Here is a 144,179-nt window from a genome sequence, read left to right as displayed (position 1 = left end):
GTCATTCTAAAACAGCCATCTAGCGTCATATGAGACTAATACCTGTTCGGACGAACCAATCCCTGTCCCTGACAGCCTTTGTGAGGGGCTGGATATGCGTACTTCATTAGTAAATACGACACCTAGATCGAGATAAACCAAACAGCGATGCTACTGCATTATACCCATAGTATACGGCCATTTTGTAAACTAAAAAGTACATTATAATGTAGGAGTAGACTGTAGAGTATATAAGCCACAATTTAATTTGTCGCCGATCATTTTGAAAAATCTATAGAATTCTCATTCATCATTATTTATTTTATAAATATCTTTAGATGAAATATCATTGTTTAAATTACTTTAGAAACATCTAATTGCATTAACTTTAGCACTAGGTAGGTACTAGTTATTATTCTGTGCTTTAGCTAGGTAATTTCAGTAAGTAGGTATAGACAGCATTAGGTGAACTTAACTAGTATCATCTATTGAAAATGAAAGTTTTCATAAATTCAATGGAATTATCTATATATATAAAACTCAAAGGTGACTGATATAGTTATCTATCAATGGTCAGCCCAAACCACTGGACCTATCGGGCTGAAATTTGGCTTACAGGTAGATGTTAGGACGTAGGCATCCGCTAAGAAAGGATTTCCTGAAATTCTTGCGGGAACGGGGAAAAACGGGTATGCACGTACAAAGTCGTGGGCGGAAGTTAGTTTATAATAAAAGTATCAACCTAATCGCAAATGGTATAAGAGAAAATATAGGAACCAACGTGTTAGTTCTGGAAAATATTTTATACTTTCTCGTGCAGTTTTTACCAAAAGGGTTGTGATTTATAGAGAAGGCTAATACATTTATTTCAGTTAATTACAAGCCTGCTGACAGTGAACTTGCGTGATATAGGAATATCAAAAAAGTTATAAGAAAATAATCTATGGAATTATGAGACAGAAAATATAGAAAAAAAAAACATTGCTTTATGATAGGTTCTTAACCCATTGACCACCGTAAGCCCCGATCGGGGCGCGACACAATAGATTTTCTATTGTGTCTGTGATTCCGAGGACTGATGGATTAATGTATGAAAATACGGTATCAATAATTATAATATGAAATCTCTACTACTATACTAATATTAAAACCCACTGTTGTTTGTTATCTTGTTCCAAAATATACCATATTTTAATCATGAGTAAAATAATATGGACATAAGTTAGGATACAAGCGGGTAATTTCCTACGGGTAATTTCACATGTTTCTCAAAGTATAATAATTTCAGTAGTAAATTTTCAAAAAAAAAAATACGTATGGCACTCGAGTACTGCCGCGGTAAAGCTATTGCATAGCATCGCATCGCTGTGCCGGTTGGAGTGGGGGGTGTTAGGTTTTTTCGTTACGGAATTTTTACATTCGGTCACCGCGCTCAAAGTCTGAGATAAAAGCTATGCAATAGCTTAAAAACTGTCCCAAGTTTGAAAATAATTGCTCCTTTAAGAATGTACAGAATCTTATAAAAATATCAATGATTGTAAAGTACCTAACAATAAAAAGTAAAGCTACGCGCTATAACCTAATTACTCTATTTGCTAAAAAGATATGAGAACAAAGGGCCGTAAATAAACCGTCACCAAGGCAATGAAACAAAACGTTTAATATCCCCATAACACAAATTTGTCACGAGCATAATAGCTTGTTATAACTAGAAACTCCGTATCTAACCACAACAAAAATATTGTCCCAACTAAGGCAATAAGGGGCCGTTAGTTAGAACTTTCCGAACTTTGCCCGACAATTTTTGTCCATCATAATAGCTTAAGTTTGCGACGCCGAGACATACAATCTGTTTCTATTTTCAATGGCGATATCTTCTGTCTACAGCAGTAATAGGCGAGCTTTATAGGCATAGGTAGTTATATCGTGTCTATTCCGCAAATTTATATAATGGTATGTGCCTATGTATATTTTATTTAATTTTTAACTGAGGCTCCTACCAATTTTAAATGTAATAAGAAAAATACCTTTACATTTTTAAGGTGTATAACAAATTATGTAAATGTTATAGGTACATAGGTACTCGTTTATTATAAAACTCTTATTAATGGTCTAACGGCTACCTACTTCCTTGAATAATAGCATTTAGAATGATAGATAATAAAAACAAAACAAAACCCAAAAAGTCTATTACCTTCGATTTCCTTCCATACAATTGAACATAGAAGTTAGGAAATCTATAAAAATTGCACAATGTCGTCTTTCCGCAGTCCACAATCGTGAATGGCTTCTTAGCCATAACCGTTCCGCTTTCTTCTATTGGAAGCAATCAAATAAAGATTTACTTGACCGAACATATTACTCGATATTTATTTTCAATTATTATTAGGGATTTCATTTATCCATCCGTGATTTATAGTTTTGTGGCTTTTGTTTTATAATGAATGAATACAAGACGTTGAAAGATAGGATTAGAACCTACCTACACTGTTTTCAACGCATATTTACTTTTAGTTTACTTAATGCAATTTGTCATTATTGAAGAGTCATTGAATCAACACCTAACTTTCTTCCTATTTCTAGATGTTTCTATTTTAACTAGGATTCAATATCACAACACATTACCAAATTATAAATTACCTAATCTTCTAAATGGAAAGCATAAAATTGTTAAAGAGCTTTCGCTATCATCCCAAAGCCCTTCATTAGAGGATTAAAATATAAGTCATCCATCACAAAATTTAGTTGTAAGAATAATTGTGTCTACTGTTAAATCCAAGCTCTTGATTTATCGCACAGAATCCTTTTTCGACCCGCGTCACTCAATTTGTACTATAAATAATCGCTCAGAGCGTAGCAGCCATCGCTCTCCGGATATTTGCTTATGTGACTCGAATGTATTATTAGGCAAAATAAACGTAGTATTTTCCCAACTTTCTATTGCGTAATTCTATTTCTATTGTAGGACAGAAACAACACAGGCAAAGGTAATAGAGACCGTTTTATATCATACCTAAAGCCATTTTCAAAGTTAATTTTAATACACGATCTCGACCACTATCTCGTTATTCTGCCCTAGATAGAATCTAGCCGGAGTTATCTATATTCTTTATAGATTGCTCTTGTGCTCGAAAACATGGAAAGCTTTGAAATTAAAAGATAAACGCAACAGTATTCAGAATTTTTATTTATATTTACGAAGAGTTACTTATTTAATAATTTAGCTGTGTGTAGATAATATTTATATAATTTACCTGTGTGAAAATAATCAAGTATGTTTCTTATATTAACTAAGTCTAAGCTGTATATAAGAGTCTTATCTTGTATCGATTCTTCAAAATAAAGCGATTGCACAGAAACATCACGTCTCGCAAATTAATCAATTACGAATAGTCACAAAACTGCAAAGTCAAAGTCAAGTGCTCTCCACCGTTTTCACTGTTTCCACGTTTTATGCTTAAGCACGTTCCTCTCCCATTATAATCTCTTTAAGACAATACACAAACACAACTGCTTCATCCCTTGATGAATAAATAAGTATGCCATCTCCATATTTCTACCGCGCGGTAAAGAACGCAATGCTAATCCCTCCGCCGCTATTATTTTCTCATTGTGAACCGTTTTTGCTTATTTCTTCTCGTATATCGATAGATAATTAAAATGCTCGCAATAGCAGACTGACGTCAGACAGGCAAAAAGTTCCTTTGCGTTTTAATGGGTGTTTTTATTGGAAGGACTTTTCAACTGTGATTGTAAATTGGTCCAAACCTAGCTATAGATGGTAGATATAACAGCATCTTTTGAAATCCTACTCACAATGCGGCAACGACGTGCTTTGTTGAATTTGCCAAGAGTTTATCATGCATCCGTAATTTCGCACATACGAATTTTTGAGATCTCTTTATAGGAAAGAATAAAGTTATTCAAATAAAACAATTCAAACTTCTTGTAGTTAACTAATTTCATTTTTATAGAAAAAAAAAGATGATCAAATGCCAATATTATTTTGTTTCATTTAAGACATAGAAAAAAGTCCATATTCTTACTCCTCCGAAATATTGATTTAAAACTGACGTCACTAAACACATTGCTTGTTGGGTAGGTATATGAGTTGGTAACACAGCAAAGTAAAGAAGAAAAGCAATCGCAGAAGTTTTACCAATTTGCTGGAATAAAGCGAGTTTCAATCAAAGTTACTGGCAACACAAACTAAAAGAGTTGCGGCACACCTTCGGCAAACACTGTCGCACTCCTGCCGAAGATTGGCGTGTTCCAGGCCGAACTTCTGACAGCTTTATACGGCTGCCAATTTTTTACTGAAATCAACAAGTAACTTTCGATAGCGTGTTTTACATTTTATTGCACTTTACAACTAAGTATATAATTATGTAGTAGATATCACAATGTTCTTATCCTCCATTCAAACAAGAGATGGCAATCTGTAACGTATAAATCAATAAAATATTAATGTGTTATCAGTCTATTTGGTTTTTTTAATTAAATGTAGATACCAATACCAGCTATTAAATATCTAGTATCTCATAAAAAATAACATAAGGCCTTTGTATCCACAAGAATCGTAGGTATTTCACGAAATTCTCTTTGAAATGATCTCATCCTACATTGATGAAAACCAATCTAACGCCTAATTAATCTTACCATCTAATGAAATTTCATTCAAACGAAGAGCTATGCATATTCAGCTACTCAAGGATACGTACAAGCATATTTTAGGTGCCTATCTATTATATCTAATTTGTAACATATATGATCGAATCAATTAATCGAGATCTCTTATCAAAGCGACTAGCGTGTATTCACGTCAAAAGCAATTAATTACATCGATTACTCGATTGATTACGGACGTACGGTTTGTAACCGATATTAGATTAATTAAGGTATTTCATGTGATACTAAGACGTATGGGATGTTTCCCTGGCATGTCTTATATATCGGTATGAGAGTTTGAACTGAAGACTGTAATCAATTAGCTCTTATAGAACATTTATTAGACTTCCTTTGTTTGAATTCTAAACATACAATAACAATTAATTTGCTTCTCTATTTTTTGCAAAAAATTATAAAGTTAATTATACAGTTTTTTTATTTGTTTAATAGAAACAAATATTCTCCACATAACATTATAAGGAAAATCCAAGACGGCTCAAGCCTCTTACGTGCCTCCATGCCTGCTTGCTTATTAAACAAATAGGTAGGTATTGTATCGAAAAATATAGCATTCTATCATCTAGTACTTAGCAGATACTAATGTTGCATAAGCCAGTACCTATATATCATTAAATCCCATTCATCTACCTAAACGTACAGACACATTGATTATCACCGGTGTTCAGAGTTCGCTCGATTTGCCGTTTATTACCCTGCCAATACAGCTCCATACTCATATACTGAACGCACAGGCTAGTCGCGCCAGTCTTCATTTTCCGCGGCCGGCGCCACGCGACGCCCGGAAGTGTTTATTTTTCATTTCCTCCCGCTCTGACCGACGCCCGAGGGTTCCGAGCCAGACCAAGTAACACGCAATAGCGTTCCGCTCGTTATAAACTCGTAAATTACTAACGGAGATAATTGGTAGTTTATAAGAACGTAGTAATGTACCAATTTTCTCCAAAATACGATAATAAGGTGTGAGTATAACACCATATTCGATTGAAATTGAATTTCATAAAACTCGAAAAAATCATGATATTATTTAGCTATCAATTGTTACCTTTGAAAAAATGTAGGTAGGTATTTGTCTTCAAAATCTTCATTTTCTTGCATAAATTAAATCAAAACAAATAATTAATGAAATCAATAAACATAATATTAATTAAAAATACCCTGATAGCCCCCGAACCTAGTAGATAACGCGTTTTGCTTCTACACGGTCCCCTTTTAGCGTTTATTTGTTTACGCCGACGTTGTTTGTGGGATGTTATCAATTATTTTTAAACCTACCCTCTTCATCACTCGTTAAAGGCGAAATTAATTGCTGATATCCCGCTATCTTTAAAAATACGGATGATTATTTTTCCTTCCCTTTTTTAAACGTTCAATTAATTAAATGTGCTTAATATTTTCTTAATATTTTAATTTGGTTTGGCGTCTATTATACGCTCATAAAAAATCTAATGACGAAGAATTGGCGGTGGTAATTTTTTTTTTTCATAAATGACTAATAGTTAACTTACAGTACAATTGCAACTTAAAACTAATATTTCATCACATCGTACGTACCTACCTATAAAGATTTTATGGACGAGCTGCGCGACACATCTGCGAACTGTGAAAAATTAAAGTCCTCGGAGTATCGAAGCAAACTTTGTTATTCAACACATAACTTGGTATCTGCAGTGCAAAAGGAAATGGAATACAAAAACATTGCAAAGTTAATCTCCTTGATCATTTTTTCAATCTGAATTTAATCTGAAAAAATATTACTGAAACTAATAAGGAAAGTTTTACAGTCTAATATGATAATGTTACCTGTAGGAACAAACATAAATTCCGTATTTACCTATTACTCTCTCTCGGTAGGTACTCTCCTATTGCACCTGAAAACAGTTCAATTTTCCAATAACTACAGCCCCGATTTTTTTTTCCTGTAGGTAAATAACTTTTAATATAAAATTTAGGTTTTGCTACTTACCTATCTCCCACTCCAAATAACAAATCCCTAAGCTCTACCGAAAAAATAAAATAACAATATCACCCTCAAAATAAAGATTTCCTATAAGATTTTTGATTAATACGTCGTACGTAGGTACATCTGTGTACGAGATAGAATAATAGGTAGGTGCTAGGAATTTTATTGGAATGTGACGGTTCGTTTATCTCAATATCTCAGACGGACCGTACGTGCGACCCCTGAAATAAATGTTAGCCTCGGAGCAGACTGTACACGTTTGCAATAATCTTTGTGTAGGTTTATTTTGTACATCGACGCTATGGATTTTCTTGTTTTGGTATTTTAGTTTCCAAATGTATCCTATCCATGAATAAATTAATAAACTGTATATGAATACAATGAACTAAATAAAAATTGTGTGTTGTCGTGATTTCCTTGTAAATCTGCATTTATGCAATTTATCAAATTGCAATGTTGTAACTTCAGCCTACTATTAAATGGGAAGGTATAAAAATCATAATTGTTAATACTTACCTTATTCTACCTAGATGGTTACTATCGCGAATAAAACTAGCCTTCAATGGCAATTATGTTATTATCGCGGTTTAAAATAATTGTGAAATAAATAATATCGTATTAATGGTAATAGCGCATAATTTTATTTCAATTAAGTAATATTTGCGCTGATAAAAAAAAACTGAACTGAATAGGATATGTACGAAATAAAACAATACAAGCTTTAAAATATCGTCTTTATTCACATAGAAACAGCCTTAAAACTACAGTTAACAGATTTGGGCTTAGAAGATAAGGAATGAGAATCTACGTCATCGTCCGAATGACACGCAAAATAAAATTCTTTAGGAAATGTTTTTGTACAATTATTACGTAGACTCCCATCTACTATCACAGTCCAAAAGCTTATGTTATAATGATAGTGAGATAATGTCAGGAAGAAATTTCACTACCGAAATTAAAGCAGTCAAGGAAATCGCTTATTTATAATAAATACACTTCTTGTACACTTTTCAATAGCATTTGGAAAAAATCTTTTAACGTTTATAAATGTGATGGAATGTTAAACAAATATTTGGTCATCTATGGAGATTATCACTTTCGCTGTACTAAGGTACAGCGAAAGTGTACCTTAGTACTCTTTTAGACTCATTAAGTTATAAACATTATCATTTAATATTTAAATCAAATAACTAGTCAGCACTTGCCAGCAATGCACATAAAGTAACAGGAAGTAGTAAATCTTCTTGTGTGTATTGTATTATAGTCTGTCCACTATAAGAATTGCTTTTTGACAGCTCGACGGGTGATACCAGAAGTGATGTTCAAAAGATTATCGATTGTGATACCATTTCAATTATAAATTCAAAATATTATCATAAATCAAATCAGGTACGTAAATAATAATTACAACGTAAACGTACTAATAAGATATGTAAAAATAAGACCACATATCTATGCATTGTATGTTAAAACTAAACTAAACTAATATTTTATTATTTATTGGTTTCTATCTTACAATTTGGTTGTCTTTACGTTTAAATTATATAACATCATAGAAGAGTTTTTCTGTATCGGATATATATTACAGAGTATTTCTATCGATTATTTTAATCTATCGACCCATCATTGAATAATTCTGTGTAGGCATCACTAAGTGGGCGGGACCTGTCCATGAAGTACGATAATTATTTGTATGACATTTTAACATAGACAATACAATCCTACATAGGCGTGAAGCTGTCAAAAAGCAAATAATATAATGGACAGAGTATAGTGTATTTTCACTTTTTCTGATTTACAACAAATATGTCTTTGTTTTATATACAGTTGTTAGAGTTTTTCTTTATTTTTCCACAATCCTATCCAAAATATTATATTGTTTAGCTAACCACTGAGCCACAACACATTATTGCTTTAACAAAAAACATTGTTTTTATTTTGTGATCATATCATATTGTGAAGATATTTAACAATATTAATTTTGTGAAAAAAAAAATATGTTCATATTATGTTTGTTACAATTATTTCCAGAAAATTATTACAAATCATAAAGTAAATGGTCATCTCGAGATGACCATTTACTTTATGATTTTTACCTTAAATATTATTTTAGCATATTATTACTATTTCGAACAAATAAAAAAATATATTCTATATCACCCAAAGCAAACTAATCATCAGAGACTCAATATTAGGATATTTTTAAATAAAATTTATTAAATTACTGGAAAATTAAACTAAATTTGTAAACAAAAATGAGAGAGAGTGTATGCCGAGCACACGTGTCAGAAGTGAAACTTCTTTGGCAAGATTCAAAAGATACCAAAATCGTCAAATCATTCCTTGACGTGACAGTATTGCCATGACGCGACCTAGAAATTTTACTCTCAACGCGTCTTTAGAAGTTTCACATTAAAATCAAAGTATTTAATATAACTGTAATGCTTTGAGTGAAATATTTGAATTGAAATATTGTAAAGTAATTTTTTCGAATACAAACATTTTTTCGCAAGACTTAATTAACTAATGCCATATTATAAATTAGTTATTAAAAACACAACACAAATAAATACAACAAAAGATTATAAGCTTTTTAAATGCAATATTATTGTTAAGAATGTCAACTTAAATAGTTTTGGTATCAACCGTAAGTATGTATTTGAGAGCATTTTACACATAATGCACTTTTTACTAAAAAATGATAAAAAATAATTTAGTCTGTTACAATAAGTGCAGTTAGTTATATTATTTTATATATTTGCGAATGACTAGAATTTTTAGCCACTGGTATGTAATTTTTTCAACAACACATTATGGATACAAAGCTCTCAAATTCAATTTCAAATCATAAAATGACGATTTTTTTTACTACAAAAGTTGAAAAAAAAAATGGTATTTGTTGACTCGATCAACGAAATGATTGTGTTAACTCAGTATATCAAATTAAAAATGTTCAATTACAAATACATAAGTCTCTTAGGCTATTAGTCCGGGATACATCGCCCATTTTTGCAAGTGATTACTATCAGGCTAATTTTTCGTGAGTAGCTTTATTTTGATGAGATGCCCAATAATTTCATGTACGAAACTCTCGATTGTGGTAGCTTACAGAGGTAACAAGGATAAAAATTTTTGATTTGACGGTTCTCAAATATTTATTACGCAATTTGTAGGACAATATGTCTGTTGAATTATATAAGTATTAAATAAGTGAAAATAAAAAAATCAGCTGGTTAGTAATCATTTATGATGACTTCGTTATCGATACACATTGGAGAGGGGGACTCTTTGATCAAACCATAGATATTGTAGGACAAATATTTTTTCGAATAATTTAGATAATTATCTTGAGATTGAACAAAAAAAAACATTCAGTTAGTAATTAATATTTGAGAACCATCAAATCAAAATATTTTATCCTTGTTTCCTCTGGTAGCTACCACAATCGAGAGTTTTGTACATGAAATTATTGGGCATCTCATCAAAATAAAGCTACTCACGAAAAATTAGCTTGATAGTAATCACTTGCAAAAATGGGCGATGTATCCCGGACTATATACTTAATTCATAGCATAAAATTCGTTAGCGATAGAATAGGCTTTTAAGAAATACAAAATATTAAGCTTTTCTGTAATTATTTCTATCAGTGTGAATTAGAAAAATATGTATATGTATGTACTCATAATATTCATGCCATTTTCTGAATTCTTGATCATCAAAACATTGGGCTTCATTCTAAAAATAACATGTTCTTACAGGCTTAAAATTGTTTAACAAAATAGTTCTGGAACCTACCTTTTTAAATATTGCTTGAATGTTGAGAAACTCAATATTTAATAGGAGTTATTACACCTTGCAAAAATAAGGGAGTTTCTTACAATGTTTTTCCATACTTTGTGCCTCACTTTATATCCTTCAAAAATTGTATTTCGATCTGTTTGCGTGATATATTACAGTATAGACTTACTTCCACTACTTGACCAATTAATCAGCTGATCTGGCGAGCCATCTTCTATATCTAGTAACAAGTTATTCTTAGATTCGTCTTTAGACGAACGTAAAACAATATCTTCGTCATTTGTTTGAAGATTTACATACGACAGAGATTTCCTTTTCTGTTCCAGGTCGAATATTTCAAGGTCTTCATCATCGTCATCATCGGATTCCATTGTGAGCGGTATTCTAGAGAGTTCCAGATTCTCCCGTCGGTCATCGGAATGAAGAACACCGTATCTGAATTGGTTTGATTCACCGGTACCATGGTTGTTACTGGCGTCAAACTTTTTGTGCTTGTTTCTGGAAAATAGTGATTAAATATTATTTAATGTTACATGTTTATGTAAACTAGTGTTAGGGTAATATTAATAAATAATAATAATTATTGTTGTTTTTACAGGAATTAATAAAATAGGAGGTTCTCAATCCAACTGTTGTTTTTAAGAATTTGTTACTTGAGCATCATTTAAAATGTTGATTTTAGCTACAAATATATTTTATTATATTATAATTCAACATTTTCCTTAAGTTTATCACAGGTTATTTATAGTTCTGAGTGTGTAATGTTAATAAGAATATTTTATTGTAGCCCCAATAATATGGATACTATATTTTTTTAAAGTAGGCAAGAGCTGGACGTTTTCTTTGACTTTTGCATATAGGATTTAATTAACATGGGGCTTCAAAAGAAGGAAATGATAAGAAGTTCCCTTAATAATATTTCCTTCATCTTAAAACTTCCATTTGAAAAATTTATCATTAATAGAAATTTTTCAATGCAAATAAATACTTGCATAATCATTGTGTAATGAGGATATCAATTTCATACATTATGAAGTTTTCCACCCGCAGCTTCATCCGCGTTTTAAAGAAAAACCCGCATAGTTCCCATTCCCATGGGATTTCCGGGATAAAACCTATCCTATGTGTTAATCCAAGTCACCCTCTATATGCACGCTAAATTTCATTGTAATCGGTTCAGTAGTATTTGCGTGAAATAGTAACAAACATACAGATACACATCCATCCTCACAAACTTTCGCATTTATAATATTAGTAGGATAGGATAGGATTAGTAGGAAGTAGCATACACATATACAGATATTAGAATGTAATACTTCATTTAGGGCCGATTTTTCAATGCTTGGATAAAACTTATCCGTCCAATAAAGTATTACACAATAATATTAAAATGTCACGTAAACTGTCAAATACGGGCAATTAGAATATGTTTATAAAATGGTAGTTTTGTACATTTCAGGCGTGATTGAGTAACAGACAGACAGACAGAGTTACTTTCGCATTTATAATATTAGTATGGATTCGACGAATAAGTTTTAACCAAGGATTGAAAAATCAGCCCTTACTGACATAATGTACAAATTGTCAGTGATAATAACCTGTAAAATATAAGGTAGGCCACAGCAAGCAGCGTCAAGCCTCCAAATACTATTAAGGCTCTCTTTATAACACCAGGGCTGTTAACATCAATAGTTGTCGAGTCATCTTTTGTATTATTCTTGCTTGGGGCTGGATCACTGAGCTTTGAAATTGTCGGTGCTATGGTTGTGACATTTTCTTTTGATTTATCAGGAATATCTGAAACATTGAAATAATATTTAAATAAATACAGATATAAATGCACCATTATACAGCATTAATTCAATAAAATAGAAACTTACTTTTTACAGGAATTGTATTTGTTTTATTACTTTGCTCTTGCTTATCATTATGGTTAATATTGATTGGAACTGGTGCAGGAACCGAATTATTTTGAGATGATGCAACTTCTTGCTTTACACTTCCGCCTTCACTTTGTGCAATAATTATTTGTTCTGGTTCATCCTTTTTAACAGATTGTTGAGGTTCGTTATCACTTGTTAACTGTTCAGATACAACTTTAGATAAAATTCCATCAGCTTCACGTTTCTTAACCCCCATAAAGTGCGGCACATTATGTACGTATGGTATAACACGATACCCGTTGTCTAACTTAAAATAATTGAATTCATCTTGTAAATAATTCGACTTTTCTTCAATTGTTCGTACACAGTTCACAAATAGAATTAACAGCACACACCGCACAATCATGATTGAACGTAATTTCTAATACAAAGAACTACTGTTTGTTAATACACTCTAGTCTCTATCATATTTTAAAACAATTTTCCTCGTTCACTTTGTACTCTTCCCGTGATAGCATGAATGTATGATGAGTTTGGAAAAGAAATCAGATATTTTAGACGTCTTAGTAATTCTTCTCTGAAGTATGATCTAACGCTAGTTAAATTTCAACAATTTTTAACTAAAATATTGCAAATCGCTATCGCTAATAACAATTCAACTTTTTATTTTTTAGTTATGTTTATGTCACGATTGTGACGTTTGACAGTCTATGACATTTGATTTATTTTGTCTATGGTGTGTTAAGCACAGACTGAATATAAAATTATTATAGTGATCAGTAATGCCTAGCATTCACTACAATAATTATATACCGTGATCAACGTTTGGATCGCATTGATAATCTGGACATGTACAACAACGTTGCACAACAACCACCACACCGCTACCACTGAAAAACCTGTGTGAAACACATTAGCTTCTCTAGTGACTTACAATGTCAAGAACTGATATAAATACAGCAGTCACATAGCGTAGACAGAAAATCTGTGCAGAAAATGTTGTTAAACAAATAATCCGCGCTTATTTTCAACAAGGTCTACATGTTGGTCCACATCATGTTGTACAACAATATAATATTATGTGTCTTTCTAAAACACACAGCGTTGGTGAAGAAAGCTGTCTATGAATCCTATATATCTCTATGAAAAAGGATCACCTTACCGAATATCGATGGATCTTTCACCTCACTAGCAAGAGCGCGTCCCTAGTATGTCATCTGTCATCGCCAATTTGACATCACCTTTGAAGCGCTGTCATCTGCCTCTGCCGGCATAGCGTTTATGAATTCGTGCGCAATAACATCGCGCAGAATATAATTAGTATTTATCTCTAGTAAAAGTGATCAGATTAAGTTACTTTTACCTGAATAAAACACATAAAGCGTTAAATTTTAGTAGTAATTGGTTTAGGAACGGAATTAGTTCCAATATGAAACACAAAAGACCACGTTGTCGGAAGAAAATTCGAAAACCGGTGCTTTGGTATGTATAATAGTGGCGGGAACTCTTTTTCGTCCTCGGAGGACGAGAGAAGCAATGGTTCGTCACTGCCCAAGAGACCGGGAGACGAGAAATTCCGTAAGTACAATCAGACTTGTCATAACATGTCCGGACTCGTGCATAGAATTCCATGCAACACGTGGCATACATATTTTCACGCTAGCTCTTCACTCTCGTCGAGGTTAGGCGAGGGAGCGCGAGCACAAGAGTGTAGTCGGAGCCCTCGCGTCACATCGCCGTGCCTCGTCTCGCCTCGTCTGGTCTCCGTCTGGAGTCGGTTTTTGGGCGCGAGTCAAAGGACGCGAGGCGCGAGAGCAGACGAGGCGAGGTGCGGCGTCCACATTCTCGCGTTCAGTCAATCAGTATATAGATGTTATATCATGCATAAATTTTATCCACCATCACCTTCTTCTCCAACGCTTTTTAACTTTTTAAGTGTGATATACTTTAACAAAATTCATATACGCAAAGACGCATAGAGTTGCGGCACGTGTCACTTCGAGCACGTCCATTATGCTCGCGACACAGAGAGAAATGAACGAAGGCGAGAGTGAAGATGGATACAACCTCGTGTTGTCTCGCCTTGCTTAACCTCGCTAAACCTCGCCTCGCCTAACCTCGACGAGAGTGAAGAGCTAGCATCACAGTATTTGACACAAATACATCAATATTTAGATGTAGGTAATTAGTAATAAAACACAATGCATGCCTATAGTGAGATCGCTATATTATCATCGGGTTTATTTATCATACACAGGCACATTGGTTACTGTGTCAAGTATTGCTTTTAACCAGAATTGTGAGATATCGTTAGGCTACCTAGGTAGAAGGTACTTAGGTTTATGGAATCGACCGTGATCCCCTATGACTAACGAGCCCCAGCAGCAGGTAGTGAGGTATCTCAATCACTTTGACCATTCAATTGTAACTACCTCAACAAAAGTGAGTACCTACTACTTAGTGCCCACTACTACACAATTAGTTCAAAACAATTAAGAGGTACTTATATTTTAGATAGGTACAAAACCTGTCTATCACAATATTCTAAAGAGAAGAAATTGTTAATTAACTATTATAATATAATTTACATATCTATCATGTATCAAACATGTCGCATATAGATTTTACATTACTTAAGATATGATATAGAATGTATAATGTGAACAACGGTCTCACACAATTTTCAGTATGAGGTACTGATTACTACAAGTTGAGATTACCTAGTTTATGGTAAATAATTCTTAACATAAAGAGCGTGTTTTCATAGTCAATTGATACCAGAATAAGCTTTGATTCTATGGGTACTTATTTGAATAAGTATTGAAAAATCATAAGAAATAGACATTGCATATTAGGAGATGTAGATATGTTTATATACGTTATCATCATCAAGGACCCATATATCCCCGAACAGTTGAATGATATCATTCTTGCTTATAATGTTACCGATGATAATGATGTTTATCTAGTTCCTTTCTTACTGAAGTGAAAGAGCTTGCCTTAAAATTAACACTCAGGCGTGATAAAATTTTTATAATACCAACAGTAAAGTAACCAAAATCTTTGTATTTTTTATTTGTATCTTCTACAAAAATATGTACTGAAAATATGTACAAGGCGTCCTTAGCCATGATTAGCTTAGTATGGTTATGCTGAAAGAACTGAGTGTCCAGAAAGACACAGAAAAATATATGCCATACTTACATTCAGATATGCTTCTGGCAATAAGAGCTGATGGCTCCGCCAGGTTTATATTCAATCTGAGACACCTAAACACCTAGGTATTAACCAGGTAATTTTGATACATATCACAGGTTATAACGGTAATTAAATTTTTACAAAGCCAGGATTGGCTTGTAAAATTAGACATCATTGGTAACAGTAATGAGATTCTTCCAAGGCCAGGATTGGCTTGTACAATCAGGCATCATTGGCCTATTTTCTGCCTGCATATTGCAGCCATTTCAAATGGTCGCGGAGACCCTACAAGCTAGAGGTGCCCTCTTTCTGTTTTATTTAAGCTATTAAGTTTGGTCTATTGAGACCGTTACAAAATTAACTTCACAGGTCTTGTAGACTGTGAGGATTTTGGAAAAGCTTGATTGGCACTACAGCCACATAAAGTCCATTGCCTTCTGGTTTAGTTGGACAATTATCTTTTGGGTCTACCATGACTAATCCAATTTAACTTCACAGGTCGCGGAGACCATGGAGGTTTTGGTAAAGCCTGATGGGCAGAACTATTCCAATTCAACTTCACAGGTCGCGAAGACCATGGAGATATTGGTAAAGCTTGATTGGCACTCCAATCACAAAAAGCCACAGCCCTCTGATTTAGTTAGACTATCAGGATTATTCTAATAATTTAACTTCACAGGTCTCGGAGACCATGGAGATTTTAGTAAAGCCACAGAATGAGCCACAGCCTTCTAGTTAGACAATTATCGTTTTGTCTACAAGGATTGTTCCAATTAACTTTACAGGTCCCGGAGACCATAGAGATTTTGGGAAAGCAGGTTTGGCACATCAATTACAAAATGTACATTGTAAACCTGGATACTTGTGCCTCATGTGTGATAGTATAGAAATGTCTGTGTTATTGCTAGTCCCAAAAGCTTCAAAGATAGAGCATACTGTGGTAGTCATTAAGAGGACCATGTCTTGCACTAAATAAGAGTTGCAGACAGTTCTAGACATCTAACACTGAGAGGACTGTACAGTTGTCGCCTCCAGGTATTTCTCTAGAGTTTCGCGCACAGCAGACCAAGAGAGAAAGGCTTTCCCTCTACATGCTACACAAGACTTACGAGCTGTGGAAAAGACATCATACACAGAAATGTCATAGTCTTTGTAAAAGAACAAGTTTGTCACTTCCTAACTACAGATACCGCGGATGCGGGCTGAGTAGGACATCTGAACAGTACTTACCTGTCAGAGAAATGGAGAGGGAAGCAGGGGACTTGGCCTTAGAATTTCTGACTTATATGTAGTGTACCATAGGTATGCAATAAAAATGCTTCTGAGTAGATTGAAAGGGGCGCACATCCTGTAGCCCAAGCAACCAATCAGACTTTGGTCGCCCACATACAAAGGTTGCTAACTCTCTTAGCCCTCACAACTGAGTAACTGTACCTAGATGAGAAGTTGAGAATAACTCTTGGCACGCTTCCAGGACGCCTAAATGGCTTTTGATTTAGATTGCCTCTCAAGAAAGCTACCTGTACTGGAGTGGCTTCTCCTACCTTGTACAACAGGAAATATATTTCGGAGGCTCCTGATATGGTCAATTCCGCTATCCAAAGAGGTGCTTTAGTGCCAGGGCATATTTGCCAAAGCCTGCTTCGAATTATGCGACATCTGCAGTCGTTGATGGAGCTGAAGCCTAGGCTGAATATTCCCTTCCAAGGATAATCCTCCAAGTGTACTAGCGCACCTCGCACCCCGGGCAGATACATAGCACCCAAGGGTGGCTTATGGTTAATATAATAAATAATAATAATATACGGGCATTTCTCCGCAACTCGATGTCAAGCGCCTAAAGATGGCTTATGGTTATTGACTATTATGGTTATATATGGTTATTGACCCGGAAGTCAGGAGCACTCAGACCATTGGAAACTGCTCAGTCAGAAAAGGGGGGGGGGGAGAAAAAAGCCCATTGTAGAGCAAAGGAGAAGGAGCAGTTAGGTAGTGGTGCCCCTCCACAGTGCCAACATATGATCCTCCAAGCAGGAGGTGACTTTCATAATGCAAAAAAAAAAAAAAAAAAGAAGAATGCATGTAATCTAGTACACAGAGACTCTATTTAGCTAATTAAATTAAATTAATTAATTTTAATTAGCCTAGGTCTATCATAAGCAAGCTGACCCTATTCTCTCAGGAGCTCTTATGCTATTACTGGGGTCAGGCCGAGAAGCTCATGACATGAACATGACTTCTGAAGATCTCAAAATAGAGTTTTTTATCGCAGCAAAATAAGATTATAACCTGACCTGAATTTGGATATAAAATGGATACAACAACATATTATCCATCAGGGGTCGGTTGTGAGGACAACCAGACACATAAATATGCCCAGTGACCCATGTGGAAAGGTTGATTCAAGTAACAAAGGACTGATTTTCAGTCTTAAAAGTAAATAATTGATTCTTATCTATAGAGGGGCGGACCCTTTAAGCTTGCAACACAAACCTTTATGTCTGGCTAGATAAGGTCCTTCCAGATCTTAAAGACAGTAGCAACCCTGTCCAGCAGTGGCTTCAAGAAGGTGGTAAGGGCACCAACCTGTTGAGGCAATGGAAGGACCATACGCATTCAGTCCTTTATAAAGTTTTACTGTCAATCAGTCTATTTAGCCAGTGCCAGTGAGTCTGGTTTACTTTAAGGTAACCTTAAACTGTTTAATTAATAATTTAATTAATTGTAATTGATTTAAGATCCAAGTAATGATCAATGTGTAACAAACATGCTTAAAGCTTAAGGTACAGTTGTGTTAACATTGGTATTATAGTTATTTTATATACAGATGTTATTTACTGTAGTATTTAGCCTTAGAGGCTCCATTGTTTATCCTTGATGACATTGATCTTCCTTTGAGTTATAATTTTTAAAATGTTATTTTTATCTTATTATTTGAACTTTGATTTGTTTCAAAGATACAGAGAAATAATAAATCAGTTCTTAGGTTCTAAGACTTAGTTCATTAGTATTGGCTTATGATTATCTGAGGAGAATAATTTAAAATTTAGAGGATATATGGTTAGTTCTTACATGAAAGAAAAACAATTTTTGTTGTTGCTACATAACCCCCTTGTATTGTTTTTAGAATTTAAAATATAACTTTATTTTACAATACAAGAGGTTCATTTAACATTCTGAAAGGAATGAAATTTAAGTTGTTAATACTCTTAGGTATTACAATATTAACAAGATAATTTATTTTCAACATAGCGTTTGTATGTCTTTCTTCACCAGCAGATATCAAACACATCTTCACCAACGCTGTGTGTTTTAGAAAGACACATAATATTGATGTTTTGCATTAAAACAAAACATGTATTATGTGTCGAATAAAACACACAGCGTTGCAGTTTACTGCTTGCTGATGAAGATGCTATGCCGGCAGAGGCAGATGACAGCGCTTCAAAGGTGATGTCAAATTGGCGATGACAGATGACATACTAGGGACGCGCTCTTGCTAGTGAGGTGAAAGATCCATCGATATTCGGTAAGGTGACCCTTTTTCATAGAGATATATAGGATTCATAGACAGCTTTCTTCACCAACGCTGTGTGTTTTATTCGACACATAATACATGTTTTGTTTTAATGCAAAACATCAATATTATCGCGTGACTTATTATATAGCCTTCTAGGAACTTCGACTTTTAGATGATCAATTGCACCTTCTGAAGGAACGTCAGAAATATGTATGAAAGATGAAACCGACAATAAACAAAACCGTCGCCTGATGTAATAATGTCTCTTAAGTCCTGTGCCAGGCGCGCGTCCTGGTACATTTAATTTTTTGTACTAATAGTATAGCTATCAAACCATGTAGGTACATTAATTCAAATGAACATGACGATTTTCTCAGAGAACGTATGATTCTTTGTTTAGTTGGTTTGCTCTTACCTCAAAAATAGTTTTCAGGATGTTATACCTAACAAAGTAAATAGAAGTGCCGACAGTAATCAAACCATGTTATCCATACACATAAGTATATTAATCCTTATCCCATTAAATGATTTTTTATTATAGACTGTGTGGCGTTACCACTTATATTATCTTTATTTTATTATCTGTGGCGTTCCGAAACGGAACGCACTTGGCCGAATTTCGAATGGGATTTGACCTTAGATATAGTATAGATACTATCTATACTCTAAGAGCGTATACGCACTATGCGGGTAGCCGCATTGCGGGTAGCCGTCCGGCTGACCGCAAGCACAATTATGTACGTAATATCATAGACAAATTTTATTAGTCCATGGTAATATTCATTTCTATGCGCACTGCGATGCGGCTACCGCAGACCGCACAGTGCGCATAGAAATGAATATTACGTACATAATTGTGCTTGCGGTCAGCCGGACGGCTACCCGCATAGTGCGTATACGCTCTAAGGATTCGACCGTTAATTTTCACTACCTAGTACCATAGAGGAATAATGTATAGCTGAGACCTAGTACCTAGTTAATATGCAATACACACTACGCAGTAAGGCTGGTTTACACTTTGATTAGTGTGAGTGCAGGTGATTAGTGCAGGTGAGAGTGCAGGTGATTACTGCAAGTGTCAGACAATGAATAAGGCTACTATTCATTGTCTGACACTTGCTCGGTGATTTGTCTCCTGTTAACTAGACTCATTGTGACATCGTATAGATTAACATTATTGTAACTGAAAGGTTTATTAAAGGTTTTACACAATCTAACACTTTCATTTACGTGGGTAACAAAACCCCATAACTGTTTCAATACCAGCAAAATACTTTTTAAATTAAAAAAAAGACGGGTTGCACTCCGGGAGTGCCGGCAGAAGTGAAAACTTGATTATTAACGTTGAGCATGTTTGATATCCATCCGTCTTACGCTTTTTCGATCAGGTCACGTGTCCTGACGCGAGTTTAAGATTTTATACCCATTACAGAAAAAGTGCTCAACGCCGCTAAAGAAGTTTTCACTTCAGAAATTGGATATTCCATTCAAAAGATATAATTTTTAAAAGTGTCAATCTACAGAAAATAGTAGCTGTTTATTGTTTAATACAATGAGCAGGCGTAGTGCGGGACGGGGTGAAGGTGATTTTCATGTGATTAAAAATTAAAGCTATAGTCCGACCTAGACTTTTCACTGTCACGATATGGCTATCTATGCGGGTGAAACCGCAGGGCATTGCTAGTATAAAAAGGATAGAGGTCAAATTCTTATAACCACAACCTTTTTTGTTCTACAAGGTTCACAATAATTACCTACCGTTAAATACAACAATAACGTTAACAGTGTTATATTTAAGTATATCTCTAAGGTATATCTACTTATAATATTATTATCTATAGTATATTATCTATTCCGCAGTAATTATTAAAAAATAATGGAGCATATTTTAGAAATTACACCATATCAATATTGAAGTTTTCAGTAAGCATGAATAGTATTTATATTGACAACATTTTATTTTATTTATTTTATTTTAAACACTTTATTGTGCTGCAAAAATAACAATAGTAGGTACAATAAAAACTTAAGCTAGGACGTACAACACAGAAGGCGGCCTTATTACTAACAAGTAATCTCTTCCAGGCAACCAACAGATTGTGTGAAAAACAATAAATAAGTACAGCGGAGGTAGGTAAAAGTTAAAGATAAATAGATGATACTAAAAAAACATATACTTACACACTAATATAAGATATAATATGCCATAAGATATTATATACTTACATTGAAAATAAAATATATAATATTATATACAAGATAATGCTAATATATATTTGAATAAAATAATAATACCTACATATACATATATAAAATATAAATACATCCTAAAAATATAAACATATATTATAATATACAATATTACAAAAACTATACTGATTCAAACGCAAGATTTAAAAAGTAGTCACGTACAAGACTTTTAAATATAGGCAGAGTTTGAGCTTGTCTTATGGATATAGGCAAGGAATTCCATAGCTTAATGGTCGTAATAATAAAAGAATTACCATAAAAGCGCGTGCGATGGAAAGGTGTGCACAGGACAAGCCTATCCACTGAACGAAGAGAATAGCTATCACAGTGCAGGAAGTCAAATTTATTTTTAAGGTATGAAGGAGTCTTGGGATCAAAAAGGACACGATAAAGTAACTGCAAGTAATGCACATTCCGGCGAAAGCGGACTGGGAGCCACTTGAGCTTCTTGCGGAAGGAAGAGACATGGTCGTATTTGCGAAGACCAAATACAAACCGGATACCGTAGTTTTGAAGGCGCTCAAGTTTTTCTATCTGCTCGACTGTTAAATCAGGAAAGCAAGCATCAGCGTAGTCAATAATGGGAAGGAGAAGGGACTGTGCTAGCATAACTTTGGTCGATATGGGTAAGAAATTACGAAGACGCCGCAAAGAACTGGAAGCAGCATAAAATTTTCGACTAAGTTCTTGAATGTGATGCGACCAAGATAATGTCTGATCCAGGTAGACACCTAAGTTTTTGACGTGCTCGCTATAAGGAATGATTTCCCCCAGAATCTGTACAGAAGGCAATATACCCCAATCAACCTCCGATATTTGGTAGGGACTACCGATCACGATAACCTGACTTTTTGATGGATTGATTTTTAGGCCAAATTGATCGCACCATGTAACTATGTTGGTCAGTTCGTTGTTGATGGAATGAACTGCGTTTGGTAGGTTATCAAGGGTTGACTGAGTGTAGATCTGTAAATCGTCGGCAAACATATGGTAGGGAGAAGTTAATTGAGTTGTGAGATTGTTAATAAATATGGCAAAAAGAAGAGGTGACAAGACGCCACCCTGTGGCACACCGGCGGATACTGCGCACCAAGATGAATGTTTGTCATCCATCAGAATTCGCTGCCGCCGATCGCCCAGGTAACTTTGAAACCAGTTAAGAACTGTCGATGAAAAGTTAAGAAGTCGTAGCAAACTCAGAAGGATATTGTGATTTACCGTGTTAAAAGCATTGCTAAAATCTAAGAGAGTTAAAACAGTGAGTTGCTTTTCACACGTTAAAACGATATTTAGGCAAAAAATAAAACAAACAATCTCTTAAGTATTAGGTAATTTATTCAAATAGACATTTATATTATATACTTTAAAGTAGAGATTCCAAACATTTAAATTTTTTGGTATCTAATTTAACATCGAGAAAACCACATATCCGATAAATAAACCTAAAGATACAAATGTCGGTACATTTTCCAAACGTTAGGTACACAGTAAATATCATCTACAAAATTGAATAAGTTAGAAATAGTATAGAATTATAAAAGGGCTTACTATTAAGTGTTTAAAATTATCGGCAGTGATAAACCAAGCCAAACACGCATCGATTTTAGAATCGATTTTTATCAAGTAGCCTTCACAGAAACAAATGCGATCGGGCTCTAAAAATTTTAACTAATTGAAAATTTTCTTTTTTTTTGTGTATCACTTAAAATAACTACATTCACTCGCATCTCACAAAGTGAGCACACATCACTCTCCGAAACTATAGCAATCAAATACTAAAATTAGAAACAATAAATATAGTATAAATAATGTTTTATGAGCTATTTTTACAGAATCCGTAACATAACTATTATAATTATTAATGATATCGGGCATACATAACGCCTTCGTTCATAATATCGTAATAAATATTAAATAGGTACCTATAGGTATGACACCTATGTGTAAATAATATAGACAGCTTATAAAAATAGATTGCACTTATAGATCGTTACGAAAATATTATTTAGGTCAAATTATTTCCGATGCAACGCAATTTTACATAATATTCTCAAACATCACAAATTTTGTTTAACACATTAGCGGAGATTGAACGCAATAAGGAGAACTCTTTCAGCAAATACAATAAACACTTCATTTTCTTATTTAGGTATATATTAGGTAAATCTCAACACGCTAAATATAGTGCTTATAAAAGATGAGCGTTGTATTAAAAAAATTGTTCTTTTTATGGCCCCTTGCAATCAAAATATTTTTAATTAATTTTCAACTTGGTAAAGCAGATTTTGTAATACCTTCATACTGCAATCCGCGTCATGTTTTGGTGTTTCTATATTTAAGTACTTACTTAGATTAAGACAATTATTTCGATACATCATCTAATCCATATAACTATATTTTCGTACGTAACATTTATAACTCTACGAGCTTATCCCAAATATTATGTTGGCTAATAAATTTTTGAAACATTAATATATTAATAATTACTATATTTTTATCCTTATATTTTTACTACAGTGTTTTAAAACGGAGAACGTCTCGAGAATCATTTTTATTGTTAGCATTGACGGCCTTAATTGTTGTTCTTTTTGGATGAAATACCATAATTCTAGTAAATAGAATCATGTAATTCGATTCCACTTGTTTCATTATTTTATCAAGTTTGCATTCTTAATAATAAATTATCCTTAATTCTTTTCTTTCCTTTCCTTTTGCAATTAGCAGCAAATACCTATGTTTATTTTATTTAACCGCATGAATTCATAATAATTATTCCTTAGACATAGAATTATCGTAACTCTACATCATAACATTTAGTGTATGTAAAATTAGTTGTAGCCAATGATTTCTTAAATGAGCCTTTTAGTTTTACGTAATTTAATTTTAACGACATGAAATTTTGGCCATCTGTGTCGGTTATTAAAGACAAGTGAGACCTCTCTAACATTTCTCAAAACAAAATATTGTCAAATTTGATATAATTTTTACCCATGGCACTCAAACGAAGGAGGGAACTTTTCACAACAGGTTGTACAAAATTTTGTGTTTTAATAATAAATCGCGCTAATTTTAATATTTTAATTGTACAAGAATGAGCAACGTACGTATATTTTGTCGTGACAATTCTCATCAGTCTTGAAAAGTAAATAATATTGCAACAGTAAAGATAGTGGAATGTGAAAGAAAGTGAAAAACACTGTAATATGAGAAATGAAAAATGCGTGGATACAAAAAGGTATAACTATTCTAAGCCACAATAAAGTTTTTATTGAAAGTCTATTCCTTGACGAATTTATTGAACCCTTTTAAGTAGGCGGCAAATGGAACACCGTAAAATTATTCATACATGTCAAGTTTGTTAGTCATTTTATTCATTCATTCATGACAGAAATATGACTGTCCCATTCATGATTATGCTTTTATTATCGTAGTGTCTCTTCAATACATTGTACCGATCATTCCCTTTGATAAATCAAAATTAAGATTTCCGCTGCATTGATTTATTCTTAACAGCTCCTGACGAATTATCCTTCTCTAACATGTCCTTACTCCACTCTAAATTGATATTCGAAAACATTCAGAAATCCGGGATTACGATTAAAGTCATACTCTAAAGCTGACACTCTACCTGCGCTACGATATCCAAATACTAGTAAGATTGAAAGTTGAAATTTAAATCTAACTACAATATTGCTGTCCCGGATTAGGACGAAATCGGTACGAAACCCTATTTTTACGGGCATAAGATCACTTTCACATTGGCAATAACAATTGGACATAATCGTTGTAAGGGTGAGTTCAAAATCGTGACATTCTGAACTACTTTTTTAGCTGGTTTTACTTGGTATCGTCAATATGAAAGTGTGTTTGAACTAAATCCATATTAAATGGATGTTAGGTCAATTCATTCAAGACGAGCTTTGTAGCTTGTCTTCCAGATTTCGGCTAGAGTTACGGCCGAGTGGAAACGATGGAAAATGCAGAGCGGTAGAGTGAAACGTTGGACCAAAGACCAGGCGACGAAGCCGTAGAAGTCCAGTTGAACCTGTAACGTAAAGATGCTGTAATTAGTAACTACTGGAAACACCACAATGAAACGCGAAAAAGCAGCTGCGGGTCGACTGCAAGCTACACACTCACCGGGTTGGCCAGCACCTTCTGCGCCTCCACCGTGTAGATGAGCCACATGGTGACGTTGCATATCAGCAGGAAGGTGACCGCCTGGCGCGCGGGCTTGCTGCGCTCCTGCTCGGGCAGGTGCACGCGCCGCCGCGACACGTCCGCTATGAACAGCAGCTGCAGGATCACCTACACACGAAAAAAAGATTTCAAATAAATTTAGAAAAACATAATTTAATTTTAGGCGACGTCTTTAAAAAGGACCTGGAATTTAAAAGAAATTACAAGAGTAGGAGAAATTCGAGATGCACGACAAAGCACGAGATTTTGCCTTAGAAGATAACTCAATAAGAGGGCAGGTAAGTATAGCAATTGCAATAGACACAAGAACACAGTAAAAACCAAGAGAATCAATATAATATATCAGAAATGAATAATCAAAAATCTGCCATAAATCGTTTATTTCTTGTATTAAAAACTCTTATTTTTATATGCAATACTAATATTTTCAAAATGCGATAGTAAAGTAACTCACCTGCAGAACGCTTAAGCATCCGGTAATCATCACAAGCAAGTTAGGTTCGTGTGTGAAGGCTCCCATCCCTCCAGCGATGATGCTGAACACGGCGTAGGTAAATAGTCCAAACGCGGAGACACGCAGTAGTATGTCATTCAAGTCCGATTGTTCCTCAGAACGGAACTTCAACGATTGCACCCTGCGAAGAGGCTCGGTACAGGAGGGAGGATCTGAGCTCCATTTCATTACTCTACCACTAATTCCAATAAGGTGCAACCAAACATGGTTAAAATTGAACACGGGAATTTGTTAATCACAAAAGTGACGATGTGAACGATTGTGTGGCGATTGAAGTTAAAATTGGAGCCGTGTTACAAGGATTCAGGATCAGGTTAGAATGGGAGAGGAGGGGAAGAACAAAAAAAAAACAATGAACTAAAGAAACTAAAGAAACTTAAAAATATAAACAAATAAAATTTTATAAATAAAAGAAACACTTTATCCAAAACATGTTGGGGTACCACATGCAAGTACATAATTAATTAAATTAAGTTAAAAAATGTATGACTTCTATTGACTTGGGTAATTTATGGTCACGTTTAAAAAGTATTAAATTTAAAATGATGAAATATTTAGTATACTTAATTCAAAAACTTAAACTAAAATACTACTTACCGAATAAATCCAATCAAAATGGCCAAAATCGAGAGCACCATCAGCGCGCAATGCGACACATCTGCTAAGTAAATCGACAAGCGCTTCAACTCCTGGTGTCTAATCAGTACGAAGAACAGAATCAGGCAGATTAGAGACGCGACGAGAAGAAGAAGACCACAGAAAAGACCCTTGGATGCTCCAGCGCAATCTACTCGGTTGCCTCTCTGAGCCGCCGCCAACGCCGCCGCCCTGCGGGACAGAACAGCTTCCAGACGTCTTTCCAGATCTTCGTCGTTGGCGACGCTGCAACCAAACGTGTATTGTCATGTGCTATTTGGGTGACATTTTTAATACTTGATGAAGATTTGATTTTAAATTTCGACTGACATTCAAACAATGAATAGAGTTAGTGCGTGGATGATTTAACTACTATGAATTTATATGATGTACAACTTATTTTTTTTAATGTAGACAAAGTGTTGTTTTGGAATTTTGAAGGAAGTTCATGAAGTTTAAGCTCAAAGTAATTAATGCCAGAATGAAAACATAAGAGATAGAATATAGAGATATTAGCAGATATTCCAGAATCGTTTCATTAGAATATTTTATTCCGTTATGATGTCTATTTTTTCGTTTTATAGAAATTTAAATACGAACTATATGGAAACTTGTTAATGGATCTACTACATCTACGAAGTTAATCAGGTCAGTCTTAATCTACATTAATGGTTACTTAAATACTAAGATACAGGTTTGGTTGCATTAGTCACAAGGAAAATTTATGTCAGTTTATAGGTCACATTAACCTTAACATTTATGTTTTTAGAGTTTATATAAATTTTAGCAAGTAGGTATCAATGTTTTTGGAATGTATCCTATTGTGAATGCATATTATGAAATGAGGATGAATTTAATCTATTTTACTAACCTGGGATAGCGGCCAATATGCTTCCACATGACGTAAATAACAGCAGCTCCAATAAGCGAATATTCAATGATGAAAGGGTAAAGATAAGGTGCGGAGTCGGTAACAATTGTTCCCATTATTGGATTCCTTCCACATACCGTTGTGTTATCAATATTGGCTATCAAAGCCGCTGGATTCAGACTATCGAAAGATTCAAATATCTCCGTAGCGTTATTGGCTGAAAACAAAAATTATCCATTTTACGTCTATAATAAGTTCGAAGATGGCGCGTTAAACTACTTTGAGCATATATAAATGCTTAACATAGATTACAATGAAAATAGCCTATCCTCGTTTAGAAGTTCGATGATAGCTTAAAGTTCAATAAAATCTTCACATAACCCTTTTCTTCTTAGTCCTTGATAATACCATCCATGCCACTTCATTTTACAGTCGAGGTCAACATAAACATGCTAAACGAAATGAAAATATCTACAAATAACGTGCTAATAATATACGTGAACAATAGCTGAAACCGCAAATAAAAAGTGCTACTGCGTGGAACCAAATGTTAGACCGGAGACCGACAAACCTGGTGAATGTGGTGGTTCATCGACTCGATACGTTTCAACACTATTGCCCCATTCATCTTTATCATATACCGGTCCTGGAGTCGAAGCCACAATACTTGAAACCGTACTAACAATAGGTTTCACAGTTGATGAATAAAGCCATTGGAATACTTCCAACATGGCAGTTTGGGTCGGAGTAGGCTTCGTCTCAGCAGTTATCGGTGTATACGTAGTTGTAAACGGATTATCATTCGGCCAGGACCCTCTGACCCCATGGTTTTGGTTCTCGTATCCTATTGTGCTCTTAATAGTGTCGATGAATTTTGATTTGGGAACGAACCCACCACCAAAATTGTTATATGGAGAATGAGTTGCTGAAAATTGTTAGTTCATATTTTATTTATGTAAATGTATCGTCATGCATGTTAATATGAGTGGGTGGTTGATTAGGTTAATCGGGTGGTAGTTAAGCTCACTTGTGGTAGGTGTCGTTGTTGGTGCAGAAGTGGTTGAGGTGACCGCGTTAAGCATTTGTTCACCGGCATTTTTAGCAACTGTTGTTGCTGTTGAAGCCACTGTCGTAGCCACCGTAGATACAGCACCAATCACTTTGCCCGAATGTCTCAAGGTATGCTTTCGAATGACTTCTGCAAAATTCAGAACAGTTTTTACTGTAAGTTTGGATTTAAAAGAGCAGAATGTTTTAAGGAGTATTGTTTGAAATTTGAATAATATATTACTTCCAAGTACGCCTTCTCCAGGTAGTCCAAAAGGATTCTTGACGTGGTAATCGGTTATTTCCTTCAGAGACTCTAACACTAGTGTGCGTATCCATACACAAATATTTGTCGCCACCACGTGCATAAGGCCAAAACGAGCGATGACTTTAAATCGGTGTATATTCAACTGAAAATCAAATTAAATTTTATTAAGATACTTACCTATTTAAAAATATTGTTTATACAGATTAAATATGTAAGTTTATACCAACCCGTGAATTCATGAAAATGAAATACATTTGCATGAAGGTGAAAACCATTTGTAAGACCGGGTTTACTCCTTTCAAGATAAGGTAGCATGGTGAGTCCAAAGGCAACTCGAAGAAAGTTCCAAACTCCAAACCGTTGTAGATCATTGTCCCCAAACCAAAAGCTGCAAGTTAAAATATAAAATTTATATAATTACTTATGTGTTCATTGTGACTTGTGACTTAAGTATAACTTTAAATTTTTTTTTTACTTTTAAATAAATTCTTATCCAAATTTTTTACAATCAAACATTTTATATTCTTACCAATAGCTCCAATTCTCAAGAAGAAACTTCCGTGGCTATGATCATTCTGCGATGTTTTGCGCCTGCGTACTGGTCGAGCGACGGGCCCTGCCTCCAACTCCACAACGTCTTGTTGCTATGTCAGAAAGCAATACATTGTATAAAGCATCTAAATCTATAAAGCTTTGATACAAGGACAATAAGAAAAAATATAATTTTATTATTGAATTTAATATTCCATCACTTTTAAAATCGGGGAAGATACCGTTATAACCTATTTCCGATCTGATATAGAAATTGTTATTCATAAAATATTAATATTGAAGTCATGAAAAAGTAGGTTATGCAGCGTGCTTGTATAATAATGCAAGATTCGTTTCGCTCTATTCAAAGACTAACAAAAGAGGAAATTTATGTTTAAATCACGTTAATGTTTTCCTATTGTAGGTAAAATGGCAAGTAAATGCAACGTTTAAATGCAAATCGCTGGATAACGGTAACTTTAATTCATTATAAACTGTATTAGTATAGTAAAATTTATGTTAACGTTTTAATTTCACAGGAACAATAGTGGGTACATTGTCGTATTTGATAAACGTATTTTGATTTTGGAAGCAAAGGGGAAATAGCAGATAAAACACACAAGCTATGCATGATTGCGGACGAACTACACAGCACATCCAAAGCGAACCAAATGATACACGACAATTCAAGCAGGATTCTTCAACCAAACCTCACCTGTTCGGTGGTATACAATTGCGCCATTTGCATTTGTAATTGTTGTTGTCGAACTTTATCACGCATCTTACGGGGATACACCTCCTGCCCAAATCATATGGAAAAAACAAAAGAATAGGCAGCGTAAACAAAAAGGATCATGCGGCCACATCCTATCGAAGCTCTATGTGTGAGTAAAAATTGCAAAAGTGCGAAAACAAAAGATTATTTACAAAATCACAATACTAAAAAATTAATGATGAAAAACTGCGTTAACTAACAACAAATGAAATGGGATAGGGCGTAATTTATAACTATGGGTATAAGTGGATGTGCTTATGATGTGCTGTGTATGATGTTATTACTAATAAATTCTTACCTGGAAGCTCTGTTTCTTGGTTTCTTTGGCAGATTTGTCTTTTCCATCCATGTCTTTGTCCTTGGACTTTCCATCTTTCTTGCCGTCTTTTTTCCCATCCTTGCCATCTTTACTTTCTTTATCTTTGGTTTTCTTTTCTTTTTCTTTCTTCGGCTTCTTTTCCTTTGGTGGTGGCTTCGGTTTCGGAGGACTGCCGTTGCAGCATGAGCTCTCTATGGATAAAAATATTTTCTACTTCATATCGATGACCGGTACTACGATATTTCTTATGATGTCTGATAAAACAAATAACAAACCTTGTAGAAGGAAGCAGAAGACGTACAGCAGGAACAAGATGCTCATGCCGTAGAGATATGTGAAGAAACCCTCATAGTAGTAGAGGGGCAAGTTGTGTGTTATGACATCGCTGATAACGTACGCGATGCACACAACGACCAAAAGTTTCGCATAGATGAAACTTGAAATGATGAAAAGTGAGGTCCTGAAAAAAGAATAAAACAATTGTTTAACAAAACAGACACGGACTTTTTAAAAACTTTAAATAACTTCGTCAGTTTATTAAAATAATCTTAATCGTTTCATTCATTCAAATTTCCCTTTTTTTTCGGAAAGTGAATTAAATTTCCGCCTTCCGGGCTGATATAAAATTCATTACTGCATCAAAGGACACCGGTAGTAAATGAAATATTGTATGTACATTTCAGATTTCGTTTCACAATTTCGCAATGAAAGTAAAATTCAGAAAGTTTTCAGATAAGTTCAGTGCTTATAACTGTCCTGTTTTTGTATAAATTTACGCCCGACTGTTGACCTAGTTGCACGCGCGCGCTTTTATGTAGAGTAGGTAACTATATATTTTGTTTGTTTTTATTATTATTATATAAATATTTTATACATTGCGGCTAATTTTAATGCATGTTCATGAATAGGAATTTTGGAACATGTCTGTTATAAAACGTTCTACAAAGTTTCATGAATGCTCTATTGTTTTAATTATTTAATTTAAAGGAATTTATATAAAACTGTTATTTTAATAGTTATGGAATTGTCACCAGTTTATTATGTGTTAAAAATGAAGGGTTATAATATTATGACGATGAGTAAAAAAAATAACAAAAGTCTCATTTTAAGTATACCTACGTCGACTTCTGTGAGTAGGTAGGTAGGACCTATTTTTTTAAAATAATGTGTTTTTGACATAAATTAATTTCAAAAAATATTTAGGATAGTTTTATCAAGGAAATATTATGAATACTAAATTTTTATATTATAATATTATAGTTTTAGTTAGTAGTTTACTCTTCTAGAAATACTCGACTTTAATCACTCCCTTTATTTTTCATCACATAACTTGAAAATTAACCAACCATTTTTTTAATACAATACTACCAAAGAGTGAAAATTACTAATTACTAGTACTAAAAAGAATAATGAAAAAACTAATCGTAAGCCCCAATCAGCACGTACTTCTTAGACGGCTTCGGTTGAACGCACTTCAGTTCCATCTCTTTGTTAGCGGTATTATGCTTTTCGGCGATCGCGATATCGCTGCCTTGCTGGCGGTGCTGCCCCACGGGCAACGTTGCCATATTATCCACGGATTCCAGTTCCACCGTCGCCACTTTCACCTCAGCCTCCGTAGGCTGATGCTTATCCTTACCCATCGCGAACGGTAACGAGCACTTCACGAGATTACGGACATCTTAAGTGTGTTCAGGATTAAGGACAAGGTAAGGGTGGGATTCGCGAGGAGCACTTCGATATAAAAAGGCTCCGGAAGCAAGAAGGTGCGGCTTCGACTCGCTACCCGCGGGTCGAGTGTGCCGAGAGTTGCGCAGTAATGGATGCTGCGCGCATAGAGCTCCCGTAGGGGCGGCAAACACGGACGCACCCTTTTGCGAAATTGCACTCTTAATATCGGAGGGTCGTATTACACGGTGGCAACTGGGGGACGATATTATAAAGGGACGTAGTGCCTAATGCAATGATGTCTAGAAAAGATTTAATCAACTGTACTTTTTGTTTCGAGGTGTTCATAATTAAAAAAATATATAATAAACTCTTCTAGTTGCATTGGAAATGATACGATAACTCAAAATTTAAAAACAATTTTATCAGTTGCATCGTAAATATGAATAGTTCTTAAAAATGTATTGTTGACAACCCTAAAGCCGGGCGTCACGCGGTCGATAGAGGCGCGTCTCTCCCGGTAACTTTGGGAGGCTGCGCGAGCGACCCAGTGACCCGGCCTTTATGAATACTTCTAACAAAAACCTCCATTACTTAAGTGCCATACCACGTCTGCGATGCAACCCTAATGATTCATAATATAATGCATACGCACGTGTGTCATATAGGACGCTGGTCGAGAAAAAAGCATAATGGTCTCAAAGGATGAAAGGCGATGCGCATGCCCGGTCCTGATTGAATAGTAACTGTGAAAGGTCGCTGAACTTCAATACAAACACAACATAATAGTGTTATTGTACTCACTTAAAATTGGCACACTATCTTCAATACCTAAATTAGGACCACAGAATACTAATACCAATATTGAACGAACAATTTATTAACTTTGATGAAATAAATATTAAATTGTGAACGGTTAGTAATATTGCAATCGCGGTGTCCCAGTGGCCTGTTTTGCCTTTTCAAAGTTAATATGCAACGAAGACAACCTACATTTTTCCTTTTTCCTGTTCACTAATGAAAAAATAATATAACAATTTAATTTAACAACTTAACTTCAGTTATTTTTTTTGAGTAGTTATGTTTTTTTTATCTTTAACTACTAGTTTATATATAAAAATTAAAAATGCAACCAAATATCACTTACTTCTTACCACAGTCTTTATACTTAATTAGTAGTTCTTAGCAGACTTCAACACACGTTAAATTCGTCGCAAACATTCTAAGTAGCCGTTGCGACATTGTAAGACTTATTAGTGTTTATATGTGACCAGATTTCATAATTAGGTTTATTTTTAATTACTACCTGGGTTATGACTTCACAATGAGCAATAAATTCTACTCAGGTCCAAGGATTAAAACCTTTGTATAATGTGTTAAGATCATCACTTCAATGACCTTCATTTCTGCCAATGTCGAAGTATTAAATGACATGCATCATACATATAAAACAATGCAATTGCGTAATGTTTTTAATAATGCGAACGTTTAAGTTATCTTTAAGTGGGCAGCGATGTAAACGTCCTACGATTATCCCATTTACATAATTAAAGTACTAACGTGTAATTATATTATGACTATTTTACTTATATTTTAATAAACTGTTTATGAATTGTTCAATCCTCAAACTCATACGTTTTCTTAATCAAGTACAATTATTTAAACTTTAATATAAAGATGCTCAATTGCTCAATCTTATCGTATCAATAAGATACCATATTTTAATCGTTTTGCAACATGCACAAACGATACTTTTAATATTTTCTGCGCCCTAAAACTATAACGCATCAAATTTTAAAATTACAACTTTATAGCTCTGGGTTGTTACAGAAGGGTTTTGACCATGACCGCACGTTATGACCACAGACTAATAATAATATACTACGTATACAATTATGACCAACAGAAGGGTTATGACCATAATAATGTAACAAGAGCAATAGATTACAGAGACACTTAAAATAATTTTCCTCGTTCATATTCCTTTTGAACACGCGAGAACAACTTAATTATCCGACCATCGAACGATGGCCGCTTTGATTGCAGCTTCCTGTCCTTTATTTACATTTAAATTGTCTGTAAAGACTTTTGTGATGTCATGGCTACTTTAATTTATCCCCTATGAATTTATAGGTCAAATTATGACGGGAATTAAGTCCAGTTTTTCGTGTCAAGTTTATATTAGGGTCGACAATTCTAGCCACAAAGAGGGGACATAATTTGATTAGTTTAGACTAGCTATAATAAGCTTACGAGCCTTCAAAGCATGATAAAGTATGTTACTTCAATTATTCACCTTTTGCAAATATTTGCAAAAGGTAAATAAAAAGAAAAATCTTTTTTTATATTTTTTAAATATTTCTGATTTTCGGCATTAGATAAAAAAAACAATATAAACTCACTTAGCATTTTTAGGTCTGGTATCTGGCGTGCAGCAGGCCCTGTATCTCAGTATCGCGTCAGTAGGCGTCAGCGCGTCAGTCTCGTCCGCCGGCGCGTCACACTCGTCAGTGACGAGTGGAGCTCGCGCCGGCGACGTGTGGGACCCGTACCCGTCGGAATTCAGCTACAATAATTCATTATAATTAATATAAAAGGACTCAATTGTGGAATTATAATGTAAGATATGCATCGATTGTATGAAAAATACAAACGTTGAATGAACTCAAATTTAAGCTCTACATAGTTATACTAGACGCACAATGTATTTTTGAAAATATTGATTAAAATGAGGGTTAAATGGAACTCGTATTTGAAAATATTATAATGTACTTCGTTCAAAATTATATACTTAGTTTGAAATTTATGGAGATTGAAATAAAAGGTTTTTATTTCAATCTCTATATATACAAATTTCAATTTATTAATTGTAGCATGTAACTCAATCTTTAAGTTTATTACAGAATACCTACTTTAAAATCTAATGTGAATGGTTAAAGAAAAATAACTTATAATATCACCATATTTAAAACAAATAATTTATTCTAAAATGCGTACATACTACATAGGTACATTATGCATATCCTACACAATATTATGTTCCCGCCTAAATTAGCATCACCAAATTAACCGTGCCATTTAGATACAATCGTTTAGCTTAAGAAAATATGTTGGACAATTATAGCAGGCAAAAATTAAGCAATTATACCTTCGAAAACATTTATTTAAAAATAAAACCACACTTTGTTTTTTTTAATTTTGATTATCGATTGATTAATGCATAAAATTATATTTTTATATTATTCCTTTTCGCTGTGAACCATGTATGAAATTCATGACACAGATAACACAGAACTTCGAAATTAAAAAATATAATAACAGTGAATGACGATGGATGATCTTACTTTGACGATGGTGCCGACCTGCGTGTCTATGGGCGGCGGCGGCGGCTCGCTCTGCTCTCTCTGGTCGCGTTCGCGTTCAACCCCGTCTGATGGCGCGCCAAGCAGCCGCTCCTTCATCTCGTGGATGTAAGGGCAACGCTGCATCGCGATGTAGAACTCGCGAACACGCACCTGGATAAACATTTAAGAACACCTTTATTTACAGAAACATAATAATAATCATCTCAGAGAAAAATGCTATGTCGAGTATCAAGTAGCTTCGGTCAGTGAAAATAGATGTCGCTACACGCTGTTGAGTCGAATTGAATCGCGCTAGCAAAGTTTTTTTGTTGTATATTGATATAATTTTCGAATGGTCGGGCACGAATCACGATGTTGAACACAGGAGTTCAACTATCCCACTTCTGATTGTTAGGAAATTTTTGGAAAATCTGACATTTAGTCAGATTTTATTCATCTACCTATACGTATTACGTTTCTAATTTCTATAAATATATTCAATAATGTATCATGTATGTAAATTGTAAATACTAATTACTAATAATTAGTATTTGTTTGTAGTTTACATTTAACTGCATACGATTTTCGCATAATAATTTATTTTCATATTTTAAGATTGGGTTGATGATCGTAAGTTTAGTATCTGAGTATGCAGTATGCACTATTCCCAAATAAATATACGTGTGTAATATACAGGGTGTCCCAAGAAGTAGTGAGTAGTAGTGATGACCTGGGAGGACCAAGAGGGCTATCCAAATCACCCCTATGTATTTTTTCGTATTTTCGGAGTTTTTTAAATTTTTACCTATGGCCGAGTACGATGAGATTTTTATTTATGGTGACGTGAATTATTGCGGTTTTAACTTGCTATTGAGATGAATACTGCAGTACGTCGCACTAACCAACTAGGGCTAGTATAGGGATATTATTGCGCGTATTGCCGCGCTTTACCATTATAATACACTAGCGACCCGCCCCGGCTTCGCACGGGTGCAATGCTGATACTAAATACACTACAGAAAAACTGTGAACGTTGTATATAAAAACATTGCGGCCCGGCCGGCCGGTACCGCCGCAAACGCTACGTCCCGCAATTTTTAAATCTGTAATATATTCGAAAATATTCACTTAAATCATACGGTGTAAAGTGCCATATAGATCTATATTAAATGAACAATGTATTCAAGGTATTTAATTGGTTAAGGATTAATGCTGTATTGGTGAAAATCGCTTCGAAAATTAGCTTTTATTTGTCGTAAAAAGTAAATGACAAAAAAAAATTATTGTGGGTTATCCATAAGAGATAGACATATAGTACGACACAAAAGAGATGAAATTAATTATTTTGGAACTAATTCGTTTTTCATTACCTGGCAACCCTGAATTGCCAATGTAGCTGTCAAGTTGAATAAAAATTTGTTGTTTTTTTCGTGAAGTGGAGAATTATTGAGATAAAATTGTTATTTAGAACAAGAAATTTAAATAAAAAAGGAGACATCATGAAAAAGGTTAAAGGTTAAACGTCCGTGATGTCGTGTATAAAGTTTTTATTCGGTGTTTGTCCGAATTTCAAGCTGGAAAGTTATTGACTGATTTGGAAAACGTTTACAAACGTACAGCAGAATATACCGGTGAGATTCCATTTATTTTTGTTCAGTACTACGTAAAATAGAATATTCCATTAGTGACGAGTGTTTAATGTATGTATGTATGGCGATTATTACGTTTTCGCAATTTAATTTGAGGTTATTTGTATGAAAACAAAAACTTGTTTTTATAGTGCGACCAGCACAATTTGAGTCAAGAAGTTATATCCAATCCAACCAGCCTCAAATAAAGTACCTAGTTTAGATTTTACTACATAGTATAGTGATAATTGTTTTCATACAGCTATCTATTAATCAAACAAACCATAAGAAAAAAATTCATATTTTAGATTTAGCTTACTAACTACTTACTAGTGTAGCGCAGGGACGCTGGCCTCCTACATTAAAAAAAAATTAATAAAATAAAGGAAGTTTTAGTTTTAAGCTACTATAAAAATATGTTAAATGTACTATTTGATTTTATTCATCTTAATTCGTTTGTTATAGGGGTTTCTGAAAGCACAGTACGCAGGATAGTAGAGGAAGGGAGTAGAAATGAAGGCAAATTTTCAACGCCAGCCAAACATAGGAGAGGTACTTCGAAACAGAGTGATGATCAGTCCTTTGAAGGAGTAGAATATTTAGATTTTGATGAATTATATTAATGTACAAAATTTATCTACAAAAAAAAATAAAAATATGTAGTTTTCAAATCGCCTTGTTTTTTTTCTACCCGACGGACCCAGAAAGAGGGTAATGTGTTTGAGCTGCATGTATGCTTGTTTGTTTGTATGTTTGATTCTATGTGCGCCTCTGCAGTCTAAACACTTGACCGATTTTTATAAAATAACTAATTCCAAATACATTTTAGTAAAATTTGACCTAGGTAGGTCAATTAAAATACTAATGTATTTTTGTCTTAAATTTACACTATTGCTACAATGAAACAATTATAACGGTTTAAATCGCGGTATTTATTTTAGATTATATTATATAGATTTTTAGGTTTTTATTCTATAGTATCAAGATCGCTTGCGTCGCAGTATCAGTGTTGCTATATGAGCGACGGTGGCGCCCTCATTTATTTTCATCTCTTTTGTGTCGCACTGTATACCATCGCGGACTTTTCGGTAGACCTTTTCAATATGTATAATACTTAGTACATTATTTTGATAAAACTCGTTCAGCCTGCGTTTGCAATATAAGCGGAAACAATGTAATTTTTTTACGACATCACATTAGAAACCTCAAAAATAACAGTACTTCTCCACTATTTAATGGATGTTATTATACATATAAACCTTCCTCTTGAATCACTCTTTCTATTAAAAAAAACCGCATCAAAATCCGTTGCGTAGTTTCAAAGATTTAAGCGTGCAAAGGGACATAGGGACAGGGAAAACGACTTTGTTTTATACTATGTAGTGATAGTGATGTAGCTTCTAAACTTCTGCGATGACTACTCTAGAACTTGGAATGAAGTTTAAGCATAATATAAGCCATTTATTTAATCATCTTAAAAAAAATTAAAAATATGCTAGTTAAGTTCGTAAAAAATTAACAATAAAAATATTAATAGATTTAAAAATAAATTCGAAATTTAAAAATATGAGGATAAAAAGGTTATTTAATGGCATAGAGATAATATTATGTACACGTACATAATATTCTCTCTTCGTATCTCTATGTTTAATGGGGATTATTATTCAGTCATCAATTTATTTAAAAATTGCTTTTCTTGAACTGATTTGAACTGATTGACATTCGAAGTCGCACATGCCTCGCGCTTGCCGACATCTTCAAAGACCTGTATTTTGAAAACTAAGCTTCTAAATGCAAAAATATTTCGTTTACATACTGCGGATATATACATTATACAGGTGTAACATACTAAATTATAACCGAAATCTGAAAACTGACCCTGAAATGTGTGTCCGCTTCGCGTGATATGCCCCATGTACATGTATATAAGTTTTGGGTGGTAAATAAAGAGGAATTGGTACTTAGTTACTAAATATCATACATAATTTAGTAAAAAGGTTTGTCGGTTAAAGTTGAAGGTGCGCTAATTCGCTAACGCTTCTCGTTACTACCTTTAAAGTATTATTTCTTTTTTCACTAATTTAACGGCTTTTTTATAAATTCATGGCAAATCTATCGAAAAATTTACAAATAAAATAAATTATTAAACTAAACACACCCAATGCAAAACATGCTCTTGATAAAAGAAGAGTTTTTTGTTGCGAATACATTAATAGTCAGCAATATAGATACTAATTAAGCTATAGGTAGTTACATTGATCTGTTTTATTATTCTAGATATCACGTTCCAAGAATAGTGTTTTGGCAGCAAGCGTGATCACTTTTTGGTCAGGCCAATGCACTGCCAAACGAGTTCCGAATAATAGCTAGTTTAAGATAGGATACAGGCGTTACCACGTACGGTATATCTAAGTTCAGGTACCTACATTAAAGCTTGGAAGCTAATTTATAATCGTGCTCTACTATTTTTTTTATGTGTTAGAATATTTACCACGCAATGTAATTGTAAGAAATATAACAAGATTAATTTCTTATTCGATCATTTCATACCTACATTGAATTTAAAATTAATTGAGGAATTACCTACAAAGACAAACAGTCTTTTGCTAATTCCAAAGTTCATTATACCTTGCAATTAGAGCTATGGTATACTTAATAACCTTTTTTACTAGCAAGTTTTAATTACTTCTTGGTATCCGATACTAAATCAAATCGATATTATATATTATTCTCTTTCGTGGACTAACACGCGGGCAAGTATTTCTAAAGCTTATACGTGATACGTGGGCCACACTGAAAGTTTTGCGTAACTAATAAATAAAACAATTTATTTGTCTAATATTATATTTACTACTTTTAAAAGTATTCTCCGTTATATTTAAAACACTTTTTCATGCGTTCAAACCATTTCTGGAAACATGAGGACCATTGGTCCGAGGGTATGTTTTCTGCGTGCTGTTTGAAAGCAATCACGGCCTCTTCTGGCCACGTAAATGTCGAACTACTCATTGAATCATAGATTTTTGGGAAAAGGAATAAATCGTAAGGTGCTAGGTTAGGACTGCGTGCAGCATGAGTCACGTACTCTATGTTTTCATAAGCCAAAAATGACTTTGTTTTGTTCGCGGTGTGCGCCGAAGCACTGTCATGGTGCAACAAGATGCGACTTCAAGGTCGCTTTTCCCTTATTTTTTCTAAGACATTGGGCAAACAAATAGTGGTGTACCACTCGGCATTAACAGTCTTTTGTTGCTCAAGTGGGATAGGGCAGATAGGATTCGTCTTAGAGAAAAAAATCGCAATCATTTGTTTGCCGACCCTTCTCGCCTGCCTTAATTTTGTTGGTTAGCTGTCACTTTCAAACACCCACAAAGAATATTGGTGCTTTCTTTCTGGAATATAACAATATATTCATGTTTCATATCCTATCACGATATTATACACAGCATAAGAATGTCCGAGATTGTACTTTAATAGCATTTCTTTACACCAATCTACTCGATGTCGTTTTTGCTCTGGAGTGAGTTTGTGAGCAATCCACCGGCAACAAAGCTTCCTAACTTTAAAATGTTCATGTAAAATTTTCTGAATTTGGTTCATACCAATCCCCAAATGTCCTCGAATCTTCTCATAAGTGATATGACAATTTTCTTAAATTAGTCGTCTGACGGTAGCCATATTTTCCTCCGTGATCGCAGTTGAGGGTCGACCTTCACGAATTTCATCATGGAGAGAAACACTGCTGCGATGAAATTCAGCATATCAATGCCTTACAGTCCTCAAATGTGGTGCTTCCCTCACAAAAGTATTTTGAAGGCGAGCAGTGCAAGCTTTCGGAGAAAGCGAACTTTTAAAATCATAAAAAATCATCGCCCCAAAATTGTTTCGCGTTTGTTCCATTTTTGCTACAGACAACGAACTTCAACTTGAGATAAAAAACAATTGACAAGCGCTACCCGCAAAATTTTTTTTTCTTCAACTAATGAGACTTCATATTTAAAAAAAATATAACATTCGAAATTCAAACATTTATGGGTGGCCAGAAACGCAAAACTTTTAGTGTGCACTAGGTATTTTGGTACATAAAGTACATCACTGCCAATTATCACCAATATCGGTTAAGTGAATTTCGCGAGAAAAATTAACATACCCACATAATTATTAGGTACATACAAGTACGACTATCCATACTCAAAAACTTTCACTTCTAGATTCTTGTAAGAAATATTAGACCGTGTATGGGCCAAAGTTTTATTTTGGGGACAACAAGCTTGTCAACTTGTTGATTGGCAGGAGAATGGATGGTAGAGGCTTCGACGGCAAGTTGTTTGTATAAACTATATTGTGTTACGGCAAGCGTGTTATGGAATATTATTTTAATATTGCTATGTTACTTTTTATTTAAAAGATAAGAGATACTTTCACAAATAGACAAATATTTTGTGCCAGTAATTCTAATTTATTTAGTGGAATTGAAGATTAATAATTTAAAACTCTTAATATAGCATAAAATTTTAGTTTAATTTATTAATTAAAACTTAATGCTTTCAAACAACGCTGTTACTTTTGTACTTCGTACCACCTATAGATATAAATTGTTCGACTCCCTTAGATTTTCCTAGTATTCTTTTTATAACCGAGGTCGAGCTATTTTAGTTTTTGGGAGAATAAAGCGCGCTAATTAATTTTATATGTATGCTATAAAGATTTTAAAGTTGATAAACCAGTTTAAATGTCTATTTAATCACGCTTCGAAGACTAGACTAATATTTAGGATAAAAAAGTGCATATTAACTTCAATATCTATGCAAAATTTCATGCATTTTATAATATGAGACTATTAATTATAATTAATAATCTTTTGAATCTTTTTTTTTTACATAATTAGAACTAAATTAGACTGTCTCGTCAATTAACTTCCTTTGATATAATATACTATAGAATCGAAATACAAGAAAAAACAGTACTATTCTTATGACCTACAACATCATTTTAGCGTACAGCGAAAGCTATTATTTAATTCGTTTTCAAACCACGAAATTACGTTTACAACACAAATGAGGTTGATGAAACGCAGTCCTGGCCTATAGCATTTATTTCCTAGTTCTACGACGGTTTTTGTGAGGTGAAACGATTGTATTACTGGCAAATACTGGCAAAGTATCATCCGCTTGCATGTGGGTGGCATACAATACTATACATGGCATAATTGTTCCTACACCTTCATGTAATTTCTTCATAGTGGAAGTAGGTGGAATATGATACATTATGACGCTATATGTCTCTATGAGATGGGCGATTTACGATTTTGACCTTTAACTTTTTCGTAGTTATTTCGCAACATAGGTAAAAAAGTCTTGTTTTGAAACAAATCAAATAAAACAACGAACTATAATAATTATTGACTGGTTGACTAAACATTGAAAGCTACACTAGGTACTAATTTAAATATTGGACTAATTTATTTAAAGCAACAAAGAGCAATTATGGAAATGACTACCACGAAGTACAACTGGACACCATCGATTGAACAAAACGAGGCCAGTAGGCCATTCTGTTGCACGAAACTCAACACTAATAGATTCCGTATGATAGTCAACAAATTATGGTCACACTGTATGAAGACATGATATAGTCCAAGATCTAGTAGTGGTATTGTACTTTTTTACTTTTTTAATTATTTTGCTTTAGAACAGATTTTTCTCAAATGACAGTTAATTAACTGCTACGACTATATCTTCAAAACGAATGCTTTATGAAGCTGAATTTTAGGTTTGTAATACATATAGTAGTTATAATATAGAATTATGATCAATTCTTTAAGCATTTAATTTAACTTGCATGTATCCTTGATTTTAATAACATAATGCAGCTTATTATTTCAAGAGAAACATTGTAATTAAAAATGGTAAATAACAAATAAAAAACGATATAAGATCCTTTATGAATCCTGTCGTCGTTCCCTAGACTATGCTATTAAAAATACGTTAGCCAAGGTTAGTAACTCTATATCCGCGGACAAAGAAGTCTTCAATTAATCCATCACATCTATTGACTGTCATTGATTAAGAACATTCATAAATTCTTAGTAGTTGAATAGAATGATTACTTCTATAGTAGTAAACCGCAAAGGGCATATGCAAATACACGAGTAGGTATTATTTATTATAGTATAACGTGTAAGATAATAAGATACTAGCTTTATGCCCGCGACTTCATTCGCGTGCGATACATGATACATCATACATTACTTAACTATTATCGATTCTATAAAAACTGGCAGACAAATTTATCTCCATGCACTATAATACTAATCCTACATCTATAGGCAAGTTGTTTTCTGTATGTAGCTTGTTGTTCTTATTATACAAAGTTCAATAATAAAAACTTAAACCTCATTACCATTAATTCCTAGTAAATCTAGTTTAACAAATCACATTAGTTTCTCTACGCTGTCTGCCTAAAGTTTAAAATCGGATTAAACAAACATTGAACATTGCAACTTGCAACCTCGAAAGGGTAACAAAATTAAAGTACGATTTGTCTTACGTAATAATGAATCATAATACATTTGCATAATTAATAATGTAAAGCCTTATATAATAATGACAGTAATAATAATTGAATGATAGTAAGGCAAAATGACATCGATTGCTGTTAATCGCAAGATAATTTAACATTGATTTAGGAGTGGTCATAACTTATAAGTATTATTTAGTTTGTGTTGAAGTCATCACAATAGAATACTTCATTGTAGTCTACAAAAACTGGTTTTCTCTTTTCAACATTTTACAAAATTGAGTACTGAAAAATAAAGTAAAATGAAAAACGTGTTCCTTCTTATCAACATTTTATAACGCACCAGTAAACACATAAGTATTTAAACTTATTTCAATGAAATTCGCATCCGAACGATATTACAAACACAATCCAGGCCAAGTAGGCCTTTAACATGGATCCTGTCATCCCAAAAGGTATGGAATTTTTAGTTTATTCGCTGTACATTTTGTACCCATTCATTCACAAGGTAAGTGCTTTATTTTTTGCGTAGTACGGCGAAGGAAACATTTAGGTCAGTATTACTTTCAAATCGTTAAACTCAATTAGTACTGCATTCGGCAAACTTTTACAATCCTTTTGTAAAGTACATGATGGCTTGGAGGCGCAATATATTTCGTACAGGTATGTAAAATTAAAAGTAGGTATATGGAACTTGGAAGATTTCATGCTTCGGAGGAAGAAAAGTTTATTTTATAGGCCTTGAATATAAAGACACAATGTCAGAGAGAAAGTGCATAGTAAAGGGAAACAATACACAGTAAAGGAGCATTTTATAATAAAAAGTTCATTATCTATAATTAACTAAGAAATTAGTTAAGAAAATTCTTTAGCAGGTGGATGGTTATTTCTTAGGCAGAATCTCTACTTAATTGCCTTTGTTTTCTGAGGTCAACAGTCACTTGATTCTGAAGGCGAGATAATTAAACACTGATATGGAATAAAATCTGCCAAGATTTTAATATTTGAAAATTCATTATCTCGACAAAAACTTATGCATAATTTTATTGCCCTTGCGAAAAGATTGAGTAGGTACCTAATAAATATTTTCTTTTAATTCTTATTTTATTGAAACTCGTTTACTTTAATTCATATACAATTTTAATGGTTAGTCTTATATAATAATAAAATTTGATATATACTTATATTTATTATTATTAAAGAAGGGATGCGTGATTTGTTGTTAAGCTGAACAAAAGGTCTTTGAAATACAGAACTATCTTATTGTTCCACCTAGGTAGAGCGAACCACACGCGCTAAATTAAGATGCCATAACTATCGCACGTTGTATTAAAACATCATCATTTAACGACTTGCAAACCTAAACCTATTAAATTTTTAAGGTTTAACGATAAGCGCACATAAAACTGTTATAAAATACAAGAATGATTGAGAAATTGGGTCGGATGCGAGTAATAGCCCATTTATAACTTACGGTTTTAATGATTTGGCGTAAACTAGTCTATAGTCGCTTTTTAGACTTTGCTATAATGGTTCTGCAATGTCTGTCAACAAGTGAAAATACTATGTGGCGAGAGATATATTATTATATTTACGCTACATCTATTTTGGTAGTAAACAGAGTGTTTCACGAGCAATTATAATTATTAATAACTAGATTCTTGTAGGTGTATGCCTAGAATGTCTTCTGTTTTTGAAGTAAAGCGTAAAGTGCTTTGGTTTATTGTGTGGTATTCTTTTAACAAATAATAACAATTAGCAATAATCTGCATTGTACAAGTGACTCCAAACTTAAAAAAAGTACTAAATACCTTATCTACTCTACATAAAGATTAATTTTATGCTGCAATATAAAATGGTATTTATAATATCATGTCTTTGTATAAAACGAATCTATAATCTATAGCATATACATTTTAAGACAATAACCCAATACTATTTAATTTATATCGCGTATTATAGGTCACTAACAATAGACAAACTTAATCCCTTGAATGAACCATTCAAGACACTGCCTACTGTCAGACAACTTGACTTAAAACGAGCCCCACTTCTTATGTACCGACAGCCACAAAAGATTTCAAATATTACTAAAGAGAACATAAAAGAACGCTGAGTTAGATTTATAAAACTTGAAACTTTTTCTTAGCTATAAAGCTAAGAAAAAGTTTTCGTCGTCGTTCGTATTTTATTTGAACGGAAATTCAATGCTGACAAATCCTTATACAATTATTGTATTCTCATCATTAAGTAGAACATAAATGAAGCCTCTTATATAATATGTACAATGGTACAATATATCACAGAAATATATTATAAAATCGAGTTCTCCAATAAAAGAACACATAAAAATACGTATGTAAACATTTTCACCCCAATCTCAAACAATGAAAATTTGGTTTACAATAACACTAAGGTGTTGATATAAGACTTGGTTCAAAAGTAGAGCAGAACATTTTATAGGAAAGACAAAAGAAAAAGTAGGACATGAAAATTCAGATCAAAGAAGTTGGAATTGATGGAAGCGTGTTATTTCGATATTACTGCTTTCAAGCCCCGGACAAATGCTGAAAGCAGTGCCGGATTAGCCACGTAGCAAGAGTAGCAAATGCTACGGGCCCCGCGAGTCGGGGGGCCCCGCGGTCTAATACCTGTCTGACCGTAAAAAAATATCAATTTATAATACACGTACCGTAAAAAAAATACACGTAGCTACCACGAGAAACGTTGGTATCAAAATCTACAACAATAATTTAAAATTTTACCACGTTTCTACAATTGAGCGCTGGCTACACCAAAAGTTGTGTTGTACTGCTTGCACTGCGCTACACGCAAGTTGGTAGCACGGCAAAACTAACAGGGGAATCCCCTGATATTGTCATCGAACGAGCTAGTCGTAACAACCCGATCAAATAAAATAGGATTCTATCGACTATCAAACCTTAGATTACAAAATAAAAGGCAGATGGAGCATGACAATCATCCATCGCTCTTGTCAAAGAAAATACGATATCAAAAACGAATACGACCCTCCGCCAGTGCTATAGCGATTATAGTGTCATGCAATACGTCAAAAGGGGTTTGCTATTTTAGTAAAAAAAATGTTGTCTTGTGATATTAAAACGCTGTAAAATTTGTTCCCGAAAACAAACAAAAAGATAAAACATCGTTTTACAGGTTCTCTGTAGATTATTTGGCTTATTTAATTTTGTATATGTCACGGCTAAAGGTAGGTGAGAACATAAACTTAAGATTAGCCGGCTAAACTTAGGTTTATTTTCGACGAGGTGTTAATGTTAGTTTATTCTATCTTTAGCCGGCTAAACTTAAGTGTAACCGCAGGCCCGTGGCTAAAAATGTCGGGGTGGGTAGATTTGGTTAGCGCCGGGCCGGTGGAGGGCTTGAGGGGCCCGCACAGTGCCAGAAAACACTCGCCCTGTTCCTTACATGTATTTTAGTAACCAAATCTACCCACCCCGACTCAGGGCAGAAAGCTGGTGGCTAGGTTAGGTTAGGTTAGAACTCTTAAGACCCGCACGAGCCGAGCGAGCGCAGCGAGCGTGCTGCGGCAGCAGCCGGCGAAGTGCCAGAAAACACTCGCCCTGTTCCTTACATGTATTATAGTAACCAAATCTACCCACCCCGACATTTTTAGCCACGGGCCTGCGGTTACACTTAAGTTTAGCCGGCTAAAGATAGAACAAACTAACATTAACACCTCGTCGAAAATAAACCTAAGTTTAGCCGGCTAATCTTAAGTTTATGTTCTCACCTACCTTTAGCCGTAACATATACAAATAATAATTTTACATATACGAAGGAATACAAAACTTCAACGTATGACGTATGCTGCCAGTATTTTGAAAATGAATTTGCCATTTTTATGGGTAAAACGGTAAAATGGTTAAAAGATCTTCGAGGTAGTGCTGTTGGATTTATATAGGTAATCATTGTAATTTTGAAACATTTTTTTTATGTAATTTATTTAATTAAAAATTTATCGTTTATGTAACAAAAGAATTTTTACAATATTATAAAAAATTATCATATACAAATATTTATATTAAAATTAAAATTAAAATTAAACCCTGACAGCTAATTTATGTAGAACGTCACTAACATCACTACCATAATAATTCAGATGATTGCAATGTCACCTCATAAATCAAAATCAGTTCAGCGGTTTATAAACTTTTATTAAATAATTCCTTAGAATCGTGTTTCCCAAACGTAGAAATTGCCTTGCGCATTTACTTGTCTCTCATGATCACTAACTGCAGTGGCGAACGTTCTTTTTCAACGTTAAAACGTATTAAACGAGTTAAGAAACACGATGGGCCAAGAACGTCTTAATCACCTTACTTTGATGAATATAGAGTATAATAAATTTGTTATCTCTAAATTTGCCCATATTAAATGCAGAAAAGTTTATTTGTAATAGTTTTGTTTTATTTAATACCCTTTAACTTGAGAAACTATAGCAAACGAAGGGCCTCTTGACAGAATTTGCTACAGGCCCCGCGCTGGCTTAATCCGGCACTGGCTGAAAGGGGTTCGATTTCAAAAGAATACCTAATGTAGATATTTTTTTAAAACATAGTAAAATGTGCATTTTGGGATCTTATTTTTTAAAAATAAGCGTGTTTAGTAAGGTTATCAGAAAGGTGTGGATACTTAATATGTAGATAACAATGAACAAGATAATATGAATTTAATTTTGGCAAACTTAACCTGAAACGTTATAGCTATATTATTGTTAAATTGAAAATACATAATATCTTAATATAATATCAATCTCGTGTCACAATGTTTGTCCTCAATGGACTCCTAAACCCTAAGCCTAAACCACTTAACCGATTATAATAAAATTCGCACACCATGTGTAGTTTGATCCAACTTGAGAGATAGGATAGTTTTAACATGTGTAGGGACTACGGGCGAAGCCGGGGCGGACCGCTAGTTCATTTATAGGAAAAAAACATTAACTGCACTTTAATATGCCACAAAGCTTTAAATTACTAGTCTAGATTCTAGAAAGCTGAAATCAATAAACAACCGTTTCAGGTGCCTACATTTTTAATTAAACCTTCTGAATATGTGCTTCAATTGAAACTAGGTCGATGTGTTCAAAACCTTCAGGTATTTTTTAAATTAAAGATACCTACTATTTTTACTAAGATACTACTTTAACTGGGTTACTGGTTGTAATACCTAAATAAATAATTGTAGTACTTTTTTTGTAAACGTTTATTAACTTACAGAATTCTTCACGTTACCTTCCTATTTACGGCTTTGAAACGATTGATAAAGGATATCTATAGAAATGGCCCCTTGCTAAGAACGTTTATTAAACCAAGATTTAGTTCTCCTTTTAAGATAATCGATGTTCAAAGAAATAATGAATGCTCGGTCACGCTCCGCTCTGTAGCTAACGTGGGAATTATTATGATTTATGCTACAGTCTACACCTTACTACATTTCATAGAGATTACTTGCAGGCAAAAGCAATTTATGACCTTACTTACGATTTTCTTTGTTCATTTTCAAGTGTTTAATTATAATTTGATCATTTATATGATAAATCCTTACATTAATAATAATATAACTGCATTTACTTATTAATTTAATAATTTCAATTTGATACCAATGTAAAGTAGTTTTAAGAGTTAAAAGCTCATATTTAAGGCATAAAAATACCTATACTACCTAGGATATAATTATTGAAAGGATAATTTTACCAAGAAAAGATGTTCTTTACACAACTTCATCTAAGTAACATAATATATTTTTAACAAAATTAACAAAAGCTCTATCTCAATAATTTTATTTATGAATAAGATTAGTAATACTGTTTTGATATCAACTCATTGATTTAATCAGTACCAATACAGTGGATTATTTCAAGCTAACAATATGTTTACGGAAACTTCATTCACAATAATTTAAAACTATTTATTTGTTTACTAAAGTTAGAAGACTGCTTTTCAGACGTAAATAACTGAGCTTATTTTGGTGCAGAGTTCAGTGACTGTGATGTTTGATAACACAATCTTGGTACTCAATTGATTTATGATCTTTACGATGTCCCAATATAAAACTTTCTTTATGGATTTTGAAGTTATAAGTTGCTTTGCAGTCAAAGTCTCAGTACTCACATTTATTTAACGACTGCCGCTTATAAAATAGACGTAGAATAAAATTATATTTTCTCTTAATGAGTGTAGGGTAAAAGCCGGATAGTTGCGCCACTTTTCAAAAAAGCTATATTATGAAAAATTATGTACTTAATAAGAATAATGATACATGTATATCAAAAGATAGGTCTTTAAACCATCATATTAGCCTATTTTATTAAACATAATTATTAAAGGTTTTGAGTAAATCCTGTTTTATTTGACCTCTCAAATGAAGGATAGTTGCCCAATCTAGCGGATAGTTGCCTATCGTAAATAATACTTCAGAGGATACTTGCCTCGTGAGGGGATAGATGCCTCACAATATTTTTTTTAAATAAAAAAAACAAATTTATATCAATTCACTTAATCAGTCTTTATTATTTGTTACAACTTTGGCATTAATCATCAGAAGTGAGGGTTTTCATCTTTCCACATCGCATGCAATACAGTTTCATCCATATTAAATATTCCATCTGGTTTAACCAGCAATTCATTCTCAGTTAAGACAGTAGGTAATAAGTAGATCAAAAAATTTTGCAACGTCTTCTTGTTGAGACCCCTCGCTCTTTCAATTGATAAACCCTCAGCTTGCCTCAAAACTATTTCCGGATTTCTTTCCAGAAAGCTTTTTAACCATGTGGCCCAGCCGTTATGCTTTAACCCCAAATTTTCGGCAAACTGGTAAGCTAGCTGACGAATTGTATTTCTTTCAGGAGGAAATCCTGCGTCTCCGAGCTTTAGTATATGAGTCACTAGTCTTTTTTCATTTTCAAAATCAAGGACAGGGTATTTTCCTGGAAGTTCAATAAAAAATTAGCGAAATGAATATTGTACCGGCACGGAGATGCCTTATTACCAATAAAAACGCAATAATATTAATATTTGCTAGTGAAAGAATTTGTAGTTGCGGATAGTTGCCCCGAGAGCAACTATCCGCACAAGTTTCTAAGGCGACTATCCTTTTTGATACGGATACTTGCCCTTTTTATTTGCGAAATAAATCAACAATATTTTGCAATAAAATGTAATTAACAGTATAATTTAAAGTCTAATGCACGCAAAGAAACATAAACTATATTGAAATCACAATTAGTAACAAAAATATTCAATACAAATGACTTACCAATATAGTTTCAACGCCTATCGAAGTTTCACCGCGGAACAATTTCGCTCGCACAGATGAAACGCGTGATTCTACACAAACGATTGACGTGGCACTGAGGTCTGCGGGAGGGGTACTTACAACTATAGTAAAGCGTTATTGCCACTAATGTCCGTAACATAGTGTATTCGAAACTGCGGCAAGTATCCCACTGGCGCAACTATCCGGCTTTTACCCTATACTTTACAGTTCTGTTGTTATTCTTATTTTTTACTAATATTTTAATTTGAGATTTTTTTAAAGAATAGGAACAATTCGTTAACGACGTGGGATTTCTATTCATTCTTTAAATCCATACTAATATTATAAATGCGAAAGTAACTCTGTCTGTCTGTCTGTTACTCAATCACGCCTGAACTACTGAACCAATTTGCATGAAATTTGGTATAGATATTTTTTGATACCCGAGAAAGGACATAGGATAGGTTTTATCCCGGAAATCCTACGGGAACAGGTTTTTCTCTGAAAACGCGGGCGAAGCCGCGGGCGGAAAGCTAGTTCTATATAAAAACATTTAATATAAAACTAAAACAAACAAACTAAATATCAAATTTTAATATATTTATAAAATTTCCCTCCGAAATACCGTGTAACACAAAATGTATCTATCGTCTATCATAAATCTACATTATACTCAAAATATTTCTCGAAAAAGTTTTTGATTCGTTTAAATTGAATTACCGTTTCGGAAGCTCTTTCATGATATGATTCCCATGCAACGTTTATTGATCCAGAATTATAAATAGAATCTCTCCGGGTCCTTTATCACTAGGACAGGAAAATCGACCATCCTTGAATAGTACATAAAGTATCTACAGTTTAAATAAAACGTGGTTTATTTCAGTAAAAACCATAGAAACATGGAGGTTTTTTCATGCATCTTTAGAAAAATATGAGGTAATTATAAACTTGAAGTAATTTCCATCACTTTATTACGTAGGTGATTACCTACTTCATTTAGCCTTCACTTTATTATAATACTAACTACTTCTATAAAAAATATGAGCATTTATAAGTGTTTCCTTTATATATTATAAAGTCGGAATAATTATTCTAATTAAAACGGAAAGGTACAATTAATTATTTAATAGACTCTACAACACAAGAAACTGAATCCTTATCTTAATGGCTTTGACAAAACAAAAAATAGCGAATGTAAATTGTAATTATATTCAACAATAATACAATTGCATGGTTGATATAAAGCGTTTAAATTATGAAATCAAGTATTAATTTTATCTATGAGGGAATTCGAAGCGCGTCTATTTGACGCAATAGAACCATATAAGTTTTGACATGCTGAATTGAGTTACCAATGCCTACAAATATACCCACACAGAAACCACAAGGTAAGAACGGTATCTTATAAGTATAATTAATACATAGTGACGTAATATAATCAATAATCATGTACTAATGATAAAGGTTTCATAACACAAAGCTTATATGTTTTGTCAAATATGCATACAATATGTACCTACAGTAAATGCTTCTGTGAAAATGTTTATGCGTCTGTCTTACCAGGTAAACTCTATTACGACGATTCCAATATAGACGTCCTAATATTATCTGATTTTAAATATCGAATATTCTCTCATAAAAATTGGGATTAACATGCACGATTCGCTAGCGTGAACAAAGTCGTTCCTAAGAAGCACATTAATTTACTGTTAATTAATTTTTCGTCAAACTACATTTTTCGATTAGTAAGCTCTCTACTTTAGACACTTATTGTTTAAGAACATATTTCTTTCGTTTATTTTCGAGATTCTAAACTAAATATTTTCGCTTAGTAAAATTTAGGTCACACATATATTTTTTATTTCCATTATCTAGTCATTGGTGTTTTCAATGCAAACGGTCTTTTAAAACTTATAAAAAACTCGATAAGCAAGAATTAATTACGCCAGCTACTTGTAAATTTAGCACTTACTGCCTGTTGCTTATCATAGCGTTAAATTATTCAAGTTTTATGTTTCAAGTAAGTAAAGAGCAGCCAGTAAATAATACTGGATAGAATAATAGACTAATAAGTCTATTTATTTGACTAGCTTTTAATAAAATATTTCCTCATGTTTTCTATTGAAATTAAATACTATGATGATCCACATTTTAAACAGGTCAAGGTAATCTGTAAATTAGTTAGTTTATTAAATCTTTTGAGAAAACAAGTTTCATAAATCTTGTAACATCTTGTGACTATGATCTCACTGCTGAATGCAGACTGAAAATGAATTCCTTCAATGGCGAATTTTCATCCTGTTAGACTCACAGATATAGTGTATCTCTTTGGTCGAATCTAAATTGAATTGCCTTGGCAAAAACTTGGATATGTAGTTGATAATTTGTCTAGAGATTATTACCCTCGTATTGGCATAATTGGTTGGATATTAACTAACTTTGTATTAGAATTATAAGATTTTCGCATTATTTGAAAGAACACATTGACAATCACAATACAAAAGATGTCCAAAACTTCAGTCACTTCTCGCAAAAAACGTTTATTTATCGACCACGTGTTGCTTACCATTAGCAAACACTTTTGTTAGATAAGTGGAAAAAAGACTTACACGAACGTAGAGTTATTCATTTTTCAGACATACAATAAATATTATCAGTAAGTACGTAGGGATGTGACGACCCCATCGCCCACGGTTGGAATATCTGTTGTCTACGTGACAACAGATATTCCACCCGTGCAATCAGTCACCCCGCAGGGCACCTTGTGGCGAGGTGTCGGGGAGTAGCGACCCCGCGGGAACCGAGCGCTCCCGGGGGAGGTCCCTGTCCTCACCTCCGGACTGTCCCGGTGGCAGTTCGGAGTGAACTATGACGAGGTTCAGGATCCCCCACCTCTGGCTTGCCTTTGTTGGCCGTCCAGAGTGGAGCCGCCAGAGCTATATGCTCGGGGGTGGAAGTGTCTAATGGCGTAATAGCGGGGAAACCTGCTCCGGGCCCGCGGGCCCGCGATGGTGAAACCGGTGCCGCACCTCTCTACACCCCTAGCCGCTCAGCTGATGTTGCCCCCTTGTTGCCATTTTCGGTAACCTTTTTGGGAGCCCATCGACCGAGCTGGCGAGTCACCGTCTGCCATCACTTTCAATTTTTAATATTGAAAAGGCAGACGTCCATAGTCCCCATAGACCCAACCTACCGATCCACTGAACACCTCCTTCCATAACCCAGATTTTTAATTCCCATATTTTACAATAGTCCTGCATCGGCCGCGGACTGCCCAGGGCTGTATCTCTATAGTGCAGTTATGGGCAGGCTGCGGCTGGTGTCCCACAACACATTAAAATTCTCTAAAGGGCCTCTGCGTGTTGGACCTGTGTCCCCACGTAAGCCTCCCAAAGGACCGGGTATCTTCCTTCTGGTGGTACCCGTGTATTATGGAGATTATCAATAATATAACTTCGTAATACGGAATTCTGCCGCACAAATGTGTGTACAAATTGGAACCACAACCGTGCATTTTTGGGTTTTTATGTTTCGTTTGGAATTTTAAGTGGCCATTAATTGACGTAATTGGCGAATTATATTTTAATGAGTTGATTTCATGCTAAACTTACGTTTATAGAAATATTACATATCTACAAGTGTTTACGCTTGTACACTATACAAGCGTAAAATTAAGAATTGAATATTTCAGTATTGATACCTACTTTAAAGCATTTACACACATTACCTTAATTTAATAAAATATAGATAAGTTTGCATTTTAATATAAATTCAAGGATAATCCTATTAAATTGACACAGGATTTTAATCATTAACGTTTATTATGATTTCAATAATACACCTTTACATATTTCCAACCTTACGCCAGTGTTTGTGTGAAATTTACCAAGAGGGTCTGATAAACTCACGAATAAAAAATTCTTATGAAAAATAATCACATTAAAATTAGCCTTAAAATAAACTGTAACGCTCATGAAGCTTTGCTCATTAGTGCGTCATAAACAGCTTACTTCCGCTCTCTAATTTTCCGCCCTATAACCTCCCTGCTTGGACCATCGACCGAGGTCCTAGGTAGGTGACAATTGACACCTTACGATATCTTGATATAAATTAATCAATAACCAGTAAGTTTCAGGTTGTCGTGCATACGAAATTATATACATAATCCTTAGTTTTGTCGAAAAAGAAACAACTTTTAATGCAAAGTTGAAAGAAGCTTTAGTTTCGAACTTTAGTTTTCTTAGGTACCGCTCGTTTCATAAAATGACTTAACTTTTAAATATTATAAACTCTAATGTATTTGCTCGAAATACGAATATAAAGATACAGCAGGAATATTTACTTCCTTTTAATTCATGTTTTAGAAAGACTGAAGTTGAAATTGGAGATTAATATGTACCTACTTACTGTGAAATAACTACCCAAGCATATTTGCATAACATATTGTAACTATAAATCATAAAATAGCTTCCTCTAAAAATTATGATTTCCAAACGAATAATTACGATCACATACAATAGTATCACGTTACACTGCTTAGTAATTAAATTGAAATAACTCTTTAAAACTTAATGACGCGAAATAGGTTAAAGTAACAGGTACCTCGTTAATACAAAGCCAGCTCCTGACCTAGTTTTATTTGCGACGGAAAAATCGAAGGGCGCAGATGCAACAAATGACATTCATTTTGAATCTCTCGCATTGTAAGAATTGCAATTCCTTTTTAAATTAAAAATTTTCACTCGCGTGACTAGCGTTGTGTAAATTGCTAGTTTTCCAGTTTAAATACGTTTTGTTTTTAAATTTAATCGTGGATTAGGGTCCATTTTTCTGTAAGACTTATTCAACGTATAATTGGACGGAATGATGTTGAAATAATATTATATTATGTAAAACCAATGAGCCCACATTTTGGAACGGATTTGAAACTATTAAATATTGGTTTATAGGATAAATACATATCAATCCTATGGAATATAGACTAAGTTACGAATACATTTTAACCTGAATGTTTACAGAGCAAATTGTATAGGCAATTCAGGACATAAATAAAACATAGCGGAATTTTCGTACGCCCGTGCTTTTCCAGACATGGTCATGAATACCTTAGTACTCTAAGTGATTTCAATGCCTGGTACAGCACCTCATTTCGTAAACAAATTAGATGCTGTCTGGCTTTAAGGCTGCTTATTATATAAGACGGTATATTGTAAGCAAAAAATCTGAAGCTGTTTCTAAGACTTTAGTTTTAAAAACGGAAAGATCTTAGGAAGTAATTGTATACTTTCTATATAACAATAGTTCAGAAATAAATTGAAATTCTACATCGTCAGTCGGTTAATCGTTGATTACTTCCACTTATAAAGATACGCCCAGTTACGCCTTGCTTCCGACTTCGCTGAACGATTATCTACGGTACATTTTTCCCGATACAGATGTGATCTCATCAATTCGCATTGAAATCTATTATATGTATTTCTGGGACATGACATATCCCTTGGCGTGATTTAGTTAGAACATACGGGGCGCAATCTAATTCTGTGGAAGACGCAATAAATGTACTCGTATGTGGGTCATAGTTCCTCATCCTAAATTTTATTTGTGTTTTGTGATATCATCGTAGAAAATGTTTCAATAAATTTCACATTACATTCAAAGGATGTGAAATGTGCGATACATGGGGAAGATGTAGCTCAATGACATACAAAGGAACTATGGAAGTTGGAACGATGATGTCACCGAGAATTATTTATTTCTATATGAGGGGAATACTATAATACAAAATTTTGTCCACTTCGATAAACTTTAGCTATATTTTATCCAAGTTAAAAGCTTCTTATATCTTGTTAATATTTATAGAGTATGTATGTAAATACGGAATTATAATAATTGCTTGATAATTTTAAAAACACTAGTTGATTATACGTAAAATAATTACATAATTGCTTGACAATTTTATGCCGTTAGCATGTTGACACACTTATTACCTGCTTATTAGGGTTGTCTATAAGATTACTTCCACAATCGAAGCGCACGAGGAAATTACGACGTTCGCGTCGGTTATCAGAGCGGATGTGGTGTTATCTCGGGGTGCAATCAGCGACTTTAGTGTTATAGGGTGAGGGTTGATTTTTGGTCGCAAGAAGAAAGGGTCACCAACCTTTTGACACTGAAATTCAGTCACGGTGGCCGTGTTTTCTGCGGTCGATTCGGAAAACGTGACGCCGCGTCGAGCGCGGCGTACGTCGTGCGCCAGGGCGCAAGCGTGGTGCTTATGTTTCGGCGCGCGACCACTTGCGCTCGCGGGCCGAGACTGGCGTACGGTTCGCGCGTTTTCCCTCCCGCGCTTTCCCTCAGCATGCGCACATCAAGCCTGCATTGTTCTGCAAATAGCGATGCGAGGGCTGGGCCACTATTCGAGCGTGCTCCTTTCAGCGGCCGATACTGGACTGTTGCTACTGGAGCACACCGGCCCGCTCAAAAAACCGTTTAACCTCGCTCGTTACACAATCTCCGTTGCTGAGTGCAATAGCGCATGCACGTATGTGTTAACTTCTCCATAAAGAATCAACACGTACCGCGGCGCTATGATGTTGTTTATCTATCATCTACCTACTTAACATTATCAAAACTAGTTTGATATTAACCGTTAAATTGTCGAATAGTCAAATCTAAATTTAGAATTTTATAAATATTATTTAATAACACTTTTATACAAGCTGTCCTTTTATTCTAGACATGGCTAGCGTAGCCAATAAAAACTGAACCTTATCTAGCGAAGTGTGTCGTATGTGACCCAGTTCTTAGTAGAACGTAATACGATGGAAACTGTCCCCGCAGCTATTTCAAGAACACATAAAGAGCGAAGCGGTTTACAGTGGGAGTATAAACAGCGATCCACATCAACTGTCGAATGTCGGTAAACAATATGTTTCTAAGTAAAACTGCCCCCATTGTGGCCTAATGCGTTAACTTCGGCACGCGAACATGTTACTGGATTGAATGTTACATTTTAGGGCATTGTGGTAACGTTTATATTACTTCACTCACGAACTTCGTCATTTAATTGTGTGTGGCTGTGTGATGGTAAATATATTAATTAATTATCTATGTCACAGCTAAGTACTCAATTAATTTAGATAGGTATCTATCAAATATCCTTAAGCTTTTAAAAAGCTTATTAATGTAACGGAACCTTGGACACGAAAACAGTAACATTCCAACTAATATGATTTCATTTATTATCAAAAAAAAACAACTAACCTTCTCCGGCCAATCAGACATAGTTTTCTTAGTTTATCACCTCTCAGTTATAGTATATTACGTCAACAACTACTTATTCAAAAGCACTCGCAAATTATTAACAAACTGTATAGTTCATAACCGATTAACGAAACGCGATTGACTTCCTATCATGTGGTCAGTGTTGGCGTTCCTCCAACCACTGCAATCATTGCATTGGCACTGGGTATCAACAGTCGCGGTTGAAATACTCAACTTGACCTTAGATATAAAAATACACGTTTTGCATAATGAGGCAATCAATGAATGAATACACGATACGGCGTAGAACATGATCATTTGTGTACATACATATTTATGTAGTAATCTTTATGTATGTGTAGTTGCAGCTATTTTATCGCAGTACTTCGTTCATGACAAAATAAAACATTGTGCTCTACATTTAAGTAAGTCTGAAACAAGAGTCTTACTATGAGCAACACATAAAAGTTTATTCAAATTATCAATGTGGGTTTGACCGTAATCAGAACTGTTTTCTATACTCCATAATCACCTTTCATTTATTTTCTTTCTTTTCATTCATGTAGAGTTGCGGAAACATGTCTGTAGTATCTATTATTTTAAGTAATTCATAAATTCAATTTTATACAGCACTTAAGAATTTCAATTGATACACGGTTATAAATTTCTTCAAAATTTTATATTTATAAAGCATTTGAATGCTATAAAACTAAAATATCTGACTCATGAATATGTCTCGATAGCAGAACATACCGTTTAGCAGTTTTAGCGACCGTGCCAAAGGAGCATTACTGTTACAAATTGTTCGCAAGCTTTGCTATACAGCACATAAATCACGATATCATCAATCCCTGAAGGAGCGAAGCTAAACAACATTTGGTGGAATTTTAAGGGAAATTCGTTCGTTGTCTACATTATGAGCAGCTGGTAAACGTGTACTAGTAAAACGAGTAAACGAAACCTAAGCTTTTAACGAAATTGAAATAAACTGTCCAAGTCATGTCGCTGTAAATTTAAGGTTAAAATCTATATTATATATGTATTTTTAATACAAACTAGTTATTACAGAGCCTTTTGCAGTAACGTATCTGAATGAATATTGTTTAGGCTAGAACAAGGAGGATACTTCTAGCAGCCCAATTGCCCGATGCCATTCATTGTATGATCGAGATATGAATTTTAATTAAGAGTACGTGTCAATATTTCATAATTTGATTCATTCATTTTAATATACCTAATCAAAATCTTATTACCGTTTTCAAGTTAATTATAATAAGCTTTACTGATATAAAATTATTTAAGATTATGTGACCAAAAATTGTTATATAAAGACATTATATAAATATATAATATGTACTAATTACATATAACTGAATGTTTAAATACACATTTATTTAAATTTTAAACGATAATTGAAAGCTCGCGCAAAAGCTCATACTTACTCAATATGATAGATATATTCATTTTTATAAATTCATTGATATCGGAAAGTTTTTAATATAAATATATAAAAAACCTCTCTCTAAAAATAGCTAATCTCTAGTAATAGTTTAATATTGGTATAATTAAACATCTTTTTATTTTTAATAGTTAGCCGGAGAAAATAATTTTCTTGAAAACTAAATAGTTAATCATAGGTACTAACAAACGTAATATTAACAAAATATATCAAACGGAAACTATTTCTTCAATATATTATAAATAACTGTACATCAATACGATAAAATGAATAACAACAAACTTACATTATTGCAAACACCGCCAATTCGTTTCCAATGGAATTCTACAAATTTTCTTCACACCACCATAAACAATATTCTATAAACATTCTAAACTATATTGGTTACACAAACAAATCGCAACATTGTTCAAACATATAGGAAGAACTTAGAACACGTTCGATTCGTACCGGCCCATGTTTGTAAAGCTTACAAACCAAATGATGTTTTTGTTTGAGTGAGAGAGATAGACAACTTTCGGCTGACGTCTGCTCCTTCCGGGTACAGTCGCGTACTCATGTAAGCATAGCGTGGATTTAGCTTAGCGAAGCTTCAACTTGGCAACGAACTATTTGTATCGGATTACTTTGGCTTATGTTAAGACTATTTGGAGTTTCTCATTTTCCATGTGAATGTACTTATGTGCGCGACATTTCATGTTTCAAGTACATTATAAGTAAGTAAGGTTTGAATCTTTAGCCGAATAAAAACTAATTACCTAGTCGCTAAATAAAACAATAGAAAATGCAAGAAGAAATACGTTCATTCTCAACAAAAATGAAGTTATAATTAAATCTTAAATACGTGTTAAAAAGACATCCATAATAGCCTGTCGGTAAACTAATGGCTGTAGAAAACAGATGGGGAGAGCGCGGGGTAAAAGCTGTCCTATAGTGCTGTACAATGCTTGTAATGGCTTTATGTCATACTCCAGGAAATGAATAGTCACAGAGCATGATGTGAAAGAAATCTCGTATGATTCTCACCATATTACACACTTGTAACGTCTCTTTTGTTTTCTCCTCTTTTTAACGAGTGAAATGAACATTCTGACTGTAGTTTACACGTGCGTATACGTTTCTATTTTGATTTTTTTTTTGTATCCTTGTCGGGTTTGCTAGAAATATTAAACATCTATTTCATTAGTTAAGAGTTAACTAATTAAAAAAAATCGTAATATAAAAAGTTGAGTCCTCAGAAATCAACATAATATGAAGCTTTTGATAAAACACTCTTTTCAAGTTTTCACGCACACTAAACGAGTACATACGATAAAAATCGTTAAATAACATCCAAATCTTAATCTTAATACTATTATAAAGGCGAAAGTTTGTATGGATGTATGGATGTTTGTTACTCTTTCACGTAAAAACTACTGAACCGATTACAATGAAATTTAGCGCATATATAGAGGGTAACTTGGATTAACTATGCGAGTTTTCCTTTGAAAACGCGAGCGAAGCCGCGGGTGGAAACCTAGTATAGCATAAAGAGTAACTAAGAAGCTTTAAATCGGCGACGGATGGATCAGATATAACCAACGAAATGTTTATCTTTGTGAAATGGCTCACAAACACGTTTCCTTCCATTATACTCATGAAATGTACATTATCTCTTGGCTCACGATTCTTTGGTTCTGGGAATATAGCTTACCCATTGACCGACGTCGGCATATAAACAAACAAACTGAGACATAAGTGCATAACTAGACAAGACTATCATAACAGTAAGTATAGCTACGTGATATCTCTTTATACTATGGTAGCTATGTGAATATGAAATGCGTGGATTTTGCATTCATAAGACGTTGTGAATGAAAATATGTCAATGGTAGCGTTTGTGGATCAACTTGGTTTTTATTGTGGTTTTATGCTCATTCATGAGAGTTATTGGTATGATATTATAATAATGCAATACGCAATAATAAGTTAATATATAATTTTTTGTTAGATAAGAAGTTCACATTGGTATGTGTGACTTGCAAGCTTTAGATTTCAAAAGACCTCTTTATTTTTAATTTATTTTCATTCATAATCTCCATAACTATCTATTGCTTTTGATTAACTATCGCGAGACAGTTACACGCTTCGGACACTTATCAACCAAATGCCCTTTTAGTATTGTGAAACCATCGATATACAGTATTGAGTCTCGAAATATCTATACTGTTAAATTCTCTGATATAATAAAGATTAAAGTGAATCTCTTTTAGTAAAAAAAAACAACAAATATTGTGTTTTTATTAAATAAAGGTACCTAACATTTTTCTGTCAGGTACCTTTATTTAATGTTTAGATTTATTAATATCTATCTCGTTGCTATCGACAAGGCAGAAAGCTCTTCATATAATCCATACGCACTTTGGTCCAAAAACTAAATCAAATACGAAAGAATAGATCTCCAATACATCGTTGGTCGTTAACATAACACTACAAAGCATTATGTTCATCCTAAATCATGTAAACCAATACTACGACATGTTGAATGCAGTCCGGAAATAAGTTCAACGGCCGCTTTATATAATCATATGCAACTTAAGACTGTAAAGTGTAACGTCGATAACATCTTTCATTTAAAGAATATCCATCACGATAATTATAATGTACATACATTGTACGTGTTATGTTATTAAGCCGTAATACACGGATGGTTGTTACTTGTTACACCTCGATTCTTTGTAATAATTTACTTGTACCATAGAATATATTCTTGCTTGTACTACGGTGAAAATCTAATTAGCACCTAGAATTACAGCTGCATCGGAAACTCATACACTACAAAAGCCAACAGAAATTACCTCTTTCGTTAGTCCGTATCCTCGACATTTATGCCCAACAAGAAGAAAGGATTAAATGTCGTCATAGTCCTTGTATTGTCAATACTTATTATGCAACGAGGCAATGTCACGCCCCTAACGGAAATTGCTAAGAAAAGCAATCCGCCCACGGCATACATACCATACACCTGTCTAACATGTAGGCTGTAAAAGAAATTCGAGTACACATCAATATATTTATTGCTCTTATTATAATGTCTTATTTACATGTATAAAGATGTAGGCGTTTGAGCAAATAAATATCAATGACATACACAAACATTCCAATAAATCTTAGTTAAGCATCCTAAAGCCGAATTTTGTTATTCAATCCATTGTCATCTATTTATATAAAAATGAAACGCGTTTTCCTTGGTCACGGCATCACGCGTGTCCGGGTAGACCGATTTCGATAATTCTTTTTTTATTATATTCCTTGAAGTTCGAGGATGGTTCTTATGTAGAGAAAACGTAAATACATAGATATGTACCACGGGCGAAGCCGGGGCGGACCGCTAGTACATTTATAAATTTTGTTATATTATAAGCCAAGCCAAGTCACATTTTATTTTTACTTGTAGATAAGGTAAATAAATGCAAATTATAGAGCTAATGGAATAGTTATAACTAAGAATAATTCAACGTAGCAACAAAATTTACGAAGTTTTGATAATATCAAACGAAACGGCAACCTTTGCACAAAAATGTTATTCAAGGTGACATTTCAAGTATTCGTATTATTACCAACATTTATAATTCTTCCAAACAGTTGCATATAAGCTTTACAAAAAATAATAAATGACCTTCACCTTGTTCATGCGATTAGCGAATCTATGACATAGTTAAATAAGCGTCAATATTTCATGCAGTTTTTGCGTAATGATTGCTAAAACAATGGCTAGGAATCAATTAGTGTACAAAGGAGTCGCGTATAGTAGTACCACAAATGATATAATACTATACTAGGTAATACTAAATGCGTGGGGTGGCACCCCTGTGGGGTGAACGTCCTCACCAAAACAAACCCTCGTGCCACCTGTAGGCGTATAATTACGATCAATACTGACGCCGGCGTGGTCATCAAAGCTGCCCTCTCAAATTGCAAATTCTGATAAAAAATTCTACAGCTTCTATTCCGATAAAAGTGGACGAGTCATAAGAGCCATTGAATCGAAACACTAAGTATCCTCTTTCAATGAGAGAGTATTAATTCGACTTTCTTTTCAGGTGAAAATTTTAATTTGTCTCTTTCTAAACCAGCTTGCGTCACATATTATAATCATTTTATAGATTAAAAAAAAGTTTGGCAGGTAAAAAACAACCTTATACACAGCAAAAGTACGTGCATTACAAATATTAAAATATTACAATGCAAGATATTTTTCACTACTAAAGTTTAATAGCTGAGATTTACCAACGCGGGCTCCCACTCACGAAATATTCGTCCCGACATAAAACTGCACTCAAACTCAGCCATTTCATGCAAAAACGGTACCGAGCGTCAAAAGCTCTGTTTTTATACGACAACCAAAAGAACAATGCATTTTAACTGCCGGCTATACTGCTAGCAGTAGCAATGGACCCGTATAAACTAATTACATAATAAAATGAACATGTAAATGCTAAGAAAAAGTTTTACAATAAACTTCTTAGACATTTGCTAATTAATACAAATATAGGTCGACCTTGTCACTATTCTCGAAAACATCAGAACATTTGTTCCAACTCAATCATTAGAAATTAAACTCTTTTGAATTTTCAACCACACGTATCTAATACATAAATCAGCGCTTCTTCGTTGTTTTAATAAAAACAAAACGGATATTTCTCAAGAGAACCCTTCAGGGGCTGATTAATTAGACAGCTCTGATAGTTACGGCGCATGAGCCAACACTAAAAACATGGGGGAGATGCAAATAAATAAAAATATTTTCAATCTTCGTGTGTTGCAATAAGGTCTACTTTGTTTTAACTCTTACTTTTTGAATTCAATGCTTCGAAATTTGTGCATTGCATACGATTTTGAGGACTTCCCCTTTTAATTGCAATGGTGGTTACGGCTATATTTTCCGGTTATAAATATATGATGGAGTCGTTAATGAAAGAGGAAGTATTTGTATACGTACGTTAACTATAGATGAACCTAATCTAGATCTATGTTATTTAATGATTACGAACAACATGCGCGAAATTAAAACAAAAAAATTAAAGCTTTGTATTATTTTGTAATAAAACGAACAAAACATTGTACTTTAATGGCAACAGACGGCGGATAACAACTGTTCAACAACAGGTTTTTGAAGAACCTAAAAATGTAAAGCTTTAAAATAAATAGGTATTGTAAAGTCTGGGTGGGATTTTTTTACCAAAGGCAAATATATTTTTGTTCTACTATCTATTAAAAATGATACTGTAACTCTATCATTGTAATATTATATTGTTGGTTTGTCTAGCATTTTTAGGTTCTACCAAAAGGTAATAAAATAGTTTATTAGGCGTTTTCGTACTGCGTATTTCATCTCATAGAGCCTATTGTATAAGTAGTCTTTAAAATGTATTAATTACTTATTTTGACCGATAAGAGCTTTGGTAGAGCAATTTTTTTATACTTATTAGGTATTTATTGATAAAATGTTCTTACAAATACTTATTATCAACTAGAATCTCTTACAAATATTTTCGTTTACTCGAATCCAACCCTTTTTTTTTTTTTTTTTTTTTTTTTTTTTTTTTTTTTTTTAACGTTGGGAAATGCAATTTACGCATCCCCCTTGGCAGTTTTGCTGTCCAAGGGGGTATGTGGGACTCGCACGAAGCCATACCCACTAAAACCCAACGGTGGCCGTCTTTCGTCCTGAGCGGCGGGGGTTAACAGCCAGGCCTTATACCCCCGCCGAGCTGTGGCGACTGCTGCTTCTTCGCAGCCCTTCGAGGCCCGGGAGTGTACAATGGCTGCCGATATTAAATAATATCGCCGTCCATTTCCGGACCTACCCACCTTACGACGCGAGGGGATCCGGTTTCCTTGCCGCGAGCATAACTGTAGTATGCGCGTATCTACGGAAACCTCCCCCCGCGTTTTTCCCTTAAATATGTAACCATGTTATGGCTGGCGCTGGTCATATAGACGCCTGCGCCTACCTGGTCTGCGCCGACGCAGAGGATCCGCCGCTGGGTCGTTTTCCCGGGCCCTCTCTGCGTCCTCCTTTCTTTTCATTACCGTCGCACAGAAGGTGACGACGGTCTTCCATGGATGGTCAGTGTCGCCAGTGACCATTGCCTCTACAAGAGCTTGCAGTGTCAGCTGGGTGTCTGCTCCTAGCAGGCTCTGGAGGGACCTACGTTCGTCTGTCCAGGATGGGCACTCCACCAGGGTGTGCAAAGCCGTATCTTGGAGGCTGCTACAATGATGGCAGGCGGGAGCTGGCTCACGACCAATCCTGTTCAGGTAGCTGCCGAAGCACCCGTGCCCAGACAGAACCTGCACTAGTCGGTAGCTGATCGAACCCCATCGCCTTTCCACCCATTCTCTTAGTACTGGTCTGATTGCATTTAAAGTCCAGGCCCCCACGCAAGACGAGTCTAGTTCTCGACGCCATCGGCGAAACACCATGTCGCGAGCTTCCCGTTTCCATTCTTGGAGTGTTTCGAGAGGCAGGTTCTCGTCTCTCCCTCTTGCCTCAGCTCTGCGCCAGTAAACCTGTGAAAGGGCAGCGGCTTCAAGGTGCCAGGGTGCTGTTCCGGCGATGACGCAAACCGCATCATAGGAGACGGTGCGATACGCCCTAGCAACTCTTATTGCTACCACTCGTTGTGACCGCCGCAGTATGATTGTATTGCGCGTCAACAGTTTATCCGCCCATATCGGACACCCGTACAATGCTTGTGATCGCACAACACCAGCGAAAAGTCGGCGACACCCCCAACTCGGCCCTCCAATATTTGGCATTATGCGGCAGAGAGCCGCTGCCGTGGTGCCGAGCTTGGTGGCCAGTGCCGAAAAGTGAGCTTGGAATGTCCATCGCGGATCGAGCACCAAACCGAGATATTTCAGTCTGGGCCCAATTCGGATGGGCACTCCGCTCACTACAATCTCTTCCCCCGGTGGTGGGGCCCTCCGGTGGCCATGGAAGCATATAGCCTCAGATTTTTCGAGGGCTACTTTTAGGCCGAGGCTTTTGATTCGGCCGACCACCTGTGCCACTCCAGCTGTGGCGCGGAGTCGCGCCTCCCTGAAATCTCGGCCCGTGGACACCACTAGGGTGTCATCGGCGTAGCAAATGACGCAAACTCCTTGCGGCAGCCCTCCTCGAAGTACGTGGTTGTATCCGATGTTCCACAGAAGAGGCCCCAATACAGAGCCCTGTGGAACACCGCATGCAACTCTGTGACTACCCCAGCCGTCTTGCCTTTGAAACGTAATTTGACGCCCACAGAGATAAGAATAGATAATACGGCAGAGATACGGCGGTATTTGGTGTCGGGCAAGGCCGTCTAAAATTTTGTCCCAAGGCAGGGTGTTAAAAGCATTGGAAATATCCAAGGATATTGCCACTGCTACCCCACCTTGGGAGACGGATTCTTCACAGATGTCACGCAGTCGAGCTATGGCATCCACTGTAGAGCGTCCCTGCCTAAAACCAAATTGCGCTTCCTGCAGATCTGGTCCTATCCGTGTCAGGTGGATCTGGATGCGGCTGGAGATAATGCGCTCGAAAAGCTTTCCAGCTTCGTCAAGCAAGACGATCGGCCTATATGCTGATGGTGAATCCGCTGGTTTGCCACTCTTCTTTAACAGAACTAGGCGACCCATCTTCCAACGCTCTGGAAACCTACCGATCTTAAGGCATTCTGTTAAAAGATCACAGAAGCGCTGATCCAATCCATGAGACAGGGCAAGGGACAATACTCTCCCGTGCACTCCATCTGGGCCCGGGGCGGTAGTCTTCCTTTTCAGACGGTCTACTGCCGCATTCAATTCAGCTAAGGACACGTCCGTAATGGGTTCATCGCAGGTCAGCTCTTCTTGATTAACGCTTCCGACTCGGCTCGCAGGATCAATTGCATTTTGACTACGACCAGGAAATAGTGTTGTCACCACCTTTTGAAGCAGCGCTGGCTCCAACGTAGATGTTAGCGGTGGGGCCCAGGGACGCAGCTTATTCATTACCAGCCTGTAAGGGCGTCCCCAGGGATTTAGGTTCAACGTGTCCAGCAATTCAGCCCAGGCTCTTTCCTTCGCGACCGCAATGGCATCTCTGAGAGCCTTTTTGGCATCCTGATACATGGTATATCGTTCAGCCTCCTCAGTAGTTGAGTAATCCGCACGCCTCCTCCTTCGCCTATACTTAGTATAACGGCGTCTCGCGGTTACACAGGCTGATCGGAGCTGCGCATGTTCCGTCGACCACCAGTAAACTTTGTTCTGTGGTAGATATCTTTTTAGTCTTGACATTGCGGCATCCGATATTTGCCGCATTGTCTCGGCAAACCATTCCGCTTCTGAATCTACATTTGTAGCATCGGGTTTTGGACACCACGCCCTGATTAGAGATGCTAATTCTAGAAGGTTTCTATCTAGACTTTTAAGGGACCATCTTGGATTGGTCTCGACAGGAGCATGGTTTGTGTTTCTCGTAACACCTGTCGTAGGGAGAACCTCGAATCTGATGTATTTGTGGTCAGATAGGGTCTCAACCTCCGACAGGACCCGCCAACCTTGGACACGACAGGCAAGAGAGGGACTCGCGAAAGACACGTCCACCACTGAGCCACCCCGCATTCGCACACATGTGTTTTCGGTGCCCTGGTTAAGTGGAACCAGATTTTGAGCCGCGAGCCATTCTACGAGGACATCTCCACGGGCATCCGAAGCTGAAGAACCCCAAGCCACAGACTTAGCGTTGAGGTCTCCAGCAACGATGATTTTATGAGGGCGGCCCCACTGAATCAGGGAGCCCACTTCTCCCAAAAACGCTTCAAACTCAGGAAGCGTTTTATTCGGTGAGAAGTATGTTCCGATAACAACCGTGTCGATGAGCCTAACAGCCACGCAACCGTGACCCTTCACATGTGCGCGAACCGGAGGTGAGCCATCCACCTGTGTCATCACTATGGCAGCCACCTCATCGAGGTCTCCGATCCAATTATCACGCCCACCGGGTACAGCGTAGGGTTCCGATAATATTGCAAGATGTATTGACCACTGTGCCAGGCTCTGGATCAATAAGTCCTGAGCCCTGGCACAGTGGTTGAGGTTGGATTGTAGGAACCGTAGGGCCATGCTATACTACAACGGTTTCTATAGTCTCCATATTATTTGCTGCTTCTGTCTGGGAGCCCGCAGTAGGTTTTATGGGCCTCTTTTTAGGCGCCTTGTCCGCTGAGCAACCGGAGCCGCCTAAACGATGGTCTGCTTTCTTGCCAGCAGCCGCGCATACTGTGCAATTTGGCTTGGCGGTGCAAATGGCGGCTTTATGGTCTGGCTGCCCGCAGCGGTAACACAACTGGCTGCGATCACATTCCGCAACACAACGGTTGGCAACGTGACCAACTTCGAGGCAGCGAAAGCAACGTAGCTCCCGTGGTTTTTGCACTCTTACCCTCGCCGCAACCCATCCAACGAGGAACCGTGCCTCGCTGACTTTTTTGGCCGCTGTTACAGGGCAGTTTACCCAGGCTGCGTACAATCCGGTTTTGTCCTTTTGTATTTGACTCACCCTTATCTGTTCAGCCGAGCATTCGCCTTTTTTGACTATGGCTTCCTTCAGGTCGTTCGCTGTTATAGACGCATCTAGACCCGACACGCGTAGATCCGCCATTTTTACGGGCCTAGAGACTTTGATATTTTTGTCTTTGACTCGAATCCAACCCTGAATTATAGTGAACGTAATATTATTATAATGTTTATTATGTCACAGACAAGCCTTGAACCCGGCGAGGTGAACAAAACGCAATATTGCCAAACCCGTCAAGGCTACTTTTACGGTTAATAATATTGTAGTTTTTGTAACATTAATTCCTATACTAACAAAAAAATTTAATTTTCCTGAATTCATATTTTGATTTTAATATTCTGCATTTTGTAAGGCGTCGTGTTTTGTTTTTGTTAGTAGCGTAGGAGTCTTATTAGGAGTTGGTATTAGTCTAATTAGTCTAATCTGTCCAATTATTATTATAATAATATGTATATCAAAAAACTGTAAATTATTAAGTAGAACCACAAAAATGATAAGTATGTTACAAAATAGTTCTACTACCTATAGTTTTATTTTTTTAAAACGTCTAAATGGTTAGTGGTTTTGTCGAATGTGTACACTAATATTCATGCAAACATAAATAACTAATGTCATCCCTATACTCAATATACATTACACAATCGACTTAAACAACAATAATATCCAAAATTATAATTTCATCACCACATATGCAGTCATATGTACAACATAATACAGTGCAACCTCGATATAACAAATCTGAAGGGAACAAATAAATATTCGTTATATCAAGTAATTCGTTGAACTGAGGTTCGTTATGTTGAGGTTAGGTTGGTCTAAAATTCGTTATAAAGAGGTCTTTTTGTGGGTCTTTTACGTTTCTGATCCATTTCAACTTGAATCTTTAACAATAGTGACGAACAGCAGTGTTCACATTACTTTCCAATTTAAATTAAACAAAAATGATCGTTTTACGAACAAAAGCATGTCGAAACCTGTCGCGACATGAATCACATACTATGAGATTAAGAATCATTACATTGGTTGGAACTTTATATAAAGGTTTTGGGTTGACGAAATTCGTTAATTAGAGGTATTTATACTTTTCTTGATAGTTAAAAATTCGTTATAAAGAGGTTGTTCGCAAAAAATGTTCGTAATGTAAAGGGATATTTTATATTGAATCTTATGGACAATTCAAGGGGATTACGAAAAATTTGTTAAATCGAGGAAATCGTTATATTGAGGTACGTTATATTAAGGTTGCACTGTATGATGCAAGACTATGTTGAAAAACAATGGTGTTCATGGGTCTGATGTCAACTTACAAGAAAATCGTTTTATTAATACAAACTGTGGGAACCCGGTTAACAATTAGCTGAGCTTGACTTACCAAGACCTTGAAATCAAAACAATGAGGTTTACGTCTTCACGATTTATGCGCAAGTCAATTTAAGCAAGAAACAATCTGTAAAAATTGCATGTTTGTGCATATTTGTAGCCCATTGTTTGAAGTCGAAAAGTATTTGTTTAAGCAATTGCATAGTGAGTTTTCCAATTTTAAAAAGCTTTTAACTTCCAAACATTTCAAAACTTACAAAACAAACTACCTATGATACATTTTTTACTCGAATAATAAAACAAAAAGTGTCTAGGTAGATACATATTTAACGCGATGTTATTTGACTCAAAAATTACCAAATCTATTTATTTTATAAAGTTTAATAGTAGATAGAAGATTTATATCTATTAAATTACCCATTTTAATTACCCATTTATATCTATTAAAGTGAGTAAAGAATAATTATAAATTATTAAAACTATGACTCTACATTTTCTGACATTTGGTATTTTAATTGTTTGATAAGTCCAAAATAAATGCAAAATAATTATTATAAAAGTATGAAAATTTACGAGTGAGTCGATGCAAAGTCAGCGGATTTAATAAAATTAAATTAGGAGTAGGTACCTTCATAAAATATTTTATTAGGTTACAGTTTCCGATTCGGTTAACACGTAGGTACATCTTATAAGGTTTTAAAAGCTTAATTTCACCTTCTTAGAAACGTGACACAGATAAAATTTCTTCACCCTCAAGATTATCATATTCATAATAGGTATACTGTACTACTTAAGAATGCATTTTTGCTTGAAAAGAGGTCAAAACTGGAGCGTTATTGGATATTAAGAAATATGTCACATTCTATTAAGCAAATCCTATTAGTAGAGCGGAACAGTTTTCTTCACTTAGGTCATTCTTTATAGCAAAAATTATTATCAATATAGGTATACATAAATAAATATACTTAAATTCATAAAAAAAATGTTGTGTGGTTTTATGAAACCACGGTAAAAGTGAAACTGTTCGAACGGTTCCGAACACTGCTTTGTGTAGCGCATGTCGCGTGACGGTCGGCTGCCGAGTAGGTATACCTACTCGGCAGCCGCGATACACGCGACATGCGCTACACAGACCAAAAAGTTTGAGACGATGTAATAAAAGTTTCACTTTAATAAATCAAGACAATTCAGGAAAGTAAATAATGAGACGCTACATTCGCTACATTTTGAGACGAGAGATTGAGACGCTACATTTTCGTCTCACTTAAAATTGAAATAACTAAATGTAAATGACAGAATAGTGTTAAATATTTTTAACATATATGTACATATATAATAGTCATGCTTAGAACTAAATGAGCGTACCTAAGGTCGCTATAAAGTAGGTACATATTATCAATAATTGATAAACAAAACGTCCTTAGACCTTAACAATCATACCCATGTGTATTGTTATGTATTGTTCGAAAGTACCTACTTATAGGTATATCACTAACAGTTAATTATATCTACATAGGTATACGTATTTATATTTGTGGTAGGATTTATCTAGTACATCGACCGTCTGTGGTCATAAATGCATGGCATTCCATAGAGTTTTTTTTTAATAAACTTTAAATAAAATGTAGAGATAAAATATAGTCTTATAAGTATCATAAACACTTTTATGACCTTCAATAACTACTTCAGAAAATAAATAATCATATTATGTTCTCGTAATATTTGCAATTCTATGTTTTGAATACGTACCGACTTTTTAGTAGAAAAATGTGGTTAACCGTTAAACCAGTTGTCTCTATGATTACTATATAACCTAAAGTATTTTCTAAAAACGTTTAAATAAAATAAAGATCAATTGAACAATACTTACGTTTTCATTTTCCCGACGCGAATATCACTATTGGAAAAGTTTCATTGTTTTCGTTCGAAGTTTATAGCGCGCACTCACAAACACTTCGTCCCAAGCGTTCACAAATATATCACACTGTTAAGCCAATTTCATCGAAACCGAAAGTGACCGTGTATAAATTGTCCTTATTTCGATTAATATGCGCGTATAAATATGTAAGCGAACGCGCGATCAACACCAAAGCTCGACGCAAACTCGCGGCGCGCCCGCGTTGATTCGTAGTATACAGTCATAACTACTAACTACGGGTCTTTTGTGCCATGGAAGCCAGACACGCGATCCCCCTCATATCTAAAGCTATACATTTTTCTTCATTTCCTTATTGATTTTTGGTAACGAGTCATAAAATTCATATTATGCGGTGCGGCTTTTAAATTAAAAGTTTGAACAAAAGATGCATTAGTTGATGCTTATCTGAAAAGATGTAAGTTCTATTGTGGGCAGCGATGTTTCTTTACCATTGTCTACGTGGGTTGATAAAGAATTTTGATTGAAATGTTATGTAGGCAGTAATTTATATTCTATCGCTTCAGTTTGTCAATATCACGCGTACCGTTATGCGGGTTCCATTAGTGAAAGGCCGAAGCCAGTCAATGGACGTAATTAAGTTAATTTTTGTTTACCGACTCGCTCGTAAAGCTAATCTGTTAATGTTTTTAAATTTCAAAGTCACCGTATAAGATAAAAGTGATCCGAATAAATGTTGTAGAAACTATTAAACGAAACGTTTACCTGCGTTTTATCTCATAATAGATCTAACGTGAACCGAGTTTATAGGCGTTATGTGCGTTTAGAATACAAAAGTTTTCCCGCTGGTGAAACGTACGTGGTATAAAAATATATTATTTATTTACAAACATAAAATGTTATTTATAAGTAACTGTAAGCTATGTTAATAATTAAAATTACTTATTAAAAATGAAACTTTTAATTATGCGATTGCATCTGCTCTCTAGGCGCCATTTCTTTAAAAATACTACCTACCTATTTAGAACGCAACCCAGAAATGAAGCGGAGAAAGTAACGGATCCATATTATTTTCTCGTTATGAGTAAATTATCTTTAATTAGATTTCTATTGTTGTAAATATTAGAGCTCATGACTTGGATTATTATGTTCGGGAAGGGAATTATTACAATCGGTGTATACTGCATACACTTGAATCTTAATAATATTATGTAGGTAATACATAGGTATTTTACTTATTTTGTTTTATGAGCGAGCCGCAAGACTATAATTTATAATACGTACATCTATATGTCGTGGCCATATCGTAAATTTGCTCATTTCATGATATGATTGGCCATTTCACGAAATGGTCGCATTTCGTGAAATGGTCAATTTAGTTTGGCCACATCATGATGTGGCTTGAGCAGATCAATGATAAGGAATCTTTTCACGATATGGCCAACTAAACGCGCGGTTTTTTCATGAAATGATCAAAATTATTTGACCATATCGTAAAATAGTTACATTAATCATTGGTAGAGGCGCTGCAAGCTCTGTGTTTATGTGATAAGATGGCGGCCGCTGGCGAAAATTTAATTATTCGCAGTTAAAAACTTCATAATTTGTTTAATAACAATATGAAGAAAGTCATAGCAAAGAATTTACGACGGTTCGAGCACTATGGAAAATGTAGATATCTTATATGTATTCTAGGATACTACTAGGATATATATTTATATATCTTACTATAGTATTATAATTGTTTGTTTTTTAAAAAGCGATCCGCTTCTGGCACTCGCCGGCCGCTGCCGCGGCACGCTCGCTTTGCTCGCTCGGCTCGTGCGTTGTTTATCAAAGTCTAACCTAACCTAACCTAACTGTTTTTGATTGCAAAAACGATTCGCTTCTGGCATTCGCCGGCCGCTGCCGCGGCACTAACTTAAATGACATTAAACAAGTTTTTAGAATATTCTGATTTTTTTTAATATTTTATGGACTCTTTATATATTTTATACGATTTGGCCAAATGTGGATGGTCAAATCGTGAAACGTTGACGATTTAACGATCTGATCAAACTATGTTGGCCATTTCATGAAATGCGACCATTTCGTGAAATGATCGATCATATCATGAAATGAGCAAATCTACGATATGGCCACGACATATATACGAAGATACGATACGATGAATAGAAGATACGATGAAAAACTAGAACCTATGTTCTAGTTTTCCATCGTATCTTCTCTAGACACTATTTAATAATGCAATGACTATTTTATGTTGTTTTTTATCAAAATTTGTCAGAAGCTGTGGAATTGTAAACGTACCTAGTAAGAAGAAAAAAAAAATGTCTCTACTTTTATGATAATTGAAAAAGTTTATCTTACCTTCGTTGTTTCAAAAGAAAAAGTGTAAATTGTATTACTTTTTATAAACTGCTCTACCTGTACATCGCGATATGTTTTTATCGAATTATAAAATGAACAACTACACATACAAATGCAACATTCCATTCTACTCGTATATTAGACTTATTAGAGACAGACATAGAATCGACTTAGACTAACCACAAAAAGATAGACATACCTTTGACAGATGTTCCACGCGTGTCTAGAGTCTAGACTTACCACAGTAACGGGATTTGTAATTAAGTATGTATTAAATAGAGCTAGGTAATTGTATCTAAACAAGCTTTAAAATACACGTAGATTATAACATCTCTTTAAATAATAAGGTATGTAGGTATATTTATAGTCGAAGTTAAATCATTGCTAAAAATCGTAAAAGAAAACTTTTTTAAGCATTTGTCTATACCATAATTTACCACCTTTTTACTCATATACAAATGCACAAAAAATATGACACCAAATACTCGAAAAATAAAAAGGTAGAGTCCTATACAACTTATTATACCAATTCCGCTCTAATAAGAGTCAAATACAGCAAAATAACGAACAAGAGGGATAGGCAATGCTATGATTAGGGAGAGGGTGCAAAATTGGAATATGAGGGTATGCGGGGAGATGCACCGTGATTACACTAAGATGTACGAAAATAGTTACAAAATAATATTCTAAATAAATGTAACATATAGAAAGTAAGTACGTACTTTAAGCGTAATTTAAGCTCTATTTTGGTAAAAAGCACGAGTCAATTCAGAATATAGAGACAACTCTAACATGATAATTTTTAATGGATTGGTTTATTTTTGTACCTATTTTAGATTAACAATTAAGCGAAAAAATCAGTGATCTTGATTCGTAATATACACATCAATTAATTATTCTTGCTGTACCAGTTTGTTCACATTCGTTCAAAATAAATTAAATTTCGAAGTGACATCGCATATCCATGTCATTATTTCCAATTCATACGCTTAGATTACAAAATAAAAGACAGATGGAGCGTTGCCGAACTAAACCGAATGATTTATCGTCATTTTCAATAAAGCTATGTGTGCTGTCATTTCGCCGCTGCACTGTACGTACACGGTGCTTCTGTGTGCGTGTAATGTTACCAGATATTGAAAAATTTCCCAAATTTTTCCCCAACTACGGAAAAAGAGGGTTATGTTTTTCGAGTTTATGTATGTATAATATTTCTTTGACACGCCCTGCAGTATAAACCGTTGGACCGATTTTGAGTTGTGAGGTTACATTGCAATCATCTGAATTATTATGTTAGTGGCGGTAGTGACGTAGGCTATATACATAAATTAGCAGTCAAGTTTTAATTTTTATTTTAATATTATTTCGATTTTCGGGTTTGTTGATATAATGATTTGTTGTATATGTTTTTTTTATAATATTGTAAAAATTCTTTTATTATATAAAGTACCTGCCTACTAAAGTTATATATGGACTAAATAATTGTATTCAATTTTTAATTAAATAAATTACATAAAAAAATGTGTGCGTGTACTAGTGTACACACGTAAGAAGTGAAACTTCTTTATGACCTTATTTTTCAAAAAATAATTTGCAACTTTACAGAAATACGTCGAATCATGCGTGGTAGGGACAAGAAAAAGATGGCACGTAACGAAACGAAAAAATGTTACACTAAATTTTTTTCCATACCCGATAAAGAAGTTTCACTTCAAAAATTTTCAATATTAACTATAATAATTATATTATTTTTTATTTTTCAAAATATATGAATGCAAATAGCGGTAGTTTTTAGTCGAGAATACGGGACATTTTATTTTCATCATACTTATCCATCATGGAGTTCACATAAATTAAATCGCTAGCGAAAACGACTATGGCGTTTTTAAGCTTTATAAAAGTAACAAAATAATGTATTATGCTTATTAAAATAATCTAATAATGATCATGAACCTTTAGTGCACTTTACAAATAATCACATTCACAATCGAAAAATCCAACAGCATTACCCTGAAGATCTTTTAACCGTTTTACCGTTTTACCAATAAAAATGGCAAATTCATTTTCAAAATACTGGCAACATACGTTGAAGTTTTGTATTCCTTCATATCTGTAAAATTATTATTCGTATTTAAAGAAATAAATCAGCCAAATAATCTACAGAAAACCTGTGAAACGATGTTTATTCTTTTTTTTTGTTTTCGGGAACAAATTTTACAGCGTTTTATTATCACAAGACAGCATTTTTTTACTAAAATTGCAAACCCTTTTTGACGTATTGCATGACACTATATGCGCTATAGCACTGGAGCAGCGACGTATTTGCTTTTGATTTCGTATTTTCTTTGACAAGGGCGACGGGCGGTTGTCATGCTCCATCTGTATTTTATTTTGTAATCTAAGTTCATACGATACAGCCGCCATTGCACTTCCACGGATATGTATTGATCGCTTCGGCCTTGCATCGGGACGAAATAATGAAGCTCCTTGTTGTGTGATAAGCGCAGCTGTACTTGAGATTCAAATATTACGAGATATTGGGAGCAATCGTAGTGGCATCCAATATTGCAAGACTAAGATTATAATTGGTTTCATTTTTCAATATTGCTATGCCAAATAAATATTTCATATTATACAAAAAAATGTATGACACTCTATTGTTATGTTTATTTTTACTTAGATGTATTATACATCCAGAAATTTTAATGACAGCTCTCATTAAAATTTATTAATTTATTTGTGAGTTACGTATCTACAATTTAACAATTTTATTCACACTATAAAATACAGAATACAGAACTATTGAGAATAGGACACCGGACAATACTAGGAACTCTTTGTAGTTCGTGGTGTGACATTTCTACGGTCATATCTACTTAGCGCTGGAGAGAGTTCGTCTCCTTATACAGAAAGAGCCACCTTATACGGCAACCTCTGCGAATGATTGCCCTTCAAACATTTCACTTGATTGAAAACCGTTAATGTATAATTCATGTCCACACTACCCGTTAGATAGATTAGTCCAAGATATTTGTGTCAATTGAATCAGCGGAGTCTTCAGTCGTATCGCATTTGTTTATTTTATTGACTGGCATTTGTCAAGTTCTTGTTTATAGGATCTCGTTTTTATTTGTTTAGCTTATGTTAACGTTTGCGGTGATGGTAATAAATGAATACTCTGAATACTTTCCTCTAGTAGAAGATTGACTGCTTTGAGTAATTTAATTCTTCAATTCATCACCAAATAATATTTAACAATGTGTAGAATGTGGATATTATGTGCCTTTTCTTTTATCATTAACTTTGTATCATTTAACACCGGCGTGACTTTGTTCTATCACGCATAGAAAGAATAATCATCTATTGCTTGTTACACAATGGTTTTTGTGGTCAAAATAAAGAATTTATCAAATACTCTTGACACTAGATAAGGAATTCTACACGTCGTCCCAAACGAGGGAAGTCCTGTTACAAAAGGTTTAACAAAGTGGGTAACAATACAATGCCCTTGTACGAAGATACGCATCTGGTAACAATAAGTTTTCAGTTAGCTACAATACTTTACGATACGAGGAGACATTTATGTGTATTGTTTTGTTTCTTTTTATATTGAAGTCTATTACTGTACTGAGTACTCTGTTTAAGTTTATATTCATAGAGTATTGTGTAGTTTAACACTAGTATAAATTTAATTTAGTAATATAAAATTAAGATGTATGGAATCGTAATATATCGTGATTTTTTTATTTAGTGACCGTCCTCTAGTTTTGTCATTAGGTAAGTAAATAATACCAGCTATAATATACTTACCTAAAATATTTCAAGGTTGCAAAAATTGGGGCCTAAAATTATGAAGCCTAATAATTGTTTGGTATTCAATTGTTCTTATGTACCGAATCTCCAAATGTGTCGTCAAAAAACGACAGCTGGGTAAGTGCGTGATAAAAACGCTTTGTCTCAATGTGGGTAATTGTTGACAAGCCCCAAAGTGGCTCAATGATGAAAGCGCTTGGAGTAGCCGTGAACATCGAGTGCTTTACAAGGCCCGCTCTTGCTAATTCTAATTTGATATTTGGGATTCCATTTCTTTATTACGAAAAACAGAAATCTTAATTTCAGTTTCATAAAGTATCTCCGTTTGTATAGAAAACACGCACAGTCCAACACACTGAAAATGCAACCACGCGCGTTCATGCGGATCACGCGCATACACGCGGAAAAACATGCACCCCCGCGCGTAGGTGCGGGGCGAGACGCAAGGTATGGCACACCGAATCCCGCAGTGCCGCGCGTCGTGATGCTCAGTATTTTACGACCACCACAGAGAACGGCGAATAAGGCGATCCTCACACTGCCCCGCATCACGCTGCATGTTGCATGTCGAAACACCTACGCGCGTTCCTGCGGGAGTGCAGATCTGCATCATCGTGCGGGTTTTTTGCGCACTCACGCGCGTAGGTGCATTTGTAGATTCACGCACGGCGCGGCGGCTCTCATTAATCATTTATTCGCCGTTCTCTGTGGTGTGAGCATCACGATAGTTTTGATAAAAATGGTTAATAGTGTGGAACTCATTCAGGACGCTGCCATTATACTAACTGTTTGGTTTTTGTACGGTCAAATTAAAAGAAATCGTGCCTATAGAAGATACTGGGTACATCCTTATTTACAAACAAGATCTTTAAATGGGTCATTTGTTAATAAATCGATCGATATCGAGATCCATTTTCTAACACATACGTCACGCCCATTCAAAATCACGCGCGGCACTGCGGGATTCGGTGTGCCATACCTTGCGTCTCGCCCCGCATCTACGCGCGGGGATGCATGTTTCTCCGCGTGTATGCGCGTGACCCGCATGAACGCGCGTGGTTGCATTTTCAGTGTGTTGGACTGTGCGTGTTTTCTATACAAACGGAGATACTTACAAGTAACGTTAAACACGCAGTCACGCAACATGCAGCATGATGCGGGGCAGTGTGAGGATCGCCTTAATGAGAGCCGCCGTGCGTGAATCTACAAACGCATCTACGCGCGTGAGTGCGCAAAAAACCCACACGATGATGCAGATCTGCACTCCCGCAGGAACACGCGTAGGTGCTTCGACACGCAATATGCAGCATGATGCGGGGCAGTGTGAAGATCGCCTAAACAGTAAAGTATTAAACTGATTTTATAGCGGATATTTAAAAGTAGTTACATCATAAGATAGGTAGGCGTAAAATCTACAATCTATCTTTACTACATTTGTATCACGTACGCACACGTTAAGAGGATTATTAAGATTATCTTTTTTATTTGTTCACGCCTACAACGGCACAAAAATTGGGCTTTTCTCTTATGTACCTAGGTTCTTGGCTTCTTGCATTTGCCAATTGTACATTTATGAACGAATAAAATGTAACAACCTGTACCTAATTCAAAACGTATGAAAGTCTACGTCACGTGGTCGGTCTATAATTAAGTGTATTTAATCTAAAACGCCCTATTTTATACAGAGCATAATATAATGCTAGCCGCCAAGAGAATTAAGATCCATAATACCGACAAGTGTAAGTGCGGAAATGAAGGCCCGGTCCCTGTGGGAAGTTACAGATATGTAAGAATAGGCGGCAGTGAATAAAGCAGTATGGAATTAGCATAGCAAACTGTTTATCGGCTGTCAGGGCCCGCATGATGCTGGTTATTGAATAAGCGAAGTATTCAAGCGCTCACGTCGTATCTTCGACGCATGACATGAAATATATTAGGGTTGACACCAACTGACAACTAACTGACTTTCTTGAATGTGTTGTTTTTTAATTTATAATAATTTTCGCTGTGTTCACCGGTTCCGCGCGGGTTCACCCGCGGTATCACTCGCGTGGTACCCTGGTACCTGGATGAAATGCATCATGTATTGTGTGATAGCCTATGTGCCACTTCCATATATGTACATAATATAATCTAATTCTATACCAAGTTTCAACATGTAATTACATGAAGAATAAAGAGTTACATCCACACATTCTTGAAACTTTTTTGTTTAAAGATGACCTAAGTAGCTATAGTGGAACTAATAAAAGTAGGATCACGACAAAAAATCAAATATGTTTTGGTGAAAACTATCGAATTACAGATTGCTATATCTAATATTTCGTGTATCAATTGTGATTGGTACTTACTCATTTTTTTTAGATTACATAACTTAAAATACAAGCAGCTCCACTCAGTTAAACAAAAAAAAAAATAGAAACCATTAAACCAAAAATATCAAATTCAGAAAAAAAAATTTAATAGATGTCGCCAACCCTATCAACATCGATATATCAATATCGTTGAAAATAGGGTCAATAAAACAAGTACCTCCGCTTGAGCAAAACTACAATATTGAGTGTAAGTATTCAATATTATATACGATGAATTTTTGATTCAAATGTCATTCCTACGAAAGATTTAAAAATTTTACCTATGGCATGTATTTTCCATAATTTATCTGAGTCATAATATTTTATTATATTTTATTAATATTGAGGTACCTACCTATCTATTAGTAAGTATTTTTCTTATTCTTAAGATGATCTGATCTTTATTTTAATTTAGGTAGTAATTTAGGTTGTTGTATAGAATAAAAATGCATACAAAATATATTTGAAAAAATTCAAGAAATAGAAATATTAATCAAGAGCTTCATTATAATATTATCTGCCAATTAAATTATAACTAGACCATAGCTTGAGGTCAATACTAAACCTTTATTTCTATAAAAACAAAACTCCTTTTGACTATCCGACTATAGTTAATCAGCTATACGTACTTGAAGTGCAGAATGCGATCAATTTCAAACAAGAAAAGCTTTATCAACAACCGGTCGATCCTCATTCTGTGTTGTCAGGCGAGATTCACGATTAATGATCATTTGTGAGGAACTAGAACTATGCAACTTTTTATAACACCGCCAATTAAAACGGTTATTATGCCAATTTGTGATGTTTACTTTCTTTTAATCGTAAATCTCGCATATCTCTAATAGTTCACGAATGAGTTGCATTTTAATATTAATAATTTCAGGGATTTCCAAAGTGATATATACCTGTTATATTATCGGAGAAATGGTTTATGCCGCAAAATACCCAAAAATCCAGTTACAGTCAAATTTATCTACTTTAAGATTACACAGACATAATCACAGGCATGCAATACTTTTATTTCAAACCTTTAGGGATTGACTAAAAGCTTACGTTTGACCATGGGTCTTTTTTTCTTTCCAAATTATATCCAAAAAAAATGCTTTAGTCATGAAAATTTAACCAAAAGTCTGTCTATTCATTGGCATTTACAATATGTATTAGTATGGGTGTGGTATATAATATAGCCCTAACGCCAATAATTTATTAGGTATGTAGAGAAATTGCAGGTTGCTTAAAGTATGATCATGTTTTCGCTAGGAGCTGTTAATTTGCCCCTATATCTATCAAGTAAATAAGCTCACAAGTCGTTAACAACAAGCTACAAGCCATACTAGATTGAGGAATGTAGAAGCAATGATAATATAGACGATGGATACGTTCTTATCATACGAACAAACATTGGTAGATAGATTATGTACTCCGTAAAGAGCTTATAGGAGATATTTTTTTTATTATAATATTTTTCTATTAAATATTATAGAATATAGCTGATAATTTTGTTAAATTTGTCTACTAAAATAACCTTTTAACAGTACAGTATAACTACAACATACGAATACGACACGGAGTAAAGAGCAACAGCTACTCAACAATTTTCATTTCTCCTTCTTGAATTGTATTATTAATAATATCTACATGAGTGTAACTACTTTGCTCGTATAAAAAAAAACAATTAATTTTATGCCCATCTATCGTTCTTAAGAGTTTAAAACAGTAATTTGACCCATGCAGTTCTTCAGCACTGGCCCTTAGTCTATTATAATAATAACATCTAGTTCAATTTATTATCGATACAATAAAATGTATTCACAAATTATACTAATAATATATTTATCGTATTTTTCATATTATAACGTAACAAGGTTTCACAGGGATATGAGAAAAATAACACTTAAAAGTATTCAAGGATAATTTAAAATTTATTTGTAAACGTTAAACATCAAAGACTTAAGACTATTCACAATATCGCCTAAACCAATAAATAGTATACAAATATATAATCAAAAACATTAATCTAGTATCACTATTACATTAAACAAAATCGCATCGTATTGAAATTCAATAAAATTAAGGCATTTAAGAAATTTTTGGTGTTCTGTAGTCAAAGGTTATGCACTTATGAATGATTTGAAAGGAATAAAAACTTTAAGTTTTGATGTTGCATGATCTAAATATTTAACTTCATAGTTTGTATTTTCTGATCACAATGTCATTTCGATATTTGTCACAAAGCAGTGAATGAAGCTTCTCCTTTTGTAAAATTCGATCTCATAATTCTGAATCGTACACGTATTTTACACGTATTTTATGACATTCATTCATTTTTATATTTATATCTTTATATTTATAGATATAACGGAGCAAGGAGATTTTAAAGCTTTTTATTTTTCGATTTTGTTGAGCTTTTTCATGTCGAGAAATTTCAGCGATTAATTTAGTTTAGATAAAGTATTTAAAAATAAATACAGTAAATAATAAAAATATTCTCCGTTTTTTGTAAACAACTTAGCTTTAAAGTTTTTATTCCTTTCCCATTATAGTTGATAAGCATAAATAATAACATGGAATCGTAATAAAATAATAAGATGAATATAAAATGAGCTTATTATCATTTAAGGCTATGTATAATTTAAAACGCCTATACAAATAGCGATTAAATAGTTACTATAAATAAATTACACCTAAATATTGAGTATTGCATCTCATTTACGAATAATTCATAAGCCTTTTATTTTACACTTTATAAAATATATTTTAATGCTAATGTAGGATACACTATCGTAAACAAATGTGCTTTAATAAATTAGCTTCTAATTATAGGATAGTTGTTTAAATTTTATTAAATAATATTCAAAAACATGTACATAATCAGCGAATCCTTATAAACCAAAATTAATTTATTTATACTCAATAAATTATTCGTTTATCGAAACCTCGTTTGAGCAATATAACCCACAGTTCAAAATTATACATTTCATCTGTTTATAAACTACAGTCAAAGATTTCAATAGTTTACAAGTGACTACTACAAAGTTGATTAAATTTACCTTTTAAAATACAGGATCAGGCCAGTTCTTAAAGAAGCATTAATTTCATGTTAAAATCTGCAGACACATTTCTGTAAATTTTATTTGAAATCCGAGATTTTTGAGGTATACAGAATAGAAGAGAATTCATACACTTTAACTTTGTAAATAAAGATAAAAGTTTAAATATCAAATCATAAGGACTGGCCATGACGGTGTTAGTTTTACCAATGCAGAACACTTCAAAGATATTTGGACGACATTAAATCTAGGTCTATCGAAAAATACTCAACCCTAATGGCAGCTAAAGTTACCGGTATAAGCTCCAAAACATCTACCAATTATATAAAACTTTGGTGTTTCTCTTTTCCTAACTACTGGGTCCATTTCTTACATATTGCTATAGATTTAAAACTTGCATCCAAAATACTGACGCTATATAGCAAAAATACAGCAAAAATGTTCTAAACTTGATCAGAATTATATTTAATTTTATTTAAAATGTAATAAATACCTACATGTATGAAATTTATAGGTTGAATTATTTAGTCACTGCACTACAGATTAAAAAGATGTCAAAAATATTAGGTCGTCAATATAATAATTGTTCCCATTGTCTAGATTGGTGTCGCGCAAATATTACTTTAGTATTCTGTTATTTGCTGTATTATTTTATATTCTTTCATAGAGTTTAGTTATGTATAAACAAAAAGAAAACAAAATATATGAGCCATATATTATGTTTACGTGTTCATGTGAATTTATGAGCAAAATTGTTTTCGAAATATCTACCTATATGCTGGCATTATGGTAGAAACATCAATAATTGTTCATTTTTCAAATCTTATTAGAAACTAGCGGTCCGCCCCGGCTTCGCCCGTGGTACATATTTACGTTTTCTCTACATAAAAACCATCCTCGTACTTCAAGGAATATAATAAAAAAAGAATTATCGAAATCGGTTCAGCCGTTCTCGAGTTATGCGCTTACCAACACATTTTGCGATTCATTTTTATATATAAGAAGAAGATTCAAATTTTGCAACAACTGGTATCTTTTAATTAATTTTCTTGTAGATTTCTAAAGCCATAAATATTTGCGCAACACCATAAAGTTGCTCGTGTTATACAGTTACATATTATAGATATAAAAAAGGAAATATACATTGAAGTCGTTGTTTTATCACGGAAAGTCGTCAAAATATTGGGCCTGTCTATAAACGAAATTAATAACGGACAATTCAGTAGTCCCTTAGATACATAAAATCGAAAGAATAGAATAAATTCTATTGCTCTGACGGGATCACGGGTGGCCGAATTGATCGATTTTTCTGTTCTTTAAAAATGTATTTTAGGTTTTAAAGATTTATAGTATTGTAAAAAAAAGTCATTTATATAAACAAAAGGCCGCCGTAAGGACATTTTCAACAGTTTACAAACAGGCCCAATAATTTTATTCGACATAATGGATATAGAGGTAACTGTGATTAACATTTAGACAAATGTCTACAAATTGCTTTAAAAAACAAACTTCTGTTTTTCAAATTCCAAGCATAATTCAGAATACATTGGGTAAAGAGGCTACTCTTAATAAAATATAACCTATTGGAAGACATTTCCTTTGAATCAGATTGGATGAGTAAATGCGGTATGATGTGGAATGTAACTAATCGAGATTACGAACTACAGCTAACTTCTAAGCGTGAAAACGTGAAAATCAACACAGGAAAATCTTTATCTACGTCTAAACGCAACAATAAGCCTTGGAGCAACTACCCAAATAAATAACATTAAAAACAATCTAGTTAAAATGTTTAATGTGAATAGTTGAGCCAAGATCACCATTACTCTAACAAAATAACGCTAAATCATTCCAACCCGTTCTAAATGCAAAATACTGAGACTAAAATATCAACAGGACTATGGTAATTAAAGCGTCTGATAAAGCTACCAAATAAATAACATTAAACATCTTAATCTCAACTTAACGTAACCAACTTCGAACAAATGAGTGCACTGGGAAGTGAAGTGATCTAATATGAAATGCTTAAGACTTATAATAACGAATCCATCAGAATTCTATGGCACTAACATCTACACGATGTTTACTTTAAAAGTATTCGTTAAGTTTGTGGAGGTTTTCCTTTGGCGTTGTATGCTACATGTATGCTGGTTTCATTTTATAGGCCCGTTTCCAGATCTCGCACAAACAGACAGTCGAATGGAATCTATAGAAGATCGCTAAAGGCATGGACACGTGGGTTATTATGGTCCAAGCCCAAAGCCCGTAGAAATGCAATTGCACAGGATGAGATTCCGCCCTAGATTTTTCCAGCGTATTTATTGCCCACATCGCCAAATTTGTCACTAGTAGAAACGTCACTATTTCCCGTCCTGGCTTCTTTCGTAATTGTTCTGGCGTCTTCGCAGATCTTCTACTTGCGTCTAGAATGAACATTGTCTGACATGTTGTCTGTATGAGAGACGAAAGCGCTGTAACCAAGATTAATATCGTATTCTTCTCAATGGTGAAATGTCCACCAATGATAGTGAATGTGCCGTAAATGAACATGCCGGTTTGTGCTCCAACAAGCAGAATATTGTCCAATTCAAGGTTTCTGTTCCCTTCGTATTTAAGATTACGAACGCAGACCATTCCCGCCAAACTGGCTATCGTTGTCATCGCATATAGCGCTAATTCACACAAGTTAACTTCTACAACTGCTAGTGTCGCATAATCTTTTTTGGAAACGAGAACGAAAAATAGAATCAGAGATATGATAGTGAGAACGAGGACTAAAATGCCGAAAAACAGACCTTTATGCGCTCTGGCGCAATCAACACTATACAAATGTGGCGACTTCTTATACGCGAGACCTTCTAGAATTCTCGCCTTCGCTATGGCTTCTGCGACATCCTTTGACGGATATTTAGAAATATTTTTCCACATCACGTATAGAATGGCTGCACAAATAAGCGAGTATTCGATAGTGCAAGGGAATAGGAAGGGTGAAGCGTCTTGGACCAAAGAACCCATGATGTTAGTACGTCGACACTCGAATATGTGATGTGGTCCCTTGAGCCCGCGCGGCACGCGGAGGTGCGCGGCCGCGGGGTGGGAGGGGGGCACTTCTGTTGATAGCGATGCAAAGGCCTTCTGGAACGCTGGAATGAAATGAATATAGATTAATTTGTTGAAAATGGTAACTTAAAAAAAGAGCGTGTGCGCAAAGCACAGGTGTCAGAAGTGAAACTTCTTTGGTAATATTCAAACGTGACGTGACGGTATTGCCATGACGCGCCGTTGGAATTTTTACTCTTAACGAAGCTAAAGAAGTTTCACTTCAATAGTTAGGCTATAGTTTAGATTTTGAAATGAACACAATTCACTAGTTACAGGTGGAAATAGTGAATTGTGTGCTTCAAAATACAGAATACATATTTATTGCAGTAAACAAGTTTTTTATTAAAATCATAAAAACATATAAAATAATGTTCACAATGTAGGACATAGGTAAAAAAAAGATACGCAGCAAATCTTAATCTTTTCGTTTTCGGAATCGGAAACGTTGATTAATGAAAATAGATTCCCATAAAATTCGAATGGCTCTATACTTAGTTCTCAGTTATATTTCGTACGGTGGCTGAGTTAATGGACTACGAAATTAAATTTATTTCCTTTCGTACACCCTGTCCGGTCCATAATTTAATTTGTTGTCATGATTTCATTGATTTATCTAGGTACATTTATATTATGTAGAACATAGTCCGGGATGCCAAAATATGAGTCTTGATTACTAGCGTATTTTATACAATTTAAAAAAGTTACTAACTAGATATTATTAGCATTATTTACTAAACAAAGTATTATCTTTGGTATATTTGTGAATATTACTAATAATGGCAATAGTGTATATTAATGATAAAACAGGAAATATATATCTAATACACAATTCTAATACAACGATTAAATGTAACAGCATTCATTATCTCAAATAATAGTATCTGCCAGATGTTCGAATATCGCATAACCAACGAGCTATCGAATAATTATTTCGAAATGACGCTGTAATTCAAACTCACGAAATTATCTGTCAAGCTTGATCACTAGAAATTAGGTCGAGAATCCTTCCGGGGTCAAACGCGATTGGAACGCTATCGACATAACTTCGGGAACACTTGACGAGGGTTCCAAGAATTAATATCCAGGCAATGGGAATATTTATCGATAAATGCTATGGAGTACGGAAAAAGTAAGGAATGACTTTTTAATTTATTTCGAGGTCAAGTAAAATGCGTTGGCTTTTTATTCTATGTAGAGCTTTAAATTAAATTGTATAGCATTTAATTAATAGTGTGAAAAGAAACAGTAAATCAAAAAATTCGATTTGAATAGGTATATAGTTACTTTATCGTAAGCCATATTGTCTCACGCGGTATAATTTATGAATTTTATGATAAAATAAGAATTTTAGAAATAATTATAATTATTAAATCAGCATAAAAATTATCCATTCTAAAACTAATCGAGAATGTTATTCAAAAACTAAAAAATGCAGTGCAGTCCGACGTGAACGACGGCGTTTTTATAGGATCTCGGTAAAAGAGTACAAGTATATAGTTACCAATTCGGGGAAATAAACTGAAGTCAAATTTCGAATGTAAAACAAATTCCGGGTCGGGATCGTGCATAAAAAATGAGGTTCGTTTCGATAAAATGAAAATCCCTTTTGTTTTGCGACTAACCGGACGAGAAATTACCTTTTCCCAATTTATTTACTTCAAAAACTTCCCTGAAAATATGTGATATTCAACATCTACCTAATACTATTAGAAGCAAAAAACATTTTTTTTAAACCGTAGCTCGCAGATAATTTAATATCTAATATTAAAACACAAATAATATCATAAAGCATAATTGCCTCTTATCACACCTTAGCAATGAAAAATTGTTTAAGTAATTAATAAAAAATTATTTTGTAAGATAAATCAGATATTGTAGATTAACGGAAGCGGAAGAATTTTTAATTGAACTTTGCGATCATCCCGAAAGTTTAACAAACTTTATAGTTACTCATGTCATTTTAATTAGGTGAAATTTATACTGAGAAAATAAAACTTCAAAAGTTATATACATTTAAAATGCCCTTACAACACACAATACTCCAAACCAATTTAAACTATGGATGAATTAAAAAATTCATCATTCATATATTCATATTTTTATTTTCAATCACCCTTCATAATATAATATTCAGGATAATCCACCGTCGAATGTAACAATCAAGCCAGCATCCGGGCTGATAAATCAAATCAAGCAAACGGCTTTGTAACTACATTCAGCCGTCACTATTTAATTAATTCAATTAACTGAACAAAGGAAATTATCACGTGCTCGCGGCTGCTGTGGAATTAGTTTTATCTCTCCACTCCACTCTAACTAACTTTATTTTACTATGAACCACATAAATGATAAAACAGTGGCATTTTATAGATTTATTAATTAACGGTACACTTGAATGTAACTGTAATGAATGGAATGGTAAAATTGATTTAGTTACTTTATCATTTGAAATGATATCGTAATGTTTGACTTTAACACTCTTTTTCCGGAGCTTTTTCTAAGATTTATTTATTTGTTTAAACTTTTTTCAATTTTTACAATTTTATTCAATTTTAATGAAGCTTCTTCAGGTCCTAAAATGAATTATAATATCCAAATTTCGGAAATATTTAATTACTAATATGATTTTATTTTATGAATAACGATAGTAAGAAAATCATATTCTAGTATGTATCAGTAATATCGTAGGTACTTTGATAAAATAAAACAGAAATGTACAAACTCTACATTCATCAAAAATCGCTTTACAAAATAAACACATTTACAATTCACAGTTGATTGAAATAACTGAGAAAAATCCACACGCATTACAAAAATACGGGTTGAAATAACATTCGAATGAACACCATTAAATAGTACCGGGTCACGCACCCATAGGTAAGTACCTACATTTCTTTCAAAACGTGGCATTGTGAATTATGAGGTCGTTGGTATTGAACATTGACACAGTATAAATAGAATGTTACGTTTACATTGTATGGAATAAAAGCTATCCTTTTAAAAACTCATTCGTTATTTGCTTTTCAAATGTTCGTGCACGATTATTGTGGTTTGTGTTGTTACCAATTTTTTGATGAAAAGCTTACTCTTGCATAATGAACAAAGTTTGAATAGATTAGTAGGTCAAATTATTGTTTTTTGACAAAAAATGAAAAACTGTTTTTTGAAAAGGTGGTTAACGTCATTAGATATTGTATGGAATGTTAGTTAGATAATAATCATTAATTCATTATTTATGAATGAAACAAGTATCTTGTGTTGCTCAACAAATATTTACCACGAATTGATGGAAATAAAGGACACGACTAGGAAGGGGTACGAAAGGAACATATCTGTAATACTTTTCCTACACTAAGTAAACTTACCAAGTCTATGCGACAATCCGATAGTTTTGTTCTCCGGGTCGTAGAAGGTGAGTATCTCATGCTTCGTCTCTTGTACCAGTACGTTGAGCCAAACACTGAGGTTTGTTCCAACCATGTGCATGAGACCAAATCGAGCCACGATTTTGTGTTTGTACACTTTCATCTGAAATTGTTATGTTCATAATTAAATATCAATAAAAGACTCAATTGCAAATCATGTTTTATCTCGTTTAACGATAAAGTGACTTTATATATCACTTAGATTGAAAAATTAGATAAAAATCATAACATTATTTAACTACACTCGATTTGAAAAATACCAAATATCATCACTATTGAACCCACAGTTTTGATCGCGTGCAGTGTGCACTTTTAAATGATCACGCAACAGCAGTTCCCCATACTAATATTTGTCCCTTACAGCTCAGTTATTATTGAATCAAATTTAATTATTAATCAACATTCATCCAAAGAGCCGCGAAACCGTAACAAATAGGCTCAGTTAAATGCCCTTTAAAAATATTATTATTACACACGCAGTTGATCTATAAGAAATATTTAAAAATAGCAGATAAAGTCTCAATCTCTAATAAATCAAACACATATAATAAACTCAAAACCAATACAAACCTCATTATTGAGAAAGATGAAGTACATCTGTATAAAGATGAAAGCCATTCTTGTTGCCGGTGTGAGGGCGAGCAACACGTTGTGACAATTGGTGTTCCTCTCCAGTTCCCAGTACTGACCGAATTCGAGCCCAGAGTAGATCATGGAACCGATACCGAACGCTAGAAATGGTAAATGGGAACCTTTTAATTGAAAAAAAATATGTTTGCGTGTACTAGTGTACACACGTAAGAAGTGAAACTTCTTTATGACCTTATTTTTCAAAAAATAATTTACTATATGCAACTTTACAGAAATACGTCAATCACGCGTGTAAGGGATAAAAACAAGATGGCGCGTAACGAAAAAATGTTACACTAAATTTTTTCCAACCCCGATAAAGAAGTTTCACTTCAACAATACAAATAATTGAAATAACAATATTATTATTAATTTCCCAGCAAGAGGAACATAACCGATATTATTATCTTCATAAGAGACTTTAAAAATATACAAATAAGAAGGTATTATGAAGATAATGATTAAATAGAAAACATCTACCTGAAACTAGAACAATTAATGGTAGGAAATTGAAATAAAGTTGGCGCTTAGTATGTAAATAGGTACATATTCGTATCACCTAATCATTAAATACCTATTTAGTTACCTAGTATTGGAGGATACGTTGATTTTAAATGCTATTTATACAAAAGAAAATACATAGCTAGCGAAAACTTTTATAAGGGCCGATTTTTCAATGCTTGGATAAAACTTATCCGTCCAATAAAGTATTACACGATAATATTAAAATGTCACGTAATCTGTCAAATACGGGCAATTAGAATACGTTTTTAAAATGGTAGTTTTATACATTATTCGACGAATAAGTTTTATCCAAGCATTGAAAAATCGGCCCTAACTAAATTTTAAATTATTCGTATAATAAGAACAGTTTTACGAGAGTCGCTTTAACTGGAGGCAACTGCGTAAGAAAATTAATTGAAGTAAAAAAACAAAGACCAAAATAATAGCAATTTGTTTGCAGACGGAACGACCAAACGCGACGAGGAAGATTAAACTAAAAAGTAAACTTTGTAGAGTGTCCGCGTAGATTAACAATCCTCTCGACTGAAATAGTTACTCTTACTTTTATTTTCACCCGGCATTGTTGGGACGTTCTCAACTTTTATGTTTATTCTTGCTAAGTGATAAAATTATTCGTTCTTTGTTAGCACTGTTCGAAAACAATAATAGAATTTGTTTATAGCGAGAGACAAAATGAAGAGACTGGAGAGGCAAATTTGTATTCACAAAGATATGAATTTTGTAGATATTTCATTCTGTATAGCTTCTTACAAAACAGTATTTTTGGTCCATCCCATTCTTTTCATTTCGCGTGATATAAACCTATTTCTATTCATAAAGTAAAGAAGTTTCTACTTCATAAAACTCGCGAATAGAAGTTGCCACAATAAGGCATTTGTTTTTATTGTTCTGTGGGCATTATGCATGGTGATGTAAAGGAAAAAGTTTTTCTAAGAGATAATTTGTTCATTCACGCAGATTTTTATTGGTCTTATATGTATAATGAAAATCTTATATGTATTAATATAATATTATTATCAGAGGAGTAGCTATTAGATCCGTATAGAAAGCTTGATTAAAAAATAAACGGTTGTACAATTCAAATTCTTCATGAATAACATTCTACCTTTCAAGATTTACCCCTTGCACTGAAAATTTCGGTTTAAATAATAAATTAAAATGTAATTTAAAAATGTACAGACAAAGAAGATTGATCGTCTTCTCGTCTGAGGAGATAAATCTAAGTAGAAAATAAAAAGTAACTTACGTTCCAAATAGAGATAGGACTTCTTTTAAAAGAGATTTAGTAAATTATTCTAGAAACTTCTTCTGAAAATTTTTCAAATCTTTAACGTTGTCTGCGAAAAACTGTTACAACTAAATATTTTATTAATATAAACATAAGAACATCTTTAATGTGTTAATATCAAATTCGGGGTCTTATAAAATTATAAGAAACAGCGCCTACGTATAAATTTGCAAAATTAAAATTTAGAAATCGGAATCCTTAGATTGTGAACCATATTTATAATTTTAAGGCAATAGAACTCCTTTGCTCAAAGTATTATTTTTTCTACCTACATCCTTAATTAAATCACAGTTAGAAACTATAGAACCTATGAAACCAGTCAAATCAAATACAACCCTTTCATACCGTAATGTAAACTACTACAAAAACTTTGTGTGCTCAACTTTAAGGGTAAACACCACAGTCCACAGTTTACAAATAGTTACTATGTGTAATGCGTCCATTTAATCCCATTGCTTTACGTCAATTTAGTAAATAATGATAATGTAGGTAGTTACATATATTTAATTCGGAACGCAATTTGTTACGTGTTTTGGAAATTGTTATATTTGAACATGGGAAAAACCTTGAAACCAGTCCAAACTAAATTCCTAATAAATTTCATGAAAAAAAGACAAAATACCATGGAAATAAAGACAAAATATAATTAAAATGATACAACATTGGAAAAAAACACATTTATATACACAACTCACCAATAGCCCCCAACGTCAAGTAGATGCTCCCAGTTTTCACAGTTTTCGCAAAGCCCAGAAACAAACGCTAGGGCAATATAATAATTTTCGGTTGCATGGTCGCTGCACTGCGTTCAGTACAAGAGGAACAAGAATCGGACTCCGATTGGGATGAACTGTCTGATTCTTTTGTGTGTAAAAGATATATGTATAGTCTGATAGTCACTCACCAACAGCCCCCATCCTCAAGTAGAAGCTCCCATAGTGGTGTGTTCTGGACGTTAACGCAAAGCCCAAAGACAATCGTTTGGCCAATAGTTGTGGTTGTACGTGCGTGGTCGCAGTACTGCGTTCCGTACGGGAGGAACACGAGTCGGACTCCGATTGGGATGAACTGTCTGATTCTGTTTAGAAATTAGAAAAATTCTTATTTTTTAAGCGGTTGACCAATAAGGAAATTTATTTGTACATTCAGTATGACTTCGAATAGCTTGTTAAGGATATATTTTACAAGCTATTCTTGATACACCCCAGTGATAAGAAACTGGCAATCATATTTTTTAATAATCCCCGACATCCGACGTAATAACTAATACGTATTTGTTTGAAGCATAAAATGCATTTTCAATAATAACTAAGAACTGTCACACTTTTAAGCAGCATCATCGTAATAACAAGGAATAATATTATGAAAGTTTGATACAGCGTTCGGAACCGTACGATAATTATCGTACAAATACGATAATTTCGTGTCTACGTACGATGTACGATAGCATGTTATTATCGTACGCTGATTGTACGATAATTTCTATCATGCAAAATTCGAGAATTTATATCATTTCACCCATACAAATATGAAATTTTGACGTGTTTCATATCGAACTTTCATGAGAACAGTGAAATTTTGTCCGAGTGAATTTTAAACTTGGCGCGTTTATTGAACTTAAAGTGGAAAAGGAATCGGTTCAGGTCTGTAATCTGTACCACGCGTAAAACCAAAGAGTATAATGTATAGTAGGGCACGTAAAACGTTTAGGTTTCAGTGTCCTTTTGATTTGACAGCGGTAGTTAAAAAAAGACTAACTATAGAGAACTTGCATATATATCAATATTACAATTTATATGATTTATTTTATATATAATTGAAAAAAAACTAAATGTACGATAATTTCTGTCCATATTCGCCAAATGTACGATAATTTTACGCCCCTGGTACGATAATCAGTTCACTTCAGGTTGCTAACACTGGTTTGATAAGAACTGCACACACAGCACACAAAGCTCAATACAAAATGGATTTACATGGTACTTATCCTACGCGTACACTACAAGAATATTGGGTTTATACTGACAAAGTTAGTTGGCTTCGAGAAATTTCAGAGCGGCAACAAGACCGCAATATCTTAAGGAATATAATTCAAAAACACCCTGCCTCTACAAACTTAGTTAGGAAGCCATATTTACTACACAGCATCTACACAGGTACACGTCGCAAGAAAATTTACTTAAAATCGAGACGAGGACTTGAGTAAACTTTAATTGAAGCTCGACCCTCGTCGAATAATGAATTTAATAATAAGTTTCAAGCGGTTATATAATTGCTTAAAAATAAATTGATGAGGAAATTGTTCTTTAACCAAAAGAAAATAATTATGTATACCTAATGCTTTGAATAGAAAATATATCAGATTAGATAAATACCATTAGTTCACTGAGAATACTATCACAGATTACCTACGAAATAAGATATACTATACTAAAATCGTCTATAAATGCCTATATTTACTACTAAGTAGTAAATACCTACTACTGTTTTCACATCTAACCTATTCTGATTAAATTTGTTTTAATAAATTCCGAGATTCACAATTCCTTATGTTTTTTCATATAAATTAGCTCAGGATGGATATTTTTTGTAAGCAAAATACTCACTTGCCATAACTGTAGTATCAGTTGCTGAACGTGATCTATCTCGAAGTAACGCCGCGTACATGTAGAGAAGAAATACCATGCTTCCAATGTAAAGGTATAAATAAAAACCCTGCAAAATATAATACGTGCATAAAATAGAAATAATAAAGTAAATATAGGTACCACATATTTTGGTCGAATATTCAAATAGATCTAAGTGCTCATGAATATACTCTTTGATGTAAGTCAAGTTTTCAATTGCAATTTGCGTTTCACAAAGCTTTAACATGCGACTCGTGTATTTTTGAACGAAATCGTATGTGAACTTTATAGATGCAATTTTTTTTGTTAGTGAATATAATAAATTTATGCGTCATATTATGTTACCTCATAAAACGATGGTGGAATGTATGTAGAAATAACTTCAGCCATAGGAAATGCAATTCCCATCACAACCAGGAGCTTTCCGTATAAAGCTGAAAGCGTCGTTGCGAAAGCTTCACTCCTATAAACAAATACATACTTTGTAGTATTAGTTATATCTTGATGAATATATTATATATATTATATTGAGATATTTGAGTACTAATTAAAACCACATATTAGTTGTATTTAGGTACCTATGTCATAATATTTAATAATATTTAATACGAATAAAAATTAAAAACATTTATTTAATTGTTGTACCTATTTGAATGAATGCAGGTAGGTACCAAAATAAAATGTAGATTCAAATAATTTGTATTTATATCTTATCTTTATTATCGTGTGACTTTAAACAATTTCAAAGGGTTTTATCCATAATATCATTCGACCCAATGTTTGAACATTTTATACCGAGCGTAGTCACAGTCAGACAGCTTGAAATATCTTTAGAATGTTCATGAGCATCAATTTTAAGCCAAGGAATAGAAACTCACTCCCGCATATTTTCCCGGGTAAAATAAGAAATTTTGTCAGTGTAAATATTATAATCTTTATCCAGTGGGTAAGTAGACATCAAATGGTTTAAATGGTTTATTTCAAATATACAATCTATCTTTATGTTTAACTGTTTATTGGAAGTACTCAGATATTTTAGGTACTTAATTGATACTTTACTATACGATACTTTAGGTATATTTAATGCTTTTTGGAATGACTTATTACACGATCGACGATGAACGATTTGATGAATGTTTCGCTTGAAATAAAGAAAATATTTATTATCTTCTTCTCTCTATCATATACCCATGAATCAAGTTAAAATTTAAAAACAAGAGCTTTTTGAAAATAAAATTCTCTTTTAAACATGATAGGTATGATTATATTGTCCTGCTACTTAGGCGAGGTCTGCAGCTAAAATATGCTTAGTGTGACAACCCTACAAATTCAAATTATTATTAACGATGCTGCCATGAGCACAACTAATATATTCGGATTAAATGGTGTGTATTGAATTGTAATAATCAAGATCAGAGGCTTTATATACAGACCATTAATACGACGCGTCACATGTCAAACCGTACGAGGTAACGTGTTATTTTGATTTGGGTACATACCTACCTATACCGACGAGTTAAAATTTCTACTTGTTCTTACAAATTAATCTGGAATTCCTTTGTTATTTTAAGGACTGTACAAATAATACATTCTTCCCTTTTTATAAAATGTATTTGATAATGCTTTTTAGTTTTTACGTAACTTTGAATTTTAATTATTGTACCACGATAACATATTTTAATCAGGACAACCCCGTTTCGCAATCTGATATTTCGTGTTCATAAAAAGTTATTTTTATAGATTTAGTTATTAATTAAAAATCTGGGGCGTTCTCGTGAAACATGCCCTTATCAAACTCGTTAAGCACGTGAGAAAGGATTCATTAAAGCTCTTTATCGTAAAATAAGCTTTATTATTTTCGGGTCAGAGTCTCATTTTCTGTACCCTCATCAAGCTGTATAACAGTAATCTGTTTTAATATTACAGAAATAAGCTTTTATCGTTTCTTCCCGTCCGCCAGAAGTGTTCCCTTGACGTTGAAAAACTTGACATAATAAACACGTTCAGAATAATTTATAAAGCATCTTTTCTTTTAATCTTGAAAGAATACGGTACATTTATAACGGATTAGCATTATGAAGTAGGAACTGTTTACTGATAGACGTCAAGTCCTTGAATGAGTGAGAGATTTCAAACACGAATAAGAGCACATAATATAAACATAATTAATCTAAGCCCTATCTACGTATCTTTGTAATTGATAGCAAGACTAAACATACTTCTAAAATTATAGATAAAAATGTAGACTTAATGCATATTGACTACTTATATTAAGAATGTTTCAATATGCAAATTGCATGTTTAACATCATCGTCTATAAGTCTATAATCAATTGAATTAATCACTTGTATTTGATAATAGTCAAAGATAAGCAAAGATAAATTTAATTTGCTCATAATCCACTGTTGTCATTACACCAACATTCAAGGTGGCACGATGGTACCAAGGACGCAGAAAGGCACTAAATAATCATAAAACCAGAAAAACTAGACCCGCGAACATTGTTAGATACAATAACGTTCACGAAACTTCGTTGCCAAACTTGTAGCACTCAAGGTGTTTTCGTGTCTGGTTTTTGTGAGCCCTCATTCCCTTGGGGTAAGCCCCCTCTCGTACATGCTCCGTTACCATGACAACGGCGTGTTATTGGCTCCCCGCAGCTATCCTAACGATACCTCCAAAACATACGTATCTACACAAAAGGACGGGACCTGGTTTTTGAGAGATACTCCTTGTGCGTTGTTCCACTTTTAACTTCGCGAGTTGAATGAACGCACTTGAATACGAATTATTTTGCAAGTAGTTAGGAGGGATTATATATATAAAGTATCATGCATACTCGTCTCGCAATTTAGACGCGTCGAGATTGCAGTACAAGAATGGAACAAAAGAATACCTAAAATTTACATTTGTACTAAGCAGAGATTCACGTATTCTTTCACTAACATTTTGCACGAATCATTTTTGAAATGAATAACTTGTGACGGGGATATATTTTATCGTAATGATTTTACTTAGATATATTTAAAAATAGAATATGTGTATCAGTTCCATTTATGTTTGAAGTTAGTCTTATTTTCAGTTAGGTACTTACTTCATATAAAAAACAGAACATGACAAATAAAAATTAATGGTATTATGATTTATGAATTGTAACTAAAGAGAAGCTTGATCAGTCATCATCAAAACAAAGTATCAATACATCTTAATATATCTTATAATGAGGGAAGAGAGCTTTCAATTCAATTTACTCAAGATGATTGTTACCCGGTACATTTCTACTGTGATTAACATAATATCCAAATGAAAGTAGTAATATTATGTATATATGTGCATTGGCCATAAAGGCAGTTTTATCCCTTGTGATTAATGTCTATGATATCATAAACGTGACGTCATTGTAGGGAGAAAAATAAAGTCTTGGAAGGAACTGCCCCATTAAAGAATAGTATTCATTTTTCTTCTTTCCAAATGAAGGTTTTACCATAAACATTCTCTTACTTTCATATTAACTACTAGGTAAAATATACCATAGTACTACAATCTGAACAATCTATTAGTTCTAAATGATCTAACAGGTTTTGAACACAATAAATCATTCAACGATATTGGCTTACAAACATTTTCCACAGTAAACTTTCTATAATCATTCCATTACAGTAACTAGATAAGAGGCGGCCGCTCTTATAATTAACACTAGCAGTAAACAGAGAATTCCCATTACCCTACTAAGGAAGATTTTATTCTAGGAACAGTCGAGCCTTTGTAATGAGGTATAATTCCGCCACAAAGCGGTAAGTATTGTCAAAGTACCTACTAACTATTACTATGTAATAGTGTGCTTTTAATTTAGAAATTAGAGCACGTAAAAGAGGCATGCGCGTTTTTTTGTATACCTACATATTACACGATAGGAAAATATTGTTTTCATAATGTTATTATGCACAATATTACCTACACGATTGAAAAGTTGTAGAGCAGTCAGCTATAAAATGTATTTTCATAAACAAAGTCTGTATTCAAATAGATAGCTTAAATTAGATCGTTATTTTTGCTATCATAAAATATACAAAACTTGTTTGTGACATAAATATAGCAAAATGCATATTACAAGTACATATCCTAATCGAGTACGGAAGTAAACTCCAGACGAGTGCATCCCAATTTCGCTCGCAAGTGCTAATGAAATTTCTCGAGATGAGATTCTCTTGATATCGATGGGCTGCACTTCCGAGTAGTGGTAGATATTTATTAAGTGCGTTAGGAGAATATGATACTTGATCTAATTACGACACTGTTATGTTACTTTGGAACGTGAGTTATTACAATGTAAGAACATTTAATAAGATTATGTATTAACCCACTTCTAATTACTTTATTAAATAAAAAAATGGAAGTTATTTGTTAATCGAGTAACAAATATTTATGTTATATCTTATGAGTGCAATAGAAAAAAGCTACAAACTTTTCGCATTGTTTATTTAAATTAAATCACAAAAAAAGTGTGAAATAATATAAATAAATAGTAGAAATAATGAATAACAGCTTAAGAAACTTCGATTAATTAAGTCAAATCTTGCAACTCTATCAAGAGAGCCCTTTGCGAAGGGAGCTTGTGACATGGAGAGTCACACGTAACGGAGGGTTCTTAACTGAGACATGACGATTTAAAGACATGTGTCATGGTGTAGACCTTACAATGGAAGATATGTATATTTTATATTAATAATGTTTTTAAGTTGAATATGTTATGTATTTTATGTTATTATTAAATACTAGCTTTGCTGGTGCGTGGTTTGCTTTATGCGTGATTTGATATTTTTGTTTTATTTATCTTTCTATGTGAATTATGTGATAATTTAGCTTTACATATTACTAGCTTTCTACCCACGGCTATGTGATGCGTGTGATGCTTATAAATAATCAATGATACAAAATTGAAATACATGACATTAAAATATATATTGTTTAAAGACAAGCTGTAATAAAGTCCATTGCTATAACCTGAATATTGAATAACAGTAGATATAGAGTTTTAATCAAACCTTAATTTCGATTCATAACTTCCAAATAGGGGAATAAAACATCTATAAATAACAAACTGCAAATGAAACAGGTGTAAAACATGTTCGTCACAGATGACGCCAAGCGTCTTTACGTACTACAGGAAATCAAATACAATAAATTATTTCAGAAAATATATGTGATATTCTGACGAAGGTTATATATCACTCTTGACCCTAAAGAAGTAGGGGAGTGTGACTGAAAGTTACATATTGTGCTATATGCGTTGGGTGGATGTTTTTTATTCTTTCTCTTTTGTTATGACGTGCCTACTTTTCTTCATAATCGGTGAATACCGTTTTCTGTTGAGAGGATGTGGAAACGTCTCGTTTACATGTTTGTATTTTTATATATTTCTATAATATATATAATATGTATATGTATAATAGTACTATGATATATGAAAAGCGGGTGGGTGAAGAGACAACTTACTTTACTTTTAATAAAATAAATCAATTAAATGTACGTCACATAAGCAAACAATAGCTTAGCTCAAGAATCTCATTTTCTTTCTTTCATATATTATAGAGTCCTGTTATACATTATAGAGAGTTTTCATAACATTATAGAGTCCTAAATTGCATAATACATGACATAAAAACTAGCTTTTATATCACAAGCCACAACTATTCGACTACGTACAAAAATTCTGCTTGAAAAATTTTCGTAATACGAAAATATTTCTCATAGCCACATATCTTATTATTCGTAATAAAAGGAAGATCCATATATTAATATGATAACAGTTTGAGTGAGCATAAAGTTTTATTAGGGTTCATTTGAAGACCCAAAGACACCGCGTCAGCTAAACCCAACGACTAAACGATATATCCTGGGAAAAGGATATTTGTCATGTTTCCATAAAATAATCATGACTGATAGGAAGTTATAGAAAAAACGTAAATATGCTAATTTTTAAAGGTACATTTAACGATCAATATTGTGATAAAAGTAAATTTGAAATGTCACATAAATTTTAGTAAGTATTATATTTGCACCTTGCTTTTATTTGCACCTTTTATAATGCTTCGCTATGCTCCTTCTACTATCCAATTGTTCATTTTCTTCTAACTTTTCCTATATCCTAAGGTTGCCTGGAAGATATCGCTTTTTAGCGATAAGGCCGTCTATTTGTACCGCTCCAGTGTATATTATTATTGTTTGATTTTGTTATGTTTTGTGTGTGCAAATAAAGTGTTTTTTATTTATTTATTTTATTTATTATACGCCAGAACTGGGAAGCATCACCTATATTTCTGACCTCTTTGTATTTCCTCTTTATTATTAGAAAATACTATATGAATAAGCCGAAGGTTTTTATCGCTTTTTCTCTATAATATCTCTATTATTTAAAAGCATTTTATTTAATGTTGCATTGCGCAAACAAAAACTTCCTTGATATTGATCAATAATGCAAGTTTTAATGATATTTAGCTTCTCATTTTTATTTCAAACTTTAATCAATATCTGTAACTTGTATGTACAAAAACTTTACAGCAGGAGTCGACTTCACTGGCGAGTAGCCAAAATAAAGTTAGTCAAAAGCACAGACCGGGGATTTGCTAATAAATTATACACACTTAGCCATACTTTACTAAATCCAGTATTGATCACAACATGTAGGTATATGAAAAAGATGCAGTCACATTTTTCTCAAGTGTATGCATATTATTTTTTTCTATTACCTAATTTTGTAACTATTAAATGGAACGCTCTACCAACGGCAATTGTTTATTGTATCAATTACTCTATTATTGAAACATTATCCACGAATATATGATTTGATTTAAATTTTCTATTGTTATACTATTTAACAATACAATATAATATTTAATTTTACCACTGCCTCTACATTATTGTCTTATAACTCGTAAACATATAAAAACCTGGATCTTAAAATACATTGCCTTTTATTATAAATTATCTTATAAACATACTCACGCGCTAATAATATGCACGTTCGGGATAGCAGTGTTTGGCCTGGAGGGTCGTCGTGCTGGCGGCAGCGGTGGTCGCGGCGAGCTTCCATCTGAATGGCCATACAGTACGGGCTGAAGGGACAATGAGGTTCCTAGCGATGGTGGACTGGGTAACCTATGAAGAAATAAATAGGGTCTTTATTGTATGTAATAATAATAATAGTTAATCAAAAGATTAAAAAAAAAATTGGTTGTCTGTAAAGTCGGTTTACTGACGATAGTTGAACGTGACAACGTCCGATTGTGCTTCTTTGTCGCTCCACGTTCCGCGCTCTCGCTTGCACTTCAAGCCTTACATGGAACGCCTCAGAGCAAGGTAACGCCGCATGAGTCATGTTTTTTCGTGCGTGCAGCCGGCTCTATCGAATTATAAGACGTTGTCACGTCAAAACATGAAATACATATAGAGTTACTTGCTGACTCTAGGTACAACGATTTTCTGAATCGCTACTAAATGTTTTTATATAAAATAAACTAAACAATCAAGAAGACCTCTGTTACTTAAAAATACTGTTATAAAACAGTTTTCATTTTCAAGTTTAAGTAGCTTTGCTCTCAGTTTTAGATTAATCACTATTCAGCACTCAAAATTTTTCAACAAAATTTCATGGATTATGTCACTAACACAACTTTCTTACTATTTAAATTTAGTTACAATGTATACCTAATGGACTACAACTATTTAACCAACATTCAAAGTTAACAAACAATATTCTAAACAGAAGATAGACTATAAGCCACTGTAAATGCTTCGCTATCCATCATATTCCTAAGACGACTCAGCGTATTTAAATCCGACTAAATCCAAGAGCACAAAATCGCATCAAATTAATGCCAATAGCTCGACCACACTTGCTTCACTAAATCCTACATTGAATTTACGACATTCAGCCTATAAATCTCATACAGAAACCGCACTCCATTCAAGTGCCACAGGAGAAATAAATTTATTTACTCTTTTATTACTCTCTCATAATAGGCGAAGCATTGTTAGCAGTACCGCCTTCTTAATTCCTTTACCTTAGATCTCCACCTCATATTATCTGTTAAATAAAAGATATTTCCTTTTATGGAACAATTTAATGAGATTTCGAAGATGTGTATTGAAATCTATTTTTAATTAAATTTACTTACTTCGTTGGATATGGAGCAAAGAAATTTACTTCTTGAGAACTATCAGTAATGCAGGACCCATCTTGAGAGACTTTTTCTCATTTAATCAAAAATATTTCTAATCTAAATAAAATAGTAAAATACATAACAAAACTTATATATATTCATATGAAGGTTTAATACGAATCTAGCTTTTCGAAGTGACTATATGTACGTAATACGAGCCCGCATTGGACTTCCGTTTTGTTACAAACCTATTTGAGCACAAAGGAAACTTTTCCCTTGTTAAATTGATAAAATTTGTGTATTACATAGACAAAATTGTTCTATTGTTCATTCTGGTTTGTATATTTTTAGGAGGTAATTTGATTTTAAAAAAATACACTAAAATATTTAATTGACTGCTAACCCAACATGATGTACATACGGCTCAGTAGTAATTTAGTAGTTTGTAGAAATGTAAATTAAAACTCTCCGAGGTGTGATTTATAAATATATATGAATATCTTCATTTCGATTTATCAGTATACACCATACGCAAAAAACATAGCCAATAAGCCAACAATTTACCATCGATTTATGAAACCATTTAAATAGCAACACGTACCTAAAAGCATAGTTATGAAACCTAGACCGTCCCTGTAATTTATAGTCCGCCATTTTCCATCCTGTCTGGATATTGTGGAAACCCGATACATTTCGATACTAATCTCATTGAGTATCATATTCTAATACTTGTTTGGCACTGCTTACTTTATGATCGTATAACGCCTTTGTCTACAGTTTTAAAATATTATTATAATATATATTTTCACATTTTTTATTCGATAAAAGCGGGAAAAGCGAAGAGTAATTTATTTAACGTGTGCATTATAAATTTTATACCTACATAGTTAGTTTTCTGAGAGCAGATGTTTCTGTTTTTTTTTTACTATATTGGGAGAATGGGACGTATTACAATTAATTAGTATGTACCAATGTACCTATTGATATATTTATACCTGTACAATTACAGGTATAAATATATCGTATGAGTTACATAATAATTATTTTAATTATTAAATAGTGAAGTAGGTGTAGATTTCTTGGTAAAATGTTGTATGTTTCCAGAGAGAATAAGCAAGCGAAATGCAGTTTATGCAAAGTAATAGTCCTTTGTTATGGTTTTCCGCAGATCCTACGGCACATCTTCAGTCCACAGTGTGCACTATACAACCAAAGTCAGCCGCAGTGCAGCGTATTTATTTAGAAATACACGTAGTAAGTTATATTGTAGTTTGAATACAAATGTAGGGTAAGAAATATTTCTATCGTCATTTCCGTAAATATATTTTTGTTAAACGGACTCTACATTTTAGTGTAAGTCGAATTATATTATACTTTTATAGAAAGTAAACATAAAACTTAATAATTAAATACAATAGAATAAAAAGCATAGGATAAACTTTTGTTAAATAGGCACAAAATGCTCTGTTAAACCGAGAGGAAATCATAACAAAGGTATATAATCTAACTTCCGATGGAATAAAACACCTGCAATTTCCACGATACGTTTTCGCCTTTGGTTTGCGAGTTTAGCGGTAGACAAAACTTAGGTGTATAATATTACAGGTATACCAGTACCCATTTATTAAGGTATGGTATTATAATAATTTATGGCAGCGAAATGTAAAACACAATATTTTCATGTTTTTATTTATTGCAATATAAAATAAATAACGTAACTTAAAACACGTCCTAGTTTTATAGTTCCACGTGAGTTAATATTAATTTAATGTGTTATTTTTTTCTACGGACCATAGGATTGCTTTATCACGATAACGCCTAAGATGGAGCGCGATAACACCATGTGCAAAACAAATAGACGAAAATACAATCACATACATATATAGATATATATATTACGAAAATACAATCACATACATATATATAGATACATATTATATATTTCTAATCCTGTATTTAGTGCCACTACCACTACATTCATTCAATATAGTGGTGGTTAACAAACCTCAACGGCGACTCCATATGCACATGATGAGAGGAACACGAAGCGGCCGGCTGGCACGGGTGCGCGGGTATCGGCGGGGGGCTGCTGTGCCTGCTCAGGGTCTCCGGAGACACCAGCGCAGCCCCCGCGGACGCCGGGCTCGGGAGCGGCGGCGCGCTGCTGCCAGACATCTCGGAGTCGCCGAACGTGCCCCGGGAGACATGGGACCCGCCAGACATGTTGTTCGCGGGGATTGAGAAGCAGCTGCAAGGGGTATTCATTTGAGAATTTTGGTCTAGAGTTAGTTAATAACGTGCTACAATAAATGAAAGAGCTGATGCCCAATGTTTTAATCAATGTGCATCATTTTGGAATACTTTAATTCGCAAACCCAAACAAAATCGTCAATTAATTTTAAGTAAGTGTATAAGTATGAGTATTATACTGTAATCATATAGTCTACTTGATAAGTTGAAAATGGCGTAAACTAGAGATAAGGCTCTTAAAAATACGTGCGATAGCTCATTTGATTCGGAATGACGTCTAGAAAAATGTATCGGAAATGTTTATTAGCACACAAAAAATTGCAAAAGTTATAGGCAAATTAAGTTTCAAAAAAGTAGGTATTTCGTTTATTGTTAATAACTCCGAAATTATTAACATTTCAGGAATTTTGAAAAAAGATTCTTAAAGAGGAGGAAATTTCCAACGAAAATCTCCCGACTCCCGGAATTCTATCTCCATTATTTATAATTTTAATTTAACGCTGAAAATAGCCCTCCGCGCGGCATTTTTAGTTAGCGCGCGCGGCTTCAAAACCGAGCACGTCACACTAATTATTTTTTTTAAGGTATTAAATATTAATTTAAAAAATTAAAAAAATTATGGTGTATTCCGAACACTTCAAAGAATTTGCTCCCGTTGGAAATTTTACTTAAAGTTAATTTTTCAACAAATTAGACAAATGTTAACTAACGAAATTTTTTTGAACTTCCGTCCTTATTGCACATTAAAAAAAATGTTTAAATAATTGTCGGTAAAATTTTTCACTTAGTGGAGCCCTTCATATAAATATCCTTAACAAGATCGCGCCATAAAAGTTTAAAAAATGTTAATACTTTGTTTATAATAATTTTTTCAAGTTAACAAAAAACTAGAAATTTCTAGTTTTTTGTTCAAATTACTTAACTTGAAAAAATTATTATAAACAAAGTAATAAAATTTTTTAAACTTTTATGGCGCGATCTTGTTAAGGATATTTATATGAAGGTCTCCACGAAGTGAAAAATTTTACCGACAATTATTTAAACATTTTTTTTAATGTGCAATAAGGACGGAAGTTCAAAAAAATTTCGTTAGTTAACATTTGTCTAATTTGTTGAAAAATTAACTTTAAGTAAAATTTCCAACGGGAGCAAATTCTTTGAAGTGTTCGGAATACACCATAATTTTTTTAAATTTTTAAATTAATATTTAATACCTTAAAAAAAATAATTAGTGTGACGTGCTCGGTTTTGAAGCCGCGCGCGCTAACTAAAAATGCCGCGCGGAGGGCTATTTTCAGCGTTAAATTAAAATTATAAATAATGGAGATAGAATTCCGGGAGTCGGGAGATTTTCGTTGGAAATTTCCTCCTCTTTAAGAATCTTTTTTCAAAATTTCTGAAATGTTAATAATTTCGGAGTTATTAACAATAAACGAAATACCTACTTTTTTGAAACTTAATTTGCCTATAACTTTTGCAATTTTTTGTGTGCTAATAAACATTTCCGATACATTTTTCTAGACGTCATTCCGAATCAAATGAGCTATCGCACGTATTTTTAAGAGCCTTATCTCTAGTTTACGCCATTTTCAACTTATCAAGTAGACTAATATAGTGAATCATCTGGGTGCCCTATTTTTTTAATCTTCGCAATCTCACTTTTATAATATTCTGAGTAGAAGTAAACAAATACACAATAACAAGTAAACAGATTATTACAAGTCGGTATTCCAGCTTGGTTTTTAATGATGTATAAAATTAAAGTTCATCAATATCTCATCTAACAAATGCGTGAAATCGATCACCCTTAAAACTAAAACTTCCAAAGATTCTCATTAAAACGTTCAGGTATCCGTGTAATTAGAAATACTTCTCACATAAAATGAACTTTTGGAATCTTTGAACACTAACGTCAAAGGCAAAAAGCTATTCCCGAATAGAATGTTTATTATACATATATAGTAAACATTAGGTAATTTTGGATCTACCTCACGATATTATTTTTTCCTAGATAAAGTCATAAACGCGAAATAAAAACAAAATTAACCTAAATATCTAAACAAAGCTCTACATTTTGCACATGGGTTTCTTTTGTTGCAAAATAAATATTCAAAGCGAACGATCTATAGGTATCATGCGATAACCAGAGTATGGAAGAAGTTTGTCATTTATTATGTTCATTTATTATTATAATACGAAAAACTATTCCAATGTATATTCAAGAAACCTAGTGCAAGGAACATCAAATGGAATATAAATTGAATAACCATCTTTATCTTAATTCCATTACTCAGATCAATATGGTTCAATGGATACCGAAATCCCCATAAAGTATGAGGAGGGGGTCCACTTAAATGCCTCCTCATGCTTTATTATGCTGACAATTCAATTATTCTCATACGAAAATTTTTCTGCTAGTAATTGATGGTGCTTCATATGAAATATGTTTCGCCGTGATAACGAATTTACATAATATGTTGATATTCACAAAAAATTGCGACGTAATATCAATGTAAATCTTTTAGGTATTTTCATAAAAATATGCCCATAATCGCGTCACACGCGTTATGTGATATTTTATTTTACTTACTAAATTAATAAACACATTCCATTTAAGCAGGTTTAGCGATAGTAATAAAATGCTTAAATATTTAAACCCTTTTTAAACCTTATTGCAATAACCAATACCTAACGTCTGCATTATAAATAATTTATGTAGAAATACAGTACATAGGTTTATTAAAAGTTATTTTTATAAGATAGCTTATATTATATCGATATAAACGCAATCAAAGCTCTCGAACAAATAAGTGAATGCAGCAAATATTACATTTTTACCATCCAAAAGTAGACGATTAAATAAATTTATGATTTTTGTAACCTAGATCCTAGATTAACGAACTAAATTTGTGTCCTACTTCATTCCGGTCCAACGATCAGCTTGTTTTAGATAAAATCTTTTAATGCATTTTAAGCCATACCAAATAATTATTCCGAAAATGAAGATGTTAAATTTCAAGTCATAAATCAAATATGAAGCATAGAGCCAGGGAGCCCTGCTTGAATGCGGCCTTAGCTATAATCTATTTTGAATGGAATGTAGGAACAATAGAAAATGACTTATGCTTAACGTTGAACTTTCTTAATCGGAAGTGATTATTCATTGTTTTCCGACTTATCATTTTGTAAAGGATTCCATAAGTTGAATTAAGTGAGCTATGTTTTTGCAAAGTACCTACCTATGCACGAATGACATAAGGTGGCATGAAAATACGACGGACTCTAAAATTCCAAAGTAATTTTTAGACTAAAAGTGCAAGGGACATAATAAACATAAAACAAAATAAAAATAAAACAATTGAAACATAACGTTTCTAATTCATCGATTTGGACAATGCAAAATTCTATTCAATTATACAGTCATTTCAATTTCACAATGTTATTTCCAAGAAGCTTATATCTTATACACTGGAGATTTCGGTATGAACATTTGACGTGTAACAAGAAAATTGTTGTGTTCTATCACTTTCACACCTAACTTGGTATTGCCACTGTTAATACGAAGTTTTCCCAAGGCTACTATGTATGCTGTAATATTCTGTGCAAAAGGTTAGTTTTTGTACATGAGTTTGTTGATAAATTGCCAACAACGTCATTCAGAAGCATTGTTGGATGAGACTATTATTATTTATGCTTAATAAAATAAGTATCTGAACCAATTATTAAAAAGCGATACTCCCTGATTATGGGTAGTTACCATAATAAAATTGTAGCAACTCTCACTTTGACAATATGGCATAAGTGTCAAAAAAATTGCGTCGCTTCGAATATTTAAGTTAATATTGTTGCGTATTTAATAAATATTTTCAGAATATTAATAATGTATTGCATTGTGAAAAATTGCAGAAGTTTTTGGACTCCAAATTCTGGCCTATAATTTCACAGGCAAGTGTATAATTACGTTATTTACAATATTCCTCAATACTCATGCATTTACCTGTTAAGAATCATTTTAATGGCAAAAATCGTCAAGTTTATCATCATTTTACTAAGCAATCATGTTAAATAAGTTCTTTTCCTAATACTTTCATCATTTTTCAACAAGTTTTCAACAAACAAATTTAACAAGTAAGGTAACCATGATGATGGGTTTTACGGATAGCGACGATAATATATTGCTAAACAATATTATGATGAACATTTAGAACACCATTTTAAAAAATTTTATACTAGTAATGAAACAACACACGACATCGGTATTGCACTCACATATTGTGGTTTGTTCTTTTTTACATTGAAATTTATACTTTTTAACCTAATATTTTTTTGTTTTACGTATTTCAGCTTTCCAAAAAATGAAGTAAAAAGAAATATATGTGCCTATCAAGGGTAAAATTACTGAGGATTACGACCCAGAAAAAAAATACTGCTATAAACAGTTTTAATTTGATGTTTTTGGCTTGAAGTTGACCCGTCGAAGCAACGCGTTTAAAAAGAAGATCTGAGTAACTTACAATTTGGTAAACAGCATCTGATAAAAAACACAACTTTCCGCTATTTACAAAGGATGTTAATGATGTATATCGGTTAATATCCAAGCTTTGTAGCCAAAAGTTATCAAGCGTTATTTAAAACTATCATTCTCTACCAATTAAAATTGTATGTCGTATAAAGGTGATAATTCTTGTAAGTTGACCAGTAATTATAATAAAAATACTGATAAAAATATATGTCGTTATTATTTATAGACCATGATTTTTAGTTTTTTCTATTTCGAAAAATCCTGAATATACAAACCAGTGTGGTCACCCACAGAAAGAGACAAAAAACAACACTGACGTCATTCAAGGTTATATTTTCTTGTGACAAGTTAATGGTCATAGTGCAATCTCCAGTGTATTAGATATAAGCTTCTTGGTTATTTCAATAGATTTCAATATAGATTTTCTGTAAATGTGAATTGTCAAACACTTAACCCGCAAACAACGTAGTTTCCAGGTCAAAATATTCTATTTGCTAACATTTTGAGTAGAAGCATGCGCTATGGTACTTATACCCATGGAACAATTTTCCGCTCTAGTAACGTGATTAATTAGGTTCCTGTTTCACTCTAAAAATATTTTATAAAGTTCACGTTTCATGAAAATAATTATAATAAATAATCTGAACGAAATTGTTTTGAATCGCCCGCTGTAATTAGAAACTTTTACCATAATTTATAGTAAATAATTAATTATTAATACATACACAAACATGTTGAAATCCTGTTGTCCGTTATAACATCATGTATACCTACTTTCCTTATATAAATACCTATAGCGTTATATTTAAAGGTAATTCTCTTAATAAACACAAAAACCACAAACATACCACAAACATAGTTACATTGTTCTTTTTTTTTTCAAAATTTGTAAAATCTACGAATCCCGCCATTTTTTTTCTCCTTTTTCTTTATTGTTTTTTTTTTATTCTAACGACTCGTCTTACCGGTCATTAATTGCTGCAAGATTGCAGCCAATCGAAATTTTACTTTCGTTAAATGGAAGTACAGATAAAATAGTAAAAGTTGTACTGAATTTTTTAACTAACTAGACGAAATTGAGGGTCTGTGGTTGGTGAAATAAATACGGTCGTGCTTCATTAGCGTTCGTTAATTCAGCAGACCCTACGTAGGTAAAAGTGAACATTTTAAAATATGTTTTTAAATTTATTCGTATATGTACTGGGTTTATAGCATTCATATTTTTTATGTGTTTGATATTTTAACAACCTAATGTACATAATATTGTGTTTGATATTGTTTATTGGCGTATTTAAAGTGAATAATTGAACATTTTTTTTAAGTCGACATTTTGAATTTGTTTTGAATATGCAATGAAAATTACCTAAAGTTGATTAAAACCGTGTTTATAATTTTAATTTCGAATATTTCTGCTCAATATCCTGCTGTTATTGCGCGAATATTATAGAGAATTTATAACTATCCAACTTCCAAGAAATAACAAAATTATCAGAGAAATATTCGGTGTAGGAAATTGAATTTAACATAAAACATTTTTTTTCTTCTCTACAAACCATAACTATAAAAACACATATAACTGCATGCCAATACTAAATCGATACAGAAGATCGTCAAGCGACGTGAATACCATTTCCGTATCCAATATGGCGGCGTCTGATTTCCGTTCCCGTTCCCGCGTAAATGGTTTACCTGGATTACATGCTACGTTTATTTTAATCAACTAAACGGTAGGTACCGTAGTGATTATTAACATTATTAACCTGTCTACATCATCCGCTGGCATTTAGTAGTTTCAATAATGAATAAATTCGATAATGACGGTAATAAAACAATAGTTAACGGTTTATTGTAGGACTAGGCTTTGATACTTTTTGTTCCTCGATTATGTACGGTTACATTAATTTATTCATAATATGTAATTGTATATTGTTATTTCATTTTAGCTGTAATTTCCTTTGTCTATTTTACGGTGGTACCTAATTGAAAATCATGACGTATTGATTTTACCCACAGGGCCTGTTAACGACGTCTTTCAAAACACGATTATTGATAAAATATTCAGTGACAATGTACCTACTAAATAATTTAAATTGAATATACTACGACGGCATGTTCTCAATACAAGGGTGTTTAATTTTAAACGTGAAGGATATTACAAGGCACTGCCACGTTTTTTACTTGGCAGCTGGCACCCCACTTGACAGAGAATTATGGCAAGGAAAGGAGTATTTTCCTTTATAAAGAACGAACTTTGTTTTTTTGTATGCAATATTAAAATATTAAGCTTCACTCTCCATGGTGATGGATAATCTCTTCATTATTTTATTCACCACAATGCCCAATTTAGGAACAAATGGCGAACTTTCATAATTAAAATTTGTATTTTCAAAAAGAAAATGCATATCATACGTAGAAAATTCAACTTTCACAAATCTTTCAAACCAAACACATAACAAAGCGTCTATACTGAAAATATGTACGTATATATCTGTCAACTGTGCTGAAAATGTCATGTAAAATCGATTTATGAAAGCAATACGAAACGGCAAGGAACTTTATCGGGAAATAAATTTTATTTTTCGTGCATGAACTGAGGAGCAGAATTTATGAATCTCAAGCATTCCAGTTGCAATAATATTGAGCTAAGCCAATAAATCGACTCTAGGTTATATTTTATGTTACGTTAAATAGATCGTATACAAGAATTAACTCAAAGTGAGATTATTAATATCTACTGACTCACATAACGAATATTTCCTTTCATCGGTTTTTAAACATATGTGCGAATGTAAATCTAAACTTGGCTAATTTGAAATTTATCACTGCTATTTTAAAAAGTTGATTTAACTGATAGGTTTGATGTTTTTGTTAACGTTTTGGAACCATGAACGTAATATAATAATCATTTATTCAACACCGCTTTGTTTTTCAGGCTTGGTTTATTTCCGAAATGTAATCTTGACAAATGGGAAGAGTTACGTGTTGTGACGCGGCGCTCTGGAGACGCCAAGTCTGCTATATGGTTAAGCTTATGTATTTAGTTCATAAATAAAACGGATTATTTTCTTATCCCTAACATGGTAGTGAAATAATCATATCAAGAGAGATTTGTGTTACCCTCGTCACCTCAGTCATGTCAAGTACAATATTCCAGTTGCCCTTAATAGAGTTATACATATTTTACAAGAATCACCGAGACCTTTTATACTGTAGAAGAATATTGTATTAAAAATGGTTCAGCTGTATGTTCTGATAAACTGCAAATAGGTAACAATATTAAGGACACTTTTTTAAAAGGTAATGTGGCAATACATTACTTCTTTTACAGTTAAAAAACGTGAAGCATAGTGAGGATTTTAAAAGCAACTTCACATAAATCGTCATTTAGCATGGTTTTAAAGTATAAAAGTTCGTTATACATGAGTTTTTCAACGCGCTCTGTGAAAGCTTTTAATGCGAACAAATAAATCCGCTCGCACGAAAAGCTGACGCTATCTAAAACCTTACTAATCTTTGTACCCCGCAAATACTACTGGATACATACTAGATATATACATTTGGTATTAGAGAATGTCGTCTCGAAAGTAAAAGCTGAACTGCGCTGGTAGCGGTTTTCAAATTGGACTTTATTGCGTATGCTGTTAGGTTTGGTTTTGAGGAGTGGAGCTTTTGCTTAGTTCGTTGCATGGTTAGTTAAAATAAGCGTAGGTTTCGTAGCGTTCCCTTTCGTTAGAGCTCGCCGGCCGCCCGCCTGGTGATCAATGGGCGTCTGTAGTAACTGGCTTTTTACGTTCAACGTAGTTATTGTACTTGAACGTTTCAGCGCTAGGGAAAAAATTCTGAAAGGGATTGAGTGCGATTTTACTCAGACTGGTTCAGCTAAAAGCGAGAGTAAATCACATTTTGATCGTTTTTCCGATCTTCGTAAGTAATTTAATTTTGGATTCCCTTTGTTCAAATATTTATTGTTCGGGTCTTTGAGCTTTTCCGGGAATTGATGGGAGTAAATTATAAAATTTATAGAATAGGTAGGCAATTTGACAGAATCAGTATTTCATTTTCCAAAAATAGTAATGTTAGTTAATTTCCTATCGTCTAAAATATATCCTTTCGAACAATAATAAAATAAAAAACTTACTTACTCTTTTTCTTAATGTCTTGCCTATTTTAACTATCTATTAAGATAATTCAATAACATAATGGACTAATTTTTATTATTACTACTTGATACATACTGTTCTTCACCATCAACACATACAATAATTGCAAACATTATGGTTTTTAAAGATCCATATTTAGCTCATCTATAAAAGCTCCGGTTTAAAAATGTACCCTTTCCGATTACGTTGCTTATGCCCGACCCTACTTAAGAGACATTTAAAATTTACCCAACAAAATGGGCTATGAATCTCGAATATAAACGACACATTGCCGTACATCTGTTATGGCGAACAAAATAGACCGTGTCGCCTTCTAATTTGGTGTCAGGTTGCGTGCAGTGTCCGCATTTCGGTGCATTTTAAATTTAATTGCATGCCACCCTTGTTAACAGGCATTCTTCACGTAAGCGGTCGATGACCCGGCTTTAAGGACGAGCCGTGTTTATAACATTGATACGTCCGGAAGTAGGGCGAGGGACAGGAGTCAATGGTTTCACTTCTATGCTTTCCGTACACCTTGTTCATTCTTAATGTTAAGTCGAAGTGAACTTAACAGGAACACGGTATCGCTTTTAAATCAAATCCTTACACCGCACCGCAAGGGGTTCCACTTCATGTCGAGATTTATCATTTACTGCCACATTTGGTAATTATTTATTTTAATAAAATACTATCCATAAACCTTACTAAGAAAAGATCAATCAATATTCATTTCATAAAAAAATAAAACCTTTGTTAACATCCATTTAACCGATAAATCCAGAAGAGCATGGATAAGGTATATTATATAAAAAATGTATGTATAAAAGAGTACCTTCTAACAACATCCACCTCATTTCCACTAGGCACCGACTCCGTAATCTTCATTATAACACTTAAGCACTTACTAAACTGGCATTATTTCAAACAGATTATGTTTTAAACAACTATTATGAGTGATGTTGCGCAGTCTGCTACAACCGCGCTCTCCATACTGAATTGTTCTTGATACGAACAGGGGATCATCAAATTAGATGATACCACTGCAGCAATTTTCTACTGCCATTATTGCAAACACGACGACGAGACCGGACATAACCTCTCTAGCGAAATTGAGCCACAAATAACACAGTAAAGACATTCTTTGTGTTATACATGCATTCTAAAACCTGCAATCTATTCCTTTATTAACACGTCAATCATTTGTAATTATTTGATTCGATCCCTACAGACTGGAGGATCATTTATTCTTGAAATTAAGCTACAAAAATATTACTGAATCTTATGATTACAGACTTACTGACAAATTAACATAGCTAGCTGGGTAAGAGATGCCTAAGTCTGGATGAGAGACTTGAAAAATACCGTCCTATATTCTATGGCACATCCAATTCTTATTCCTCATACTATTTTAGGATTGCAACACATCCGTAGCTAATGCTCCTATTTGGATGGTGGTGGGCGCCAAGTATAACTGGGACACGACACATCTAATTTACCATAAAAAGTATTTATTTCCCTTTTGTAAGGAAATTTCATTGTATTTCATAGTATGAACTAGGAATAGTTACATGGTATTCCACCTTATATTCCACAATGCTCTATGCAGCTAAATATATTATTTTAATAACACAGCCATTATTATAATGGTAAGGGGCAACTAACCATGATGAGAGGACGTGGGGGTCTGGTGGAAGCAATGCGGATGTTGTCGATTTTGCAACGATGGAGATAGTTAGAGATTCGATTGTATGCGCTCTTTATGTATGATTACAAGGTTAAATATATGATAGAAGGTCAACCTAATATCAATTTTGGAACTTAAAGATCATTTGGAGATAACAATGCGCTTTTATTCTGAATTTAAACTTAAATTTCAATTACAACGAAACCTACGAATATAGCTATATATAAGACAGAGAATACAACTACCATGTTTAACTACACAAATCGTAAAATTATAAATTTCTTCATTACTCAAAACAAGTGTTTATCTTTACAGTTTGAGTGCATTATAATATTATTTGTAGCCTTCAATAGTTTTGTGGTGACATTACATATATATTACACTAAAGTGTTATTAAATCATTTATTTGTATTGCAGTTTGTTAAACATCCAAAACAGATTTCGATCTCTTCACTAATGCTGTGGTATAATATTATGTTTGGCAAAAAATCAAAAAAGTTAATTATGGATTATTTTTTGATACTAAATATAACAATTATAGATTATTCAATTGCTTTGTGTTTAATGGAAATTAAAATTCAGTCATCTTCATCATGTGTGTTCAACGGTTACGGGGCCTTGAGATTTAATTTTATAAATCATGATATTTCTGGTAAGTCAAGTTATTTCTTCGTTAATTATTTTTTATTCAAAGTTCAGTTGCATAAAGATAAATGTCGTCTCACTAGACTTTTGATACCAGAAAATGACATAAACTATACTTATAACTTGAAACAGTTTATGTTAAAAATCTATCGATTATTGGACCTGTTTGTGAGTATTTATTCATCTTACTCGAATAACATAATTTTATATCCAAATTATTTATTTGTTACACAAATTGCATTTTACCAAATTTCCGTCTTAAACTCATGCCTAAGGATTAATTATTACTATTTTCTAGTGACAAATTTTTATTCCGGCCTTATGTTCATCTGCATTCTTACTGTGTTCGTCACTTATGTAACGTATATAGTGTTATTTTTTAAGGAACGTAAAATTAAAACCATTTATAATACACCGCTAACTAAAACTTATATTGTATATCGATTTAAATTATTTATTTTTATTAAAATTATTGCGTCTTGTCTTGAGGTTTTTGTTATAGATACATTGTGTATATTTTTATTTCAAATTCGCGGCGATTAATGACTACATAAATAATTTGGACGACACCTCCTTTTACGAAGCTATATCTTGCTCCCCTGAGGATTGCTCCCACTTACTGTCTTCTGATAATAATCATCTTAACCTTACAATATTATCACAAAATATACGTAGCATCAAGGCGAATTTTTCGGGACTTGTAACTTTACTAGACAGAGTAAAAGTATCGTGTGATCTTATTATTTTATCTGAATGTTGGCTATCTTGTAATCCTATTATTCCAAATCTGGATGGCTACTACTCCCATTCAACTTCTTGTAACTTTAATCAAAACGACGGGGTTATAGTTTATTATAAAAACACAATAAAAGATGTAAAAATCGTTGAATTTCATATTGACGAAGCTAACTGTTTGCTTATATATATTGGCTGTGACTTAGTTATATTAGCGTTATACAGACCCTATGCTTTTCAAGATCCTTCAAATTTTCTAGTCTCGTTGGATAAAGTTTTAGCTGACCTAAAATCTTATCGGAATATTGTGTTGATTGGTGATATTAACATTGATATTAGGCCTAATAATACATCCAGTCACACATCATCTTACCTCGAAATTCTTGGGCACCACGGTCTCATTCCGGGCCATTCTTTTCCTACTCACGGACTAACGTGCCTTGACCATGCCAACATTAAGACTCGTTCTCCGGCAAAGATTTTTGTTTTGGAATCAACTGTTACAGACCACTTCGCTATTGTATTGTGTTTATCACAAAAAAAGCGGAAAGAAGCAAATGACTCACTTTTCACCAAAATAAATGAAGATAAAATAACTTCTGCTCTAAACTCAATTGACTTTCACCCTGTTCTTTCGACCCTAGATGCTAATCAGGCGGCAGACGTATTTATAGAAATTATCACCTCCGTTATATTATCCTGCTCTATTGCCCTTTCATTACCCCGTAGACGTAGGCCTATCAAACCGTGGGTAACTCCAGGATTATTGAGATGCATGCGTCATAGAGATAATCTTTTCAAAAAACATAAAAAATCGCCAAATGATGATTTATTGAAGCTGACCTATAAGAGATATCGCAACTTTTGTAACGCGTTATTACGTAAAGCTAAGATAGATTATGAGAAACTTGAATTTGCTAAGGCAGGCAAAAACTGTAAACAATTGTGGAAGGTCATTAAATCTGTTATTGATTCTAATAAACCGCAATCTACAGCTCACTATCTAATATCTAAAAATGAGTATACCTCTATCTGCGCCATTAATAATTATTTTGCCAACGTTGGAAAAAACTTAGCGGAAGCAATCCCGTCTTCTCAGCATAGTTACGTTGCTCCTGCTCACCACTTTGAATCTTTTGTTCTCTTAGCGACGGATGACAATGAAGTCCAGAATATCATTAATTGTATCAAGAGTGACTCCTGCCCTGGATGGGACGGTATTTCGTCTGCTTTTTTAAAAAAACATGTTAAAGTTCTTCTTGCCCCACTTACCCATATTTTCAATCTATGCCTTACTACCGGTACTTTCCCTAACGCTTTCAAAAAAGCCCTAGTGCTTCCAGTTTTCAAGTCTGGGGACCGGAACTGTGTCGAAAATTATAGACCTATTTCCATTCTTCCAGCTATGTCCAAAATTTTAGAAAAAATTATAAACAATAGACTCGTAAATTACTTAGAATCTCGCAAACTTCTTTCGACTAATCAATATGGTTTTCGTAAAAATCGGTCTTCCACAGACGCCGTTAACAACTTAGTAAATCACCTTGTTTCACAAATGGACAAAAAAAAAATGTATGGTGTTGTTTTTGGATCTTGCTAAAGCTTTCGACACAGTTTCGATCCCAATCTTACTGTCTAAACTGGAGGCCCTTGGAATAAGAGATCTTCAATTATCGCTGTTTGAGTCATACCTCACTAACAGAACTCAATGTGTTAAAATTGGATCTCTTACAAGCTCCGAGCACCTTATTTCTTATGGCGTGCCACAAGGCAGCATCCTCGGCCCGAGCCTATTTTTAATTTATGTGAACGATTTGTGTGATATTAGATTGCAAAATGGTGTAATATTCTCTTATGCAGATGATACGGCTTTGGCTTTCTCGTCTAAATCATGGCTCGAAACTTATAATCTTGCACAGCAAGGTTTCAACTCCGTTTTACATTGGCTAGATAACAACTTGCTGACCTTAAATGTTAAAAAGACAAAATTGGTAACTTTTTCAATACGCAATGACATATCTGATACTAATCACCTCCAAATTTTGGTTCCTTCTATCACGAATCCATCGAATCCAGCTGTTATTGAAAGAGTATCATCTATCAAATATCTCGGCATCATTGTTGACTCCTCGCTAGCTTTTAAGGAGCATATAGAAACTGTTGGGACTAGGATACGAAAACTTATGTATATTTTTAGGCAACTACGCTCATCAGCTGACAATTCAATTATGAAAATGGTATATATAGCGCTGTGCCAGTCTGTTATTTTGTATGGAATTGAATCTTGGGGTGGTACATATAAATCTTATCTAATTCAGCTTGAACGTGCCCAAAGGGCAGCGTTGAAGGTTTGCTTTCATAAGCCTCGATTATATCCAACAGCAGAATTATACAAATTATCTCAAGTACTAACAGTTCGCCAATTGTTTATTCTTAAAACCGCTTTAAAACAACACAGTTCCACTCCTTATAATCCCCTTACTGAGCGTCGCAATTATATAATAGCTCCGACAATTAGATTAAATACATCGTTCAGTCACAGATTCTTTTTATTTCTTGGCCCTTACATTTATAATAAACTCCAAAATATTCTATCTGTACATTCATTAAATTATCACAAACTGAAAATATTACTTGATAGCTGGCTAAAGGGACTTTCATATGCAGAGACTGAGACCTTTATAGATTCATTTATCTAATTTGTTCACATTTAGATTTCAGATGCACACGCACTCAAACTCACTCACACTCACTCACACTTCACACTCACTCAATCTTCACAATCACTCACACTCCATCCGGGTACACTTTTTGCATGTTTAATTTTAGTTTTTCTTTGTATTATTTTATTTTATATATATTTTTTTTCTTTTGATAATGTAACTAAAGTAATTTGATTTTTAAGTTACTTACATATTTGTCTAAACTATAATGTTCTGTTCATCCGAGTGGTGGAGACCTGGTGACCTATATTACAGGTTTTACACCTACCATGGGCACCAGCTTTCCACACCTGTTGCCTGTTTAATGTTATTATGTTACTGTACATGTACTGGAAAGAAATAAATGAATTATTATTATTTTTTTTTCTCCTTTACTTGAAAGGGATACTCATTACACGCGGGCCTAGGCCAAGCGTGCAACGGAATACTTTATATTGTGTATGTTGATGATAAAGTGGATGATGTTAAGAACTTCCGCGTTATTCGGCATGTGTTAAGGATGGTTGCTTTCTGTAGCATGTTGAATGTGTGTGATGGTAGTTCTAGAGTGTTTAAATTGTGTATAAGTGTTTTAGGGATTATACCGGTGGCTGACAGAACTATCGGAACTATGTGGACTGTTTTCACATTCCATTGTGTTTTGATTTCTATGGCTAAATCCTGATACTTTCTTAATTTTTCTGATATAGTGGATTGTATATTATGTGAGTTAGGTATAGCTATATCTATTAAGTAAACATTTTGTTGAAATTTATCGTGTACAGTGATATCCGGTCTATTGTAATGAATTGTTTTATCGGTTATGATTGTCCTATCCCAGTAAATTTTATAATTACTATTGTCTAATATGATTTCGGGTTTATATTTATAGTATGGCTCTATTTTTTTGATGAAATTGTACTTATGAGCTAAGAATTGATGAATAATTGCTGCTACTTGGTCATGACGATGCTTATAATCAGTTTGCGCCAATGATTTACATGCTCCGGTAATGTGTTGAATATTTTCTATACCTGCGTTACAATGTCTGCACTGGTCTGAAGTCTGATTAGAATCCTTTATGATGTGTTTTATGTAATTTCGTGTGGCAATAACTTCATCCTGGATGGCTAGCATAAAACCCTCAGTTTCTGGGAATAAATCTCCTCTTCTTATCCATTCATTCGACTTTTCTCTATCAACATGAGCCTGGCACAGATGAGATCGATGTCTACCATGCAGGGCCTTACTAGACCATTCCAAGAGCTTCTGCTGTATGCTTACGCTGTGTTCGTTTTGCTGAGGGTTAGTGTCGTGAAGGTTGAGTGGAGTAAGTTTTTTGTCTAGCTGGGTTGCGTGTTTGTGTAGTAGTGAGTGTTCCGATTTCGTGTGGAAATAGCTTCTAAGTGTCCGGATCTGTTGATTGTGAAGGTTTTGTATATCTATCAATCCTCTCCCTCCTTCTGAGCGCGGCAACGTTAATCTCTGTACACAAGATTTCGGATGGTGCTTCCTGTATTTTGTTAAATTTGTATTTACGGTTCTCTGAAGGCTTTGTAAATCTGTTTTCGACCAATTTATAATACCAAATGAATACGTCAAAATAGGTATGGCAAAAGTATTAATGGCTTTGATTGTATTTTTAGAATTAAGATGGGTTTTTAATATTAGTCTTAGGCGGTGTGTGAATCTTTTTTTTAAATCTAATATGGTTTCCTTATGAGCTATCTGTTTTAATTGTTTAAATCCTAGATATTTATAGCTATTATGTTCAGTCATCGGTTCAATAATTTCTCCGTTTTCTAATGTATAGTTATCCTCCCTTATTTTACCTTTAGATATGGATAATATTTTACATTTATCCACTCCAAATTTCATTCTTATATCTTGTGAAAATGTTTGTGTGATATCTGCTAATTTAAATAATGTTCTCTTATCTGCTGCGAATAACTTTATGTCATCCATATACATAAGGTGACTTAATTTGTAATGAGTATTGTTGTTTTCTAATAAAAATCCTTCATTTGATTTGTCTAATAGTTGGGAAAGGGGATTGAGGGCTAAACAAAACCACAAAGGACTAAGGGCATCCCCTTGAAAGATGCCACGTTGAATTTGAATAGGTTCAGTAGTTAGAGTTTCACAAGAAGATTTTATTTTAAGTGCAGTTTGCCAATTTGTCATAGATGTTTTTAGAAAATTTGTGAGTACTGGATGTATTTTATATAAATTTAAGACTTCTAATAACCAGCTATGTGGTACGGAATCAAAGGCTTTCTGGTAATCAATAAACATAGAATATATATCCTTTTTTTGGTTTGTTGCAGTCTTCATGGCAATAGCATCGATTGTTAATTGCTCCTTACACCCTTGACTATCCTTTCTGCAGCCCTTCTGTTGCTCTGCCAGAATATTATATTTAGTTAAATGTTGGTTAATAACTCGGCTTATGCACGCGGTTAATATTTTGTAGAATGTTTGCAGACAAGTGATTGGTCGATATTTGGCTGGGTTACAAGTGTCATCAGGATCTTTGGGTAGCATGTATGTAATTCCGTGTGTTATAAATGTCGGTAATGTATGTGGTGATTGGATGAATGCATTTATATGATTGTGTATATAAGGGTATAAGCAAGTAAACTTTTTGTACCAATAATTATGTATGTGATCTGTACCGGGTGCTTTCCAATTGTGTGTCCGTTGGATAACGTCTATGAATATATCTGCTGGTATGAATTCAAACTCCATGTCGCAAATCCCACTAGTTTCTTGTTGCAGTTCTTTAATCCATTCTGTATTGTCGCTATGTTGTTCAGGATTCTCCCAGATATTCGCCCAAAATTCACGTAATGCTTCTTTTGAAGGTATATTACTATTACGATTTATTGTGTTATTTTCCGATGAATTCAAAGTTCTATAGAAGCCTTTTTCATTACTTATAAATATTGCATTTTGTTTTTTACGTGCTGTACATTTAAGATATCGTTTAAGTCTAGCTGATTTTGCGCTTAATTTTTGTTTTAGTGTATCCAAGAAGTGTTTAGGATCTGAGTTGCTATTTTCGTGCTGAGCGTGTGTTGCATATTTCAATTTAATTGTTTCGACTGTTGATATAATTCTTCGGCTTCTATTGCCATTTATAAATTGTGTAACTCTACCTATACTTGCCCGCAAATCTGCAATCTGTTTTTCGAGTCTTTTTTGCCATGATGGGATTTTTTTAGTTTGTGTGTGGTGAATCTCTTGCAACTGCTGTTCTATTTTTGTCCCGTTACACTTAGCCGCAGTCCACGCCGCACAGTACAGTATGTTGTGTAAAGTGTTAAACTCTATATCTGGGTGCAATTTGGTGGGTAATATCGTTGTATTAATGTATTGTACTATAGTTGAGAACTTTTTGGTTAGCTTTTGTCGTCGGATGAAGGGTCTACTTGTAGGGTCAGTGTTAGCAAAGAGTTGTTCTGCTTCATGAAAGGTGCTTTCTATTTTTTGGTTCAGGTCAACAGTAGTTTCAGTAGTATTATAAATCGGGGCAGTAAGTTCCTGTAAAGTATTGTCCCCAGACAAGGCTTGTTCTTCGGTGTGAATGTTTTCTTCCTCGTGGCTCGTGTATGTATTGTTTATATTTGCTGCTTCTAATTGTTGCTGCGGCTGTGTACCTAGTGACTGTGAGTAATTGTTTTCTCTATTTTGGATCTTTAATTCATTGGAGATTTCTTGTTTGATTTCTGCTAGTCTGTTGTCCGTTATATACTTATTGTTAATGATGGCTCTTCTTTGATCCGCTATTCGTTGTTCTGATAAGTGACCTAATTCCGGGTGTGTAGCTATAAATTCTTCATGTAGTAATTTTCTATACGCTGTCTTATTAGATTCCAATTGTGTAATTCTTAAGTATATTTTCAATATTGACTCGTTGTATTCCTTCGTCCATTTCATGCGTTGCCCTATTTGTGTACCCGTGTTCGATAATAGTTGCGCGGAGTGATAATTATTGTTCGTTTGTAGTTTTATTCTAACTTCTTCGTAAATCCTGTCTATAGTAGTTTTTGGTAATAAATTTTTTTGAATGATTGCTCTTCGCTGATCTCCAATTCTTTGTCTGCTTACTTCCATATAAGGATACTTTTCTAAAAATTTAGTGTGTAGTGGTGGTAAGTATGCATTAGTGTCCGATTCCATATTTGTGAGTAGAAGATATGTGCGCAAGATGAACTCATTCATTTCTTTACTCCATCTTTTACGCACCTCTGCAGCACTAACGTTGGGCACAGGTACTTGGACAGATTCTGCCTCCTGTGCAACATCCGTTAGCCCTAAGTTGGATGATGATGATGATGATGATAATGATATGGTTGGAGATCGGAAGCATGATGATGATGATGATGAATATAATGATAATTGTGATTTTGATGATGAAGAAGATGGGGATGTAACGTGTTTATATCCAACATCTTCACTTTCTATTCTTTGCGCGGTCCTTTTTGATTTAGACCTGGTTATCATGTTGTATTTTTAGAAGCTAGGGACATAATCGTCAACCGCGGCAGAGCCCTGCGTTCACCGCGGTAAGGGTAATTAAAACGGAAGATTCCCTGGTATTCCGAGTTCGCATACTAACGACTAAACACTCCTTTAGCCACGCAGCCCTTGGCGTATGCTGTTCCACCGTGGCTTGGGTGAATGGATGAAGAAGAGAATCATACAGTAACAGAGTATGTTGAAAAGATAGAAAGTAATATGATATAAGGAGAGAGTTAACTAAAAATGGTTAAAGAGGAAGAAGGAAGAAATACCTTTGGCCTGTGACTGGGTCAAAAGCATTGGTGTACCCTTCTTGGTCAGTCCTTTCACCCTAGACCTGTCCGGCATGAGTAACTCTACCGGCATAGCTCTAGCGCTCATTAAGGCTCACAAGCCCCACCACGACGGCAACGTAAGGATACGACGGGGGGTTATTATTATTATTATTATATTATTATTATAGCTATAGGTACTTAGGTAGTTTGTATGTGTAGATGTGCCAACATTTTTTGCTCAGTTGTGCAAAAACTTCCGAACTTTTAGCCTTGTTTATTAAATTATAGGCTAAAGCTTGTACGGGTAGCGACAAACAAGGCAATTCAATTGAATTTATGAATTTAACAAGTAAATTAGGAACACAAAAGGATACGTTCACGTACAAAATCTCGGTTTGTCTTACAATTAAATTGGCACAATTGCAAATGATTTATCGCAACATTTGAACATAAGTGGAACCCCAAATGGCAGATCAACATAAGCCAGTTAGTGTCAATTTGGATTTATGGCCACGCCGCAGCTCACGTGGCCGGCAGTGATTTGTTTCAGTTAAGCTCCAATTACTGCGATTTTTCAATTGGAATATAGAAATACGACGTTGCTATATTCAAACTTCCCTTGTAAATAAGCTATATTTATAAAACCATTACACAATGTCGTATTTCTTCTTCTCTCTAGGTATTTTTATCTTATCTTTAACCTGGATCCGTCTTTAATTCGTGATTTTATCAATTCAAACAACAACACAAGTTTTCAAACTGTGTAGAGCCACTCTATGAACAATGTAGCGACTACATATCTGAATCACATCTAAATCAAAAACATGCTTTACACATAATATTCCTTTATGAAATTATATAAACTGTCGACCCAAAGCAACCGAAGAATGTTTATTAACTATGTATTTTACTTAATATTTTATTAATTTCATACGTATACAATATTGTGGAGGTACATACGTAGTTATTATTATTATCACATTGTTTGTTCCAAAATCATAATGATAAGTAATAAACGAATTCTGAAGTAACAAGCAAACAGAATAAAAGCAAAATTAAATTAGGTAGAAACATCATAATATTATGTAGGTCTTGAATGTTGCTTCACGATATCCATTAACATCAGACATCATAAAATCATTTATTTATGTCTTATTTCTTCGCATTTTAAAGTAAAAAGAATTCCTTTTCGGTTTCATGCGATATAAGTATGTTACTACTATTATTTCCAATAAATCCTCAGAACTTTTTCAGTGTATAAATGTTTGTTTTGTCTTTGTGCTATAAATACAAAAAAGTCGCGGGAAAATAATCACATGCTACACCTTATTCGCATCATGCAAGTCGTGGGTAAGTACTAAGTATACAGAACTAGGTTACACTACATTAATTATTGCAAATAGCTGACCGACATGGCGCCATACCGTCTACTGCTATTACCTACTGTTTAAGTGTGTTTATAAAACAATTTTTAGACGATCTGATAATAAACCCGATAGTTAGAACTAGATAGATTTGGAAGAACATTTATGCAGGTCTTAACGTACATATATGTTATCATAGTGATAGAAGGTACTAGTATTTTATAATCTGTGTCATAGTTCAATTTAAGAAATTTTAGCACTTAAATAATATCCTGCCATTCACAGTATGAACCACTCGGTAATAAATTCTTAATACAACTCTAAAGGGCTCTTGAAAAATGCAATAAAATTCAATAAAATTCCCGGCTAATAAATTGTCTTTTCATTTGCAGAGAGATGGAGTAAGGATGTTAATGTTTCGATTTCCTTGACGGCGCGACTGTTTATTACATAGGCAAATATTCCCTCTTGTCTCTGTTTATTACTTTTGTTGTTTACGCGAGAATACAATATATCCATAGTATAAAAACAAAGGCATTTAGAAGTCAGAACAATATATTTTTATTGCTTTGATTTCATGCGAAGTATGTTGGTGGAGACGACAATATTGGACATTAGATATAAAATATGGGTCATATGCTATTAACTTGCTCACATAAATGTTACGTACATAGTACCTACTTTTATATCATTATATGTGGTACATATTACCTACTATATTTTCTAATCTTTTTCGTCCAAACATAAGAATTAAGTTAAAAAAAATCGCTACGATGGTAGTTAATACAACAGTGTTATAGACATTCCTAAGAACTTCAGACCTAGTGTGATCTTCAGAACAATATGTATAATGCAAACTATCTCTCACTTTAAAGCTGCGAACCTAGACATGCATAATATTGAATACAATCTGACTGGACTATTGTTAAGTCACGGCTGTACAAACAAAACAACGCCACCACGTGGTAAGAAGAATAGAATCGCTATAAGCTGCGTAGGCGACGTCGAGTGCCACGACATGTGTAGAGCTCTCCAGCTTACAATGCCTGTAAGTCTGCGAGTTGACACAAAAGAAACTTCAAATAGTCTAAGTTATGGGGGTTTCTTAATGCCATGACAACCTTTTTATATTTAACTAAAATTAAAAAGTTCTTGAATGTGGTAAAAGTTAAAACTTAGAAAAAGATAACAATCTAGTTTATTTTTATCTTTTTTTAACACTCTACATGTGATATTAATTCAACGCTAGTGACCATAATAAATAATAATTAATAAACAAACTAACGCACATTAAAAGATAAAAGGCACAATTCCCGAGAACAATCAATATTAAATCTCGGTCAAGTATTATCTACCTGAAAACTGCAGAATTGGGGACAGGACAGGACAAGAGAGAACATTAAACTTTTTACATTTTTATTTCGCTGGACGTTAAAAAATAATGAACTTTTTCCAAAAGTTGGTGCTCTAGTTCCGATGTTTTTTAGCATTCCATTCAAAAACTCAATGTCCACTCCCAAAAATTTTCGTTTATTTAGGCCGATTTATACAATATAAAATACTATTTTTATTTGTAAACCTAATTGTGTGAATTTTTCAGCTCGAATACGTATTACTACTTACTAACAATAAATAGGACATAAATAATAATAAATGAATAAAGCATTCATAAGTTACTATGAATCAGCGCCTGAGTAATAGACGAAAAAGATTTACTCAAAGCAGAATTTCTTGTCAGCTGCAAAAATCATTAGTATGTTCGGGCCATTACTGTTATCTACCCCAGTACGTATTCCTTATTTTCTCACGTGATCTCGACAATCAACACACATCTGGCCTCCATTAATAAGGGAAGAGATAAATCTTAGATCTGACTCAATTCGGTAATGTAATGAGTAATTAGTGGTTATGAAATAAATATCTTAACTACAACAACTCGTATATCTTTAAGAGATTTTATAGTTACTAACTACACTCTACAGCAACTAGATTTTATGATTGTAAAAAAAGAGCCGCTTAAAATATATTTTCTTTAGTTATTCGTTTGCGTTTCGTAAATAGTTCCAGCTAGGATTTTGCAACCGATTATGAATTACATTTATTAAGAATTAAGGGACAACGCAATTCCAAGCTCAGGTGTCCCTTAATTACATTCCTCTTCTCCGTCAGGTGTCTTGCAGCATCCTCGAGAACGTCGTAAAAAGTCATTTAAAAAAACATCCCGTCAGTCGGGTCATTAACCTCCATGTAACACAAACACTACAAATTTCTTTATGTTTATTTCGGTTCCAGTTCCACGAAATAAGGAAAACCAGATTAAAATTTCATTTTATGATCATTCAAGTAAAAGTTGCTTGATAGCGCGTTTATTGAAAGCAATTTTGTAATTTCTAGGTAGAGTTGTTTATGTGTTATATTAATACTAAATGATGAACCTGATTGCTGGTGTGTTACATTAATTTTGTAATTGAAAGTTTGAGGTTTTATACCAAGCATACAAAATAGAATATACATATCGCTCATTTGCTTCTATAACGTGACAAAGTCAAAATCTCAATTGTTGGGAAAACGCATTTGAAAGTTTAAAATTCCTGTAACTTTTTAATTATTATGCTTAGACTATTCAGCTCAATACAACATATTAAAACGTTATCGTTTTTTTGAATCAAATTGTATTCAGAACAATAAGTCGGTTATTAAATTTATTATGATTATTTATTTCAGAAAGGGCCCTTCTTGTTGCGTTTTTCTTGTAAAAAGTATGCAGTATTGCGTTACAAACAGATATGTATCATTTTTCTTGAAAAAAAAATTGAATAAAAATCTAAAACTTTACAAGTTATGTCGTATTGTTACGTTTTATTGATAATCAGTAATCTAAATGTATGGGCAATTTTAATTAAAACGTGTTACTGTAGTAGAAATCTTTTTATTTTTGTACTTTGTTTTACAAAATGAAAGATATTTTTGCGAAATTATTGTGTAACTTTCTCTGAAATACAAGTAATATACACATTTAAAAAAAATATACAATTATAACCAGACATTAATATTTTTTGTTTTACTTTTACTCACAAACGTTGGCAATTATAATATTACGACCCGCCCCGAATTCGCACGGGTGCAATCCTGATACCATCGATTTTTCTGAAGACTTTTTCATGTGTTAAATACTTAGTAGGTATTATTTACAACATCACATTAGAAACGTCAAAAATAACAGTTCATTCACCTATTTATGGATGCTATTATACAATATACATATAAACCTTCCTCTTGAATCACTTTATCTGTTAACAAAAACTGCATCAAAATTGCAAAACGGCAAGCATTCGGCCGGGGAAAACGACTTTGTTTTATATTTTGCTTATCTCAGTAATATTTGGAAACTAGTTGATTTCAATCCGGCCAAGACACAGGTCTGCGCGTTTACCGCCAAGAAAAGTCCTTTTGACGTATCCGTTAACTTTCAGAACACCCCTCTCACAGCAAAACCTAGCATCGGAATCCTTGGGGTCGAAATTACGTCTGATGTCCAGTTTCGCGGTTTTTTGGAGGACAAAGCTAAATTAGCTTCGAAAAAACTAGGGGTGCTCGCCAGGGCAAGACGGTACTTCACGCCTGCTCATCGCCTGCAATTATATAAGGCACAAGTCAGGCCCCACATGGAGTACTGCTCTCACCTCTGGGCCGGAGCGCCCCAATACCAGCTCCTACCATTAGACCGCGTTCAGCGACGAGCCGTCCGAATTATTGACGACCCTAAGCTTTCCGATTCGCTGGATCCACTTTCACTGCGGAGAGATGTTGCATCTCTATGCGTGTTCTACCGGATTTATAACGGGGATTGTTCTGTGGAACTTTTTGAACTCATTCCAGCTGCTGAATTTCACAATCGCACCTCTCGCCACAAATTAAAGTTTCACCCCCACCATCTGGATGCATGGCGGTCCACCACAGTGCGCTTTTCTCGACACTTTCTACCAAGAACGACAACCTTGTGGAACGACTTACCATCCTCAGTGTTCCCAAACGGATTCGACACGGAGACCTTCAAAAAAAGGGCATATTTACACCTCAAAGGCCGGCAACACATTCGCGGTGGCCCTAACATCGCGAATGCTTATGGGCGGCGGGCATCACTTTCCATCAGGTGACCCGCCAGCTCGTGTGCCTGCTTAAGCGATAAAAAAAAAAAAAAAAAAAAAAAAAAAAAACTAATCTTTATTGCGGGTCCCGGTCATACATTAATCAAATAAACATATTAGCAAAACAAATCACAGGTTCTTGTCTCGAGACAGCTTCTTGATCTCTCCTAAATTCCAGTAATCTTTCAGTATTTCACGGTGTTGTTCTTCGGAAAAAAAAATTGACACTTGAAAATGCAGGTTTCCTTGCAGGATTCTCTTTTAGTTGACGGGGCGGCACAGTTTTTTTGTGATGCTTTCGATTCGTAGGACTGTCTTGCATTTTTTAACTGATTTGTAATATTTTTTTTTTTTTTCATTTTTCTTTATTCAATGGTATTTTTTACTCGTTTATGCTATAAAATAAATTGATTGTTTAATTCATTGTATTTCGAGAATCGGTATGATCTTTTCGTTTTTCTAACTTAAGTGAATGTAAAATAAAATAATGAATATTTTCTCGTACAAGATTTACAAGCTTCCTAGACCGTGATTCCATCTGAAAAATAAATTAAGTAATCAGACCACATTTTTATCATTTATAATGCAACATTGTAGCGTATTCGTTGTAAAAATGTATTATTTTTTATCAAGAATGTGTTAACTTGAGATAACCAACATAAATACCAAACATTTTGTACTTTTATTATCAACTGTAACGGAACATCTTAAATTAACCAACAAAAAACATTGTTTATTTCAGCAACAACGGGACAATCCTATGTAAACCGTAGCATGCGAATACTATTTTTACTACAATAATGACCCACATACAAATGTCCCGTTATAGCTGCAAATATAAATCAGTAAAAAAACAAAAAGCTGTACTTACCTTTCAGCAAAACCGTGATACAATAAGCTGTTACGTTTTTACCGCAATCGGGCAGCAGTTTCCTTCTCAAGGGAGCAGCAACAACTGACTTAAACCGTTCTTGCATTAAATTCAAGAGCAAAAAGAGATTTCGCTAAACCGATAGTCGCCGACCTTTTCCCTCATAACTCGGTCATTTTTGGAGCTAGAAATATCGCGTTTTAGCAGCATGTAGAGCGCGATGCGACGGATTCTACTGTATCATTATTCCATAACGATACATATGCTCGTTAACATGTTCTTGTCGCAAATGAGCGATATGTGTGTGAAATTTAATTTCAATTCAAAGAATTCAGTTACTAAATGTAGATTGTAGGTACTTATACTAATTCCTACATATAGATCACGCATTATTTATATTTAATTTGTGATTGTTTTCATAAGTTTACTTGTTAAAACTATAAAAATGTATACTACAGTTGAATTAAAATAACAAAAGCTTGCAATTCCAAACTTTTGAAGCTTAATAAAATTAGCTCAGGCTTATAAACTTGTTATACAGAACCAATAGAAAGATAAAATTATTATAAACTCTATTTCATAGACGAATTCAATTTTAGCTTGATGAACAGAATAAATTACTCTTACTAATCCATTTGTTTGTTCTACCACCGTAGCTTTAAGCATCTTATAATTTAAGAGAATGTGAAAACATTTCATGGTATGCTTTTGCCATAAAAGGGTAATAAGTTTAGTAGACAAGTTGAATAAATAGTGTACACTCTATCTGTATAATAATATAATGAAGATTGAAATTATTGTTCTTTTTAGTGGATAATACTTAGAAACTATTTAACTAAATAATTATTTCACCAGAAATAAGCTACCTTGTTTATATCTCATTATTGACAATTGCCGGCAGATAGTTTGAAAAATAAGTAGGTCTATGAAAGAGAAATGAGTCAAGCATTCACAAAAACCTAGTGTTAAAAAGTTGATTCTTGCAGTTCTCGCATACAAGCGCCAAAAAGTGTGTCAATGAAAAACCTCATGCACTTAACCGTAACGCGAAACGGAAAATTACGCGAACTTTATTATGCATGCGGATCTCTGTGTCTGATGCGACTGATAACGGTCTCGATCGCTGCATAATTCAGGATATTGACGGCGAGACAGCTGACAAACTATGGAAACGAATTGATTTGCTAAACTCACTGATTCCGATTACGGCAACGGGATTGAATAAAAGATACGTGACTTTTGAAGGTCTGGAAAACATTGGGACTTTGTTTATCTCGACTGTCATGGTAAAATATACAGTAGGGGGTGTTCAGTTTAGGCCTGAATAAATTACATTACAATGTTATTTAAATAATAATATGTCATGTACAGTTATAGCGAGGAGCAAAATATTTTATTAATACAATTTTGCAGCATATTCCACATAATATCATACAGAATATAATATCATCCTGATATCTGTTTACAAATCCCTCTTCAAAATTAATAAACTGTATAAAAAAAACGAACAAAAACACATTTCGTGTTATCCTTAACTCGCAATCCATCTTCATTTGATAATTCGGCAAGCGCGACTTTGCGAAACACGTTTATCACGGACCGAACGTGACTGTCAGAAAGAATGATAATTTTGCGGAATCACGAAGGTACTATAAATAGATGGCTTCCCTGCTTTAAATACAGCAGCCCACAATGTTTGATTTATGGTGCGTGATAGGCCGTTGAGTAAAATATTAGTGGGTTGGGCGTCAAAAGCAGGGGAGACTCCTTTGTGGCTCTCTGTAGACAGATACGATTATATCAACAATTTTTTCTCGCTTTTGACATATTGCTCCTGGTCCTACGTGCCTGCGTTTTAAATTCTCTCTATATTCATATAGCTGTTTATCTTCATCCTTGCTGTCACCCCGTCGTTTATCTATATTACACAATAAATGGCTACTCATTAAGAAAAATACATTAATATTTTAGTTTAGCTTTAGTATTTATATTTCTTTGTTCTTTAATTTTAATTTAAATACTTACAGAAATCAATAAAGGGACCGGCGATAAAGAGAATTTCCAATAAACAGATGTCAATTCAATCAACTCTCAACAAAATTAATCAAGCTAAATTAATACCTGTTTTGTTTGCCATTATTCATTGGTTGCTAAAAGTTCCTTGATGATACCTCCTCCGTTTCCAAGTTCAGGGATTAATTACGGAAGTCCTAAAGCAGTTCCAAGCTAGTAGAACAAAGATCAACACCGTTAATGCGAAATGGGCGTACACAGAGAACATTATACCGCGGCTAATATGAAATGCAGACGTGAAAGCTCGTTAGTATGACTCGAAATTGTTTTAGAGCCTCCTTAGGCACCGTGCACTCTTGAGCATCTCTCATCTTACTTGGTTTTATTAGATTTTAGCGAGTCTCATTTTCGTCGTTTCCACAAATCTGTGTTTTTTGTACGTAGGTATTTTGTAGAGGTGTTACATTGCTATGTAAATCGGAACGATGCGGTTAACCGCTAGACGAAGGAGCAATTTTTTATTTTAACCTTGTATAATATCAACTTCTTACAATGTAAAAACTTTAAATAATGTTATTTATTTCTTACATCTTTACCTACACATTACTTATGCACATCAGAAAGCCCACCACATTTATGTGATGCAATTTTCAGTTGACAACACACAATTTTTGATGCTTCCCAATTTTACAGGCTGTCACCCACATATCTGCTGAAAGTACGACAAATTCTGTCACGGCTGACTGAGCCGCAATCAGGAAATAATGAACACTGCCTTTGTGATTCGAGAATTGTTAACTAGCGCAAGTGTCTTTGTTTTGTGCATATAATTATTGTTTGAAACCTGCCTGGTGCCTGCGTTTGTATAAACAAACTGGATAGAGCTCATTTTATGCTAATGGCAGAGGCTGCAAACTATTTGCACAATTTGAAGGCGAAGCTTAGGCTCTGTTTCAGAACACGTTCCGTATAATTCTTCATAGAATGTATTTGGGGTAATTGTTTTATACTCGCATGCTCTACAAATTGATACGGCTTCGTAGCGAGTTAAATAGAAGCCCCTTAAATTGATATGAGCGTAGAACAACTTGCATCAATTAGCTTATCGTATTATAAATTCCCATTCCCAATTAATTAGTACAACCGAATTAAATATATTTTTAAACTATAATATTTAACGTGTCAAAAAGTAATAATGGTTACCGCGTATGATAAATGTATTTACGAATTTAATTCTTTAGTGAATTTTAAATTAAAATTTCCGTAAACATTTTTTAAATTTCAAAGCGATAAGGATAGCATTTTATAAATTAGATATGTATTTTTATTGTCTATTTAACCTACATAAATAGGTACAGAAACAAAACACCAGCATAATTTATTAAATAGCTTTTAGTATATATTTTACCTCTGCAAAAATGTAAAAGACTCATGAGCTTTTACTAGGCATTACTAACATAAATCCATTAACGATGTTTTTATTAAACTGCAAAATAAGCTTAAAACAGCTTTAAAAATTTTAACCTACTTTCTTTCATAAAAATTGCTCACTGCTATTAATGCTTCCTCGCTTTAAACTTTCTACAAAAAAGTAAAACAGCTTAAAAGTTCGTTACTATGAAAGGCTAATAAATTATTCATCATTGCAATTTTTATTTCATTGATATAATGCCGTGTTCTTGAAACTTAAATCAATTTTGTAGATAAAACGATGCGAGTTATAAGGTTGATAAAATGAAACTTACAAATGGTGATACCATGAAATGAAATGTTTACAATTTGTATTAATTCATACGGAGTATAGGTAGTCAATCCATTTATCGCTCATGCTATAATTGGACGCCGATCAACGAATATCAGAAATGCGAATAACAGATAACTTTAATTATGCGCTACGCTTTTGACGCCCGGAAATGCAGCATCGCAGTAATTCGTGGCGAATAACTACCGCGGATCTAAAACTACGTGGAAAGCGTAGTGCATTGCTGTGTACAGAACATAATCCGCGATGACATTGTTGTCAATGGAGCGATGTACAGCGTTTTGGCGCGGGTGGATTCGCGTTCTGTAAAAGCTTTGGGGAAGGCCGTTGCCGAGCCGTCTGGCGTGAAATTAGCGTCGCATGTCGTTTCAAGTGAACGTACTCATGTGTGTTCCTGTTTCCGAATCATGCTATAAACTGTCTGTTTGAGACGAGGGGACCGCATGCTCTAATCAACGGCGGAAGCAGACGGAATGATTATAGTAGAATGATAGCTATCCGATACAATGACTGACGTAACGAGCACCACTGGAGGTACGTCTTAATTGGATCTATTAGCGTCTACAATTAACGTGTGCAAGCAGCAAGGCAGTGATTTTTTTATCCGTACAGAAAGATAAATGACAACATTTATGCATTCGGAAATAAATTCTCACGTAATGACTTAATTTACTTTGTAATTTACAAATGTTGAAATAAATCACATTTTGATTAATTCTATAGAGAACTTCTGTAACGTTCGTTTTTTCAATAATTTTAATACTTTTTCAGGAGCAGCGCTGTATTTTTCGTACCCATAATTTCTTTGAGCCTGAAGCGTCCCTTGGCTCTTCTAAAGCCATGTTAAAGTATTTTATGAGAAGACATTCTGACGTTATCCTCCTCATCGGGACGTTTTTCGATGCAATATAGAAAAGCCTTAGAGAAATCATTTATAAAATACCTTCTAATAAATTCTTACTTGTCAATAAATATTATCAATTATCGCTATCGGATTTTTAACATCGTGTACTTATACAGTGTATAGAACATACTACATATATAATTACCTACACATTACATTCGAAAAAATATAAACATAAAACATGATGTAAATCATTTTTAAAGTATCTACTACGGCTTCCTAACTACTCATCATCCATTTCTCACTTATTAATTTAAAACTCGTTTAGGAAACATACTTTAATATCCAACGCAATATATTAACTATATTTTATAATAAAATCGTCGCATTTACAGCCTAATTGACGGTACTTGATGTGCAACGTTAAACGTAGTTAAACGACGCACGTGAGGATTTAAAATTGTAAAACTCATATCACTTGGTATAATTTACATCACTTAATATGATAACTATTTACGGTAAACAAAATATATAGTATAAAACAAAGTAGTTTTTTCTGTCCCTATGTCCCTTTGTATGCTTAAATCTTTAAAACTACGCAACGGATTTTGATGCGTTTTTTTTAAATAGATAGAGTGATTCAAGAGGAAGGTTTAAGTATAAAATTTATTAGGTTTTAGACAAAGCGGGCGAAGCCGCGGGCGGTAAGCTAGTTTGCTATAATTTAAACTGAGGTGGATACATCAGTTAATTTTTCAAGACCGTTTATATAAAACAAATTTACTAGAAGATTCGACGGTTTTATCAGTCTCAAGATATGCGACTGATTCAGATTTCTGCGAAGTTTTATATTCCTGTCCACTGATACTTATCTTTCAAACATTTTTCCGTTTAAGAAGGATGCTTTTAAACAAATTAGCTAGCTTTTCAACATTTACGAGCATAAAAGTAAATGCTTTTTCATTTAATTTCTACATAAACTGGATAATATTTAAAAGTAAAAAAAGTAAAAGTAAAAAATTATTTATTCTTTAAGACACGTACATCAGTCATAATACATACATTATTACATAGTGCTTAATACATACATTATTACATAGTGCTTAATACAGTTATACATTTTTACATTATACATTTTTCTTTAATAAATAAATGTTTCTAAAGATGTATAAATCTATTACGCAGGAATTTGCACACATTTACCACATGCATACAGTTGCTTAGCATCCCCTTTTAATATTTTTATGTTTTAATTTATATAAATATATTCGTTTTTTGACTTAGACCTTAAAGAAATGTATTCGACGATTCGTTTACAAAGCCAAATATGTATAACTATAGGAATGTATAAAAATCCCTAGTAAAATACGAATTTTAGTCTTAAGTATATAACATGTTTGTCTACTACATTATTTAGTTCATTATTATGTTATTGTCTCAGTTGTTTCAGTCTTACTTAATAATTATTATTGATTTTTATGCGTAAACAAAATCATATTTTGATTAAACTCTTCAAGGATATACCTTCCTTATATTTGCCTTTGATTTAGATATGTAAATATGCCAACAACCATTTATCTTTTGAAGACTTAATTCACCCACAAATCAGTATTTCTCATTTCCTTAAATAAATATAAAATAGGTTTATAATCGTAGCAATTTAGTACATTTACATAAAATGATACCTAGTCAATGGTGCTGGCAATAAATCGAGAAGTGTAAACTCTCAAACATAATTATATCGTAGGGTGTCTGGTTGACGTCGTGTTTAACTCTATTACGTTTATTTGCATAGCAATTTCATGAAATACCATCACATTATTCATATCATTTTCCATAAATTAATATACGCGATAATTTTAATCGTGTAATTATATAATTAATTCATGCATTAGAGATTCGTATGCCAAATTCCAAACAAGACGTTCTTTATCGAAGGATTTTCCCGTAAGAGCTGGCGACTTAAAACGTATCCAATGTTTTACAGGAACTCTTCCTAAAAATGTAATATCGTGAAACATTTTACTGTAGGTATAGGCGAACAAGGGTTAACGCAGGAGCCTACCTGACCCCTCATAAAATTCTTAACCTACATAACTTTCTCAGTTTTACATTTAATGGAGGTGCATTTTTGATATTACAATTCTGTAATTAAAACAACTGTATTGTATTTTATCATATTTGTGTACAGATTTAAGTTCTTGGAGGGATATTTTGTTCTACTCTTCTGCTGAAAGTGAAATAAAGAATACAAATATAAAATATTTATATACTCTCTTGACACCTACCTTGTAGGTAATAAATAGAACTAACATCAAAACGGAATAAAAACAACAACATCCTTTCCTATTTGACGGAACCAAAATCTGAGCTTTATGAGAACTAAATCGTTTTAAACTTAATGGATGTTATTAGACATTGCGCAAGAGTTGCTAGTTATTAATACGCAGACCACACAAGGCGATCGTGAGCGCAGGTCGTGACACATGATGACGGACGATAGGCAACATAGCACTTGTGTAGGATATAATTAACATCTAGAGATTTGTTAAAAACTGGTTGGCAGATTTTTTAAACTTCCTTTACCTTTCGAAACGTGAAAACTGTATCGTAATATTTACTGTTTATAATAAACTAGCGTCTTGCGGTCCGACCCGGCTTCGCCCGTCCGCGTCGTACATATGTAGCGTACAACTCTCTGGGACCACGTATATTTTCAACGGTAAAATAATTTTAGAATCGGTTCAGTAGTTCCAGAATTTCGCTGACGTACCAACGTTAACTTACGATTAGCTTTGTGTAGTGACAGTATTGTATAAAGAGTAGAGTACTACAAAAAGCGGCAGTACTTTATTGTGACGGGTTCAAAGCTATTCTTTCGCAAGACATTTATTATAAGCCTAGAGCAATGTGCCCAGTCAATAGCGAAATATTTCATATTCATGAAGCGTTTCCGGATCACCCTCTAGATAAAAATAGATTATAGAACCCATATATACGTACCACATTGAACGTTATAAACGAATAATTTGCGAATGTTTTGCGAAATAAAATAGTATTTATTTATTTATTTATTTATAATACTTCATTGTACAAACATGAATGGACAAAGCAGAAAAAAAAGAACAAAATTACAAAGGCATCATTTGTACAAAAGGCGGCCTTATTGCTGAACAGCAATCTCTACCAGGCAGTATATTATCTTAGAAAGATCTTAGAGCGAGATACATTGGTGAAATATGTATTCAGGAGCAGGTGCCAGTCTGAAACTTGACTGTAGGTACAGTATGATTTCAAAACTTATTTAACTATGGTGGTATGGTACCTATTGATTGATAACTACATTTAATTCTAAATCTAGTTCTCTAAAGAATCCATAACATAAAGTTATAAACAGGGATAGTTACCGATGTTGTATATTTAATGATAAATCTGTCAAGTCCCATAATTACTTTCGCGTACCTATAACCTAGGTTCTTTGTGAATCCTACATGTAGTAAAGTATTGCAACCCTGTATTTTTTTTTACATAAAGTAACAAGTATAGAGAGTAGAGACTAAAACAAAATAAAAGTCAATAGTATAACATTATAATACTTAAACTCTGCCAAATAATGTAAATACATCAATCTCTACAATACATTGTTTTGTAGAGATTGTCTTAATTACATACAAATTCACGAAAGAAAATAGTTCATTTAATATCAAGTAGTTATAGAAGTACAAATAGTTTTAGCGCTGTATGTAAATAATCGATACTCCTATTGAATACAATATGTTATTTACCACACGTCAATGATCAATATGATATGAATACAGTTGCATGTTATAAATACAATTATCAATGCGGTTTAGGTTAACATGAATGTATCTAGTAGGAATGTCTAATTTTGCTAGCTTTGCTATACCTATGTGTAATGTAGGTAATATAATGCTTACTTACGGTGGCTTATAAATGGCAAAATATACCAATATAGGATTGGTATATTTTACCGCATAAGGATATTTCATTGACAAGCAAAGCTTATTTATACTTTGACCACTGTGACTGATTAGAACCGTCTTTCCAAACATAAATACAATAAAAATAAACAGCAACCAAATCATCATCCGTTTGGAAGCTACGACTCCCGAGGTAGAGCAAGATACACATCTTTAACTTAAAACATCCGTGAAATCAAAAGAAAATCAAATATTGTTTACTTGGAACGAATGATGTCGTGTTAGTAAAGATTAATTTTTTTACATTATAAATAAAAGTCGTATTTTAAGACTACCTAGTTATCCAAAATAAAACAAAAACATTTTAAACTTCATCATTCCAAGACCAAACGGTCTAATCTTCCAACATAAGCGTTATAAATGGCTAAAATAAATTACATTGTGAAACAACGGTTTAAAAGCCAATGTTTATTTAAATAAAGTTGATGAAGTTTCGAAAAACATTGAATGAGGAGCGCCTATTGTAGCGGTCGTTGAACGTAAGATCAATATATATGACGTGGATGAATACGTAATAAATCACAAACAGCAAATCTGCGACGTCATAGTTATCTATAATCTGTATACAACGGCTTTCATTCATGTGGTCTTCAATAAAATGTGTTTCAATTGTATTCGACATCAAGTGTAAAAGCCAATGGGGCATAGCCAGTGAACGACAATGAACTAAGAGAATTTAGAACGAAAACATACCAAATAAATTTTGTAAAATGACCTCTTGTAATTGTGCATCTATTTAGTATACAAAATCTAAATGGTATTCGTGAAATATCATTAATATAATATATTTCACAGAACTTAACACATTGTAACTTTAAATCAATCATGTTGGAAAGCACTTTAAGTAAAAATAAACAGACATTAATCAGTTTTATTTAAAAATACTGTGACGACGGTTTCATTTAAGTAATGGTGCAACGTTAAAAAAACTATTAAAGTTTAAGAAGATACGCTGGAGATGATTTCTATTTTTTTAATTGTTTCTATAGCTCGTACGTTGGTTGACACATAAGTCGTTAAGAATACAAAAGAAATAATATCTGCTTTATTATTTCTGACAGTCTCCATGGTAGAGTGGTTAACAGGCGAGCGTAGAACTAATATGTCTTGGGATTCATCCTGATACATTTCAATCTATCTTAGGCTGATCACGTACGTACTTAACCAGAAAAATAAGGTTTATGGTCAAGATATTAGTATGCACGTGTACTCAAACTCATCCATATAATTGATAAAGCAAACTTAAATCGACATATCTCACATAGTGACAATACCATTCGTAAGTAAACTTTAATTGGTCGGTTATTAGCGCGATGAGCAAGCATGAATCTGATAACCTGAATAGCTCCATCTCATATGGTTATCTGACCCATAGGGCCGTAGAAAGCCTTATCGGACCTGTCAAACGAGTGTCTGACTGACATGCTCTTGCGTCGAAGTACTCTACTTTGCGGTCTTCGCGGTTGCCGTATAATGTGGCAGATAAAAAACATTCATGCTTATTGTATCTTGATGAATGTTAAGAACGGCTTGTTTACTGTTATTTCGTATTATTTTCTTGTAAGATATATTTGCTGTTACATTGTTTCTTAAAAAGTTATAGCTCATGTACATACTAATATTATAAAGCTGAAGAGTTTGTTTGTTTGTTTGTTTGAACGCGCTAATCTCGGGAACTACTGGTCCGATTTGAAAAATTCTTTCAGTGTTAGATAGCCCATTTATCGAGGAAGGCTATAGGCTATACATCATCACGCTAAGACCAACAGGAGCGGAGCAATGTGGGTGAAACCGCGGGGAACAGCTAGTAAAATATATGTAGAGTCATGACATATGTTTTAAGAACACACAAATATTTTTATATTGTTATACAATTTACAATTGGTCCATTGAATTAACCAGTATAAACCTGATTGTCCATTCTTTGTTTCCCAGTTAAATTTTTACCAATTATTTTCACTGCAAATAAAACAGATAATTAAGTGCAAACAACACGTCGCTCAATTTAATTGTCTGAAATCGATTGGTGTCTGACAACCACACTTTGCACGTATCCTATTAACATCGGTTACATTTAAACACCCCTTTATTTTTTAATAAAGCAATTAAATAGTATAGAGAATTTTGGTTAATTATATTATTTTATTTTGGTTAATAAATAATTGGTTTATTAACAGTATTTCTTTTCTTCGTTCTATTTAATTCTAGATGAGACACAAATATTTTGATTGTTTGATATTTTTGGATTTTGGGATTGGTAAGAGTTATAATCTAAGAATTGTAGCCAATAAAAAGTTAATTTAATTTACAGACGTTAAAAATCTTAACAAGAAAGACTATAGGATGAATAAAAGAACAATAAAACACCTTAGCTGTCTATTTTCAAGCCTAAAGTAAACAAGCAAATGTCGTCAAAAGGAATAAAAATAAAGAGAACAATGCAATTGCACTCACCATTGCGACAAATCTTTGTCTTCAAGCCCAGAGGGAGTTGCAAGAGTGTCGGCGTCGCCTTCCGCTCTCCCTCCCGGGTGCTCCGGGATAATCCTTTCAATAGTTGTTACTTCTTCAATATCAGAATCGATTCCTTGAGCAAAGTCCATATAAAAGGACTCCCTGGAATCGCTTGACCCTCGTCGCAATTTTAGCGACAGATCCGGCGAACTATCATCCATCTTGGTCACTTTTATTTCACCTCCATTCAAACTTTAACTATCAATATACAGTTCGCTTTCTCACTTCTTTGTAATCCATTTTGTTTTCATTAAAACCAAAGTTAAGCCATCTTCTTAACTTTGTTTACAACTGGTTCCTAAGATAAAATCAATTTAAAGACAAAACTTTTCCTAATGACGGACACGTTTTATCCTAGTTTATAAATACATTATTTTTTACTCTATAATAACTATATAATTGAATTCCAACAACTTGTGCTTTGGCTAATTTACGTTCCAAACAAAACAGATGCTTACAATGAAAAAGAAAGAAAGAAAATAGTTAATAGAACAATAGTAATTTATCTCTGTTAACCAAAAAAAGAACCGTCGTAAAAAAGAACAATGACCTGTGAACCGTTCCTAGTTTAACCTTCCCCAAAATCGACTCCGTTTCCCGGCGTTTTAAATGAACACCGACGATGGATCGCACGCACAGTATAAAAAATAATTAAAACGTAAATAATTGGCATAATAGGACAATTTTAGTTAAAATTAAATCAGGTGCTAGTAACGCCATGCTTATATTTTTATTGTGTTATGTTTGCGCGGCAAAGGTGCTAGGTACCAAAATAATCGAAGCCATCAATCAAATTATGCGCCTAAAAGCTACCGATCATAAATACCATGTATCGCAAGTAGTTTTAAATATTTGATATGGACGATCCATCCTGTTGAGTCATTTATAAATAATTCATATCCAATCATTTTTAACTGATCGCTATTTGTTTGATCTCAACATCCGTTATGTTAAAGTTAGCGTGCAACCGAACAGATTCAAAAACCTAAAACTACCGCAAATTATTTAATTATACATTCGTGATGAATAAAAAATATCCGTCACTAATCCTCAGGGAACAACAATAATGCGCTACAAACATTCGTTTACACACGAATAGGCCGATTCCTATTCTAGACACGCGCGAAGTGTCACGAAACTCTACGTATTCGAACACGTGAGAGAAACTCGCGGCGCTGCGGCAGCGCCCTCCCGCGGCAAAGGACAGCGCGCGATTGCCGGGAGGTGACCGAGCACGGTAGGGAGGGGACGCACCCTCGCCAGCGGGATCAATCTGAACCCGGAAACGGATCGGCCTCTATGGGGTAGCGAATACCGTCGCAATTGCTTCCGATGAACTTGAATATAATTGTTCGAGACAATCTATGTCACATGTTAAGTGGCTGGTTCTTTCGTTTCTTTATCTTCAAAACTCTGCGCACTGAAACACAG

At 33.8% G+C, this 144,179-nt stretch overlaps 4 protein-coding genes across 13 annotated transcripts; all 4 read right to left on the bottom strand.

Annotated features, from left to right (window-relative positions):
• Window positions 1-10,189: 10,189 nt before the first annotated feature.
• Window positions 10,190-13,002, bottom strand: LOC149902472 (uncharacterized). The gene is made up of 3 exons (XM_090110080.1): window positions 12,307-13,002; window positions 12,025-12,223; window positions 10,190-10,924 (listed from the first exon to the last, which is right to left on the bottom strand). The coding sequence occupies exons 1-3, from the start codon at window positions 12,713-12,715 to the stop codon at window positions 10,579-10,581; spliced, it is 954 nt and encodes a 317-aa protein (XP_089966206.1). The 5' UTR covers window positions 12,716-13,002; the 3' UTR covers window positions 10,190-10,578.
• Window positions 13,003-24,130: 11,128 nt separating this feature from the next.
• Window positions 24,131-72,642, bottom strand: OtopLa (proton channel otopetrin-like a). Of its 9 annotated transcripts, none has more exons than XM_090110427.1 (16): window positions 72,401-72,642; window positions 35,451-35,621; window positions 34,509-34,672; window positions 30,714-30,898; window positions 30,418-30,629; window positions 30,060-30,143; window positions 29,343-29,457; window positions 29,041-29,201; window positions 28,790-28,955; window positions 28,526-28,696; window positions 28,070-28,423; window positions 27,499-27,715; window positions 26,589-26,873; window positions 25,932-26,169; window positions 25,418-25,585; window positions 24,131-25,322 (listed from the first exon to the last, which is right to left on the bottom strand). In XM_090110427.1, the coding sequence occupies exons 2-16, from the start codon at window positions 35,592-35,594 to the stop codon at window positions 25,182-25,184; spliced, it is 2,805 nt and encodes a 934-aa protein (XP_089966553.1). In that variant the 5' UTR covers window positions 35,595-35,621; window positions 72,401-72,642; the 3' UTR covers window positions 24,131-25,181. The 9 variants fall into 9 exon arrangements, with proteins under 9 accessions (XP_089966553.1, XP_089966557.1, XP_089966556.1 ...); XM_090110431.1 differs by having other exon boundaries at window positions 25,932-26,112; XM_090110430.1 differs by having other exon boundaries at window positions 26,589-26,819.
• On the bottom strand, window positions 68,758-69,294 carry LOC149902471 (uncharacterized). Its single transcript, XM_090110242.1, has one exon. It carries the CDS (start codon window positions 69,292-69,294, stop codon window positions 68,758-68,760), a length of 537 nt encoding a protein of 178 aa, XP_089966368.1.
• A 12,375-nt stretch (window positions 72,643-85,017) lies between the features above and the next one.
• OtopLc (proton channel otopetrin-like c) lies at window positions 85,018-143,957 on the bottom strand. Of its 2 annotated transcripts, none has more exons than XM_090110507.1 (10): window positions 143,828-143,957; window positions 142,689-143,046; window positions 105,758-106,000; window positions 102,596-102,748; window positions 95,936-96,053; window positions 95,570-95,678; window positions 93,868-94,041; window positions 91,091-91,251; window positions 90,461-90,623; window positions 85,018-87,136 (listed from the first exon to the last, which is right to left on the bottom strand). In XM_090110507.1, the coding sequence occupies exons 2-10, from the start codon at window positions 142,907-142,909 to the stop codon at window positions 86,130-86,132; spliced, it is 2,349 nt and encodes a 782-aa protein (XP_089966633.1). In that variant the 5' UTR covers window positions 142,910-143,046; window positions 143,828-143,957; the 3' UTR covers window positions 85,018-86,129. The 2 variants fall into 2 exon arrangements, with proteins under 2 accessions (XP_089966633.1, XP_089966634.1); XM_090110508.1 differs by lacking the exon at window positions 143,828-143,957 and adding an exon at window positions 143,299-143,373.
• Window positions 143,958-144,179: the final 222 nt, after the last annotated feature.

This window comes from Colias eurytheme, chromosome 15, assembly GCF_061535395.1.
Source record: "Colias eurytheme isolate Ceu_HAF_F1 chromosome 15, ilColEury1 Martin Lab GWU primary, whole genome shotgun sequence".
NCBI lineage: Eukaryota > Metazoa > Arthropoda > Insecta > Lepidoptera > Pieridae > Colias > Colias eurytheme.
Note: the sequence above shows the minus strand (reverse complement) of the source record. Positions and strands in the feature narration are given on the sequence as shown.

What these genes read in the sequence shown, in the direction of transcription:
- LOC149902472 (XM_090110080.1), bottom strand. Translation starts at nt 12,715, where the DNA reads ATGATTGTGCGGTGTGTGCTGTTAATTCTATTTGTGAACTGTGTACGA. An exon ending in AAATACAATTCCTGTAAAAA is followed by an intron (nt 12,224 to 12,306) that starts GTAAGTTTCTAT and finishes TCAATGTTTCAG; the next exon opens with ATATTCCTGATAAATCAAAA. An exon ending in GCCTACCTTATATTTTACAG is followed by an intron (nt 10,925 to 12,024) that starts GTTATTATCACT and finishes ACTATTTTCCAG; the next exon opens with AAACAAGCACAAAAAGTTTG.
- OtopLa (XM_090110427.1), bottom strand. Translation starts at nt 35,594, where the DNA reads ATGCAGCGTTGCCCTTACATCCACGAGATGAAGGAGCGGCTGCTTGGC. An exon ending in AGGTCGGCACCATCGTCAAA is followed by an intron (nt 34,673 to 35,450) that starts GTAAGATCATCC and finishes GAATTATTGTAG; the next exon opens with CTGAATTCCGACGGGTACGG. An exon ending in TGGAGAAGGCGTACTTGGAA is followed by an intron (nt 28,697 to 28,789) that starts GTAATATATTAT and finishes TGAATTTTGCAG; the next exon opens with AAGTCATTCGAAAGCATACC.
- LOC149902471 (XM_090110242.1), bottom strand. Translation starts at nt 69,294, where the DNA reads ATGGCGGATCTACGCGTGTCGGGTCTAGATGCGTCTATAACAGCGAAC.
- OtopLc (XM_090110507.1), bottom strand. Translation starts at nt 142,909, where the DNA reads ATGGATGATAGTTCGCCGGATCTGTCGCTAAAATTGCGACGAGGGTCA. An exon ending in CTTGAGGATGGGGGCTGTTG is followed by an intron (nt 91,252 to 93,867) that starts GTGAGTGACTAT and finishes TACCATTTCTAG; the next exon opens with CGTTCGGTATCGGTTCCATG. An exon ending in CGGATTGTCGCATAGACTTG is followed by an intron (nt 87,137 to 90,460) that starts GTAAGTTTACTT and finishes ATTTCATTCCAG; the next exon opens with CGTTCCAGAAGGCCTTTGCA.